Source organism: Bubalus bubalis, chromosome 10 (genome assembly GCF_019923935.1).
Source record: "Bubalus bubalis isolate 160015118507 breed Murrah chromosome 10, NDDB_SH_1, whole genome shotgun sequence".
In the NCBI taxonomy this organism is placed as follows: domain Eukaryota; kingdom Metazoa; phylum Chordata; class Mammalia; order Artiodactyla; family Bovidae; genus Bubalus; species Bubalus bubalis.
In genome coordinates, this window is record NC_059166.1 from 14,343,429 (window position 1) to 14,487,607 (window position 144,179).

Below are 144,179 nucleotides of genomic sequence, written 5' to 3' on the forward strand. Positions count from 1 at the left end.
AAACACCACATCTCAAACCTTGGGCAGGTCAAATGACAATGCAATACTCTCAGAAGAAAAAAGTGGCCACCTCCATCACTCTGTGTGGAGGCAGATTGTGACAACAGAGATGTTTGCCTCCTTTCAAAGATAAAGAGGAAAGCTATAAGTGCTTTAGAGTCTAAAAGGCCTGTAGATAGTAACAGTTTATAATAGTCTCTGAAATGCCCAGAAGGAGAATTCCAATTGCCTTAAATGGTTAGAAGGGAGACTTGAAGCTGGGAAATTCAAAGGCTCTTTATAAAGCCATGGCCCTCAGATTTATTGAAGGATGTATGTGATCCCAGGCACACAATTGTACAAGTAGAGCATCCTTTTTGCTGGTCCACGAGAATATACAGCCACTTGCACAATGCTTTTGACTAACGCTACTGAAAGTAGAAAGGAGGAATCCAAGCGGGAATCAAAGCCAACTAAATACACACACAATAGCAAAGAAGGCTCCATTTGTTTAACATGGAGAGTGAAGTGAGGACTACTCCTTATTTTTAGTTGTTTTTTTTTTTTTTAAAAGGAAAGTCAACAAAGTATTTTTAAACAAGTGAAAGCCCTTGTGTATGTTCCTTAGTTTTGACCAGAGGACTCAACAACAACAACAGGGTACACTTCAGAGCAAATTTTACACTAGAAATGATTAGAAAAGAAAGTACTTTTAGTGAACTTCACACTAATAAATGAACACATTGAACAAGGGTTATAGCAGCTGAGAGCAGAAGGATGACTGACATCCCACCCTGAGTGACTGTGGCTTAACGTGGGCTTCGTAGAGTTACTGACATTTTGATGGTTGGAGACGTGGGAGATGGAAAATGGAAAAGACACTGTGAACAAAGATGTGGATGCTGGATGTGGTGGTTTGTTTGGACTACAGAGAGTAAGACAACATTTTGGGAATGGAAGATGCTTGAGAATGGTGGAGGGAAAGAAAGATTGATTTTAAAAAAATAAAGATCATGAATAAAATGAGTAAATACCATAATTTAAAGTCTTCTGCAATATCTGTAGATGTTCTCATTTTTCCTAAATGCTAAGTTTTCCCATGATCTCTAATATCTTGGGGCCCATTGATTTTCAATCTTGGATTACCTTAAGTTCAGTAATATATCTGACTTTGGCAAAAACAGACTAATCATGGAGGCTGGCCTAGAGGATCAGAATCAGAAGAGGATTCTGAAAGCAATGCTCTTATTTTACCAGCAAGCCCTCTTCTCCAGTGGGAAAATCATGTTTGTATATAAGTATCATTTTTAGTATCTGCAAATGTCACATACAGACCTTTTGTTTTTACTTCTACAAACCGCACATAATGTATATTGAGTTAGAAGCCCTTCCAGATTTAAGAGATCTATTTACCCTCCTGCAAAAATATCCTTCATGGATATATGGTATAGACTCACCAAATATCTATCTTTTAATGTAAATATATAAGACAGTGAGTTATTCTCTACATGCTTTTAATATTGATAAAGAAGGCAATTTTTTCCCCTGTAGCCACTTCTCTTAGAAGTGGCAATATGCACTGTGTCTTCAAACTGAATTTTGACATATTTAAAAATTTAAATCACACTTTGATATAATATGACAATAACATTGAGTGTTGTTTTTAAGTTCTTTTAATTTTATTTAAGTTTCATGGATAAGTAAAGCATACACCTGTAATTTCACATTATGATGTGCCTTTTTCTATTTATATTTGTTTCTGTGCTGGTTTGTCTATATGCAGTTATAACCCACATAAAATTTACCAATTTGCTCTTTCATTTAACACTGTATTACAAATATTTTTCCATGTTTCTATGGTTTAAAAAATATCTATATTAATGTCAGTAATTAAACTTATTTCATGCACTTTCTAACTGCTTCTTTTAAATCTTCCTCTTAGTCATCTTTAAGAGTTGACTTTATTCAGTTCAGTTCAGTCGCTCAGTTGTGTCCGACTCTTTGTAACCCCATGAACTGCAGCGCTCCAGGCCTCCCTGTCCATCACCAACTCCTGGAGTCCACCCAAACCCATGTCCATCAAGTCAGTGATGCCATCCAATCATCTCATCCTCTGTCATCCCCTTCTCCTCCTGCCCCCAATCCCTCCCAGCATCAGGATCTTTTCAAATGAGTCAGCTCTTCACATCAGGTGGCCAAAGTATTGGAATTTCAGCTTCAACATCAGTCCTTCCAATGAACACCCAAGACTGATCTCCTTTAAGATGGACTGGTTGGATATCCTTGCAGTCCAAGGGACTCTCAAGAGTCTTCTCCAACACTACAGTTCAAAAGCATCAATTCTTCAGTGCTCAGCTTTCTTTATAGTCCAACTCTCACATTCATACATGACCACTAGAAAAACCATAGCCTTGACTAGACGGACCTTTGTTGGCAAAGTAATGTCTCTGCTTTTTAATATGCTGTTGAGGTGGGTCATAACTTTCCTTCCAAGGAGTAAGTATCTTTTAATTTCATGGCTACAGTCACCATCTGCAGTGATTTTGGAGCCCAGAAAAATAAAGTCAGCCACTGTTTCCACTGTTTCCCCATCTATTTGCCATGAAGTCATGGGACCAGATGCTATGATGTTAGTTTTCTGAATGTTGAGCTTTAAGCCAACTTTTTCACTCTCCTCTTTTACTTTCATCAAGAGGCTCTTTAGTTTCTCTTCACTTTCTGCCATAAGGGTGGTGTCATCTGCATATCTGAGGTGATTGATATTTCTCCCAGCAATCTTGATTCCAGCTTGTGCTTCCTCCAGCCCAGCGTTTCTCATGATGCACTTTGCATATAATTTTTATTTATTTTTGTATTCATAACGATTAACTCAAATTCCATTTATTTTTCCAATGACATAATTGTATGTTTATATTTTATCTTTACATTGCTTTCTAATCGCTTCTAAAAAAGATAAGGTGTAAACTCAAAGCCATATGTCTTGTCTTAGTAGAGAAGTTAGTGTTGTTACTCAGTCATGTCTGACTCTTTGAGACCTCATGGACTGTAGCCCACCAGGCTCCTCTGTCCATGGAATTCTCTAGGCAAGAATTCTGGAGTGGGTTGCCATTTCCTTCTCCTTGTCTTCTCTTAGGTTATTAGTTAAATTTCAGAATCTGAAACCCTAATTATTTTTATGTTTAAGAAAATTTTGTTTTATTATTTAAACATTTTATTCCAAAATTTTCTCTAGTTATTCAGACTATTCAGTAATACATTTTCTGCTTCTAAGATCATTATTTTACTATTTGAAGCAATAACTATGCACTTTAATGATTTTGTTCAATAATGAGGACATAATTTCAGTGGTTATCAAAGGCATCCATTTGTTTGTTTGTTTTTAACCTTGGTCCATATCATTTAGGTTTGGAATTTTGGATTAAGTGTCTATGTATTTTAGAGAAGGAATTCTTGGGTTCCTATTGCTTTTCCATACCCAGAATACATTGCTGATTCTCTTGGTTAAGATCTTTTTCCTTTTAGATACCAGACTGTGAACTAACATTGGCATTTGCAATGAAGTCCAACAGGGTCATAATTTTAATGCCCTTGAAAGTAAATTTCCTTTGCATGAAAGCTTGAAAAAAGTTTTTTTTAATCTTTAAAGTTTAAAAATTTCACCAGACTGTGTGTAAGTGCTGACTTCTTATGATTGATTTTTCTACAGTCAAAAGCACTTTAATGTCCAATGTTGCTATTTTTTAGTTCACATCATGACCTTGACTATAAAATCTTTTTCATATTCTGTTTTCTTTCTTGGTAATATTTCCCATTAGTTGCATTTTGGCAAAATTAATTATGATCCTTTGTCACAGCTGTGATACTGTGCTTTGCTGCTGCTGCTGCTGCTGCTAAGTTGCTTCAGTCGTGTCCGACTCTGTGCGACCCCACAGACTACAGCCTACCACGCTCCTCCATCCTTGGGATTTTCCAGGCAAGAGTACTGGAGTGGGGTGCCATTGCCTTCTCCGATACTGTGCTTATTTCCCTGTAAATGGATAACATTTTTGCTCTGGAATATTGCATTGTGTATACTGGACTTATTTCCAGGGCAAATATTAGTACTTTGATTTTTCTTCTTTCTTTCTTTCCTTTTCCCCCAGAATTGTCACAGTATTTTAGATAATTTATTTCTCCTTGTTCATTTCATTGAAAAATCTGACTTCTTCTTAGAGAAAAGGACAGCATGGGGGTTTTCTTTATTATTGTATCATACATATATGAATCCCTAAGCAATAGTTTAGTTTTGCCTACCTTTAAGTTTTCTATAAATAGAATTGCATGTATGCTTCTTTTTTTTTTAAGCTTCTAACTTGCATTTCTTTTTTTTTCTTTTTTTTTTTTAAACTTTACAATATTGTATTGGTTTTGCCAAATATTGAAATGGATCCGCCACAGGTATACATGTGTTCCCCATCCTGAACCCTCCTCCCTCCTCTCTCCCTCCTCTCTCCCCATACCATCCCTCTGGGTCATCCCAGTGCACCAGCCCCAAGCATCCAGTATGACTTGCTTTTTCTTCCTCACTATTCTATTTGTGAGATTCATCCATTTTCATGCATGTGGCTTTGTTTATTTGTACTTGAATGATTTAATTCTCTGGCAATTATTTCCCTGTATGGTATGAGGTAGGGACAGAAGAGTAATTGCTCCCCACATTTATTAAATACTCCACCTACTGTTTTGACATTCTACCTTCATTATGTACTTAGTTTGTGTATATTTGTCTTACTTTCTCAACTTTATTTCATCAATCCTTCTATTCTGTTATCAGTATTTCACCATTTTAAGTATGCTGCTCTGTGGTAAATTTCCATTATTCTCTTGAAAAATCTTAGATATGAAGGAATTTTAACCAAAAATAATAGTATTATGAAATATCAGTTTTGTTCTGTGTTGGGGAGCACATCTATTTTTTTTTTTATTTTTAAACTTTACATAATTGTATTAGTTTTGCCAAACATCAAAATGAATCCGCCACAGGCATACATGTGCTCCCCATCCTGAACCCTCCTCCCTCCTCCCTCCCCATTCCATCCCTCTGGGTCGTCCCAGTGCACCAGCCCCAAGCATCCAGTATCGTGCATCGAACCTGGACTGGCAACTCGTTTCATACATGATATTTTACATGTTTCAATGCCATTCTCCCGAATCTTCCCACCCTCTCCCTCTCCCATGGAGTCCATAAGACTGTTCTATACATCAGTGTCTCTTTTGCCGTCTCATACACAGGGTTATTGTTGCCATCTTTCTAAATTCCATATATATGCATTAGTATACTGTATTGGTGTTTTTCTTTCTGGCTTACTTCACTCTGTATAATAGGCTCCAGTTTCATCCACCTCATTAGAACTGATTCAAATGTATTCTTTTTAATGGCTGAGTAATACTCCGTTGTGTATATGTACCACTGCTTTCTTATCCATTCATCTGCTGATGGACATCTAGGTTGCTTCCATGTCCTGGCTATTATAAACAGTGCTGCGATGAACATTGGGGTACACGTGTCTCTTTCTCTTCTGGTTTCCTCAGTATGTATGCCCAGCAGTGGGATTGCTGGATCATAAGGCAGTTCTATTTCCAGTTTTTTAAGAAATCTCCACACTGTTCTCCATAGTGGCTGTACTAGTTTGCATTCCCACCACATCTATTTTATTTGGGAATCCATTTGTAAAATCAGTGAATTTTCAATTTACTTTGTAAATTGAAATAATACTTTGTAATTTGTAAATATTTATTTCAATTTACCTTGAAAACAAGAGTCAAATATGAATATTTGTTTTGAAAGTGAGTCTCATATAAAAGTCAAATTTTCATTTGAAAGACTTTTATGGGCTTCTGTGGCATTTGTTTATGTGAAGTGTTACTCAACAAATAATGTACCCTTGTAATTAAATAATAAGAAGGAGAGATCATGAATCTAAATGTGATTGAAGTGAACTATTGATAATAATGTCATGAAAAGGCTGAACATGATCTTTGTTGAGAGGTCTGCTTAGTGTCTATGTCTGGCTAGCATCCAGCTCTTGCCAATCATTGGCAATGTTTTTTTATCTGAGCTCATTTAAAAGCACTCCTAAGAGTCCAGACAATAAAGGCTAGATTGCTTAGATGCTATCTCTGTGGTACACAAAAATGAGTCACATTGGATGATTTCACTCTAGAAAGGCAAGGGTATGTGTGTGCCTGTGCATGTGCACACGTGTGTGTGTGTATGTGTTTGGTCATTACTGAGTCTGCTACCCCATAGATTATAGTCCGCCAGGCTTCTCTGTCCATGGAATTCCCCAGGCAAGAATACTGGAGTGAGTATCATTCTCCTCTCCAGGGGATGTTCCCGAACCAGGGATCAAACCCAGGTCTCCTGCATTGCAGGCAGATTCTTTACCATCTGAACAACTCATCTTACAACCCCAAATATTCAGCATTTTTATTCACTCATAGAAATCCATTTATTCTTCATCTTTCTTCTGGATACTTAGGGTATGTCGTTGGCTTTGATGTGAACATAAAATATACAGGTGAAAATGCCTAGCTGGACATTAAGTATGTGGGTCAGAAGATCTGCAGAGATGTGTAGACCAGAGAATTAAACTGGGGCGTCATTGATTTACTAAAATTTAGTTTACAATAAGGCAGTTGATAACATCAACCAGAGAGAGGCTATAGAATTAAAATAGAAGAGTACAGCATGAAACTCTTCAAGAATATCAAGTTTAGGGTGTGGGTAGTAAAATAGAAACCAATAAAGGAAGCTAAGGAAAAGTTTTCAGAGAAAGAAATATGTGATGAAACCAAGATACAAGAATGCCAAGTCTTCAAAATATAAAAATAATTGACTAAAAAAACAGCAGTTAGATTTGAAAATTAGTCAGTCATCTGTTAACTTATCACAAGGCATAGCAGTATGAGATTGTGTAGACAGCAGCTTGAACAGCATAGATGAATGAATAGAAAGTAAGACATGAAAATATTGCTTTGCTTTCTTGGAGGGGACTGGGGGGAGAGGAATGTGACATATAGTAATGTGTGAGGGAGATGTGGAGGCAAGAAACATATTTTAAAGGAGTAGAATCTTGAAAAAACATGTAAACGGAGTCAGATGGCATAGAGAGTGTTCATGACTAATAGAATAATACAGGACCACTACTGGAGAAATGGAAGGCACAGTGTTCCATAGCACAGATAGTGAGATTTAAATATGAACAGGAGGAACCATATCTTCACTGTTGAGAATGATTGTGGCTTCAAAAAACATACAATGAGAAGAGCTGGAAGTTGACATTTCCCTGTAAAATTCAAAATAAAGTTCTCTGCTGAGACATATAAGGGTGGAGGTAAAATGGATCACTTCACAATGGTGGTATAGGTATTATCAGTCACTGAGGACTCTGTGAAAGGAGTTGGGAAGTAACTCAATTTGAGCCAATGATTGTAAATTATGAGATTCCACTTGTACAATCTCAATGTGTTCGCCAATCATTTCTCATTCATATGAGTGTGGAAGCAGAACTGGTGGAGAGCAGGACTGGCCCAGAGATTAAAATTTGTAGACTAGACAAAGACAGAGATCACAGAGATGAGCGCATTGCTCAGAGGATGCCCAAGTGACTGGACATAGGCTAAGTCTGGGGAGGAAGGTATGAAATGGGAAAGATAAATTGCAGGGAAACAGAGAACTGAACAGATAGTAAGGGTCCAAGTAACTTAAGAAGAGGAGAAATAAGAGGATAGGAAGTTTTCACTAAGAGAATGGAATATTGGAATTTAAATTTTCAGACGGTGATAACATGATGTAGTCATACAAAAGACTGAGTTTATTAACCATAAAGATGTTTGTAGTTAAAGAGATCAAGCAACTTAAACCATGTTGGTTTCTAGCAGGTTAGCATACTACATATTTCACTAACTCTCCTGCTGAAAGAAATAAACCAGAAAACTCAAATTACTGGATAAAGTATTTTTAAAAAATCATTTGAATACATAAATGAGCTGAAAAACAGTGATAAATCTCCAAAGGTCAAAAACTAAGTGAAAAGGAAAGTCTGAGAGGTAAAATAAAATGGGGCAGTGAAGTAAGCTTTCCTGGAGGCCACATGCCAAGATGGGTTAACGTGAATTTTGGATTCCATGAGTTATGAGACACAGAAATCAGGAGATTAAGCCCAAGAGCAATGAAAATTTATGAAATTCTAAGGAGAATCAGAAAAAGTTATATGTATTACATGTCACTATTATTGTTTTAGTCTGTAAGTCATGTTTGACTCTTTGCAACACCATGGACTGTGACCCACCAGGCTCCTCTGTCCATGGGATTTCCCAGGCAAGAATACTGGAATGGGTTACCATTTCCTTCCCAACACAGGGATGGAACTCATGTATCTCCTGCATTGGCAGACAGATTCTTTACCATGAAGCCACCAGGGAAACCCCATAGATACATGTATATGTGTGTGTGTGTGTATGTATTCTTACAAATAGCTGAGAAAATAGAAGTGAAAGGCAAAGGAGAAAGGGAAAGATAAACCCATTTGAATGTAGAGTTCCAAAGAGTAGCAAGGACAGATAAGAAAGCCATGTTTAGGGATCAATGCAAAGAAATGGAGGAAAACATTAGAATAGGAAAGACTAGAGATCTCTTCAAGAAAATTAGAGATACCAAGGGAAATTTTCATGCAAAGATGGGCACAAGGAAGGACAGAAATCATTTCATGCAAAGATGGGCACAAGGAAGGACAGAAATGGGATAGACCTAATGGAAGCAGAAGACATTAAGAAGAGGTGGCAAGAATACTCAGAAGAACTATATAAAACAGATCTTCATGACTCAGATAATCATGATGGTGTTATCACTCACCTAGAGCCAGACATCCTGGAATGTGATGTCAAGTGGGCCTTACAAAGCATCACTACAAACAAAGCTAGTGGAGGTGATGGAATTCCAGTTGAGCTATTTCAAATCCTAAAATATGATGCTGTGAAAGTGTTGCACTCAATATGCCAGTGAATTTGGAAAACTCAGCAGTGGCCACAGGACTGGAAAAGATCAGTTTTCATTCTAATCCCAAATAAAGGCAATACCAAAGAATGCTCAAACTGCCACACAATTGCACTCATCTCACACACTAGCAAAGTAATGCTTAAAATTCTCCAAGCTAGGCTTCAACAGTGTACTTCCAGATGTCCAAGCTGGATTTAGAAAAGTCAAAGGAACCAGAGATCAAATTGCCAACATCCACTGGATCATAGAAAAAGCAAGAGAATTCCAGAAAAGCATCTACCTCTGCTTCATTGACTACACTAAAGCCTTTGACTGTGTGGATCACAACAAACTGTGGAAAGTTCTTCAAGAGATGGGAATACCAAACCACATTACCTGCCTCCTGAGAAACCTGTGTGCAGGTCAGGAAGCAACAGTTAGAACTGGACATGGAAAAACAGACTGGTTCCAAATTGGGAAAGGAGTACATCAAAGCTATATATTGTCACCCTGCTTATTTAACTTATATGCAGAGTACATCATGCAAAATGCCAGGCTGGATGAAGCACAAGCTGGAATCAAGATTGCTGGGGAAAATATCAACAAAACCTCAGATACTCAGATGACACCACCTTACGGCAGAAAGCAAAGAACTGAAGAGCCTCTTGATGAAAGTGAAAGAGGAGAGTGAAAAAATTGGCTTAAAGCTCAACATTCAGAAAACTAACATCATGGCATCTGGTCCCATCACTTCATGGGAAATAGATGGGGAAACAGTGGAAACAGTGACAGACTTTATTTTGGGGGGCTCCAAAATCACCATAGATGGTGACTGCAGCCATGAAATTAAAAGACACTTGCTCCTTGTAAGGAAAGTTATGACCAACCTAGACAGCATATTAAAAAGCAGAGACATTACTTTGCCAACAAAGGTCCATCTAGTCAAAGCTATGGTTTTTCCAGTAGTCATGTATGGATGTAAGAACTGGATCATAAGAAATCTGAGTGCTGAAGAACTGATGCTTTTGAACTGTGGTGTTGGAGAAGACTCTTGAGAGTCCCTTGGTCTGCAAGGAGGTCTAACCAGTCAATGCTGAAGGAAATCAGTCCTGAATATTCATTGGAAGGACTGATGTTGAAGCTGTAACTCCAATACTTTGGCCACCTGATACAAAGAACTGACTCATTTGAAAAGACCCTGATGCTGGGAAAGATTGAAGGCAGGAGGAGAAGGGGTCAACAGAGGATGAGATGATTGGATAGCATCACCGAGTCGATGGATATGAGTTTGAGTAAGCTCTGGGAACTGGTGATGGACAAGGAAGCCTGGCATGCTGCAGTCCATAGGATCACAAAGAGTTGGACACGACTGAGTGATTGAACTGAATTGATATATATATATATATATATTTTTTTTTTGTATAAGGACTATTCCAAGGACTGAACAGAAGATTTTTGTATTTTAAACAAGAAAACAAAAGAAAAACTCAGAAGCAAGAAACGATAATAAATTTTCTACAAAGGGAAAGAATAAATTATCTTCAAAGGAATAACGACAAAACAATGGATAATTTCTTAACAGAAGAGTGTAAATCAGATGACAGTGAAGGAAATGCCAAACTCAGAAAAGTTAATTCTTCAGTAACTACTTCCAGATTTCACATAAGACAATTTTCTGTCTTTAAAATGCTTTTAAAGTACCATGTATAATGTTTTGGTTCAGCACTCATGATCATGATTTAAGTTTTATCAATAAGAAAGAAAAGACTTCTATCATCAATTTCATAGATCTAATTCACTGGCAGTAGCTCATAGGGCAATCAGAACTCAGTTTTCTCTTGGCTGTAATGAAATTTTAAATCTGCATATCAAGTCAATGTATAGCATTTTCCTCTAATGAATTAAAATTTTGCTTTTTCCATTGTGGTCTGTTGCAAGGGTCAAGTTGGCCTCTAAGACTATTTTCCTTAGTGTTTTCTTATATTTATAATTGATGAACTAATTCAGTGTTGAAAGTGTTAGTCACATCAGTTGTGTCCAACTCTTTGTGACTCCATGGACTGTAGCCTGCCAGGCTTCTTTGTCTATGGAATTCTCTAGGCAAGAATACTGGAATGAGTAGCCATACTAACTCAGGGATGATATCAGTTCCTTTGTTTTGGTCATCTGATGCACAGAGACAACTCACTGGACTAGTCCCTGATCCTGGGAAAGATTGAGGGCAGAAGGAAAAGAGGGCATCAGAGAATGAGATGGCTGGACGGCATCACTGATTCAATGGACATGAACTTGGGCAAACTTCGGGAGATGATGAGGGACAGGGAGGCTTGCTGTACTGCAGTCCATGGGGTTGCAAAGAGTTGGACACAACTGGGCGACTGAACAACAAAGCATTAAAAAGCGTTCAGACTTGGTGAATACACTTATTTAGAAAATAATCTTATGATTCTGCTATCAAATTAAGAGGTATTTTGTAAACTCTAAAAATTTAATAATTTCCATTGTAAATAGTTTCAATTTAACCTAAAGAGAATAGAAAATAGTAGAAATCAAATTCTTTTTTCAAACTCTGCTGTAGCTTTAGATGTTTTTGTGTTATGATTGAATGGAAAAAATTAAAAGTGGTAATCCTCAGGCTAATGAGAAATAATGAATTAATTTATAAATAAGATGGAGAGTAAAATATTACCTATCCTACCTCATTAGAATTAAATCTTTGGTATCTACAATTCACTAAATAGTGCTCTTATTGTTGAAGTTACATTTTGATTTTCTGAGCCCCCCAAAGGATTGCTTATTAAAAATATTTCCTTCATAAACTTTAATGAAAATAAGCCAAGCAATAGAAAAATTTGTTTTTTTTTTTTAATTTTTGCTTTTCCATTTCATGTAAATTGAAGTTAAAATAGAAATAAATGAACTGAAAAGAAAATATTTACATAACCCTATCTATGACCCAGCTGTTCTTCTTTCCAGGTATTTCCTCCAAACATTTATTGATGTGTAACTGTGGTTTTAGACAGTTGAAATAAGTGCATTTTTTGGTGTGTTTGTGTTGTGATATTATTACTCTGACACACAAACATTAATTATTATGCAAATAAATTAGTGTTTTTCTTTTTTTTTCTACTGACTTTCAGAAATGTTAAGCTCATATATCAGTATAAACAACAGAGGTTGCATAGAACTGGTGGTTAAAAGCATGGCTTCTGGAGACATACTGCCTGAATTAAATCCTAGATCAGCCACTTGGGCAAGTTATTTAACTTTTGTGTCTGATTTAATTTATTGGTAAGATGGATATGTTATGTCACCTTCTTCATAGGGTTATTATGAAAATTAAATGAGATGTAAAGTTTAAATTCCTGTAAATTTCTTAGATTAAACTCCTGTAAGTCTTTCCCTGGAGTAAAGTAAGTAAAAGTATTAGACACTAATATTAATCAGCAGAGAAATGGACCTTTAAATAAAAAGCTGTAAAACATCTGTTGAAATTTTATTAAGGTGCTTGTTCTGACACTGTTTTCTTTCTACAAAAGAGACTGGAAAATAGTAGAAATCAAATTCTTTTATAAAACCATACTATATCTTAGAAAATAATTTCAAGTGTTATTGTTGAATTAAAAAAAAACTAATAATATGTGGTGATGTATTCTCTGTCTGACATCTGGAGAAGAAACAGTATGTATGTGATATTAAATTCACCACCGTCTCCTCCTGCTGAGAGAGACAAGAATAAATGAAACAGAACTTCAGAACTATGTTATTACAGAGTAAATGATCATCAATCAGGAAAGAATTGCTGCTTTAGGGAAAGTTCAGAGATGACCTATCTGGTCCCTTTCAGTCAGAAGATTCTAGGATTCTAATATTCCTTAAGACATGATCCTAGAGTGACTCAATGGCTTTAGGGACAAACATCATTCTCTGATTCACTGTAACCCTTTTGCTGTTTGCCAAACTGGCTGAGCAATTTGTGACTTATTTGTCAAATGAGAGCAGTAAGATTAGCAAAACAGATTCAGTTTGGAAATTATTCAAGCAAAAGAACAAAAAGGCATTCGGAGGAATAATTAAAAAGACAATTCACAGCGGCAGTGTAAACTAGGCATTTTAGTGGTATGCTATTTGCGTATTTATATGAATAAGGAATGATGTGGGTAGTAGAGCTCCTTTAAGTTCTTTCCATTCCTAAATGTCTATAGGTTTTTAGATAAACTAGCCGGGACTTGAACTATATAGACTATGGACTCTTGCTAGGGAAGAAATGCTCAGCATATGGTATAAATAAGAGAATGCAGGATTTACGTTATTTCTTATTCCACTTTTGCCATTGATTGACTCTGTGACCAGGTACAAGTCACTGAACTTTCATTGATCTGTTTTCATAACTCAAGAATGGGCTACATAATGCTAATTTTCTTTCATTTCTAATTTAATCAATTTTTTAAAATACATTCCTTTAAAGAATATTAGACACCTATGTTGCTAGCTAGCAACATACCAGACATGATAAATTACATTGTGATTTATAAGGTATTGTTTCTACCTCAGTTAGGTTAAATTCAAGAGTAAGGCTTCGCTGGTGGCTCGTTTGGTAAAGAATCCGCCTGCAGTGCAGGAGACCTGGGTTCGATCCCTGAAGGGAACGGCTACCCACTCCAGTACGCTGGCCTGGAGAATTCCATGGACTGTAAAGTCCATGGGGTCGCAAAGAGTCAGACACAACTGAGTGACTTTCACTTCCACTTTCAAGAGCAAGGACTGTCCTGAGAGACTAAGAACTAGTAATTTTAGAAATACGAAGACATGAGAGAATGGTGTCTTAGATTCCAAGGAAGTATGAGATTTGAGAGAATATAGATTATTCAGTGTCATAAGCTGAAGAGTGGCCTGGAAGGTGAGGATGGATCTCCACTAAGAGGTTTGGACTAGATTTCACTTTGGGGCTGTTACTGGGAAATTAGCATAAGAATGATTGTAGTTGGTAAGAAGGGGCAAAACAATACTGGAAAGAGTTAAAGAATAAATGTTCTCAAAGAAAAAGAGAAGGTAGAGATGACTGTTCATAAAAATTAGCCATGTGGGGAGGGAGGAAGGTAAGGTTATTTAAGGAGGAGTTGGGGCTTCTTTGGGGCTTCTTTAGGGCTTCCCTGGTGGCTCAGAGGTTAAAGCGTCTGCCTGGAATGCCGGAGACCCAGGTTTGATCCCTGGGTCAGGAAGATCCCCTGGGGAAGGAAATAGCAACCCACTCCAGTACTCTTGCCTGGAGAATCCCATGAAGGGAGGAGCCTGGTAGACTACAGTCCATGGGGTCACAAAGAGTCGGATGCGACTGAGCGACTTCAGTCACTCACTCTGGGGCTTCTTTGAAAGCCCTCATTCATAAAATGAATGATTCTCTGATTTTACTTAATATTTCCAATTGTCAGTGATTGCTTCCTTCTTTGAGATTTTTACTACCTTTTTTTTTTTAACCAACAACTTATAGAAACAGAGGCATTTTTGTTTTTATATTGAACAATGTTAAAGAATTGTGTCATTGTTACATAGAGAAGTGTGACCATTTTCAAATGACTCTTCAGTAAAAGCATTCTAACAAATGGGACAATATTTGAGGGACCCCTACTTCACCAACTCACAAACGTGCTGAGACTCACAATTATCTACCCTCTGAATTTTCTTATTTTCATTCCCACAATTTTATTTCTCAAATTACACATTAATATATTAACACATTTATATTGAGAATTTATTTGCTGACTATCAAGTGGGGAGGAAGCAAGTAAGTGAAATTATGAAAGTTCAAGGTGCTCCTGTCTACCTCAGAAAATACATCTAAAAAGTCTGCAAGGACTTTGGAATTTAAAGTATGTAAAACCGCCGTTTTCAAAAGTAGTATTTGTGTATGCGCAGTTGGCTCAGTCACGTCTGACTCTTTGCAAACCATGGACTGCAACCTGCCAGGCTCCTCTGTTCATGAAATTTTCCAGGCAAAACACTGAAGTGGATTCAACCCAGGGGTTGAATCTCTTGCATCTCTTGCATTGGCAGGCAGATTCTTTACCACTAGCTCCACCTGGAAAGCCCATGTTCAAAAGAAAGCATTATATTATTTAGCGACAGATTAAACGTCTACAAGCATTTAGGAAAAATAACCAGGAATAAAGACTGCAGCAAATATACAACTAAGAGAATAAATACAGCAGCTCTCAGAAAAAGAACCTCATTTCAGAAACAATGTCAGAGAAATGGAAGTGAAAGGCCCAACACATAATATCAAATTAGTATTCCATGGATGCTGTCCCTGGGGCTTCCCTGGTAGCTCAGTTGGTAAAGAATCCACCTGCAATGCAGGAGACCCCTGTTCATTTCCTGGGTCAGGAATATCCCCGGGGAGAAGGGATAGGCTACTCACTCCAGTATTCATGGACTTCCCTGGTGGCTCAGTTGGCAAAGAATCGCCCTGCAATGCGGGAGACCTGGTTCAGTCCCTGGGTTGGGAAGATCCCCTGGAGGAGGGCATGGAAACCTACTCTAGTATTCTTGTCTGGAGAATCCCCATGGACAGAGGAGCCTGGTGGGCTACAGTCCATGGGGTTGCAAAGAGTTGGACACAACTGAGCGACTAAACACACACACATATGATGTCCCTGAGGGTGTTTAAGTGATAAGAGACACATTCTGCATGGAAATGCAGCTGTTTGATATATGTTAATAATATCAAATATAATATGCTGTTGATTTTCTAAGATAATTGTGTGACAATTTGACCAGAGGGACAGTGGGATGATGAGCTGGTTTTCTCTGAGGATTAAACAGAAGTGGAATCAACACAGAGTAATAATAATTAACAAAAGCATCCTTCATGTACAAATGACAAGGGTTCCTCTTGGCACAGGGTATGTGCTGCAGGTTATAGGCTCGCTGGCTCTCTCTCATTAAATGTAAGTGGCGCAGGCAGCACCTTTTGGGGAAAATGTTCCTCGGGGCTGTGGATAAGGAATCTTTCCTTCCTCGCAGAGCAGGGCAAATCCACGTACATATCTTCTGCATACAAGGGAGCATGTGTCTGGGTAAGCGGGCAAAGATGAACACTTTCATAAAGATGATCATGTTCTCCAAATGATTTATTTCACATCTCCTCTTGAATTCTTAAGAAAGAAAAATATATATACTGTGTGTTTTTTAAACCAATTTCCCAATGTCATTTGCCAAGTCACCCTAGCAAACAAGTGACACACAACACAGTTGCTTGTGTCCTATTCTGATTTTTGACATTTAGATTTTTTAAATCCAAGCTGCTGGTCTTAGACGGTGGCCTGGGTGGGCAACAGGTTAGCTATGTGCAGGCTCAATGAACAACATGCAAGAAAGTAAGCTCCCTAAGACCCTGTAAGTCCAGAGTGAATGCTCAATATAAATGCTTATCCTTTTTGAATCCTGTAGAGAATTGAAGGAATACAATAAGAATTTTCTGTCATTTCTGAATCATTTAAGCCTGAACACAAATAATACCCCTTAGCTTGAGAATTCTTTTGAATAGGGATCCATCTAACATCTACAAAGGCATCATACTTTTGAGACAAGGGAAAGAATTCTTAGTTTGGGGGACAATATATTTTCTTGCCCCTGAAACATATTCTTGTTAGAGGAGACTAGAACTCACATCTGGATTCCTCTTTGATCAAATAGACACTACTGCTGAGCAGGATCCAGGCTCAAATCCCTGAGGAAATCTCAGAGGGGAGATTCTCTGGGCCAGTGGATGGCGGGTGGAGTGACCCTCCTGTTTTCAGCACAAGGCAAACACAAGCCATTTCCCACAATAAGACATAACAAACATAACTGGCAGTCACATGACCACAGATCCTATCACAGAGTCATATGACCACAGATCATCTCAGAAAGTTCCCAGGAAATGGCTGTGGTCTCTCTGAAAATGTCTGATTCTGCAGAGAAATCTTAAGAAACGTAGGCCTTTCAAGGCTAGCTGCTTATTAAGCAGGACTGAGAGTCTGCACCAAGCATTGGCTTCTTCCAGAGGTTAACAGCCATCTTATAAAAAAAAATCCACTGAGAAACAAAAGCTCAAAAACTGTCCTTCAACCCCCACATCCACCTCCAGCTCCCATTTTCCAACTGTGATTCCAACATTCACACCCAAGCATCTTGAAGGTACAACTTGCTTTCACAAGTGCTGAGTATGTGGCCCCATTAGCAACTCTGAGTAAAACAGGCATGTCACTCTCATTGCCTAGCTTTATGCTAGACTTTTAAATCTACTACGAATCCTTTGAAATATTTTTTTTTTTGGTGAAAACAGCATATGTTAAAATTTATTAACAGGAATAGTTATGATAGGGTAAGAAAAAATTTGCATTTTTAAGGTCAAATACCAAGAAGTATTATTAATTAAAACTTTGTTTATAAATAAATAAATAAATTTTTTTAATGAAAAAGATAAAAAAAAAAAAAACTTTGTTGGAAATTTCCTGGTGGTCCAAGAGTTAGTGGTAAAGAATCTGCCTGCAATGCAAGAGATGAGGGTTTGATCCCTGGGCTGGGAAGATCCCCCAAAGAAGGGCACGGCAACCCAGTCCAGTATTCTTGCCTGGAGAATCCCATGGCAGAGGAGCCTGGTGGGCTACAGTCTGTGGAGTCAGGGTTGCAAAGAATTAGGCATTACTGAAGCAACTTAGCACACACCAACAGTTAGGACTTTCACTGCTGAGGGCCCAGGTTAGGGGAACTAAGACCCTGCAAAAACAAAAACAGAACGTTTTGTTCCTTTAGAACCTAAATTCCTCAATTTTGAGACTCAGTTTTTTTACCCTTAGTTTTCACTATGAACTGGGGAAGAAGAGCCTCATAAAGGGTCATGCTTACATCTCTGTATTTCTGACTTAGCTGGAGCCTGAAAACTGGCACTCATCTGTGAGGGAAGTCAGTTACTGCCAGATTAGTTCACTGACATTTGGGACAGGGATGGAGAATTTAAAATGGTTAACCTAACGCATTATGAACAGAATCCTTGGAATGAGTCTTAAAGAGCAGAAATGTTATGGTGTTGAGTCAGAGTTTGGAGAAGAATAAAATTTTGTAGTAACAGGTTATGGGATCACTTTTTTCATACAATTTTTCAAAGGTAATTGTGTCTAAAAGCTCCTCCCCACGCCCAACCCAAATCACTTCATTACATTTCTATAAAAGTATTGATTGTGAAAATCACTACTTGTACTTTTCTTTCAAACTTGTTCATTCCAGGATACTTTTATCAGAAAAAAGCATATCTTCAATGACTTTTAAAATAATATGTATACATAAAGCTTTACAGTATGGTTTACACAAATTCAATTATATATATTATCTCTTTTTTCCAATTTAAAATACTGTCAAATGTATTTAACATAGGTACTCTATGTTGTAGTATATTGTATATGGATAAATTAATATTTAGGTTTGGTTTGTGTGGGGCTTCCCAGGTAGCTCAATAGTGAAGAATCCTCCTGCCCATATGGGGGATGCAGGAGACACGGGTTTGATCTCTGGGTTGGGAAGATCCCTTGGAGGGGGAAATGGCAGCCCACTCCAGGATTCTCGCCTGGAAAATCCCACAGACAGAAGAGCCTGTTGGGCTACAGTTCATAGGGTTCCAAAGACCCCAAATAACTGGGTGACTGAGTACACACGCATAGGTTTGTGTATAAATATATAAATATAATGAACAATGTATAATGCACATTATGAGCAGTTTCAGGTATTTCTTTTTTTGAAGAGGAATTTTGACTTAATACTATTTTGACCTTACTTGCTAATTTTAAAAATAATCCTTAAGATAAGATGCTATTATGAATGTATCCTTGCAATTGGTTTATATACAGTTTCTGTATCAGTGCTACTTTCATAGGAGAGCTTACTCTCTGCTTCTATGCATTTCATTTTTTTATATTCCAAGTACAAGTGAGATCAAGCAGGTTTTTTCTTTCTGTGTCTGGTTTATTTCACTTAGCATAATGTGCTCCAATTCCATTCATATTTTTGCTACAGGCAGAATATTTGTCTTTGTTAAGGCTGAATAATATATCATTGAATATAAATATATATACTTCAATTTCTTTTCTATGTATCCATTGACAGACACTTAGGTGGAATGTCTCCCTTTGAGAAGTCAGGATCTTTGAAAAGAAGATGCTCTTCATTTTACAGTAAAACAATGTTCATATTGAGAGCCTTGAGAGGGCTATAAGGGTGGTGGAATCTATTAAAAAGGATTCACTAGAAGAATTTCAACTCTATTCTATACTTATTTTAGTTATTAGTTAAGGCCTTCCTTAGTGGCTTAGACAGTAAAGAATCTGCCTGTGATGCAGGAGACCTAGATTCCATCCCTGGGGCTGGGAAGACCCCCTGGAGAAGGAAATGGTTACCCACTCCAGTGTTCTTCCCTGGAAAATGCCATGGACAGAGAAGCCTGGCGGGCTACAGTCCATGGGATTGCAAAGAGTCAGTTTTAAGTGACTGAAAATGAGATAGTCACTTGCAGCATATTGACTAAGTATTTGGATTTGTTATTCTTTTCCAATTAAACACTATTCTCCCCCCCCCCCCATTTTATCCACCTTGAGTGTTCATTTAACAAGATGACAGTTGAAGACTCCCCAGTCTTTGAAATATAGGTAAAGTTGCCTTGTCTTCTCTTCCAATTGCAATGTAGTTCCTTTCAAAGTCCCAGTTTCCCCTAAAATTTCTCCGAATTCTACTGGAGGGTAAGTTGGTAACAGGTAAAATGTGCAGTGAACCAGGGCTTCACTCTCCTGCGCTGCTCAAATTAGTTTCAATTATGAGTCATCTCGCCATCTCAGAAGCTCTGACCCTGTTGAGGCAATACATTGAATCAATTATGAAATTTGTCTTAAAAATGCAACATATGACCCCTCCCTCCAAACTGTCCCCTGGACCATTAGAAATTGAACAGACATTCTAATAATCCAGTACAAGGTGGGGGATAGTCAACATACCAATACAACTTCAACACAGCCATTCAAGTTCCTAAAAGTCCTCTATTTGACCAACTCAAATTTCTGTTCTGCCTGTTGCTCTCTGAGTACTGCCCAGATTCATTAATTCTTTCTCTCACTTACATTGCTTCTCTCTTTTTAGCTCTCTCCCAAGCTATCAACTAAAATCAAATCACTCTGTTACAAAACAGTTTGATCATTTTTACCTTGACTCCTGGTAATGCCTGTGCCCTGGAGGTTTCGTCTTTTACCAAAACTGTTTAAAGCATTCTCCTCCACAAAGAAAAAAAAATTCTTAGGCTAAACATTGAAGTTATAAAATTTTCACCAGCAAATCCTCTTTTCTCCTCTCTCTTCTTATTTAAAGATCAACTCTCTGGATAAGATTTAAATTTTCCAGAATAAAATGGTGAGCATACAGTTTCCCATATCTTTGACTTTGTGAGTTGAATGGACTGTTGTGAGTAGTAAATGGATTGTTAGAAACAGCCAGTTCTAAACATTACCTTGTGAGATGCACGGCTGTTCTTTTCATTTGGATTTAGCAATATATATAGAATGGTAATTATATATGAAGAATTGGCTGAAACAATCTCACTATACATTCCTCATAAACTACATATACACAGGATTTATTCCTTACTCAATATAGATGCAGTGTTCTCGCCTGGAGAATCCCAGAGATAGGGGAGCTTGGTGGGCTGCCATCTATGGAGTCGCACAGAGTCAGACACGACTGAAGTGACTTAGCAGCAGCAGCAATATAGATAGATGATATTTACCAAGCCTATTTTCAATTATGACTCTGCCTCATGGAAAGAGACAATTCTTCATACTCATATTATTTTCCCCCAGTCTATGACTATTTTTTAAAATGAACTTCAGCTCATTGCTGCTTTGCAGTTCAAATTAGAACATTCATACAGACAAACCTATGAGAACTTTTCTTACCTTTATACATACAAAATGGCATTTTAATGTGAGTGTTTTGTTACCATTGATAAGCACTCAAGAAATATCCACTTGTGTTTTTCTGTTCAGTTATAATAAACTTCACTGGTGATTAAAAAGCTATGAAAGAAAGGACAGAGTATGAAAGCCAGAACACCGATAAAAGGGAGGAAGGGATAGTTGGGGAGTTTGGGAGCAACATGTACACATTGCTATATTTAGAATGGATAACCAACAAAGACCCACTGTATACACGGGTGAACTCTGCTCAATGCTGTGCAGCAGCCTGGATGGGAGGGCAGTTTGGGGTAGAGTGGATCCATGTATGGCTTAGTCCGTTTGCTATTCAAATGAAACTATCACAATATTGTTAATCAGCTATACTCCAGTATAAAATAAAAAGGCTTTTTTTAAAAGTGCCAATAAAAAAGAGGGTGTGGCTATGAAAGATGACACAAAAGAAATGACTGAAATTATAGGCACAACTGGAGAAGAAAATGGCAACCTACTCCAGTATTCTTGCCTGGAGAATCCCATGGACAGAGAAGCCTGGTGGGCTACAATCCATGGGGTCACAAAAGAGTGGGACATGACTCAGTGACTAAACAACAGCAACAGAGGCACAATAAAACAACTTGACCAAAGTAAAATTTAAAAGCACAACTTGGAGAGGGTGGGAAGATTTGGGAGAATGGCATTGAAGCATGTATAATATCATGTGCGAAACGAGTCGCCAGACCAGGTTCGATGCACGATACTGGATGCTTGGGGCTGGTGCACTGGGACGACCCAGAGGGATGGTATGGGGAGGGAGGAGGGAGGAGAGAGGAGGGTTCAGGATGGGGAACACATGTATACCTGTGGCGGATTCATTTCGATATTTGGCAAAACTAACACAATATTGTAAAGTTTAAAAATAAAATAAAATTTAAATGTCAAAAAAATAAATAAATAAAAGCACAACTTTGGGGAGGGCTGCTTGGGTTTGCCCTCTGACCGAAAGGTACTAAGCAGGGTTATTTGGGGGCGGTTTAACTTATTCCTCAGTGGTTCAGTTCCTTCACCTCTAAAATAGGCACAAAAATAAGACCTTCCTTATAGATGAAGTAACACAAAATGTTAAGCACGGGTTTGTAACAAAAAAGAGCTCAAAAATACTATTCTTCTGGTGCCAATAATAAAAATGTAGCTAGATTATATAAGTATGCAAGTTATGAAGTATAGTTTTGTTTTTTATTAAGAAGAATGCAATTAGCCACAGAATAATCCATGGTTTCACATAGCTGTCTCAGAAACCATAAAGTAAACACTAGCATTGTTCAGATACCAAAGCCTTTGACTATGTGGATCACAACAAACTGTGGAAAATTCTTCAAGAGATGGAAACAACAGACTACCTGACCTGCCTCCTGAGAAATCTGTATGCAGGTCAAGAAGCAACAGTTAGAACTGGGCATGGAGCAACAGACTGGTTCCAAATCAAAAAAGGAGTATGTCAAGGCTGTATATTGTCACCCTGCTTATTAAACTTATATGCAGAATACATCATGCAAAATGCCAGGCTGGATGAAGCACAAGCTGGAATCAAGATTGCTGGGAGAAATATCAATAACCTCAGATATGCAGATGACACCACCCTTATGGCAGAAAGCAAAGAACTAAAGAGTTTCTTGATGAAAGTGAAAGAGGAGAGTGAAAAAGTTGAGTTAAAGCTCAATACTCAGAAAACTAAGATTATGGCATCTGGTTCCATCACTCCATGGCAAATAGATGGGGAAACAGTGGAAATGGTGACAGACTTTATTTTCTTGGGCTCCAAAATCACCATAGATGGTGATTGCAGCCATGAAATTAAAAGACACTTGCTCCATGGGAGAAAAGCTATGACCAACCTAGGCAGCATATTAAAAAGCAGAGACATTGCTTTGACAATAAAGATCCATCTAGTCAAAGCCATGATTTTTCCAGTAGTCATGTATGGATGTGAAAGTTGGACTATAAAGAAAGCTGAGTGCCAAAGAATTGATGCTTTTGAACTGTGGTGTTGGAGAAGACTCTTGAGAGTCCCTTGGACTGCAAGGAGATCAAATCAGTCTGTCTTAAAGGAAATCAGTCCTGAATATTCATTGGAAGGACTGATGCTGAAGCTGAAACTCCAATCCTTTGGCCACCTGATTCAAAGAACTGACTCATTTGAAAAGACCCTGATGCTGGGAAAGATTGAAGGCAGAAGGAGAAGGGGATGACAGAGGATGAGATGGTTGGATGGCATCACCAACTCGATGGCCCTGAGTTTGATTAAGCTCCATGAGTTGGTGATGGACAGGGAGGCCTGGTTGCAGTCCATGGGTTGCAGTCCATGGGGTTGCAAAGGGTCAGACATGACTGAGTGACTGAACTGAACTGATCATCGTTCAAATGAAGTAGCTGTTAATGGGAAACATTTTTAAAGCGTAGAAAAACACATAAGCCACAGAACATTGTACCAGAATAGAGCTCATAAACAATCTAACAGAGATATTAATTTCCCTGTGAAATTTAGCTTCCTTTATTGGTTAATTTGCTTCCTTGGCTGCCGTAGAAGAGAATCTCTCTCAGGAAAGACTGCCCTTATGGTTCCTGTCAACATGCGCAGGTGAGGTTCTGTGTCTTCTTTTGCAAGCCCATCACTGCCCAGTAGGGTCAGGTAGATATTTTACCAACCCTGGTTTCATACCTGGTGCACGTGGAAGGGCAGATCCACAGTGAGAAAACCATTGATTATCCTGTGCAGTGTTTTCTTTAAGATCTCTGCATTGTTTTCAATAAAAGGCTCAAGAGGAATCAGGAAAGTCAAGATCCTTAAGAGTAACCTCATCACAAGCCTCAAATCTCCGTTCTTCTCTGTTAGAGTGGAGCTTTGGTTTGGAAGAACAGTTTAGGTTCAGAATTAGGTCTTGGAAAATGTGTCTTTCTTTCAATGAGATCAAGTATCTGGTATCCAGCTCTGTGTGCTGCCTGTCTACAGGAGAGTTTCCATCATTGCATCTCAAGATGCTCCCAATGCTCATGTTTTTTTCTGTATTGATGCCCTCTTCAATGCATCAGTGGCATTTATTAAGAGCCATCCAGTTCTACAGCCTTGAGTTACTTCTCTCTTGAAGTTCTGAAATGCTAGAGACATTTGACCAACTAGTGTACAGCCTTCCATCTACTTCCTACCCCATTTAACCACTGGTGGAAGTATTAGCAATCCCTCTGCTATAGCATGCCATCACTCCCAAAGTCTCCCTTCCACCAGGAACAATGCCCTGACTGCCTTCTGGCCAGGAATTGGTCTGTATCCAGATTTCATTCTTAGAGATTGCTTCCCAGGTTCGCTTCTGATACCAGTTATCTTTGGTAGAGTTTCTTCAAATCAAACCTCGTGAGAGGGATTCCTGTGAGGATGATGTGCCAAGGAGAGCTCTAGGAGAAGGGGGTGAGGAAAGCAGAATGGGAAGAAAGCTAAACAAGGTGGTCAGCTTGGCTGGAAATGGGCCTTAGTTTATCTGCTCTCATGAGGGGCTCTAACACAGAAATGATAACCCAGCATTTGCTGTTCCTTAAGACAAAGAAGGTGGCTTTTTGTCTTCTTGGATCAATCAGTCATTAACCTCTGACCTCTATCAGAAGTCGTTAACCTCTATCTCAGAGGTTAATCAGTCATTAACATCTGAAATACCAAAGGAACATTTCATGCAAAGATGGGCTTGAAAAAGGACAGAAATGGTATGGACCTAACAGAAACAGAAGATATTAAGAAGAGGTGGCAAGAATACACAGAAGAACTGTACAAAAAAGATCTTCATGACCCAGATAACCACGATGGTGTGATCACTCACCTAGAGCCAGACATCCTAGATGTGAAGTCAAGTGGGCCTTAGGAAGCATCACTATGAACAAAGCTAGTTGGAGGTGATGGAATTCCAGTTGTGCTATCTCAAATCCTAAAAGATGATGCTGTGAAAGTGCTGCACTCAATATGTCAGCAAATTTGAAAAACTCAGCAGTGGCCACAGGACTGGAAAAGGTCAGTTTTCATCCCAATCCCAAAGAAAGGCAGTGATCAAACTACTGCACGATTGCACTCATCTCACACGCTAGCAAAGTAATGCTCAAAATTCTCCAAGCCAGGCTTCAGCAGTACATGAACTGTGAACTCCCAGATGTTCAAGATGGATTTTTTTTCAATTTTACTGTTATTTATTGTCTTAAAATTGCATAGTACTTTGATTGTGCATGCTTTTAAACAGAGGGCAGGGTAGCCCACTTGAAACTATTCTCTTGCATGGGATTTTTCAGGCTGTTTTTACTCTGGGCAGGAGCAGGGACCAAAATGCTGCCGGGGCTTAAAAAGAACCATGATGAGATGAAAGAGAAGTTGGAGAGTCAGAGAGATTAAGATGAGAAGATACTGTTGAAAGGAGCTGAGATCTGATAGGACCTATGGAGGCATAGGAAGATGGGGGGAGGGGGCTTCCCCGAGGTCAGAGGACAGGACTCAGTAGCAGCCAAGAGAGGATGGGAAAGGAGAAAAGAGTCCAGAGGGGCAATGCCTGGCACTCAAATCTGAGATGTACATTCCCTGCCAGGGGACTGGGTGCACTAGGTAGCCTGAGGGCACCGTTGGCTACAGAAAGCCACATACTAGAAAAATAACTTAAAAGCTATACAACTGTCATTATAAATATTTTGTCTTTAGTGTTGGTTAAAAAAGGTTCACAGTTACTCTGAAGAGAGCTGTATCTCTATTGCACGGTATTGGAAGAGTCTGCTCAGATCCCCATGTGTAAACAATGATTCCCTTCTCCTCTGGCGACTTCAGGACACAGAGAAAACACTATCTGCTGTAAGCAAAGCACTTGGGTACAAGGCACATCAAAGCTGTCAAGCTCTATTGGGATCTACTGAGAACACGCTGAATGCCAGCTTTTCTTCCCACTTGGTTTCACTGGGACAGGTCTTGAAGGTGGTAGTGGTTTCCTCTCGGTTCTCATTCCACGGTTACAGACTTGGCCAGATTTCTGGGGAAGTCAGCGTGATATCCTCGGAGTACAGCCAGGTGGAAGGAGAGGAGCTGCAGTGGAATCACACTTAGGATGCCCTGCAGGCAGTCTACAGTGTGGGGCAGCTCGATCCTTTTATATGCAAACTTGAAGCTTTCAGTGTCGTCCTTGGAGCACAGTATTATTGGGCGACCCTGGCGGGCTGTGACCTGCTGCAGGGCATTCTGGCATTTGGCAAAGCAAGGATCCTTCATGATGACCATGATGACAGGCATCTGCTTGTCAATCAGTGCCAGGGGGCCGTGCTTCAACTCTCCAGCCAGGATGCCTTCTGAGTGCATGTAGGTTATCTCTTTAATTTTCAGGGCTCCTTCCAGGCATGTGGTATAGTTGTAGCCTCGCCCCATGACCAGAAGCGACCTTTGTGTGTAGAGCTCCAGGGCCAGGTTGTGGATCTTCTCATCCAGAGACAGCACCTCCTTGATCAGCTCGGGTAGAGATTTCAGGCCATGGATGATCTCTCGCCTTCTGTTTTGCAGTGAAATGCGGTCTTCAGACATCATCAAACCAAACATCACCAAGGAGATGAACTGACTGGTCTAAGCCTTGGTGCTGGCCACACCGATCTCCGGCCCTGCGTTGATGTGGACGCCGCAGTCCGTCTTGTGGGAGATGGAGCTGCCCACGGTGTTGGTGACGCCCACGGTCAGAGCTCGGCGGTCCTTGCAGTAACGCAGTGCCAGGAGGGTGTCTGCAGTCTCCCCTGACTGGCTTATGTAAAAGCAAACGTCATCCCTGAACACAGGTGTGTTCCTGTCCAGAAAATCACTAGCAACTTCAACCATCACGGGGAGCTCGGTCAGTTCCTCCAAAACTTGCCGCGTGGCCACAGCGGCGTGGTAGCTGGTCCCACAGCCAATCACAATGAGCCGTCGGCATTGTCTGATCTCCTTCAAGTGGTCTTTCAGGCCACCCAGGAGCACTGTGTTGGTCTCAAAATTCACTCGACCTCTCATGGTATTGAAAACGGATTCTGGCTGTTCAAATAACTCCTTTTGCATAAATGCACTGAAGTTACCTTTCATGATTTGCTGCAATTCCATCTGCAAGGTCTGGATGGCTCGAGATGGGTCATCACTAGCCAAACGCTTGACCCGGTGAATAGAGTTTCCCATCAGCCACTGCAGCAATGTCATCATCCTCAAGGAAGATGACCCGGTTGGTGTGCTCTATGATAGCACTTGCATCAGAAGCAAAAAAGAATTCCACTGCATTATCGCCCACAGCGTGAAGGCAGGTCAAGCTGTCCAGCCTCTTCATCCTTGTTTTACAGATATTCTTCACATTCTCAATATTGCGTGTCCTATATAAGACGGGGATCTGTTCTGTGGAGAGTTTGTATTTGCTCCTTACTCCGATGAGTAGGGGACTGCCTCTCCTTGTGGCCACGGCTTCTCCAGGGTAGTGGATGCTCTTGAAAACCAAGGCAAATGCGCCTTCCAGCTGCTGAATGACTCTCTCCACCAGTGTTGAAAATGTAATGTCCTCAGTTTCTCTGTTGTCAAACACATATTTAATCAGCTTGGCAATGGTTTCTGTATCTGTTTCTGACTCAAACTCATAGCCTTTGCTTTCCAGAATTTCCTCAGGTCTTTGTAATTTGTGATGATCCCATTATGGATGACAATGAATTCGTTGCCTTTGAGCGCTGCGGGTGGCTGTTGACAGCACTGGGGACCCCGCGAGTGGCCCACCGTGTGTGGGCAATGCCAAAGTGGGTCTCAAACTCCACTTTTAAGTCCATGCTGTCTTGTTTGTAAAGTTCTTCATCAAGAGCTTTGACATTTCCTCTTTTCTTGACTAGCTGCATATGCCTTTCTTTGACTTCATTATTATTTCCATCAATTGCCACACCTGCTGAGTCATAGCCTCTGTATTCAAGCCGCTGCAGGCCCTTGATGAGGGTTTCAAAAATCTCCTTCCTTGTCCGGGGGACTCTGTAATTCATGTACGCAAAGATTCCGCACACCTCGGCTGCTCCTCGCGCCCCTCCGGGATCCCGGCCTCCGCTCGCCGATAACCGCCGACACTCCCCCAAGACGGATTTTAAAAAGGCAAAGGAACCAGATATCAAATTGCCAACATCCGTTGGATCAGTGAAAAAGCAAAAGATTTCCAGAAAAACATCTACACCTGCTTTATTGATTACGCCAAAGCCTTAGACTGTGTATCACAACAAAATTTGGAAGATTCTTCAAGAGATGAGAATACCAGGCCACCTTACTTGCCTCCTGAGAAATTTGTATGCAGGTCAAAAAGCAAAAGTTAGAATTGGATATGGAACAACAGACTGGTTCCAAATAGGAAAAGGAGTATGTCAAGGCTGTATATTGTCACCCTGCTTATTTAACTTTTATGCAGAGTACATCATGTGAAATGCTGGGCTGGATGAAGCAAAAACTGGAATCAAGATTGCCAAGAAAAATATCAATAACCTTAGATATGCAGATGACACCACCCTTATGGCAGAAAGTGAAGAGGAACTGAAGAGCCTCTTGATGAAAGTGAAAGAGGAGAGTGAAAAAGTTGGTTTAAAACTTAACATTCAGAAAACTAAGATCATAGCATTTGGTCCCATCACTTCATGGGAAATAGATGGGGAAGCAATGGAAACAGTGACAGACTTTATTTTCTTGGGCTCCAAAATCACTGCAGATGGTGACTGCAGCTGTGAAATAAAAAGAGGCTTGCCCCTTGGAAGAAAAGCTATGACCAACCTAGACAGCATATTAGAAAGCAGAGACATTACTTTGCCAACAAAGGCCCATGTAGTAAAAGCTATGGTTTTTCCAGTAGTCATGTATGGATGTGAGGGTTGGACTATACAGAAAGCTGATTGCCTAAAATTGATGCTTTTGAACTGTGGTGTTGGAGAAGACTCTTGAGAGTCCCTTGGACTGCAAGGAAATCAAACCAGTCAGTCCTAAAGGAAATCAATCATGAATATTCATTGGAAGGACTGATGCTGAAACTGAAGCTCCAATACTTTGGCCACCTGATACAAAGAAGTGATTCATTGGAAAAGACCCTGATGCTGGGAAAGATTGAAGGCAGGAGGAGAAGGGGATGACAGAGGATGAGATGGTTGGATGGTATCACTGACTCGATGGACATGAGTTTTAGCAAGCTCGGGGAGTTGGTGATGGACAGGGAAGCCTGCCATGCTGCAGTCCATGGGGTCACAAAGAGTTGGACATGACTGGACTGAACCTCTGACTTTCCTTTAAGAACTGGACTTTAAGAGGCAGCACCCATTCAACCAAGGGCAATTATCAGACAAAAGGTACAACTGTAAGGTCAGAAGTCAACCCTCACAGTGACTGGGCAGTGGGTGACTGTGGTGATCAGCGTGGGTCCTCGTAACATTGGTACCAATTCCACATTGCCAACACCAGGCTACTTCAATCTTCATTGGTTTCCCCCAGCTCATAATTCTCTCACACCTACAGTTTGTTCTTCACAGGGGATTGAATTGGGGCATTTCAATATGCTTATCAATAATTTTATATATGATAATTTGTCTGTTCAACTCTATGTCTTGGCACTTGAAAGGTAAGAGTTGATTTTTCTCACGCTTTAAGTCATGGTGTTGGACTCTTGCCTGAAAATAATAAGCACGAGGTGATTAGTGGAGTTGCAGTCTATGGAGTATTCAGTTCAGTTCAGTTGCTCAGTCGTGTCTGACTCTTTGTGACCCCATGAATCGCAGCACGCCAGGCCTCCCTCTGCATCACAAACTCCCAGATTTCACTCAAACTCATGTCCATTGAGTCAGTGATGCCATCCAGCCATCTCATCCTCTGTCATCCCCTTCTCCTCCTGCCCCCAATCTCTCCCAGCATCAGGGTCTTTTCCAATGAGTCAACTCTTCGCATCTATGGAGTATTACTTACTATTAATACTATACTTATAAGTTTGTAATAAATACTTTACTGGTCAAAGACCAACAGAAACTGAATGAAATTGAAAAAATTGAAAATTAAAAATCAATAGGAAAATAAGAATGAATAATGGAAATTCTCTACTGATGGTGAAAGTGAAAGTTGCTCAGTCATGTCCAACTCTTTGCAACCCCATGCATGAACTATACAGTCTATGGAATTCTCTAGGCCAGAATACTGGAGTGCATAGCCGTTCCCTTCTCCAGGGGATCTACCCAACCCCTGGAATGAACCCAGGTCTCCTGCATTGCAGGCAGATTCTTTACCAGTTGAGCCACAAAGAACAATCAATAATTTCAGGCAGAAGTTAAAACATTTGAACAAGCGACACAGAAAACCATCTGACGTTCTCCACTAGGCAAACTGTGAGAGATAAAGAATATGAGATTTTGTATTTTAAAAAAATCTAAAAACATCATAAGGACTTCCCTGGTGGTCCAGTGGTTAAGAATTGGCTTTGCAAGGCGAGACACGGGTTGGATCTCTGATAGGTCCCACATGCCACTGCATAGATCCTTAGAGCCACAGCTAAGACCTGACACAGCCAAATAAATAAAGAAACAAATATTAAACAAAAATAAACACACTGTACATTTTATAATTGCTTAAATTTGCTTAGTATAGCAACCATAAAATGGATTGTTTTTCTTGCACGGAACAAAAGATAGGAAAGTAATCAGAAGTGATTAATTATACTTTTATAGAAAGCAAATAAACTGGATGATGATCTAGAATATATGAGGCAATTGGGATAGAGAATGCAATGTTCCAGAAGACTCCGACTGACACACCTGGAAAGTAAAAGGAGTGGCTATTATTCAGTATCATAGAGGAGGAAAGATTCCAAATATAATCACGTAATTCATGAGTGTTTCCCTCCTGACCTTTTAAACAGCTAAATATTTTAGACAGTGACGCAAACATTCAGTGAGACTCAAATGCATTATTTAGGTGAGCAGGTGTTTGTTTCTGTAATCATTTCAAAACCTCTCAGTGTACGATCAAAGAAAACAAGTTTAGTTCACAAAGAACAGTTTTAATTACCGGGACCACAGTGTAATGACATAAAGTTTTATTTAATTATTGTTTCTCCAAGGCCCAGCTCCCATGGATTCCTGTCTCAGTCCTCTAGACAAGAAATTTAAGTGAAAATAGCAAGTGTTATTTTCTTTAAGTATCTCTAAGATACTGAGCAAAGAAGCAGCACCCCTCTTAAATCCACATAGCAAACAGCACTGTCAGTAAAATTACACCCCATGTTGGCAAAGAACACAGCATAGCTTCAATAATGAAGGTCCCAGGAGATCAGAGGAGCCATCTTCGACATGTGAAGAGCTTAGCTGAGCAGTAGAGGTCAGCTTTAGGAAGCAGTGGGACCCATCACCCCCAAGGTACCACCCCCAAGGTACTTTGAAAGCATTGAGTGGTGAGCACATAGGAGATACTTCCCAGGGTTTCCATGAAAATGCTGGAGGCAAGATGCTGCACACAATCCTTAGAGACCCAGAGATTTCACAAGCAGAGGGTACACCATTTAGGATTTTCTGCCTGGGAACTACACACAGCAGCTCATGTGATTCAACAGAAAAGAAACTCACTGGAGCAATCAGCACAGGGGTAGGGAGGGAGTGAGGGCCCCCATATTCAAGGGGGAAACAGCAGATCTGGGCAAGAACCAGGGTAGCTGTGGACACCTGCAGATAGTCTGGTCTCAGACCTGCTGCCTCTATACTTTTCAGCTCTACTTTCAATCCTCTTCTCAATCTGTTAGTGATACAAATTCCAGGAAGAACAACTAATCAGTCTAACTTCAGTCACTTGCTCACTCTTTGGCTAAGGAACAGCCAAGTACCTTGACTGACAGACTGCATTTAGTAAGACAAAAAATAGATTGTATTCAATGGAGTAAAGATAATTCTCCCAAAGGGAAATCAGAGTGTTGTTCTAATATCAGGCATATTTTGGTATGTGGGAGAGGAAAGGTGTTAGAACCACTGAAGTTTAGTTTATTATTAGTACACATAAATTGGCATGGGAGACCAAAGGAAAAAAGTGATAGGAGATTATTAGAGTCCTCAGTGACCACAGTGTGGGAAAGGAGGTCAAGGTCAAGGAAAGAGGAGAGGGAGGGCAAAACAGATTGTAAGTGGAAGAAAAAGATGAACTAGAAACCAATTTTTGTAAGTTCCTGAATGCAAATGTGATATGTTTCAGGACAGAGACTATGTTTTATTTATATTTATTTTCACAGTTTACCACCCAGCCCGCCAATTATATAGTAGATAGGTGTTCCAAAAAGGTTTGCTGAATTAATGGTGAACAAATGAGTAAGTGATTAAATATATGAGCAAATGGATGGACAGATGGATAAATTTAAGATTGGTGGAATAATAATGCTAATTTAGAGAAATTAAAGAATCTACCAATAGACACAGACAGGTATTAAGCTAGGTTGCTCCTGCTAGAACAGAGATTCAATAACTAAGGTAAGACCATTAGGTGAGTTTCAAGACTTCTTATGACCCACAACTAAATTCCTAAAAATTCTGTAGGTTCAGTTCTCTTCAATTCTGTGCATTCAGGGAGCACAGTTGGTCAGTCTCAAGCAACCTGTGTTGCAGAAGGTTCGTGATTTTCATGCCACAACTTTGGGAAATGGCCCAAAACACACTTGAATCCTTTCATTTTCTAAAATCATCTATACTTAGTGTCTAGCTACTCTGTTTGCTGTTTTCCCCAGGAGGTTTTCTAGAATGAGAGCTAGAATGACCATAGCAGTTCAGTTAAGTCCCTCACTCGTGTCCCACTCTTTGTGACCCTATGGACTGCAGCACACCAGGCCTCCCTGTCCATCACCAACTCCTGGAGCTTAATCAAACTCATGTCCATTGAGTTGGTAATGCCATCAAACCATCTCATCTTCCGTAATCCTCTTCTCCTCCTGCCCCCAATCCCTCCCAGCATCAGAGTCTTTTCCAATGAGTCAACTCTTCGCATGAGGTGGCCAAAGTACTGGAGTTCCAGCTTTAGCATCATTCCTTCCAAAGAAATCCCAGGGCTGATCTCCTTCAGAATGGACTGGGTGGATCTCCTTGCAGTCCAAGGGACTCTCAAGAGTCTTCTCCAACACCACAGTTCAAAAGCATCAGTTCTTTGGTGCTCAGCCTTCTTCACAGTCCAACTCTCACATCCTTACATGACCACTGGAAAAACCATAGCTTTGACTAGGCAGAACTTTGTTGGCAAAGTAATGTCTCTGCTTTTTAATATGCTGTCTATAATCAACCTAGCTTTTCTTCCAAGGAGCAAGTGTCTTTTAATTTCATAGCTGCAGTTATCATCTGCAGTGATTTTGGAGTCCAAGTAAATAAAGTCTGTCACTGTTTCCACTGTTTCCCCATCTATTTGCCATGAAGTGATGGGACAGGATGCCATGATCTTAGTATTCTGAATGTTGAGTTTTAAACCAACTTTTCACCCTCCTCTTTCACTTTTATCAAGAGGCTGTAGTTCTTTGCTTTCTGCCATAAGGGTGGTATCATCTGAATATCTGAGGTTATTGATATTTCTCCTGGCAATCTTGATTCCAGCTTGTGCTTCATCCAGCCCAGCATTTCGCATGATGTGCTCTGCATAGAAGTTAAATAAGCAGGGTGACAATATACAGCCTTGACTGATACTCCTTTCCCAATTTGAAACCAGTCTATATTCCATGTCCAATTCTAACTGTTGCTTCTTGACCTGCATACAGATTTCTCAGGAGGCAGGTGAGGTGGTCTGGTATTCCCACCTCTTGAAGAATTTTCCACAGATCACTGTTGTGATCCACACAGTCAAAGGCTTTGGCGTAGTCAATAAAGCAGAAGCATTTGTTTTTCTGGAGCTCTCTTGCTTTTTCGATGAACGTTTTCAAATTGTACCTGAATCTTGATTGAAAATGGGAAATAATAAGTTGATCCAACTCCACAGAAATCTTGGTAAAATTGCCACAACTCAGCAAGGATCATGATTATATATTAAAGGTTCTAGACTTCCTATTTCAGGAAAGGAAAAGGGAAAGACTGTGTTTCTCTGATGGCTTAGATGGTAAAGAATCTGCCTACAGTTCAGGAGACCTGGGTTCAAACCCTGTATTGGGAAGATCCCCTGGAGATCTTGGCAACCCACTCCAGTGTTCTTGCCTGGAAAATCCCATGGACAGAAGAGCCTGGTGGGCTACAGTGCATGGAGTCACAAAGAGTAAGCCAGCGCTGAGCTACTAACTCTTTCACTTTTCTCAGTAACCTAATCCCATGTAATCAAAACCTGGGGAGTGAGTTTATATGAGTTTTAGTCTTGGAGCAAAGTTTTGCTTGTTAGCCTATGGACATTTTTATCTCCTCAGCTTGTGGTGCTTACTTAATGTGATATTTTCAGACAGACCAGCTAGAAGTTTGGTATGTTTTCAACAGAATGTACATCTTTCACTTGTCTTCAGAAAATTTTTACATCTGACTTTTAAGTAAGGTTAAGGGGAATACTGTGAGCATTAAGATCACAGTTAACAAAAATGATAATAATAAAAAAAGCTACCATTATTGCATGCCCATTATATATCAGGAGCTGTGTTAAGTGCTCTACATAAGGACTGAGGCTCAGCAAAACTCTTTCAGTTCTTGAGGCTCCTATGTTCCAAGCATCAGTCTGTAATCTAGAAAAGGTGACTGAATAATTGCTCGAAATATTTGTATTTCTTTGTATTATTGCATGCTTTGGTTCAGCACATGTTATGGTCACATGTATACCATTACAAGAACTTCACCATGCTTTTGAAAAATATAACTTGAAATCATCTTCTTGACATGAAGTAATGGACTAGGCTTAACATTTCAGTATTGGTAATCTGCCTTTTAGGAGTGTCAGAAAGCCAGATCATGTAGATGCAACAGGATGGAAGAGATGCCTCAGAGCTAAAGTGGAAAATGGAAACTAGAGGAGAATGTCTGACTGTGACTTTTATGCAAAAGTGCACATCCCCCGTTAGGAACTTACCTTTGCCACGTGTGTGATAATAATTTAGCCTTTTAAGGCTGACATTACTCTCTCTCTGATTATTTTTGTTGTTGTATGCTGTAGCATACAGGGAACTGTATGTATGTATAAAATTTGCATATCTGTATGTATACAATCTGTGTCCCCTGCAGTGGAACTTTTAACCACTGGACTGCCACAGAAGTCCTCTATCTATTAGTGAGACATTTTGGAGAGGTTTTATAAGAGAGCAAAGCAAGTTGAATGGCATCCTGTTGCTAGAGAGACAGAGAAGTTGGTTCTAGGTGTGGAGGCTCTGAACTGCACCTCTGGATAACAGATGAAGCCGCAGAACATGGGAGATTCTTTGTTACTGGGTCTTGGCATTCTGTGACCACAGTAAATCCTTAACAAATGGAGCGACAGCTCTTAATGCTGCTCACAGGCCTCTGTCTCATTTCCTCTTGGGCTGTGTTTGCTGACAATGTCTTCTGCAGCCACCTTGGACTTGTTTTCTTCTCCTTTTATTCCTCTTTCCCAGCCCTCCTCCAGCTCTGTTCTCAGAGTCTTTCCAGTGGTCCATGATTCGTCCTGGATTTCTGTCCTTTTTCACCGAGTCTTACTTGTCCTTCTAGTCTCAGCTCAAATATCACACACTGAGGGAATTCTTCTTTGCCACTGAGACTATGTGCAATCCCCCTGTTACAGATTCCCAGAGCACAATATGTCTTTATGGATAGAAATTGCCTTACTTATAACTTACATTTATATGCATGATTATCTCTTGTCTGTTTTTTCCCTGTACCTCAAGCCCATGTTCCCCATTCTCTACACAGGCTCAAGGCATAGGATAGGTATTTGAGGAGAAATTGTTCAGTAAATGAATGATCAATTACACATCTCTCAGAAGGGTGATTTCTTGGATTCTCTTGTGGCTCAGATGGTAAAGAATCTGCCTGCAATGAGGGAGACCTGGATTTGATCCCTGGGTTGGGAAGATCCCCCGGAGAAGGGCATGGCAACCCACTCCAGTATTCTTACCTGGATAATCCCCATGGACCGAGGTGCCTGGTGGGCTACGGTTCATTGTGTTTCAAAGAGTCGGACATGAATGAGCGATAAGCACAAGCACAGCACACAGAACAGTGAAGAGAAATGAAGAGACATGAGGGCTTTATATAAATTATTTGTGATTACTAACTGACCGAAACAACCTAAATGTTTTTTCAGTATGACTAAATTTTAGACAGATTTCTTCCTGACTGTGCACTCTAAAAGTCCTTTTTCTCAGTTTTCATTTCAAATTATCTGTGTTGCCTTCTGCCTCCACCACTTTAAAATGTAGACAGATCTTTTAGCCTCTGACCAGTTTTACAACCCAGGAATGGGTTTAAACCCAAAGCTTAATAAAGACCTGGGAGTCATTCCTTTGCAATGCCATCATGAAAGGACACAGGGCCTCAGTTTCCCAATCTCGGTGGAAAAGTAGGAGCCGAACTTCGATGAGCATCTATTAGCAAACATAGATGGCCTACTCACACTGATCAATCTCCTGAAGTCCTGCAGTCTTTTCCCACCAGCTCACTTCAGTGCTCAAGAACTCTCTCACCTTATGTTTCAGCAGAGTTCAGTCTCTCTCCCCTATTGCCACGGTCTTAAATAAAGTCTCCCAGGCCTGTTTAATTCTATTTTGTGCAGTTTTCTTTGACATGATACAATTGAGCATCAGTTTGGCAGTATCCTCAGCAGAAGATAATATTCTGCTTTGCATGCCAAAAGAATGAATGTCTGCCATTAGCTTTGTAGACTTTCTATGACCAAAGCTGAGAAGTTGGCCAAACTACCTCCCATCCACCCCTTAACCATGAAAGATCTTCGAATGCTAGGGTTGTTTAAGGGATGGCTCTGCCTATAAAAAGACAAACAAAAGACTAATTCACTAAATTTACATCTAAAAATACAATTTTCTGATTTTTAAAAGTGTTTTACTCTCTTAAACATTTTTGGATTTAGCTGTGTCTTACTATCTATGGCCTTTCCTTGTTCTCCAAATGCCCTTATATTGCTTGGAATTTTAACATCTATAACTAATTTCATGAAATGTTTAACTAAATGGGTCAATCACTTAGTCCATCTTAATGAAATGTTAAATTGCTTGTCTTCACTGGAGCATATTTTTCAGAATGGCTTGGTTAGCAGGACAGATCTAATGCTTGACTTATCCTTGTTAGATAACTGGATGCTGGAAGTGCTTTTTAAAAATGGGAAGCCAGATCTTCCAAGAGAAGGACAAGTCATTTGGGAAAGTTTTAACTGTAGAAATCAGGAAGTTTGGGCAGAGAATTGAAGCACTGGAGGTGGGCAACCAGACAGATCAGTGGAAGGGCTAAGTAGGTGGGTGGTTTGCATTAAAGAAATTTACTAATATGTGTATTTTGCTCCTTTCTTCCCTTCCCTTCCTTTCTTCTTTCTTTTCTCTCACAAGGGTATTTACTGAACAACTATGCCAGATACTTTTCTAGGCCCTGGGGATACAAAAGTGAACAAAACAGATTACACAAGAAATTCTACTATCATAGAGCTTACATTTTAATGTAACAATCCTTCTTTCTTTTCTAGAATCTGATTTCGGAGACAGAATCAAAGCTTTTCGTGGGTCTGACAATTCAATTTAATTCCCAGGAATGAGTTTAAACCCAGGATTTAATAAGGACCTGGGAGCCCTTCCTTTGAAATGTAATCATGGAGGGAAACAGTGCCTCAATTTCCCAATCTCTGTAGAAAGGTAGGAGTCTAGCAGATCTTCCCAATGCTGGGATTGAACCTGTGTCTCCTGTGTTTCCTGCATTGCAGGCAGATTCTTTACTGCTGAGCCACTGGGAAGTTTAATTTAGTTCCAAAACAAAAAACAAATGACATCAGCATATCAGCTCAGTGCTGGGCCTGAAGACTTCCATTAAATTTCCCCAGATTTTATGTAAGCATTCATCATCACTCATGAAGACGTATCTCTAACTCCTAGGGATGATTTAAGAGATTATATTTAAAAATAGGATAACGTTTCAGATCATGGGATTTTAAATAAAGTTCAAAATTATCCCTATTACATTCTGCCCTGTGACCCAGAAGAGAAAGATTGCCCGTACTAGGGCAACTCGATGAAGAACCTAACATTAAATTGCTTCACAATTTAAATTGTGGTTTCAGCTTGGCTTGTGCTGCCCACCGAAAATAAAAACCATCCCAAGGGCATTCTATTTTCTTATCTTCTTGGACTCTGTACCATATCTCAATTGTACATGAATTACATGAAGCCTTCCTACAGTAAGTCAACTAAAATCACATAAGTTCCTAACATTAAATTTTTATGTTCGAAACATTATAATTGTTTGCTGGCATAGAGGGTGTATTGGAAATTTTAGTGAGTGCATTGCTAGGCATGAACGTGATAAACCAATTCCATGAGCATTTGAGAGTATAATTACTTATGATCTGCAATATTTATTCTTCTCTTAGGGATCATTATGTTTTCCTTTGTGCGCAACTTTATAACTTGTGTATCTATCTGTAAAGGACCAAAGATATTCAAGTAAGTTTATACTTAATTCCATTCAAAATATCTATATTATATTCATTCTCAACTTTACAAAGATACAGATGAGGATTATGTGAAACCAGTCACCAGAACAAAAAAAAAATATTAAGTATAAACATTTAAAAATAAGTTTGACTTCAAATGATACATGATAGTTTTACAAGCATAAACTATAAAATATATATGTTACATAAAATGTGAAAATACTAACTTTTCTATAGGTACTTATTACTGCTATTCATTCACTAATTTGCTACTGCTGCTGCTAAGTCGCTTCAGTTTTGTCCGACTTTGTGCGACCCCATAGACGGCAGCCTGTTGCTACTTATTTTTTAAAAATATTTTAGAATGTATTGATTTGGGGGCTAAGCACTGTGCATTCCCAAAAGAAACAATCTCTCCTTTTCAAACGAGGAAGATAACATAATTTGTATGCAGCCAGAAGAGTAGATTAATGAATATATGTGGAATCTAGGAAAACGGCACAGATGAACCTATTTGTAGGGCAGGAATTAAGATGCAAACGTAGAGAATGGATGTGTGGACACATTGTGGGGGAAGAAGGGGCAAGATAATTTGGGAGATTGGCACTGATTTACGTGCACTCATATATAAAATCGATGGCTAGCGGGAACCTGCCGTATAGTGCAGGGAGCTCGGCTTGGTGCTCCGTGATGACCTAGAGAGGTAGAAAAGGCGCAGGGGGAAGGGAGGTTCAGGAGGGTGATAGCAGATTCACGTCATTGTACAGCAGAAACTAAAACATTGTAAAGCAACTGTACCCCGATTTTTTAAAGATTTAAATATACAAGGATTCTAAGGGAGTAGAGTTAAAGAGTATCTGAACTTAACATGTATCATTATTAGTTCTTTCCAGCTGAAACTATTACAAACGGTGCTGCTATACATTCATTTACAAATGTGTAGCTGGACATGTATAAGAGTTTATTTTTATTGTCCTTTTTGTTCTAAGGCCTACAATATGAAGTTGAATAAAAACAATGAGTTTGAACATCTCTAATATGTTCCTAATTTAAAAAGAGGTTATTCTAATGCTTTGCCATTGAGAATGATGTAGTTTAGGCTTGGGGTATATAACCTTTACCAAGTTATATGTTTCTATTTTGCTTAATTTTTTAAAATCATAAATAGGTACTGGAACTTATCAGATGTTTATAGTTGCCACTTATCATATGGTTTTAGCTGCTTTAACTTGTTAATGTGGTGAATAGCATCCTTAGGTTAATATTAAAACATTCTTACATTTCTGGGATAAACCCAGCTTAATTGATTTGTTTTATCTTCTTAAACACAAATGAATGTGTTTTGCTAATATTTGGTTTGGGATTTTTCATCTGTATTCATGAATGACATGGCCTGTAGTGCTCCCTTTTCCATGTGTGTTGTTTTTGCTTTTTTTTAAAATCTAGTTTTGTTATCAAAAGCTATGACTTCATAGAATAAGTTTAATAGTGGATCATTTTTAAATTTTCTGGAAATTGGTTTAAGATTGGACTGATCTGTCTTTTGAAACTTTGATTGAATTCAAATATATAAGACACTGGGTCTGGGGTTTCCTTTATGAAATTACGTTTGTCTTACTCATCTGGGCCTGCCACAACAAATACCATAGAACAGGTGGCTTAAACAACAGAAACATATTTCATTACAGTTCTCTAGACTAGAAATCCAAATCAACTGGGCCACACGTCCAGCGAGCACCTGGCTTGTACATGACCTTCTTGCTGGGTCCTCACATGGCAGGGAAAGAGAGAGAACAATCTTTCTGTATTTCTTCTTAAAAGGTCACTAATCCCATCATGAAGCCACCAAACCTCACGACCCCATGTAACCCTAATTTCCTCTGAAGGATCCCATCTCCAAATATCACCACACTGGGAACTAGGGCTTCAACATGAATTTGAATGTGACACACTCAGTCCACAGCAATGTTAACTTTTAAAAAATTTATTTAATAGTTGCAAAGGTTATTTATTCTTCTAATCCTACCTAAATATATTTTGATAAAATCATATTTTTGTAGAAGTGTGTCCATTGCGCTTATAATTTCAAATTATTGACATAGAAGTTGCTCTCCCTATTTTATTCTTTTATTTTTAATCACTTTTCTATATACAATTTCTCCTTTTCATGCCTAATATTTTGTATGTGACTTTGATCTTATTTCTTCTTTTCTGGATTAGCACAACTAGAGGTTTCTTAAAATTTCATTAATATTTTCAAATAACAAGAAAGATTACACAGCTCTTATAGTCCTTTATTATTTTCTTATTTTCTACTTTATTGACTTCTGCTACTGCCTTTATTTTTTTCCAGTATAGTTTATTCTAAGGATATTTTTCAAACATTATGAGTAAAACATAAAAGATTCATTGAAAGAGACATTAAGTAAATTTTTCTATCATTTTTATTGGTTTTCTTACTTTCACATGAATTTAGAAGAGAATAGAAAGATAATGACTCTCTCCTGGGTGTATACCTGTACTAGTTGTGAATTTCTTGCCTTTCAACTCCAAAAACAGTGTGTATTGCTCTGCTTGAGATACTGGAGTTGGAGGGCACTGGAAGGAACACTGAAGAAGGAAGATATTTTTTCCCTGGATGAGGTGTGGTTTCTTTCCTTTGGTCGTTGCAGTGTTAGGCTAAGCCAGTATGATACCCAGTGGAGTTCACCCCCAGCCAGTTTCAGCAACATCCCCTGTGGGCATTTCCCAGCATCCCCAGTAGGTTACTTCCCAGGATTTCTTGTGGGCATTTCTCAGTGTCCCCTGTGAATGACTTCTCAGTGAGTCCTGCATGTACTCCAGCCTGACTTCCAAGAAAGTGAACTTCCAAGTCAGAGGTTCATAAGCTTCACTTAGAGCCGGCTAATCTGAGATAACAAGTCAAACCTCTTGTATGTGGGAAGGTAGCCATTCCATCCAAACTGCTGAGATCACTCTAGGAACAGTGGGATCAGTTGATCTATGTTAGGGTACAGTAAGAATCTAGGCAGTAAGCTGTGATCCCCACAACTTTCCCATTCCCACAAACCCCTGCCCATCTGAGCCATGCCCCAATTCCACCTCTTCTTGGCTACGAAGACCCAGAAATTTAGCTATAGATTGTAGACTATGACCTTTTGAGTCAACAGAAGTGGGAAATAGTTTACATAATCCAATACTCTCGAGAAGTGTCTCAGAGTATTAAGGACATGTAGAAAGACTAGCAGTGGTTCCGAGAATCCAATTATCACCACAATTTTCCCAAACCCTTTAAATTTTCTAATTTCCCCTCTTGTTGGACCACAAGTTTTACGATTTTGTTGTTTTGTTTTGTTTTTTTTAAGACTGTCATTAAATGTCTGAGAAGATCAACAAAGAAAAAGTTTTTATAGTAGCAATAGAAATAGAAATGCAGCTCTAAACATATAAAGTTAACTAATTTCTACTTTATTTCTTTGGAGTAAGGAATTTGGAATTTGTTTTGCCTCTGGTATGCTATGCTACTACTGAGAACACCAGGTTTTGACTATAATAAAGCATATATTTAGAACATTTAATATTCTATTCATTACATATATCTAATAACATTTCTTTATTTTAATTTTGGCTCTAGTAATAATTTATGAATTAAAGTAATCTTATTAAAATGATTTAGAGCAGGATTAGCTCATATTGAATAATCCCAAATTCTGAAACTATTTTCTGTGCTCTGACTCACGGTTAGAATTGGGATTGGATTTCTTTTATCTGAAATGAATTATGTTTCACACATGAATCACTTTCACTAATAATTTTATTTTCCCTAAATCCTATTCTATGAAATCTTCACCAGCATTTTCAGCATAAGTGAGGAATAGCTAAAGAAATATGGGAAATGGAAGCACGGAATAGAGATCTATTTGTGTGGACTCTTGTAGCTGTGTTTCAGAAAAAAATAAACACTGAGAGTCAATATTCCCTGTGTTTTAGTTAAACTGAAACAGGAAGAGCTATTTCTGGTTCTGTTGGCCTGTGGGTAGAAATAGTAAGCAAAGAATCTTTGCAAGTTGTCGTGGGAGCAAGAGTAAATTGTTGACCAGAGTTGAAGGTCGGCTCTTGGGGCCATTCAACCTCCTTCTGAGCAGAAGTGCCAGCCTCGTGCTGTCAAATGGACCAGAGAAAGGTCACTGGGCCAAGAGAGACCAAATACAAGCCCTGAGCCAGGCAGCTCCTGAGCTTCAGAGCAGCCCTTGGGAAGGAGCCATATGCAAACAGTCTCCCACCTTAGACCCCTCAGTGCTTGATTCCTGGAAAAGTTTATCTTGCTTCTCAGCTTGCCTGCAGATGTAGATGTGCATGACAGTTCCTGAGCATTCATTTCAATATCCTGAAGCTAAAATTATTTTTAGGAATCCAGATGATATCCTCAGGACTCCTTGAGTCTGTGGGGTAAGCTGGACTCTGATTTTTCTTATAGGAACGCAAAACTTTAAACCGGATATAGTGAAGTGTGCTTCATTGCTCAGTCATGTCTGACTCTTTGCAACCCCACAGAGTGTAGCCCACCAGGCTACATTCCATGGGGATTCTCCAGGCAAGAACAGTGTCGTGGGTTGTCATGCCCTCCTCTTGGGGATCTTCCCAACCCAGAGATCAAACTCAGGTCTCCAGCATTGCAGGTGGATTCTTTACTGTCTGAGCCACAGGGAAGCCCAAATAATAAAGTAGGCAGTTTATTATTATTTATGCAGCAACCCCTGATTCACATGCTCAGTTTCAGTGTGGGCACTTAGGTTGCTCTGGTGTGAAGTTCACTGTGATTCTATAACAGGCTCTGGCTCTTAGTTACGTTCTGATACTCATCTTTTTCATAGTCATAGAACAACGCTTCATTGTCAGACCCAAGAATGAGTTCCTGGGTGCTAATGAGGATGTATAGTGATATCAGAAGTTATAGAGAAGAGAGGTCCCCAAAACATTCATCTTTACACCCCAGAGCCACCCAAACACATGGACTAGTATTTACCCTGCTGGAAAACCAGGACATGTTATTTGCTAGTCACCCATCTCTTTAGAGTCATGTTTTCTTTCTCATAATATGGACTCAAGAAGTGGCATTAATCAGCAATTTTGCTTATCACAAACACATGAGTGATGACACCGACTTCCTGGTTTATTCAAGCTAATGTGTGGAAAGTGTTGGTCACCTGTCTCAATGAACATTATCCATTAAGACAAGTCTCTCCTATTTAGCCTCTGTCATGAGTAACCCACTGAGAGCCATGGGATGCTGCTTCTGCTCTACTGTTTGTTCAAATACATCTATTACCATCGATATGTGTGCATTACTCCCCAAAAGAAAGTGGGAACCATGACATAAATGCGAATTTACCTTTTCACCTATGATTCATTAAATGAATATGATCCATGTAATATTTGGGAAACAAGATACTCATATTTCACTTTAAAAAAACATTATGTTGTATCATCATAATGCTTTAAAATAAGATTACTATAGTAGCCCCTTCATGGAAGCCAACTTTTGCTATTACCTTTTATTTACCATTTTTCTTCTACTTTGCAGGTATATATATATTTAATTTATCTATTTTAACTGGAGGATAATTTCTTTACAATGTTGTGTTGATAAAGGTATATTTTCTTACCAGCTGCTTAACAAGAACTGAGATCTTAAAACAGGAATTTTCTCAGTTGTATTCATTGCCTTTATTTTCACTACCTGCGCACAATTTCAAACTTACCCATCTCTGATAAATTCTCTTTTTTGAGAATATGTTTGCTCCTCCAAACCTCTATCCCATTCTCTACTCGTCTACAAAGACACAGCTGAAGTTCTTCATCTATGTAAAGTGTCAAGGTAAGAAGGAAATGTCTTCCAGGTATAAATAAAAACTAAGAATAATGACATAGTTATTTCCCCAGGAGTAAATTATAACCTTATATGCAAGGGCAACTTCTAGCTTGAAGATGCCATATTTTTTAACTGGAAAGATAAATAGAATATAAATTAGGAAATCTATTTTAATAAGTGTCACCTGTGTGTAAGGTCCAATGGAAAGAAAAACTAAGAGACAAAACGAAATCTTGGGAGATCTATGTTAATATTCTGTCACTGGAACAAATGAGATTAATGTGTAGGTAAGGCAAGCAGGAGGAGCTTCCCTGGTGCCTCAGCAGTAAAGAATCTGCAGGCAATCCAGAAGACGCGGGTTTGATCCCTGGGTGAGGAAGATCCCCTGGAGGAGGGCATGGCAACCCACTCCAATATTCTTGCCTGGAGAATACCATGGACAGAGAAAACTGGTGGGCCACAGTCCATAGGGTCGCAAAGAGTCTGACACAACCGAGGCAATTGAACACACACGCACGCTCGCAAGGCAAGCAGGAGAGCAAGATGCCCAAGTAAATGAATCCACAAGTCTATAGAGAACAGAAGGGCAAAGGGAAAAGGAACAAAATTATGAAACCAGGGTGAACTTCCAAGAAAGAAGAAAAAAAGAAAAAGCACAATTGTGTGATGGAAGAATGAAAAATGTTAAAGTATGAAAGGAGATGAATCTTGCAAGCGACTTGCAATTACAGAAGGCAAAAGAGAAAGACACAGGAAATGTTTTCTCTCTCATAGTCAGGGAGAGAAAGCTGTTAACAAAGGACAGTCAAAAGGCAGATGCTTTTTATGTGTCTTTCCCTCTCTCTCCTTTTAAACAATTGCAGCTGCTATCGGTTAACCAGAGGGGGTACCATCTGAGTGTGGAGCATCAGACAAGAATAGGCAAATAAATAATTGGAGTGTCTTTTTCTAAAAATTTAGTTCTACTAAAATTTGCAGCTCCAAATGTTCTCAGGAATTCATAGATATTATTATAGACATTTTAGTCCTTATGTCCTTGAGATATCCTGTTAGCATAGTTTCTAAAACCCAGAAACAGAATGTGCATGTTTGTGCTATTATTATTACTATAGAGTATTTTACACACAATAGTATGTAGTAATGTTAACAGTAATTAATGTTATACTGTTTTAATATTGATAGTATAGTATATACTATGGTATATACTAATATAAGGGCATCCCCGGTGGCTCAGCTGGTAAAGAATCTGCCCACAATGCAGAAGACCTGGATTTGATACCTGGGTTGGGAAGATACCCTGGAGAAGGGAAAGGCTACCCACTCCAGTATTCTGGCTTGGAGAATTCCATGGACTTAATAGTCCATAGGGTTACAAAGAGTCAGACATGACTAAGTGGCTTTTGCTTTCACTTTCATAGTAATATAATAGTAATGTATACTTTTTTACATAAAAATTTATGGAAGAAAATAAGTAACCTTGCTTACTGCTGCTGCTACTGCTAAGTCACTTCAGTCATGTCCGACTCTGTGCGACCCCATGAACTGCAGCATGCCAGGCCTCCCTGTCCATCACCAACTCCCGGAGTCCAACCAAACCCATGTCCATTGAGTCTGTGATGCCATCCAACCATCTCATCCTCTGTCGTCCCCTTCTCTTCCTGCCCTCAATTTTTCCCAGCATCAGGGTCTTTTCAAATGAGTCAGCCCTTCGCATCAGATGGCCAAAGTATTGGAGTTTCAGCTTCAACATCAGTCCTTCCAATGAACACTCAGGACTGATCTCCTTTAGGATGGACTGGTTGGATCTAGACTATAGAGTCACTTTAACTCTTACAGGATTTTAGAAAACTAGATATTTGAAATTTATCATACCCAGAAATTATAATATAATATATAAAAATGTATATATATGTTATAAACATGTTATATCATATATATATGTTTATATATAATATATAAACATTATATATATTATAAGCATATAATATAAACATGCCTAAGATGCTTATCACTATCAGTGAAAATGTGATACCATTTACAAAAGAATATAGTCCTAAATTGACAAATTCAACATGCTAATTAGACATCATGGGACAGTGAACAGAATATACAGCATGCATTCACTGATAAAGAAAATAGGCGTGTTGTTGGACCTCACAGGAAGTACAATTGAGGGAAGGTAAAAATGAGTTTTCTGATTTTTAAAAAATTATTTTCTCCTGTCTCTTTTCTCCATTCCCTTTTTCTAAAACTTCTATTTATCAGATGCAAGTACTTCTTTTGACTATATAAGACTCTTTTTTTTTTAATTTCTAAATTTAATCCTCACATTTTTAGGCAATTCACTTGATTTTGACCTATAACTCTTCAATTTTAATTCAGGCAGTTTTATAGTTCAAGAGGTTTTTCTTCCCTGTTCCTTCATCAGGTTCTTATATTATGCATGCAGTATATCTTCCTAATTCTCTCTTAGACTTTATCGTTTCTTCTCTGACATTATTTTCTTTCATGTTCGATTTTTCACTTGGGTGTTTTCTGCTTCAAGTTTTCCTCAAGTGCCTGGAGAGACCTGGTTGTTCACTCATATTCAGGATTTATAACAGCACCTTCTATCATTAACTTAAGGCCTGTTTGGGTAAATGATTAAAAAACTAAAGGGAGGAAAAGCAAGAGGAGAAGTAGCTAGAAAGTCTGAATTGAGTTGCTGTGAGTGGATGAAGCTCTTTGAAGGCAGGTTTCTTTCCAGGCTGAGCTGAGCCGGATGCAACTCTGAGTGGCCCAGAAGGAACAAGCCTTAATTCTGGGGCATCATCTCCCACATTAACCATCCTAGTTCTCCCCAGCCAGTTTTTATTTTCCATTTTTTAAAGCAAAAAACCCACAAATTTTCTTCCTTCAAGGCATCTAGGTGTTTAAGTGTTCTCTAGCAAGTATAAGTTGGAATAGGAAATGGCATCCCACTCCAGTATTTTTGCCTGGGAATTCCATGGACAGAGGAGCCTGGTGGGCTACTATCCATGGGGTCGCAAAGAGTCAGACATGACTGAGCATGCATGCCTGCATGCAGCAAGCGTGGGTGGTCAGCAATCCTGTGTATAAACCTCCTACATATGTGCATTGGTGCCAGTCCATGCACAATTTTGCCCTCAGTTGTAACGTTTCCAAATTTCTGAAGATATTAATCTTTCATGTGCAGGAAAGATCAACTAGAATTGGACAGGAATTCTTTAAGACATTCCCAAATTTTAAGTTGTTTCTTATTTTTCACAATATTTAGATATTTCTAAAATAATAATAAATAATCATAATAACAAAAGTGAAGATTTTTCTAGGATAAGATCACAGTAAAAGTTTCAGAGGTTTTCTATAACAAAGACAACATAATAATAAAGACACAGTTTGTTATTATTATATGCTGATATATTGTGACAAACTAATATGTTTCAATCATATTGAAGATTGTTTTTTTTCCTAATACAGACATTTGGTTATAGACAACATTATAAGAAAGGCACTCCACAGTGTTTCCTGCTCTTGCTTTTGACTTGCCAGTAATGGTGTTATGGACTCAATCATGTTCTCCTAACCAGTCCTTGGGTGTTCATTGGAAGGACTGATGCTAAGGCTGAAACTCCAATACTTTGGCCACCTCATGTTTTTAATTCTGCATTAGCAACATTAATTTATAAATGTAAGCCAGGACAAAAGTGAAAGTTTCTCTGTTCCCCAAGTCAGTCACCAGCTTCAAAGCCATGGTAAGGATTCCATGCAAAGACCAAGCACTGAATTCAGCATTGTTTAATATACTGAAAGTCCTTTTTAAGTCAAGAGATAACTTCTTTAGAGATTATCTTCTTAGAAACTTTTGCAATAAAAACTATTTGTATCATTTCAAGAGCAATAAACTGGTATGTTCAATGATAGGCATTTTCCACCCTGGCCTATCTTTTGAAACACAGCATAACCCAGAACCCCCAGAGATTTCAGCTATATGTGACTACTCAGGAAAGTATTAGTTTGCAATAGCAAAGAACATGCAGGGAACAGAGAGAAAAGGAAGGGAAGGAACAGTTGGAAAGTGAGAATTGAATAGAGAAATAAAATGACATAGGCTGCTTGGAATGGGACTAGTGATCGCTGATGAAATCCTTGTGACCCATAACAAGTTCTGTCCAAGTCCAGAAAGAGATCAAGTACCAAAGAGAGAGCTGGAATACAAAAGGGAAAAGGAAGGCAAAGGTGATGTTCTCCGATAAGGCCCATCTGAGACATCATCATATCATCCACGTGTTGAAGATGAGATAAGGAAGAGTACAGGGCAGTTCCAGGGACGTTTCAGCAAAGAACTAGCTGAGGCTGGATTTTAGGGCCAGGCTTCTGAAAGGCAAGAGATGAGGAAAATCTGAGTATACACGAGGTGCCAGCAGGGTGGGACCATAAAGGGAGACAGTGCTCCACCCTCATGGAAAAGCTGCAATTCAGCACGGCTGCTAAAACATAGAGGGGTCCGGTATCCTCCATGCTTCTTGAGCAAAAGAGAAGCAGAATATACCATGTCTGGAAAAGCCTCACTGGTGAGGTGAGCTCTCTGGCCTCTTACCTGTCTGGCCTCTGAGATGCTTTAGGAGGGTAGGGCAGCCTCTACAGAGATGGGACTGAGACTGCAGGGGCCTTTAAGGGAATCCATGTACTATGCATTGAATTTTGCCAATTTCAGTACTGGGTGTGAAAGAGTAAAATGAAGAAAGCATCTGAGGTCTAGTCCCTGCTCTGCCACTAAATAATTATGGTATATTGGAAAAGTCATTTAGTCTTTCTGGGGTCTTAAATAAGACCCATCAGGGGGTCAGTGTTTCAGAGGGTTTCTACAACAAAAAAACAACATAATAGTAATGACCCATTAGGGGACTGCCTGGAATATTTCCACATGAGCTTCCAGGGCTAAGAGTCTGCTTCTCCTTTGTGTTTTAGCTCCCTCATCTAAAAAAATGGGTTGAAGATACATGCCTTCTAGACTTGATATGATTTAACAATGTGAAGTCCTTAGAAAAGTCCCTGCTGTTAGCTATCTCTACCATTTCCTTTTGCTTCTCATTAATACCAGTCTAGCTCAAATCCTTATCAACTCTCTGTCAGATAACTTTAATGGGGCCTCCCCCGTGGCACTAGTGGTAACGAATCCGCCTGCCAATGCAAGAGATGCAAGAGACAAGGGTTCAATCACTGGGTCAGAAAGATCCCCTTGGAGTAGGGAGTGGCAACCCACTCCAATATTCTTGCCTGGAGAATTGTACGCAGAGAGGAACAGGAGAGTTACAGTCTATGGGGCTGCAAACAGTCAGACATGACTGAGCACAATAACAATGATCTCCATACCATTTCCCCATTTGCAGTGACTCCAACCAGGACTCAACAACTAGAGTGGGGCTTCTTAAAGACCAATTAAGGAGCCTCCTAAAATTCCATGCATGGACCTGTAGCATTCAGGGAATTCTCTGAACGCACACAAAGAGTATGTATTTCTGAGGAAAGCTCTTTAACTTTTATTAAACTTTCAAAATAATTTCAAAACAAGAGAAGTTACCGCAATGACAAACCTACACACTGCAACTAGAGTATAGCCCTGGCTCATTGCAACCAGCAATGAGGACCCAACGCAACCAAAGTAAATATAAAAATCTTTAAAGAACATTATTTGACCTCTTTTTTTCCCCCACCAAGTTTCTCCTCTTTTCTTTGCTCCTCTATGCAGGAAAACAACTCTAGGAGTTATAGATATTCACGGTACAGACCCTTCCTCCATATTTCTTGGGCCCTTTCTGACCTGACTTTCACCTACATCAGTGGACCAGGACTATTATTGTGAAGGTCACTGGTGACAGTTCTCTAATGGCTTCTCATATCATCCAAAATAAAAGCCAAAGTTTTGCAATGACCTATAGTGTCCTCTGTGGCCTGGTTCCTCATAACAGACTCTGTTTCTTCCATCCTCTCTTAACCATTCTGTCCACTTCTGCCAAATGGGCCTCCTGTCTGTTCCTCACTGTATGAGGATTGCTCTTCATGCCAGGGCTTTTCACCTGGAATTCCCTCCTCTGGGAATGCTCAAACTACCACACAATTGCACTCATCTCACATTCTAGCAAAATAATGCTCAAAATTCTCCAAGCCAGGCTTCAGCAATATGTGAACCGTGAACTTCCAGATGTTCAAGCTGGTTTTAGAAAAGGCAGAGGAACCAGAGAAATTGCCAACATCTGATGGATCATTGAAAAAGCAAGAGAGTTCCAGAAAAACATCTATTTCTGCTTTATTGACTATGCCAAAGCCTTTGACCGTATGGACCACAGCAAACTGTGGAAAAGTCTTAAAGAGATGGGGATACCAGACCGTCTGACCTGCCTCTTGAGAAATCTGTATGCAGGTCAGGAAGCAACAGTTAGAACTGGACATGGAACAACAGACTGGTTCCAAACGGAAAAAGGAGTACGTCAAGGCTGTATAATGTCACCCTGCCTATTTAACTTATATGCTGAGTGCATCATGAGACACGCTGGGCTGGAAGAAGCACAAGCTGGAATCAAGATTGCCGGGAGAAATATCAATTAGCTCAGATATGCAGATGACACCACCCTTATGGCAGAAAGTGAAGAACTAAAAAGCCTCTTGATGAAAGTGAAAGAGGAGAGTGAAAAAGTTGGCTTAAAACTCAACGTTCAGAAAACTAAGATCATAGCATCTGGTCCCATCACTTCATGGGAAATAGATGGGGAAACAATGACAGACTTTATTTTGGGGGGCTCCAAAATCACTGCAGATGTTGATTGCAGCCATGAAATTAAAAGACGCTTACTCCTTGGAAGGAAAGTTATGACCTACCTAGACAGCATATTAAAAAGCAGAGACATCACTTTGCCAACAAAGGTCTGTCTCGTCAATGCTATGGTTTTTCCAGTAGTCATATATGGATGTGAGAGATGGACTATAAAGAAAGCTGAGTGCCGAAGAATTTATGCTTTTGAACTGTGGTGTTGGAGAAGACTCTTGAGAGTCCCTTGGACTGCAAGGAGATCCAACCAGTCCATCCTAAAGGAAATCTGTCCTGAGTGTTCATTGGAAGGACTGATATTGAAGCTGAAACTCCAATACTTTGGCCACCTGATGCGAAGAAATGACTCATTTGAAAAGACCCTGATTCTGGGAAAGATTGAAGGCAGGAGGAGAAGGGGATGACAGAGGATGAGATGGTTGGATGGCATCACCGACTCAATGGACATGAGTTTGAGTAAACTCCAGGAGTTGGTAATGGACAGGGAGACCTGGCGTGCAGTGGTCCATGGGGTCACTAAGAGTCGGACACGACTGAGAAACTGAACTGAACTGAACTGAGGATGATCTTCTCATAGAAACTCACAGCTGATTTCCTCACTTCTCTAAGCGTATCTCAAATTTACCTTTCTGTAAGAATTTCTCTGGGAATCTCAAGGGAAATTTTAAACTTCTTCTTGAACACTTCATATTCTCTTTCCTTGCATTACTGTTTTCTCCTCAGCATATATCATTTTCTAACATAACATGTATTTTACTTATCTATTTGATTTATCAGATCTTTTGCTTAATAGAATGTAAGCTCCATGGGGCAAGAATTTATGTCTGTTTTTTTCACTGATAAATCATCAGAATCAAGAACAGTGGTGGGCATGTAGCAGATTCCTTAGATATACTTGCTTAAGAAATCAATAAATGAATCGTATTTTACATAATAACGGCATTTAAATCTGTTAAGGGTGCTTTCTTCCTTGAACCATTTTCTTCACTTGTTTTCCAGAATTACTCTATTCTTTTTCCTATTTTACTAGTGTTACCAAAAGGTATGTGTGGGTTCAGTTACTCCCCACTCAAAAGCCAATAAATATGCCAGTTGGAGGGAAGGAAAGTTTGCTTATTTCAGATGCTGGCATTTGGTGGGGGAGGGTGGCAGATATCTGTTCGAAGGCTGACTCCCCCACAATAACAAGCAGGGTGTGAGAGCTTTGACAGACAGACTGGGGGAGAGGCTCTACATGCAGAAACAGCACAAGCATCTCTAAGTCATCTTTGAATTGATCATCAGTGGTCTTACCAGCATCAGCATGGCTGTTTTAGGCACAGCTAATCTTCACTGCGATTCATGGGGTCGCAAAGAGTTGGATACTACTGAGCGACTGAACTGAACTGAACTGAATCTTCCCTCCCAGGATCCATTTGTTCCCATTTCTTTGCAGCCAGTTCTCGGAATGGTGGCAGCTCATGTCCTGGTATAGTCTGATCATCATGTAGTTAACTTCTCCACCTGGTGTTTTAGTATCTATAAGACAGCTCTCAGGATATGGCTCAGAATATTATCCACAGCTCTTGAGAAAGGACTAAAGGTCCTTGACTATGCTTCATGACTACATTATTATTAATTAGTCTCCTTTGACTATTTTCCTTTGTTTCCACATTTCTCACTTCTCTGATTAAACTTATTCTTTGACTACAGTTTTCCACAAACAAAAGACAGGCAGGAGACATGGTCTGTGTGTGGTGGGGGCAAGAACCATATGGTCCATTTCACTAGCTTTTCTTTTTAGTCCTTTTTACCCCATTTATTTCAAATCCTGAAAGATGATGCTGTGAAAGTGCTACACTCAATATGCCAGCAAATTTGGAAAACTCAGCAGTGGCCACAGGACTGGAAAAGCTCAGTTTTCATTCCAATCCCAAAGAAAGGCAATGCCAAAGAATGCTCAAACTACTGCACAATTGCATTCATCTCACACGCTAGTAAAGTAATGCTCAAAATTCTCCAAATCAGGCTTCAACAATACATGAACTGTGAACTTCCAGTTGTTCAAGCTGGTTTTAGAAAAGGCAAAGGAACCAGAGATCAAATTGCCAACATCTGCTGGATCATCAAAAAAGCAAGAGAGTTCCAGAAAAACATCTATTTCTGCTTTATTGACTATGCCAAAGCCTTTGACTGTGTGGATCACAATAAACTGTGGAAAATTCTTCAAGAGATGGGAATACCAGACCACCTGACCTGCCTTTTGAGAAATTTGTATGTAGGTCAGTAAGCAACAGTTAGAACTGGACATGGAACGACAGACTGGTTCCAAATAGGAAAAGGAGTATGTCAAGCTGTATATTGTCACCCTGCTTATTTAACTTATATGCAGAGTACATCATGAGAAATTCTGGGCTGGAAAAAGCACAAGCTGGAATCAAGATTGCCAGAAGAAATATCAATCACCTCAGATATGCAGATGACACCAGCCTTATGGCAGAAAGTGAAGAGGAACTAAAAAGCCTCTTGATGAAAGTGAAAGAGGAGAGTGAAAAAGTTGGCTTAAAACTCAACATTCAGAAAATGAAGATCATGGCATCTGGTCTCATCACTTCATGGAAAACAGATGGGGAAACAGTGGAAACAGTGTCAGACTTTGTTTTTCTGGGCTCCAAAATCACTGCAGATGGTGATTGCAGCCATGAAATTAAAAGACGCTTACTCCTTGGAAGAAAAGTTATGACCAACCTAGATAGCATATTGAAAAGCAGAGACATTACTTTGCCAACAAAGGTCCATCTAGTCAAGGGTATGGTTTTTCCTGTGGTCATGTATGGATGTGAGAGTTGAACTGTGAAGAAGGCTGAGCGCTGAAGAATTGATGCTTTTGAACTGTGGTGTTGGAAAAGACTCTTGAGAGTCCCTTGGTCTGCAAGGAGATCCAACCAGTCCATTCTGAAGGAGATCAGTCCTGGGATTTCTTTGGAAGGAATGATGCTAAAGCTGAAACTCCAGTACTTTGGCCACCTCATGTGAAGAGTTGATTCATTGGAAAAGACTCTGATGCTGGGAGGGATTGGGGGCAGGAGGAGAAAGGGACGACAGAGGATGAGATGGCTGGATGGCATCACTGACTCAATGGACATGAGTCTGGGTGAACTCAGGGAGTTGGTGATGGACAGGGAGGCCTGGCGTGCTGCGATTCATGGGGTCACAAAGAGTCAGACACGACTGAGCAACTGAACTGAACCCCATTTATTCCTCAATAACCCAAACTATTAATGTTGGCAAGTCTCAGTGCTATGGTTCAATTGTTGTGTGTTCAGTCACGTCTGACTCTTTGTGACCCCATGGACTGTAGCCTGCCAGGCTCCTCTGTCTATGAAATTTTCCAGGCAAGAATACTGGAGCTGGTTGCCATTTTCTACTCCAGGGGATCTTCCTAACCCAGGGATCGAACCCGCATATCCCACAGCTCCTGCAGTGGCAGGCAGATTCTTCACCACTGAGCCACCTGGGAAGCCCATGGGTTCAATTGTGTCCCCCCAAATCCATATGTTGCAGTCCTAATCACCAGAGCCTCAGAAAGTGAACTTACTCAGAGATTGGTTTTTACAGAAATAGCCAAATTAAAGTGAGTTCATTGGGAAAAGGGAAATTTGGAGACACACAACACACAGGGAGAACCCCATGTGAAGATCAAGCCAGAGACTGAGGTAACACCTCCACAAGCAGAGATTGCTGGCAAACCACCTGAAGCCAGGAAAGAGGATTCAGTTCTCCGTCACAGTGCTTGGAAGGAACCAACCCCACTAACAGCTTGACCCCTGACTTCTAACCTCCGGAAACAAAACACTTCTGCTGCTTGAGGCTCCGTATGGGGTGCTTTGTGATGCCAGCCCCAGTGAATGAATACACTCAGGGGTTTCAGGTGTTGAGATTCTTCTCTAGCCACATTCAGTCCCTGGGTGATCTCACTCTTTTGTGTCTTTAAATCCCATCTACACACTGAAGACTCTCAGTAATTTATCTCCAACCCAGTGTCTCCTCAACTCCTCACAGTTTTCCCCAACTCTACACAACATCAGATTTAACCCATCAAAACAGACCTCATCTTCCCCAGGAACCCCCTTACCCACAGTGTTCTTCATCTCACTTAATGAAAACCTCAACCTTCAAGTTGCTCAAGTCGTTTACCTTGGAATCATTCTGGACTTTTCTCTTTCATATCGTCCATTTATCAGCGAAAAGCTTGATTCTCCTTTTGAAATGTGTTCAGACCACTTCTCACCACCTGCACTATTGGAGCCCTGGTAGCCATATTGTCTCTCCCATGATTCATAGCAGCGGTCTCCTCCTGTGTCTCCATCTTCCATCCTTAGCCCCCTTTCTCCCGCTTCCCAGTACAGCAGTCAGATTGATCGTGACAACATGCATTTCAGAAAATCCGAAATTCTGCCTTGTCTCTTCCTCTAACTCCTCAAGCCCTTAACAGTGGCCTGTGAGGCCTCACAAGTTCTGTGCTGTGTCTTAGTCGCTCAGTCATGTCCGACTCTTTCCGACCCCATGGACTGTACTCTCGCAGGCTCCTCTGTCCATGGGGATTCTCCAGGCAAGAGTACCGGCGTAGGTTGCCATTCTCTCCTCCAGGAGATCTTCCCAACTCAAGGATCGAACCCAGGTCTCCCACATTGCAGGCAGACTCTTTACCGACTGAGCCACCAAGGAAGCATCACAAGTCCTTGGTAACATCTTTGACCTTGTCTCCTCCTCAGTCCTTGTCCAGCTCATACTGTTTGGGGCATCCTGCCTTCCTTGCTGTTCAGATGTTCCAGACTATTCCCTCACTTGCTCTTGATCTTGCTTCTGCCTAGAACACTCATCTCCCAGATATCCTCCTGGTACATCACAGTCATTGATGTCTCTTGAAGGAATAGGGAGTCAATTGAGAAGATTCATATTAATGAGATAAAATAAAAACTCTTTAGGGAATTCCCTGGCAGCCCAGTGTTTAGGACTCCACGTTTTCACTGCCAAGGGCCTGGGTTTGATCCCTGGTCAGTGAACTAAGATCCCACATGCTGTGTGGCATGGCCAAGAAAATACATAAATAAAATAAAACTCTAGATTCACATTCAAATTGCACTTTAATGATGCCCAACTTTGATCTTTATAAGCTTCTTGTGTGCAAATAGCATCTAGAAGTTTTCTGTTTTCACTGTAGTGAGCGTTTTGCATAGATAAGTCACTTAACAAAGACTTATAATTTGTGAAATCAGATATGAAGGAAAGGTACAGTTAGTCCAATTCATTTCAATTTTTATAAACTATTTTCCAATTACTAGTAATTCTAGACTAGTCTCTCCTCATGTAGCCATTTGTTCTAATTGTAGCAAATGAAACTGATATGATGTAATGATGATGATTCTTCATTAACAGTTAGGAGCTACCTGATTCTACTTAACCTGATTTTCCTTGTCATTTATTTAAGCCTTTTTGGTGAGAATTTAAGATGTGTAGCCTGGGATTTAAAAAAATCCCTGCATCGACCTATTCATTTTTTTTATCATTTTTTTGGGCTTTTATAATTATTGTTGTTGTTACTGTTTAGTAGCTCAGTCATGTCTGACTCTTTGCAACCCCATGGACTATAACCCATCAGCTTCCCTGTCCACGGAATTCTCCAGGCAAGAATACTGGAGTGGATTGCCATGCCCTCCTCCAGGGAGGAGGAGTTATAGTTTTAGAGTTTATAGAGTTATAGAGGAGGGATTTATAGTTATAGAACCTTGGTTTTTCACTGAGCACATGATCTTCCAGAAAAAAAAAAAAAATTCCCAGCCTCTTTTGCAAATGACTCTGACTATAACACTATGTCCTACTCAAGGGAATGTTAACGTAAGATATCAGTTAAGAGAGAATCAGCATGCACTCTTTTTTCCCTTTTCTTCAATGCCTCTTCCTCCATCCTGCTGCCTAAAATGCAAGTGTGATGGCTGGAACCCTAGCTGCAATTTTGGATAATGAGGAAAAGGGCTATGTCCTAGAAAATGAGGGGTGAGCTAGAAGGGGTTTAGATTACTGAGGGACTCATGGAGCAGAACCATCATGCTAACCCTTGACATTTTACTTCTGGCCTTGTATTAGAAAGAAATTTCTCTCTTACTTAAGTCATAGTTATTTTAGAACACACTCAAAGTCAAATATAATTCTACCCTAAACATCACAAGAACTAATTAGTTCCTGGAACTTTGGAGCCACAACAAATTGCTGCAAAGAATCAAAACAGTATAAAGAATCAAAACAACAGAAAGTGCCTGCAATGATAATCAAAGGTCTTTATTTTCTATATTTAATTTCTTACAATCATTTTGGAAAAATAGTTGTTTCTCCAAATGTACTTTCACTGAAGAAAGCTGATATGACCTAAGCATTATCTGAGAGACAATGGAAAAAATATTTATCACTGAAAAACAAGTGTTCTGTTCAGTTTACGCATTACACATACTTAACACAAGCATAAAGGAAAAGTTCAGTGTCAGAAATAGAGGCCATTCTCCTTAACTGAACCATTCAATCAGAAGAGTATTTGGCAATTAGACATTCAAATTTGAAAGATTTAAAAATCTCATTCAAAATGAATGCTGCCTAAGAATACGGAAACACACAACATTTTCTGAAAAATCTTTGTTTAAAATAATTTTTTTATCTTTGCTTCTGGTATTCTCTTAAATACTCTGAAGTTTATTTAACACAGCATTCTATCTGCTCAACATTCAAATTTAGATGTGCTAATTATCAGCTCCACTCTTCTGCATAGTTAAGTATGTCCTATAAATAAACACATCAATTTTGCTCAATTACTATCCTTCCAAAAAGCCTCATATAATTGGAATTAACCTAGTATTTACTTATCATTAAATATATTTTTATTAGAAAGGATACACAGCACATGAAGTCACAGAATTCTCATGAGTTAAAGACAAATTTCAGAACTCACAAATAATATTTACAATGTAAACATCACAGTTATTACATCAGAGTAAAATAAATCACAACATTCACGACACAATGTATTTTATTTGGTTTTGATATTGAAGTAGTTTTCTTGAATTACTTATGTAGAACTCAAAATAAAATTACTTCACTTATTGTTTTCCTTCAAGAATTCTGAAAAAGAAAGAATTGGTGTTTTAAGCATAAAATCATTTTTATTTACAGTCTCTGACTTTCATTTACTGATCCACTCATTTAATAAATATTTATCTTTGCACTTGATCAGCAGCTTTTGAGAGGGGATCACATTTTGGAATATCAAGAGGGACTCTTCCAAAGAACTTATTGTTGGGAAGGGAGCCAGAATGTGAAGGGGTTCTTTAACTAGTCATAAATAATTAATTACTTATTTGTAATTTTCACAATTGGCTGACCAGCAAAACTTCCTGTTAAAAGAATTTGTTCAATGTCACCAATTCAAAATAGCAAAAAATGGAGGATGGAATCTCTTAAAGGGACAGAGTAATGAATCCTCTGTTATATTGCAGTGCCTATTGTATTTTAATTTAATGGAAAAGTCTTATTTGATAAACTTCTTTGAGAATCTGTACGTTACTCTCTTTTTTGAGCATTCGAGGAGTTTGTTTCTCTGAAATGTCTGTGCGTGATGAGGAAAGGGCACCTGCAGCGCCCTTGACCACATATCTCTCTTACAGGGATCTGTCATGCTGCTGTAGCAGAGTCCAACAGATGTTACAGAAACTGTAGAATACACGAAACCAAAAGTTTGTCCTCAGAGTCCTTTAGAGAAAAATTGTGACAACTTGATACAGTGATGCTACAAAATTTCTTTAAAGACCTGCCAAGCATTATAAAAATATTTTATGAGCTACTGTAAACATTAATGTTACTCGGGAAAGAAATATGCGTTGTGTCCATGTTCACACAAAAACAATTTTGACAACAACCTTGTCAACTTAGCAAAGAAAAAAAAATCTATTTGTGTTTTCTCTACTCCAAAAACGTTTTACAGTGGATATTACTAGAGTCGTAGTATCTGTACTTACTTTATAGATAAAATAAGCTAAATTTAACTTTTACTCCATGAAGTTTATTATGTTTCAAGAACTACAATATCTGCTGTTCACCTGAAGCTATCACAACTTTGTTAATTGGCTATACCCCAATGTAAAATAAAAAGTTAAAAAAAAAGAAATATAATGAGACCCAGGGTGTTTGTTATTTTCACAGTAACAAGCCACACTTTAATTTGGTAGTATTTCCTTATACTTAAATGAGATGCTAACAGTCAATTGTGAGACTGGACTTTAATAAAAGCAACATGGCTTTACTATCAAAGAGAAAGCCAGTTTTTCTCAGTAGTGTGATTCAGTCTCTTTTTTCAATATTTCTTCAAAATGACAGGAATGAGTCTGAGCAAAGTAGGAGGTACTGAACTGTTTACTCATTATGAACTGTCTCTTTCACGCTATCAGAACACTGTATGAATGGTTTCAAGCTCTACTAAGCTGTGATCCACTTAGGTAGAAGCATCCTTCTTAGATAAGGTCTCACTGGGAGAACATTATGATGTTTTTACCAAGTGAGTCCTACCTACTTAAATACTGAGATGATTCCTACTAGCATATAAGAACACACAGATATACTCACCACTGGGAAACTGTCAGCAGCTTTGCTCCAAAGAGCTTTCTCATCATTTTTCTAACTCTTCAAGAAAGTCAGGAGACTCTCCTTCACTGCTGCAGACCAGAAAGAGAGAACTGTGCTTGTGAAGACTCTTGGATGAAAAAGCTTCTAAAGAAAAGGTGAGGAATGGCCTAGACTGTACAAGGTACTCAGTTAAGTGCTCTGGGGGCTAAACACTTCTGTTTCAGGTGAGCCATTACCTTTGACTGGCTCTTCAGTCTTAAATTGTCTAAAAGCTTTCCTAAAGAATTATAATCTGGTGGGCAAAGAGATCCATCTTGCTTGATCTCACCCAAACAGAATTGTCTTGCGTACTCCCCATCTAAACAAAAATAACTGGAATAAAAGAAAGGATCGTATTTCCTATAAATTGTGTTCTAATATTTACATACCATGGAAAGACAGGTTTTACTGAATCTGAGAAGACAAAATAATTCATGGTTTAATTTGGTAAAATACAGATAATTGAATTTGCAGGTAAAAAGGGAATTCCATGTGGTAACAAATTGCTAGTTGACTGTCCTTCACATGTTTTAAAAAGCAGCACTTTTGATAAAACCGTTTCCTAGACCCAGGCTAGATATCTCTACAGTCATCATTTTTAACCCTGGAGGCACATTAGCATCAACTGGGGAACTCAAAAAATACCAGTGTCCACAGCCACATGCCTAGGGACACTGATTTCCTGGCAATTGGTTTTGGGTTAGGGTCAGACATCAGTATTTTTATATTCTCCAGGGTAATCTAATGTTAGCTAAGGTTGAGAATTACTGCTTCAAAGGTAGAGAGGGAGATATGTCTCCATATGCAACTACTATTTGGAAAGTCAGTTATAATTTCCCATGTTAGCAAGTTCTCATTTCTTTACCTTCGCTTTCCATTTAGAATTGAGTTCAAGTATTTCTTCACAGCCATTTGTTTTCGAAGGCGTGTGTAGTTGTCAGTGAAGACAGCATCTGAGTGGCGCTTGATTGGTCCCTGGTCTTCTGAGATGCTATTGCTAAGAAACATGAGGATAAGGAAGTCAAATAATAATTTCTTGGAGTCAGATGAAAAGGAATTCCAACACCCAGCTCATTTTCTATCACCAAAAAACTGAAAGAAAAAAGCCTCCAAGCCTAAGGATGGGGGAGCATGGAATAATCCAGTGTACTTTAACCTTCACTAGGGTGCTGTTAGACATTCTGTCCTAACTGAGCAAATAATTTATATAAAAAAAAATGAGGGACTAGTTGAAATTGTGTTCTTCCATTGGAAGAAAGAGTTCTTTAAAAGTAAACGCTTCTTAAAAACATGAATGAATGCTTCTTCATGAAGAGATGCCAATTTAAGTAATGCCATATAAAATTCAGTTATTAACCATTTAAAGACAAAATCTTCCAATGCTTAGCTTGAAAGCAGGAACTTAAATACAAACGCTATAGCTAGCCTTAAAATTTGCTTCAGTTTAGAATATGCCTTATTTTGTTTTTACTGTGTCTAGTTTAGTTTGTTTGCCAATTTATAAATGATTATTATTTAAGAAAAATAAGCGTGTCTGGAGCCTATGAATATGATATTACTAGGAAACCTTATTTTCTTAATCTATGGGTCTAGTACATTTTATTGAAGTATATAAATTATTTTATAATGAAATTAAACATTATTGAGTTATCAGTTTTGAATAAAATAAATAAGTTACTTACAGTGAAGATATAATTGTCTAATTTAATAACTATAACATGCTTTTTAATAGTAACAAATTCTCTTTACCTAACTCGTTTTCCAATAAGGGACTCAAGGTACTTTTTGGCAGAAAGTTGACCCAAGAGTCTACTATAGTCGCTGGTAAAAACTCCATCAGCATGTCTGACATTTCTGAAACAAGGAAAAAATGATAGTAATTATTTTGTAAATAGTTTGCTAAAAGATTATTTTGGCTCATTAAATAAAAAGGAAACATCAACTTATTTGATAGCTTCTCATTCAAACTTAAGTCCAAAAGGAAGTTTCTAAACAACTGAATAAATAATATATTCTAGTGACTTATTTCCAGCCCCAAATTTTGAAAAATTGAAGAAGTTAGCTTTTTAAGGAGCATATCTCAATATTAATGCTCCCTGGTAGAATCTGTAAAACTAATTCTTTTCTAAGAAATATTGGTGGGAAGATATATTTATTTTCTATTTATTCATGGTGATTTATTTCTTCTACTCTGAATAAAGATATATGCAAGGGGAAATTATTTTGATTTTAGCAAACCTTATTATCCCTTTTGCTATTTCTTCTGCCAAAAGGTTGTAAACAAAATCTCTTAAGATAGAAAGACTCTAAAAATCTATAAATCAAATTTTCCATCCAAATGAAAAATACTTCATGCTTTGCCTTCTGGATAGAGTTACTCTGTCTATACTGGAATGTTGCTCTGGACAATATTCTATGAAATGAATGGCTTTTATTATTAGACACCCTTTCTTTGCATAGAAGTGAAACTCTAACCTTAGAACTTTTTCCATCATGGAATCTCAAATGTTGTAGTTTTACTACTGTTGGCATAATTTCTGATGTTAAAAATGTATGCAACAGAATATAGGTGGATGACTTGCTTAGCTTGGCCTGTTACAATCTCTACAAGTAAAAATCATGCAAGTATCAAGAGTTTCAATAAATCAGGCTGAATGAAGCCACGACATACAGAAACTCATAGTGCAATGCTATGAGAATAGCTTCATGGTGACACAAAAATAAAATGTTTAGATTTCAAAAAAGTATTTGCTAAAATAAAACTCAGTAAAAATGAACTCACCTGGATACATCATAATAAGGTGTGTCATTTTCAGCCAGCGCATCTTGTAAAATGTCAGTGTCTGCTTTTAACGAAACTTGATCAGGTTCATTTGCTCCTTCAAATGGTATTCTGTCCCCCATCCTGGTAGGAAAGGATACAGTAAAGTAAAATACATTCCTTTCTCAGAAGCTGGTGCTTACAGTTTTATAGTCATTTGAGATAAGATACTCAAAATCTTAGGAAATATCACCCACTCATAATATGTGGATGGCAAAATTGAATTAATGACTTCTATAGTTTATTAAAGTGTAAATAGTAAAATTCTTGTTTATTCCATAAAACAGATGCCATACAACTTTTACAAGCTGTATGTAACAGAAGTTAGAGCTACTTAGTTCAGAATTTCAGAACATTAAGCAAAGTACATTTCCTTGGCAATAAGTAGCTTCACTTTGCCAAGTACACAGGTAGAAAGATCTTACACAAAATAGAAACTTTGGAAATTTTTTTATATTCAATATGAAAATTTCAAGCAATTCACATATTTCTTGATGGCCAGTATCATGTGTCTCAACATTTCTCAAGATCTGAGTATTAACTATTTTTCTTTCTCTGAGTCCATAAATTTTATTTCAAAGATTCACTTTGGTGTGGTGCATTTCTATATATTGACCAAGTCCAAAGACTCTCTCCGTCTCTGAATAGTCATTCAAACTCAGTGAATTTTGTTTTCAATGTTATGTAGTAGCACAATTTTAATGAAGGCTATCCAGTGCTTTACTGGAAGGCCGAGAATAGTCCTGCCCATGCATGGACTATGTGGTACACGCACATATTGAACACCAGCACACTGTTAAAATCATGTGTGTGCATGTTTTTACTGTTACCCTATTAAGAACTGTGTTGGCTGCTGGGCACTTGTGTATCTTTGGGTGAGGCAGTTCTTGGTAGTCAGGAGCAAGCAGCCCTCTTTAAGAGTGAAGTTTAGCAATTAATGTAAGCTTCAGCATTCTTGAGATTATTCATCTCTTAACTATTCTGACAGACTAGTTCTATTTAATTATCAAAGCAACACACAAGCAAATTTCACAGAAAACCACTAACAGCTAAGAGATTATTCATTCTATTGAGCATATGCCTACCTTGAACAAAGAATTGGAAATGAAAAAATAAGCAAAGACATGTAAACTGGAAAGAAAAATAAAGCTAATGTAGTTTCCTTTTACTGTTTCCTTCTTTAGCATAAATTTATTTCAAATAAAGCTTTAGAGGTGAGTTGTATTATATGAATTTGAAATATGAAATGCAATGTAGAGAGCAGTAAAACGAAGAATTTGTGGTAAAAACTAAGTACCTTAAAATTCACTCATTGGGGAAGGGTAACTCAGTAGATTAATTATCTCATAATTTTTAACATTGTCAAATTGATTCTGCCTAAATAGTCTGTCCAACATGATTTTATACATATTCCACTAATCAACTGTTCATGATTATTTGCTGATTGATCTTGAAAAATGAACTCAAATGAAGTAGGCAACTAGACACATATTTTTCTATCAGAAACTGAACTGAACTGAGGTGACAATGGAGAACAGCTAATTACTCAACTGAAATTGGTTTGAATGAAAGGAAATCCAAGTCCTCTTTCTGCTTTGCTTGGAAATGTGATCCCTCTTACCTATAAAACTAGTCATCGACACTGTCTTTCTGGCCCTGAGAGTGAATTCCAAAACTCAGAACAATCATGTTGCCCTGAAGTTGAAAAAACTTGCTTAACAAGTCAACCAACAGATTTTAATAAAAATACATAGTTTACAAAATTGAGCTGTCTGAAATAACATATCAGAAATTCCCATTTACATGGAGGAAGAATGTTCAACTGTCTGAATTGAAAGAAAGCCTACCTCAGAGCCGAAGGTGCTCCAAAAAGAGGCCACGCCAAGGTCTGGGAGAAGAGCACGCTGAACAGCATCAGGAACACAAGAAGCTGGGGCTTACTTCTTGTTTCCATCGCAGGACCTGAAGGGGAGACAATCACAGCTGTAAGTTTTTCCAACCACAGCTGTGCCTGAAAGCTAACTCTGTGTGTCCAGCAGTAATTCCTGAGGACTCATGAAAAGTTTAGAAAAAGCAATTTACATCTTACAGGAAGTGTTTAACTGCAGTATGATTACTTTTTAAATTAAGAAGGTTTTTGGGTGTGTGAACAGTGCTTAGATAAAGATTAGGATCCTTTCAACTTCTGCCTCTCTCTCACTAGGCACAAGATTGAATGCAATACTTCTATAGTACTGGAAACAACCATAATGGCAATTTTCTTATAACAGAGTTGTAACATCCATTTTTAATATATTTTCTAACTATGAAGCAGCTTCAAGAAACTGACATTTCTTCTTCTACTCCAAGTTTTTAGTACCTGAGTAATGGAAAAGTGGAGTGTCACCTATTTAATAATTTGTGTATATAGGTACATGTATACCAATACATAGATACAGATCAGTAAAATTATTTTGTGTATACATTTTTCCTCTTTTAATTATAAATTTTACTGGTAGCTTAATCTCCTTAAGGAGTTTGGGTCTGAACAAACTAATTCAATTAATAGTGTAAATTAATACCAAAAAATCACTGAGGTTCATATTACCACCAAAATAATTTCTGCCATAAGAGGAAAAATATAACAAATGCAAAGCTTGTATATTTTTACATCTAATTGACTTACACATTTCATTTGTAAATAGGGTGCAAATAGAAACTTCAGAGTTTGATGCCTGTTTCTTGTGCTGTTTGTAAGACTCACAGCATTTAAACTCAGAAGAAAATAAATGTTTTGTAAGTTCACATAATTAACAAATGAAATGGAAAGAACAGCACTAAATAACAAGTTGAAACTTTCAATACATATGCACCCACTGAACTTTCAGTTAAAAATTTATAAACAAGCCAAAAAAAACCCCACTTGAAGGCATTATTTTATTTAAAGTTGGCATTGAGTAAAAAAACAGAGTAAAGCATTTCCAACTAAAGAATTCAGAAAACCCATTCATATGTGAGAAGTTGAGGCATTTCTATACTTACCAGATGACTTGAGAAACTTGCATTTTTATTGTTGTAAAGAAGGAACACTGTAAAGTTATTTTTCAGGAGAAATAAAAACTCAATATATCCCGAGAAAAGTTCCAGAGTAAGGGGGAGAAAAAAAGAAGAGAAGTAAAGTTTTCACTTACTTTGCCGAATAGTGTTCTCTGAGAGCTTTCTGTTGAGATTATGAGAGCTGTCTCAGGTGTTGAAGTCCTGGGAGCCGACAGTCTTCACGAGTTCTCTTGCCCTTACAGCTGAACCAGAACTTGGTGCTGGCTGAGGTTGGCTACTATTGCCAGCAACTGCTTCTCACTCTACCCTGACCAGCACTTCAAGCCCATCATTTTATAGGGCTTATGCGTTGGCTGAGCAATCACACAGCTCTCGGAAAGACGTCACAATGGTACTCTCATGGGATGAATAGGACTTGAAATTCTTATTAAGTTGTCATTATGCTTGATTTATATAAATTTAGAGTGAGTAACTTCAAGATGTAAGATATAAAGAGGAAATTTACTTTTCTTTAAACAGAAAAAGGTACTGAGCTTCATGTGAAATATTTTAATCTCTAATTAGTAGTAATGAAATAAAGGACTGATTAGTATTATGCCCAGGGCCACTGGGAATGCCTTTAGAAAATAAGAATTTTATGTGTAGGAACAGATGCAGAAAGCAACAAATACTTAGGCTCATGGGCTTACCAATGTATAATTCTCCTTTATTACAAGTCATCAATTGCCCTAAAGCCTTTTTATTTTTATACTATTCATATAGACTCTGACTTAATCTTTTCTGAGATCTATCTTAATTGTAAAAGCACCAGAAATAGATTTCCATATTCTTTCTATTATTACATTTTCCTTATATTGAAACTAATCCCTGGATAAATTTTCAAAAAGCCTCTAAGACAGTGTGATATGGACACTATTGCATAGAATAGTAGCAGTACTGCTGTTTCATATTGGTAGAAAATGTCATCATTCCTAATGTATTTTCACATACGTGATCTCAAATGATCCAAAAAAACTTAATAAATTATCATATTAGATAGCCTCAAAGGGTCATTTTTTCTTTCTTTTTAAAAGTCATGCTCATCAATTTTTTAAGTTCTTGCTCCATGTGGAATTTTATGTATCCCTGAACATATACCAACATCCATAGAGTTTATAACATTTCCAACTCAGTCACTTGACAGGTGATTTCAAAGAACTGGTTGGAAAGCCTTTATGGAGTACTTTGACAGATACTTAATTTCTATTTGTGGGTTTCTATTTCAAAGTAGCCTAGCATACATTCAATCAGAGTTTAAGGTAAAAAATACAGAAGCCTGAACAACTTCATGGATAACAAAGTAAAATGCTATCCTTCCTTTTACTTAAAAAAATGGCCGGGATATGTATTTTTACATTTTTCTTTGTAAGTTCCTGAGGGAAGGGGTAACAGCTCTTAAGCCCCCTTTCCTTCTACTTTATGATTTCAGTATCTATTTGCTTCATTCAAATCCAGTAAAAGAATATCCTGCTATGCTTCATCATATTTTCTAACCCAGTTACAAGAAAAATTAAATGAATTAAATTTCAAAATGTCTGGAAATTTGTTTCCCAGTTGACAGCTCTGACTTAAGCCAGAGTTCCTGTGGCTTAATTCCAGGAAATCTTTTTTTACCTGATGGTTACAAGCTAGAGGTTGACATTATTCTCATATGGAATCTTTTTATCTTTAGCTTTTCATCACCTAATTCCCAGGGAAGCAATTTTGTTTAAGAACAGCAACAGCAAAATATGTTTATTGAGAGTCACAGGAAATCCAATGCTGAAAGTAAGCAGAAAAAAACTAAAAGTAAGACATAAAAGTTTGTTTATTACTTGGTCTAAGCGAGCACTTAGCATTCACACAGAGTACCCACAGTGGTTTTCCAATGGTGAAGACAGTCTCTCCAATTATATCAATAAATTATAATAATAAAACACAAAATAAAATTAATTCAACCTTAATACCTCTGAATAAAAGTAAACTAAATCAAAGAATTGCATTTTCTCCTATGAATTCAAACTAATAGAAAGCAGAACTGAATTTCAAAATGGGATCATAGCACCATCTGCAGGTTCATAAGTCTTAAAACACAGATTAGATTTTTTAAAAATGTGTGGTTTTTTTTTTTTTCTCTTTTCTTGAAGGAAATAGATGTAAACCAGAGGTCTTTTATCCAGCTAAATTATGGAATTTTCCAGAAAAATAACCATGTGAAAAAATACTGTAGCTGAGTTTATCCTGAACACTTTGTTACTATAAAATTCAGTAAACACAAAACTACAAATACGAATTTACTGTTTAAATCTGCTTTCCCCCATACTTTGGCATATCTTTCCACAATGTTCCCACATCTCTAGCAGAACTTATTTCCTACCTAAGACTTTTCATGAAAATGATATTATGAAAAGAACAACAGGCACACACAGACTCATTTCAGTGCCTGAAAGTACATTTTTAAAAGGCTGAAAAATATTAAAAGAAGAAAAATGCTTTGTTACATTTGAAAATTATATGAAACAAAATTTCAGTGCTCATCAATGAAGTTTTATTGGAACACGGAAATGCTTGTCAAATATGTATTATCTGAGGCTGCTTTTGTGATACAATGGCCAAGCTGCATAGTTGTGACAGAGACTGTATAGCCTGCAAGACCTAAAATGTTTACTATTTGACCCTTCACAAATAAGCTTTGTGGACATCTGGCCTAGAGCCTCCTGTTAAGGAAGATATTTAAGAAGTTGTGTTAAACTTCGCATTCTTAAATCCTTTAGATTTCAATAATTTTACTGGGAAATATATGCATGTGTATATATGTGTGTGTATATATATATACTTTTAATATACGCTATGGATAATATGGCTTACCTGGTGGCTCAGATGGTAAAGAATCTGCCTGTAATGCAGGAGACCTGGGTTCGATCCCTGGGTTGGAAAGATCCCCTGAGAAGGGAACAGTTACCCACTCCAGTATTCTGGCCTGGAGAATTCCATGGACAGAGGAGCCTGGCAGGCTACAGTCTATGGGCTGCAAAGAGTCTCACACAACTAAGTGACTTTCACTTTCACTTTCTTGGATAATATGTTTGTATGTAAATGCATATGTGTTATATGCATAATGTATGCATATATTGAATGCCTGCCTCTACTGAATACTCTCCAGTTGCCCCTTTACATCTGTTCTCTGCTCTACTATGCTCTGTGGTCCTCTGGCTCCTGGTTGGACTTAGCCAAAGGGAGGCACTAGTAGAAAACTAAGGGACTGAAGATTAGAGAAAGAAGTTTTCTGAATATTTATTCTCCATAAGCCATGGTTTGGAAGAGACTACATTCCTCTCTCAAGACCCAGAATCTGCACAGTGGCCCCTCTCCTGCAGCCCTACAGGTGCCAAAAGCTCAGGGGCTGAGGCTATTCCATGGGTCCTTTGCCGCCTCATTAGTTCTCAACACTAAATTCTCCTCAATCCTTATTAAACTCTAATATCTTCATGAAACTCTGTTCATCTAACCTTTGGAGAGAGCCATGTGTGTCCTTCTCAGACCGTATCTCAACGTCACGCTTCAAAGAGTAACTGGAGACATTGAAATTTAGGATTCAATAGCTGCAGGAAATAAAATCTGTCACTGTTTCCACTTCTTCGGTGACATATTTTATTTCCTTGGACTCCAAAATCACTGCAGATGGTGAGTGCAGCCCCAAAGCTAAAAGATGCTTGCTCCTTGGAAAAAAAGCTATGACAAATCTAGACAGCATATTAAAAAGCAGAGACTTTTACTTAGTCAACAAAGGTCTGTATAGTCAAAGCTATGGTTTTTCCAGTAGTCATGTACAGATGTGAGAGTTGGACTATAAAGAAGACCGAGTGTCAAAGAATAGAGACTTTCAAACTGTGGTGCTAGAGAAGACTCTTGAGAGTCCCTGGATAGCAAGGAGATCAAACCAGTCAATCCGAAAAGAAATCAATCCTGACTATTCATCGGAAGGACTGATGCTGAAGCTGAAGCTCCAATACTTTGGCCACATGATGGAAAGCTAACTCATTGGAAAACTCATCTTACCCAGCATCAGGGTAAGATGGAGGGTCGGAGGATAAGGAGGCGACAGAGGATGAGATGGTTGGATGGGATCACTGACTCAATGGACATGAGTTTAAGCAAACTCCAGGAGATAGTGAAAGACACGGAAGCCTGGTGTGCTGCAGTCCATGGGGTTGCAAAGAGTTGGATTATGACTGAGCAACCGAACAACAACAACAAAACTTTAGAAAGCTTTCTTGTTTTTAAAGTTCTAATATATTAAATTTAAGTTGAGAGAATCCTTTGAATAATCAATGTGGAAGCTTATAGAAAGGTCACTCTAGCCCTGAGCATGTCTGCCGGACTGGTGAACAATTAGTTTTTGAAGGTTGTGAAACAGAGATAAACATGAAGCCCTTTCAGACCCTTGCTGTTACTCAGGTCCCTCCAGGAAAAGAAGCTGGATCTATTGTGACACATATCAGGAGGAAAGGTCATTGTACTGCCAGAAGCCAAACACCAAACCCTGATAGGGTCTCTGTGGTGAGCAGCGCAGTGGTCCTGGGAAGGACATCTGAGGCCATCACAGGCTCCACCTCCCAGGGCTCCTGGCGCCTGGTCCTCAGGAAATAGACTCTCACTGTCTAGGAAGCAGGAGATGTGGCTATTTGATAAACTTTATTTTTTAGTTAATCATCATTCTAATATCCTGTATCTGTAGTCATTTCTCTGTACTTCCCAGGCTGAGAGACTGATGTTCTAATTTCTGACTCATAAAACCATAATTTTTAGGTAAAAAGAATGTAAGATAGTGCTTTATCTTATCTGCCAGTTTGTTTTGAGAGATTCTCAGCCTTCAATATCCAAAAGAGGCATCAGTTTCTATTTCATTTAGGGACACAGAGTTGAAAAGCCAAACTCCGTTTCCTATCTTAGCTCTCAAGGGGAGCAAAGATCAGTGGAAAACAGAGACACTGCGTACCTAATTATAAGGTTTATGAAAGGCAGAGCAGGTATTTCTGAGAGCATGATATCAAAGCAGAGATTTATTGAGGGCATGCGCTTTGGCTTAAAAACTAAAGGAGAAGAAGAGGGATGAACATTCCATGTATAAAAATAAAACAATAACATATTTTAGAAGAGCTGGAGGTATGACATACATGAGAAATTGATATGGAACTTCATCTTATGGAAAAGGAGCACCAGTAGGTAGGGGGATGATATGAGCTTCTATTTGCTTTGTCTGCTATAACAGATAACTTACTGGGTATAGAAAGACCAGAATGTCAGTCTGCTGAGACTAGTGTTCTGGCTCCAGAGGATACTAAAGCAGATTTTCTGTCCAAAAGAAGAAAGGAAAAAACAGAGTCCTTGGGATCTAATAAGGAGAGAAACTGCTCTAATCATTTATAAAAATAAGAGTTAGAAATTAGATGCTCTCATCAATTGTAGCTTCTTCTAAGAGATAGTAGGTTTCAAATGTATAAGGACTTCTGTCTTTACAAAGATTCCCCCAAAGTCAATTCATCCAGGAATTGTAATTTAGAGCATAAAAAATGGCCAGGGTCTCTCAAAAATCTTCCTCTCAACATTGTTATGTGACGCAACAAACATGAGTTTGCGCAAACACCAGGAGATATCGAAGGACAGAGAAACCTGTCATGCTGCAGTCCATGGGGTCGAAAAGAGTTGGACATGACTTACCAACTGAACAACAAAACAACTTTTGTTAATCCAAGTGGCATCAGTTAAATAGCTGGCTTAAGTTACTAAACTAATATGGGTAGGGAGAAGCTAAATGCTTTATAAAGCCAAATTGAGAAAAATATATCTTCAGATCAGATCAGTCGCTCAGTTGTGTCCGACTCTTTGTGACCCCATGAATCGCAGCACGCCAGGCCTCCCTGTCCATCACCAACTCCCGGAGTTCACTGAGACTCACGTCCATCGAGTCAGTGATGCCATCCAGCCATCTCATCCTCTGTTGTCCCCTTCTCCTCTTGCCTCCAATCCCTCCCAGCATCAGTCTTTTCCAATGAGTCAACTCTTCGCATGAGGTGGCCAAAGTACTGGAGTTTCAGCTTTAGCATCATTCCTTCCAAAGAAATCCCAGGGCTGATCTCCTTCAGAATGGACTGGTTGGATCTCCTTGCAGTCCAAGGGACTCTCAAGAGTCTTCTCCAACACCACAGTTCAAAAGCATCAATTCTTCGGCGCTCAGCCTTCTTCACAGTCCAACTCTCACATCCATGCATGACCACAGGAAAAACCATAGCCTTGACTAGATGAACCTTTGTTGGCAAAGTAATGTCTCTGCTTTTGAATATGCTCTCTAGGTTGGTCATAACTTTCCTTCCAAGGAGTAAGCGTCTTTTAATTTCATGGCTGCAGTCACCATCTGCAGTGATTTTGGAGCCCCCAAAAATAAAGTCTGACACTGTTTCCACTGTTTCCCCATCTATTTCCCATGAAGTGATGGGACTGGATGCCATGATCTTTGTTTTCTGAATGTTGAGCTTTAAGCCAATTTTTTCACTCTCCACTTTCACTTTCACCAAGAGGCTTTTTAGTTCCTCTTCACTTTCTGCCATAAGGGTGGTGTCATCTACATATCTGAGGTGATTGATATTTCTCCCGGCAATCTTGATTCCAGCTTGTGTTTCTTCCAGCCCAGTGTTTCTCATGATGTACTCTGCATATAAGTTAAATAAACAGGGCGACAATATACAGTCTTGACATACTCCTTTTCCTATTTGGAACCAGTCTGTTGTTCCATTTCCAGTTCTAACTGTTGCTTCCTGACCTGCATACAAAGTTCTCAAGAGGCAGATCAGGTGGTCTGGTATTCCCATCTCTTGAAGAATTTTCCACAGTTTATTGTGATCCACACAGTCAAAGGCTTTGGCATAGTCAATAAAGCAGAAATAGATATTTTTCTGGAACTCTCTTGCTTTTTCCATGATCCAGTGGATGTTGGCAATTTGATTTCTGGTTCCTCTGCCTTTTCTAAAACCAGCTTGAACATCAGGAAGTTCATGGTTCGCATTTTGCTGAAGCCTGGCTTGGAGAATTTTGAGCATTACTTTACTAGCGTGTGAGATGAGTGTAATTGTGTGGTAGTTTGAGCATTCTTTGGCATTGCCTTTCTTTGGGATTGGAATGAAAACTGACCATTTCCAGTCCTGTGGCCACTGCTGAGTTTTCCAAATTTGCTGGCATATTGAGTGCAGCACTTTCACAGCATCATCTTTCGGGATTTGGAATAGCTCAACTGGAATTCTATCACCTCCACTAGCTTTGTTCGTAGTGATGCTTTCTAAGGCCCACTTGACTTCACATTCCAGAATGTCTGGCTCTATCTTAGCTTTGTCTAAATAGCTTTAATATTGCATATTTCCCTCATTCTTAGAAACCAATTTGGAGGACCTAGAAAATGTCAGTAGTTTGTAAAATAGTAATTAAATAAACAGCAAGATAAATAATTAGAATAAATTAAACAAGACAGTCACTAAATGTGGAGAATCTTAAACTAGAGAAATATCAAGTGTATTACAAAAACTATACAATATTAGATAGTCTAAAGGTAGTGCCTCTGAGTTGGAGGATAATTGCCTGCTTGCTTGTCTCCTTTTCTGGGGTAAGAGAGGTGAAAGTGAAGATGGTGGGTGGCTTATTAGAAAAGAAAGATATAGGAAATAGAAAATCTTTAAAAAAACAATTTTTTTTAACTCTCCTGACAGCCTTAAGCTATAAAGAGCTTTTGAAAATTAACCTTGCATCCCTAAAACTTCTCTTCTAAAGAAGGTGTTTATGGCTAATGGAAAAATATATCTGTAAATCAGATATGACTAAATATGCTTTCATTTTTATGTAAAGTACTAGCTTTTCAAACATGAAGAATATTTGTTGTTTTGTTCTTCCTTCCCAATAAAACACCTCACTCTGAAAATGATTTCCTCTGAGAGAAGCCCACTTGTTTAAAATGACTAAACTTCAGCTTCTTTTGAAGCAGAGTAGTTTACTTAAATGTCTCACACATTAGTGCAAAATGCTAAACACTTCATAAAATGGTAACTGAATTTGCCTCTTTCTTTCTTTCTTTCTCTCTTTTGTTTGTTTTTGGTTGCTCTGGGTCTTCATTACGGTGTGGGAGACTTTCTAGCTGTGGCATGCAGGTGGAGTTGCCCCAGGACATGTAGAATCTTAGTTCCCTGACCAGGGATCAAACCAACATCCCCTGCATTGGAAGGCGGTGGATTCTTAATCACTGGACCACCAGGGAAGTCCCTGCTTATTAGTTTCTTTTTGGTTTGTTTTGTGTGTTTTTTTAAACATATACTGTGTAGTGGGCTTCCCTGGTAGCTCAGACAGTAAAGAATCTGCCTGCAATGTGGGAGACCTGGGTTTGATCCCTGGGTTGGGAAGATTCCCCTGGAGGAGGGCATGGCAACCTATGCCAGTATTCTTGCCTGGAGAATCCCCATGGACAGAGGAGCCTGGCGGGCGACAGTCCATGAGGTCACAAAGAGTTGGACATGACTGAGCAACTAAGCACAACACAGCACATACAATCTAATAGGAGACATTGTATTAAATACAGTATCATTTGATCCAAACAATACTATGAGCTAAGTGTTATTTTCTCCATCTTCAGCAGGGAAAAGAAAATGCCATCTAGAGGAATTAATTAATTGGCACAATATTGTCCTACTAATGAGTGGAGGACCCAGTATTTAAAAGATAGGAAGTCCATTAGTAACTAATGAAATCCTGAAAGACTCTAATGAAAACCCTGGAATTTGTCAAGGAATTTTCAAATATTTATGAAATAAAAATCACAAGATTAAGGAAAGAATGAAAAATATTTATAATCCCATTACACAATGACTATTTCCATTTCTTTCACGTTTTTATACATATATGTTTTTAGTTGTTGAATGTATAACAGTTGTTAAGTATATGTCTATAACTTAGTATTTTGCTATCCTTTCTTGATGCTTAGTCAGATGTTTTCATGATTTTACAAATTTTTATAACTTCATAATATTTTCATAATATTGCACTTTGTTGATATGGTGGCGCTAGTGGTAAAGAATCCACCTGCCAATGCAGGAGATGCAAGAGATGCAGGTTTGATCCCTGAGTTGGGAAGATCCCCTGGAGGAGGAAATGGCAGCCAGCTCCAGTATTCTTGTCTGGAAAATTCCATGGACAGGGCTATAGTCCATGGGGTCTCAGAGTCAGACACAACTAAGCAACTGGGCATACACAGACACCCCCCTAAATACAGCATCTCTGCGAGATGGGAGAGGTGGGTTCTTCCCAATATTTTATTATATTCTCTTATAAAGAAAGACATGCTGGATATCTTCATGAATGTATATAGCTCTTTTGCTTTCCTTAAATAGCTTCACTGGGATAAAACCCTGGAGTAGAATTGCTGTGTCAACTCTGGTGTAAACAGTCATACAGCTGGCTGGAGAAATTTGAAAGGATGAAGAATAAACCATTTAAGTGGATGCTCTTAATTACATACAAATGCAACAATACTTAAACAGTAGCTGACTAACAGGAGATGTCCAGCTATTCTGCTAGCAGCTCTCAATTTCTCTCAGCTGTGCAACCTTAAATAGAATGATCACTATACAAATGCTCTTGAAGAACATGCTTGTGTGCTCAGTCATGTCCAACTCTTCGTGACCGCATGGACTGTGGCTTGCCAGGTCCCTCTGTCCATGGAATTTTCCACGCAAGAATACTGGAGTGGGTTGCTATTTGCTGCTCCAGGGGATTTTCCCTATTATCTTGTTCTTTAATAATTGAATAGCATTTTGAGTGCAATAGATATGTTGCTCCTCTTCTAGACACACACAGTGGAAAGGCATATTCTTTTAAAGTATTTGTCTCTTGTATCACATCTCTCGTGTCTCCTGTATTGACAGGAGGGTTATTTTACCACTAGTGCCACCTGAGAAGTCCCATATATTTTGTATATTTTATGTATTAAGAAAAAATATATTAGAATATGAAAGTGAAAGTGAAGTCACGTCCAACTCTTTGCGACCCCATGGACTGTAGCCTACCAGGCTCCTCTGTCCATAGGATTTTCCAGGCAATAGTATTGGAATGGATTGCCATTTCCTTCTCCAGGGGATCTTCCCAACCCAGGGATCAAACCCAGGTCTCCCACATTGTAGACAGGTGCTTTACCATCTGAGCCACCAGGAAAGTCCATATTAGAATATACACATATATATTTATATACTTTCATATTATGCTTATATAATATATAAATTATATAAACATAATATATATTATTTATATTAAATATATATGAATTGTATTTTATATTAAGAAAAATATTAAGACTATATTTATATAGCTTTAATATATATACAGTCTTAAGGTCTTGGCTAGATTACAAATATAAAAATTTATTATGCATCTTTTGTGTGTGTACAGCTTAAGATTTAATATATATTTTATATATAAATATACATAAATGAAAATATATATTGACTATATATCTTTTATCAGGGTTTCCCTGGTGGCTCAGAGAGTAAAGAGTCTGCCTGCAATGTGGGAGACCCAGATTCTGTCCCTGGGTTGGGAAGATCCCCTGGAGAAGGAAATGGCAACCCACTCCAGTATTCTTGCCTGGAAAATCCCATGGATGGAGGAGCCTAGCAGTCTATAGTTCATGGGGTCACAAAGAGTCAGACATGACTGAGCGACTTCACTATCACTATATATCTTTACAACATACTTAATATATAAAATATATATGAAAATTTAAGTTGTATCCGCACACAAAATACACAATAAATATTTATACTTATGATTGAAACAAGATCTTAGGAAACTTCTGGCCTGACTGGCTATTGCTAGAAACAAAACTTTTAATTTCTTTAAAGCTAACAATACCGTTCAGCAAGGTATCTCATTCATTTACAGAGGAATACATTTTGCAAGCAATTTCCGTTAGTATATTGTTCCAGGAAACTGTATCACTCAAAGCCAGACTGTCTACGGGTGATTTATTCAACATTTCTTTTGTAATGTTCAAGATAAGCTCCTGATTACACCGGCTTTGAAAATATTCATGTTATGCTTATCAACACACTGACTGAACTATTTTCATTTCATTTGGAGTATACGCAAAATTATTTTCTATAAAAATCTTTATCTTTCTTGAAAATACACTTGGCCTTACCTCTGAGCATATATGAAGTGGATTTCTCTTCCAATCAGTTCTAAATCAGCGCCTCAGATTTTATAAGGGGTCCAGTCAGTGGTGCTAGTGGCAAAGAATTCACTTGCCAATACAGGAGACATAAGAGGCATGAGTTCGATCCCTGGGTCAGGAAGATTCCCCTGAAGGAAAGACTGGCAGTCCACTCCAGTATTCTTGCCTGGAGAATCCCATGGGCAGAGAACCCTGGCAGGCTACAGTCTATATGGTTGCAAAGAGTCGGACACGACTGAAGCGACTTAGCATGCACGCACAAGTCTGCTCTATTGAACTGACTCATGGGACATATGTTTTCTTTTTTTAGGGGACATGCTGAATTTCTTTCATTCTGAGAAGTAGAGAGCACAATCTCAAAACCCATTATCATATATATTTTTGAAAAGCTTATTAAGAAAAAGGTGTCCATGGACTTCTTTGGTGGTCAAGTGGCTAAGAGTCTGCCTTCTAATGCAGGAAACATGGGTTCAATCCCTGGTCAGAGAACTAAGATCCCATATACTTCTGGGCAACTAAGCCCACACACCACAGCTACTGAGCCTGCATGCCTCAAGTTAGATTCAACCTATTCAAAAATAGGTTTTAAATAATTTTTTTTTTTTTTTAAAGAAAAAGATATCCATAATGGGATTTGCAGCTTCTTTACTTCTGTAAATCAGTGGTTCTCAGTCTTTCCTGGAGCAAAGATCTTTCTGATAAAAGTTACAAATCCTGTCCTCAGAAAAAGGCATTAATGCCCACTCACGTCCACTTATGTACACAACTTACAGGATCCCTACAACTTTTATTTTAATGTTTATTGATCAACTCCCTTTGGGCTTTTGAAACTGTTTAAAAAGATTTGTTCCAGATACTCCAACATCTCTCAAGATCTCTAAAGTGAAGTGAGTGAAGTCACTCAGTCGTGTCCGACCCTCAGCAGCCCCATGGACTGCAGCCTTCCAGGCTCCTCCATCCATGGGATTTTCCAGGCAAGAGTACGGGAGTGGGGTGCCATTGCCTTCCAAGATCTCTAAGATGCCGTTTATCTGGATGATACTATGGCATTTCCCCTATGGTTTTATTTTAAGTGATTATTTTTTGTTATAAGGACAATTGCCTAAATTAAAATACATTCTCATAAAACTCTGCAGTAGCTATCCTAAGCATATTGCTTAAGGCTTTGTTCATTTCATCACATAGATCCTGTTTAGGATAAACTTCAAATCAGAAATTACTGTGCCTCTTCTTTGTGAATAATTTGCCTTTATTTTATGAGCACTCTGAATGATATGACTACTTATGTTTCTGTTTTTAAATTTTCATCTATAAAGCTAAAAACCAAATCCATGGCCCTTTGCTGGTAAGTGTTTAGGATGTAAGGCTCTCTCATTTGAGCACTAATCTCATTACTGGCTCTATTTTACTTCCTTTTAGCCCTAACATTGTCATATACTTCTTATCTATGTTACCTTGTTTAAAACCTTTTATAAAAATTTTATGACAGTAGAAAGAAGGAAGAAAAAAGACAGAACAAAGGAAAATGTAGAAAAGTTTTCTTAAATTAACTGTTATGTTCCTTTATTTGCAATTTCCTTCAAAACATGCAATTAATCAAATATTTAATTCTGATTTATATTTTAGTTTTAAAAGGCTTTAGAAAATTTAGGGAAAAAAACAAAAAAATGGTAATAAGATGTTGATTTACATGTTGCAAAATCTCAATTGCTAAAACATTTTTTAGTTAAGGAACATGTTTTAAATTTTTATTATTGAAACAATCAAATGTATAGATGAGTAGAGAAAATGGTATCATGAACACTCCTTTATATATCCATTGCCTAGATTTTAAAATTTTGCCATATTTGCTTCTTTAGTTTTCTTCTGTTAAAAGTATTTTAGAGTCATTAACATACAAAGCACATAAAGACTCTTCATTCTACACAAAGTCAGTATGAAAAGACATACAGACAAGCTTTTTGTCAGACAGAAAACAGAGAAATTCATACTACATAATGTATCAAAAACAATGGCTCTAACACACCCAAGAGATACACATGTATCTGTAGGAAGCAGAAGAGTTTTCTGTAGAGAAACCACTTTCAGGAGATGATTAGGTAGACTTAGGTTTTCTTATATCTGTCACTTGGCAAATGAGAGACCATCTTCAGGACATCTTATGTCATCCATCTTATATATTGGAGATGATGCGATTGCAAATATAGTCTCGTCATTACTGAAGACAACTGATTCATGCTGAAGGGGTATTTATGGACCCGATGTATTTACAAATCCATCAGAACCACCCATGGCAAGTACATTGTTGATGTTGTTAAAACGAATGGCATTGACTGGATAAATCTGCTCAGTATTCTTTTATTTCAGCCTTGGATACTTGAAAACAAGCTTCTACAGTACCTCAGGGCTCAGCAGGAGGTATTCAACAGCCACTCTTCAAAAGAGCTTAATACATAATTCTGCTTATTTGAAAATGCTCAAAGCAGTGAGCCTGGTACTTCGGGTTGGACATCCAGCACTGTCGCATGGAATCCATGTTCTGGGAGCCCACGTTAATCCTTTACTGCCCATCTTGCTCACAGTCAGCCATCTTCAGGCAGAGAGAAGGTTCTAGCACTGCAAGGAGTTCTGGGGTTCCACAGATTAACTGTCTGATCCCAATGCCCAGTGACCACCACCGTCATTTCTGGACAGAATTCACCGCATCTGATAGTGTTCCATCAAGCATCATGTGTTCCAACAAGATTTTCTTGATCAGTGTTGGAATCATGCATTTTCAGTCGAGGGTTTAGTCCTCCACTCAAAGTGTGTTCTGGATCGTTGAATGCGGGGAGCGAGCTCCGCCTGTGGCAAAGGTCATGAGGAAGGAGGCTTGGCATACGCAAAGGCGGGATCGAGCCTCAGGAGTCCCCCTGGAAATTCTCAAGCATCTACCCCCAAAACCAGAGTCTGCCTACTTTCTGCTTTGTGCTCCCACCTACACCTCTGACTTTACGGGGGGCTGTCCCCCACTACCTCTCTCTGAAAAAAGAGTTAGCTTACAGCTCCAGTTAACAATTCCTGGGTGTGACAGTGTTTCAACCTACAAACTCCTTTGGAAGTCCTCTAGCCTGCCTGAATAGGTTTTTCCGGCCACATGTGATTGTTCAGAGCCTCCCAACTGTTGAGAGGCAGGAGATGTTCTAAACTGTCTAAACACAGATTCCTTTGAGTAGTTATAAGATTGATTAGAAATTGTATTGGTGAAGGGTTTTTCACTTATTGGGCCAATGTTTGCTGCTAAGTCTCCATACCCCTTACCTACTGTGTCCTTGGCAGTGTATTGATTGATATAATGGGTGTATAGAAATGTAAGTAGTAGCCTCAATGTTTGTAACCTTGGACCCTTGAGTTAATTCTTTTCTTGATTGAGCCCACCTCACCTTTGCCCTATAGGAATGCAACTCTATCCAATGCTTTTTGGAGGCTGGTGCCTGACTTTAGAATAATCACCTTTACAGAAAAATAAGTTTCTTAAAATGTTAACAGGCCTCCGGGCCAGAAGATGATGTAAATCACCTAAACTTTTGCATATGATAAGTTTGCAGGAAGAAAGCCTGGCTTACTGCATGACTCTACCCCTCCCCCCATTATCCTCTATGCATAACTTAAGGTATAAAAACTACTTTGGAAAATAAAGTGCGGGCCTTGTTCACCGAAACTTGGTCTCCCCATGTTGTTCTTTCTCTTACCTTCTGGCTGAATTATTCAGCCTCTTTTCTTCACTGAATTTTCCTACTGAGCTATCCTTATTTCAGCATCTTTTCTCCACTGAATTTCCTCACTGAGCTATCCTCATTCTATTACTTTTTATATCCTTAATTAACGTTTAATTAAGTAGTTGTTTCCTGATTCTCGCCGATGCCGTCTCTCCTTCGAATACCCTGGATCAGCTGGGGCTGGACCCCGGCAGTTGAACACACATCCCAGACAGCCCTGGATGCTGGTACTTGAGCCGAACAACCGGAACATCGCAGAGATGCATCACTGAATTCCGGGAGGAAACAAGCAGAAGCTGGTCCTGGGACTGAACTTCACCAAGGAGACATCATCCTTAGCGGGTGGTTCAGACTGAACTCATGGGCTTCTCTCAGAAGTGACTTCACCGCCATCTCCTCCCGACTTTCCTCAGACGTTACTGTTTTCACCTTTTAGCGTGCATCTCTGAAATGGAAACATCCGTTTCTACAAAATCACGATAACATTTTCACACCTATTAAAATTTACAATAATCTCCTAGTGTCACACTAAAACTAATGTCACCAAACGTGTGTGTGTGTATCTGTGTGTTAGTTGCTCAGTCATGTCTGACTCTTTCTGACCCCATGGACTGTAGCCTGCCAGACTCCTGTGTCCATGGAATGCTCCAGGCGCTAGACTCCTGTGTCCATGGAATGCTCCAGGCGCCAGACTCCTGTGTCCATGGAATGCTCCAGGCAAGAATACTGGAGTAGGTTGCCATTCCCTTCTCCAGGGGATCTTCCTGACCCAGGGATCGAACCCAGGTCTCCTGTATTGTAGACAGTTTCTTTATCTTCTGAGCCACCAGGGACATCCATACAGACTCTATATTCAAATTACTGAGTTATCCAAATACCTTTTATAACTTCCCCAAATTCTTAATATTAGACTATATGAGGTAAGCTACTCAAAGTTCCTCTTCACTTCCATTTAACCATTTTGTTCTCCTCTAAAGGCCAATATATCTGGGTATCTCTAAATGGTTAAGAAAAACAAAATGATGAAATTGATTGTATTGTGGTCCCATTCAACAATAAGAATTAGCTCAAGACTCTTTAAGTCATTAATAAAAATTATCCTCTAGGAAAATTTCAATTTTCAATATTACTACAAAATAAGATGTCATTTATTACGAATTTTCCAAAGGTTCTAAATATTAATTAAAATCGATATGCATTGGCTTTTAAATATAGGCTAAATGTACCCAAAACCTTACTTATGTATAGCATTTTTAACTTTGGAAATAAAGAGAAACTTCTCTGTCAGTTTTTTTAACACTGCTAAATATTGTCAGCCCTTTAACATTTGATAATGCTCTCTGACTCCCTTTTAAAAAACTAGATTCGATCATAATAACTCATACTGTTCCTTGTATATTTTCTGTTCCTATTGAACATAGTCATACTCTTCATGCATTTTAAAAATGTTAGATATAAATTTTGTTTTAAAAATTTCTTTGAGGAGCATTATCTCATAAGCATTGCCTAATTTTATAAAGCAGCTGTAGATCAGGGATCTGGCCTGTGTTGTTTTATTTTTAAAAGCAAATTTCCAGTAAATGCAGTTTTCAGTTTACACTTATGAAGTAAAAATGTCAAGATGACTCAAAAACAATACGTTAAATTGCAAGTGAACTTTACAGATTTGATTTGGTAAAGATAGCACGAGATTCAGTGAGGCCAGACCCTGCATCTACAATACAACAGGCCTGAGTGAGCAGTCAGAGATCATTCCGGAAGATAACGTCAAAAGGCCAGACCCACACCGCTTATGCAAATACCTTTGGGGCGAATTAACCTAATAGGATGAAACATTTGCCTCAAAAAAAAAAAGATGTCAAAGCATGTGGGGAATGTTACTAAAGTGTCTCATCTAATGAGAAATTCAGAGAGGAAGAAACAATGGAAAAGCACACACTTCAAGGTAGAACTCAGAATAAAAAAAAAAAGTCCCTGCACACGAGTCTCATCACCTACTTCTGCCACTGGATGGCTGTGCTTCCTCCCAGTGAGGAGAACAGAAGTGTCTAAACATAAAGACTGAAATTATCTCAAACAGCACCTTTGATCTTGATGTTGATTGCACATGAGCATCTCCTCATTCAAAGACCTTTGGGGAAAGGGATTGAACTATCGAATTCTATAGTTGTCCAGAAGAAATAGGTTAAATGAAATTGTGGATTTAGCAGGCAAGTTGGAGGACTGAAAGAGAACCTTGGGAAAATGGTCCAGATTTTGAAACTGCAGTACAATGCGATGGTCTTTTAGCCAACAATTGGCATTGCATATTCTTTTTTTTTTAATTTTTGTTGTTGTTGTTGTGGTGAAAGTTTCATAATGTTTTATACTAAAGAATATGCCTGCAATGCAGAAGTCCCCGGTTTGATTCCTGGGAAAATCCGCTGGAGAAGGAATAGGCTGTCCTCTCCAGTATTCTTGGACTTCCCTGATGACTCAGCTGGTAAAGAATCCGCCTGCAATGTGGGAGACCTGGGTTCAATCCCTGGGTTGGGAAGATCCCCTACAGGTGGGAAAGGCTACCCATTCCAGTAGTCTGGCCTGGAGAATCCCATGGACTCTGTAGTCAATGGGGTTGCAAAGAGTCAGACACGATTGAGTGACTTTCACTCACTCACTCCCTCAACCATATTTAACTGCACAGTTCAGTGGCACTCGTACATCCACACTGTGGTGCAGCTCTCACCATCATTCATCTCCTGAATTTTTCACTTTCCTAAACTGAAACTCTGTTCCCATTCAACATTAACTCCCCATTCTGTTTTTTGTTTTTTTTTTTTAATTTATTGATTTTAATTGAAGGCTAATTACTTTACAATCTTGTGGTGGTTTTTGCCATACGTTGACATGAATCCTATGTCCCCCTGTCCTGAACCCCTCTCCCACCTCCCTCCCCATCCCATCCCTCTGGGTTGTCCCAGTGCACTGGCTTTGAGTGCCCTGCATCATGCATCGATCTTGGACTCATCAACAGTTTCACACATGGTAACATACAGGTTTCAGTGCTATTCTCTCAAATCATCCCACCCTTGCCTTCTCCCACAGAGTCCAAAAGTTTGTTCTTTAAATCTGTGTCTCTTTTTCTGTCTTGCATATAGGGTCGTCGTTACCATCTCTCTAAATCCCATATATACGCATCAATACACAGTATTGGTGTTTTTCTTTCTAACTTACTTCACGCCATTCTGTTTCAACTCACAGGAGATTCATGGTTGAGAAAGGGTTGCCATTAAAATCAGCCAACTACTCCCAAAGGATGGTTAACTCTCACCTATCATTTCGTATCATAAGAAAAGCAGAGGCAGGGGCATCACTACAGTATTTGGGTGAAGAAATGATGGGCTGTTTCTAATTTTTAGAACCTATGACCTTAGATTTTTACAGCAGTAGATTTTTACAGCACTATTGTCTAAATTCCAAGATAAGCAGAAGCACTTTTGGAGTGAATGGAATGAAGACCTCTGAAAATTTTCTCCTTCATAAAAACGAAGAAGACACAGATCAAAATTATGAACTTTTTCAGTGCTCTGGAAATTAGCTAAATACTTGCAACAACTCAAGGAGTGTTTATTTGGGGAAAACAGCACAATCTTGGTAAGAACACTGAACTGTGTGGCATTTTTAACTTACCTACTCCCAACTCCTTCTTGCCAATTCTGTCATAGCTTGAACATCAGCAGCCTTTGCCACCACACTGGCAATGAGGGTGAACAGCCTAACAGTTCCTGGAGAAGTCAAAGTGTGTTTTGTCAAAGAGTTAATAGAGCTGGAGTAAATAGAGTGGTAAAAGAAGATTTTATTCAGAAAAGCTATTAGCATAGGGGAGAAGAGACCTCACTGGAGAACTAGCCTCAGTGCTGAATACAATAAAGAATACTCACAATTTATAGTCAAGGAACGGGGTAGGGTTCAGTGGGTGGAAAATTACTAAGAGGAAACATCACAGTTAAGAGGGGAAACTGGCTAGATTGGCCTATTGAGATTCTTAGTTAAGACAGGCCAGAAGACCAAACATTACCTGGGGGATGGTGGAGGAGGAGGAACCTGATTAGATACCAACAGTGATCGAATATCAAGAGTGGAGGAATATGGGTAAACTGCCTTAGCAGAATTCTTTCTATGTTTGGACTATGCAGAGACAAAAACCGAAGCCCAAAAGTCAAAGTCTATTTGAGAACAGCAGTGGGGGGAACCTGAGTAGAATTGAGGCAAGGAGAGAATTTTGTCCGTTTAGAGTTCGACAAAGCCCAATTTGACCTGACTGGCAGCTAACTCCCTGCCAGGGAAAAAGCCCATCTACAAGGCATATTTTTTATTGCCTCTTTCAGAGCACACTTTACTCTAACCCTAGTGTTAGTGGCTCAGTCGTGTCTGACTCTCAGTGACCATATAGACAATAGCCCACCAGGCTCCTCTGTCCATGTAATTCTCCAGGCAAGAATACTGGAGTGGATTGCTATTCCCTTCTCCAGGGCATCTTCCTGACCCAGGGATCGAACCTGGGTCTCCTGCATTGCAGGCAGATTCATTACCAACTGAGCCAACAGGGAAGCTCAACCCTAACCCTAGCCCTAACCCTAACCACTGTCCGGCCCTTTGCCTAAATTAGGGACCACTCTGAAGGACCATGCTAGCTCTGTCCATAAGACTAGCTGAGATTTGTATTGGAAAACCCACTCATTTTCTTTCTACTGTCTCCTGCTTCCCTGGCTCATTTATATTTTTCCTGAGATCTCCCATTCCAAATTTTTGCATACAGATCAGTATTTGAGTCTAATTTCCAATGATCTCAATTTAATTTGGAAGTATTAATGCCAGAAAAGACAAGGAATACTTGAAACAGTGAAATTATTAAGAAGGAAAGAGGGAATTAAACTAAAAGCACTAGTCAAATATTGATTGAAAGAGGGACATTTTCTCCACTTTTTTTTTTATAAGATCTATTTGATGTGAACCATTTTTTAAAGGTCCTTGTTGAATTTGTTATAGTATTGCTTCTGTATTATGTTTTGTTTTTTTTTGGCCACGAAGCATATGAGATCTTAGCTTCCTGACCAGGGGTGGAACCTGCAACCTCTGCCTTGAGAGATGAAATCTTAACCACTGGACCACCATGGAAGTACCTTCATTTTGGTAAGCAGGGTGGAGGGCATAGGGACAGGCGGGATATGATAACTGCGAGTTATCATAAGGCCATGTAAAATGAAGAATGGTTCCTCTAAGAAAATTAGGTAAGCAAAAAGGGACACATATGTTAGCCAAGCAAGTGAAACACTTGTCCAGTACAGGTGGAACTCAAGACCACAAAATAAATCTCAGAAAGAGCTGGAAACCAGAGGACTAGAGAGCTGTGGAGAAAACAGGAAGGATTCCCATTTTCTCTTGTCTTCCCACTTCAGTCATGTTTCTCTGGTAGTCTGCTTTCCTTTTTCTCCTTCCACTTTGTTTATTCACCCTGGTCAGATTTATACAGGCTTCCCAGGTGGCGCTAGTGGTAAAGAACCCGTCTGCCAATGCAGGAGACACAGGAGATGTGGGTTTGATCTCTGGGTTAGGAAGATCCCCTGGAGAAGGGAATGGCAACCCACTCCAGTATTCTTGCCTGGAGAATCCCATGGACAGAGGAGCCTGGCAGGCTATAGTCCTTGGGGTCACATAGAATCAGACACGACTGAATAACCAACACTAACAGATTTATACTATCCACTTCATCTTTTACTTCTCCATGACCTCTGATTCTAGGTCCTGCAATTTATTTTTAACCCCTGTTTAATACCTATTTTGCTGTAGGACACCAGGCTTTTCTGCTTGAGCATTTGCAGAACGTGACCTGTATCTGAGTTCAGAGATTTGGGTTTATTTTCCCAGTACAGTGTACATAGTACAGTGAGAATTTTAACTTTCATTCACTCCCTCTCTGACTGTAAATTCAAATCCCAGCTCATCTCACTAGTCAAATGATGACTGAGGAACCTCTAGGTCAAGAGCACATTTTTAGTCCAGTGGAGATGTAAGTGGGCTTGGATTTGCGAAAGGGGCTTGTTTTTATGGACTTCCCTGATGGCTCAGAGGGTAAAGTGTCTGGTCTGCAATGCAGGAGACCTGGGTTCGATCCCTGGGTCTGGAAGATCCCCTGGAGAAGGAAATGGCCACCCACTCCAGTACTATTGCCTGGAAAATCCCAGGGATGGAGAAGCCTGGTAGGCTACAGTCTATGGTGTCGCAAAGAGTTGACACAACTGAGCGACTTCATTTTCACTTTCTTGTTTTTATGCTGTCTAGTCAGTGGAGGCTTTGGTTTAATAATCATCAGGTCTTTGAGGAAGTAAATTACAACATAAAATTTTATAATAGCTAGGATTACTTTTCTAGGGCAAACGATTGTCTAATCCTCAAAGAGTATTTATATGGCCAAAGTCCACTCCAGAAAAGTAAATTTCAAGGCCATTTTAGCCATTTTTATATCTTTATTTTGCAAAAGACCTGATCCATTGTGCATTTTTTACTAAGGTATTATTTTTATAAATTAAACAGTAGAACATTCAGTCCATACTAAAGCTCTTACTCACAGTTCATAATTTGTCTTTTAATAGGGTTTGAGAGCATCCTGTACTCAGGTAATGTTTGATCTTTTTTTTTTACTATTCTTAAAAAAAAAGGTTTTCAGAGATTTCCACTTCCAGTCAAAATAGATAAAAGATGTAAGATTAATCTTCTGACAACAAACAAGCTATAAAATTGAGCATACTTGGCTACAGGCAGTTTTTAAACAAATGAGGGAAGCCTGACAATCACTCCTATTTCTTTTTTTGGAAGATGTATTCCAGGGCAGGAAGAAGGAATGCTAAGCACAGCACACTGGTCTCATCAAGTTGAGGAGAGAGTTCATGGTTCAGGGGTGTCAAGGCAACTACAGGGCTCGGCACAGTTATTACACAGTAGGAACAAACTGGGTCAGAGATCTTTCTGACTTCAGGGTGGATGTGTGTCAGCTCAGTTGCTCAGTCTTGGCCAACTCTTTGTGATCTCATGGACTGTAACCCATCAGGTTCCTCTGTCCTTGGGGCTTTCCAGGCAAGCATACTGGAGTGGGTTGCCGTTTCCTCTTCCAAGGGATCTTCTCGACACAGAGATTCTCTCCTGCAGCTCCTGCATCGTCAGGAGGATTCTTTAGTGCTGCCCCACCGGGGAAGCCATAAATGCTGAATAGGCTAGCAAATAAACAAGTCATAGTATATGCATTCAATGGAATATTATTCATCTATTAAATAACAAATCCCTAAAAAAAGTAAAAAACAAATTAAAAATGAATCTTTGAAATATGCAACAACATGGATAAATTTCAAATACTTATCTTGAGAGAAAGAAACCAGAGGCAAAATAGCACCTATTGTCTGATTTCATTTGTAGAGAACTTGGAGACAAATAAACCTAATCCATAATGATAGGAAGTACATCTAAGTATGTTTAAGTGTTGGTTGCTCAGTCATGTCTGACTCTTTATGATCCCATAGACTGTAGCCCACCAGGCTTTTCTGTTCATGGGATTTTCCAGGCAAGAATACTGGAGTGGGTTGCCATTCCCTTCTCCAGGAGATCTTCCCAACACAGGAATAGAATCCAGGTCTCCTGCACTGCAGGCTGATGCTTTACCATCTGAGCCACCAGGGAAGCCGACGTATGTTAAAAGGTGGTATTAGAAAATGACGATTGACTGAGAAGGAGTATAAGAGAACATTTTGTGATGATGGAGCTGTTATCTCTCTCTCTCTTTTTTTCTTCCTTTTGGTCAAGCCATGCATCATGTGGAACTTTAGCTTCCCAACAGACCAGGGATCAATCTGGTGCCCCCTACAGTGGAAGCACAGAGCCCTAACCACTGACCTCCAGGGAATTCCAAGTGTTACGTATCCTGAATATTGTGACGATGATATGAGTGTCTGTGTTGTGTGTGTGCTTAGTTGCTCAGTTGTGTCCAACTCTTTGTGACCCCATGGACTGTAGCCCACCAGGCTCCTCTGTCCATGGAGATTCTCCAGGCAAGAATACTGGAGTGGGTTGTCATGCCCTCCTCCAGGGGATCTTCCCAACCCAGGGATCGAACATAGGTCTCACACATTGCAGGAAGAGTCTTTACCATCTGAGCCACCAGGGAAGCCTAAGAATGCTAGAGTGGGTAGCCTATCTCTTCTCCATCAGATCTTCCTGACCCAGGAATTGAACAGGGGTCTCTTGCATTGCAGGCAGATTCTTTACCAGCTGAACTACCAGGTAAGCCCTCAACATAGGTGTCTACCTATTTCAAAATGGATCAGATTCAGCACTTAAAATGCAATGAATCTAACTGTATATGAATTAAATCTCATAAAGTTGACTCCAAGTATAAATTGTAAATAGCAAGATTTATTTAAAAAAATTAAACTTCAAAATTTAAAATAAATCTGATTACCCACTATCCAAACTCACTCAGAAAAATTATTTCCATGTAAATATTTTTTTAAATATTTTTCTATTTTTATTATACACCTTTATTTTAATGGTTACATTTATTATTCATTTTAAACTTATTTTAAGATACATGAGAGAGATATTTTTCTCTTTCACCATCTAGTTTCCCCCAAAACATTTGTGAATCAGTTTTTTCATTTATTAGAAATTCTACCCTCAACTTAAGTAATTTTAATAGAACTTTGTTCTAGTTCTGTATCATTTATTCTATTAAGTTGATTTGTACATTAATTTTCTTCTGATTTTTTTTGTTGAATGATTACTTTAGCTTTAAGAGTATTTTATTATCTAATAGCCCAAATTCTTTCTCATTACTCTTCTTTGTCAGAGTCTTGATGACTTTGTCTCATTTTATTTCCAACATGACTTCCATCTTCATCTAAGTTAAAATACAAACAAAAACAGATACAAAAAGCAAAGCATAAACCCTTACAGAAGGATTCTGATTGTAATAGGTTGAATGTATAAATTAATTTAGGTATGCTGCTGCTGCTGCTGCTGCTGCTGCTAAGTCGCTTCAGTCGTATCTGACTCTGTGCGACCCCATAGACGGCAGCCCACCAGGCTCCCCTGTCCCTGGAATTCTCCAGGCAAGAACACTGGAGTGGGTTGCCATTTCCTTCTCCAATGCATGAAAGTGAAAAGTGAAAGTGAAGTCGCTTAGTCGTGTCCGACTCCTACCGACCCCATGGACTGCAGCCTACCAGGCTCCTCCGTCCATGGGATTTTCCAGGCAAGAGTACTGGAGTGGGGTGCCATTGCGGTATAAAATGCCTTAAAATATTGAGGCTTCCTAGCTATAATTAAGGCATGTCCCTCACATATATTCAAATATTTCTTTATATCCCTCAGTGTGTTTTTAGTTTGCTTTATGAAGACATTTCTGGTACTTTGCTATTAATACTTGCTACCTAAGTTTCAAGATAATTTATATCCTCATTGGGATTATAGTTTTTAATGTTATGAAGTGATACTCTTTATTCTATTCACATACTTTTTCTGATGTTGATAATAGGTATACTGTATTATATTTTTGCCTTTACTTTGTATGTGTGTGTGGGGGCTGGGTCTTCCTTTCAACACCCTCTTCATTGTGGCATCCGTGGGCTCTCTCTAGCCTTGTGGCTGAAAAACTCTAAGCGTGGACTCAGTAGTTGAGCCACATGGGCTTAGTTGCCCCAGAGCATGTGGGATCTCAGTTCCCCAATCAGGGACAGAAGCTGTGTCCCCTGCATTGGAAGGTAAATTCTTAACCACTGGACCACCAGGGAAGTCCCTGTCTTTACTTTCAGTTTTTCTGAATCACTTCATTTTAGGCAAGATTTACAATTGGCTTACAGTTGGAATTTTTTGATCCAATTGAAGCTATTATTTTGTGTATTTATCTCATTTGTGTTAATTTTGAAAAGAATAGATTTTAATAATATTTATGTAGATTTATTAAATTCACTTTGTTGATATTTTATTTTAAATCTGATATCTGACACTTCACTTTTCATTATTTCCTTTGTTTTCTATCATTTATCTATTCTTTGCCTATTTTCCTAAAATAGATACTCTAATTTTACCAGCAGCTGCTAATAAAATTTCTCATAATACACTTATGCTCATATTTCTTAATTTATCAGCTTCAGAAATAAAGCAGTATATATTAAATTTCTGTTTTGTTAGAAACCTTTTTGGCAAGTGATTGTAGTCTAACTCAATTTGATCTATAGAAAAATGAGAATTTGCTAGAAAGCTATTATAGAGTTGAATCCAGGAAAGACTTCATTACTCTTGCCTTATTAAGGCAAGGAATGTGTTCTAGCCTTCAGGAGCTACAAAAACTAAGGATTTCAAATCCATTGACTATGCCATTTTTTAATTTATCTCTGTGGATCAGTTTAATTTCTTTCCTATCACATGGTAGGAAAAAAGCTTTTACATCTTACTTCTTACAATGTTAACCATCTAAGAGATACTGATCTCTCTCAGGACCCCTACCACAAAATCTTTTGCAAAGGACCACAGGATTGGTTTGATCAGATGCCTTCGAGACCAGTCAATGAGGTTACATTGGATGTGGTGCTAGTTCCTGCTATAAGTCAGGGAAAGGAATTTGGTTTTCAGACTAGTAGAGGATTTGCCAACCAAAAGAGCATGTCCTGTACTCTCACTATGAAAGATATGCAACGTATCTCTTCTTTTGATCCCGACACCCAGTAGCTAGTTAATTTTGATAATTTCTAACTTGATTTTTTTTCTAATGTGTAAATCAGATACTATCTGCACTAAAATTAGAAACTTTTGTAGCTCTGCAGTTGCTTTTTCTTATGATTTTCATGCATTACTAGGGTTCTTTTTCTTAATTTCAGAGAGATTATTTCTAGTTGTTTCAAGACTAGGCAATATATACATTAGGCAAAATTCCAAATAAACCAATAAGACTGTCTACTGATATCAGAGAACAGAGAGCCAGACATGGTGGGGAGGGAAGTGGAGATCAAAAGGGTGAAGCTTGTCAAAAAAGGCATAAACATCTAGTTGTGAAAATAAACAAACCCTGGAGATGTAATGTACCACATTGTGACTATAGTTAATTGTACCGTATTGTATATTCCAAAGTTGGTGAAAATAGATCATATACATTATAAAGATGGATATATCCAACCAGTCAATCCTAAAGGAAATCAGTCCTGAATATTCATTGGAAGGACTGATGCTGAAGCTGAAACTCCAATACTTTGGCCACCTGATGCGAAGAACCGACTCAATGGAAAAGACCCTGATGCTGGGAAAGATAGAAGGCGAGAGGAGAAGGGGATGACAGAGGATGAGATGGTTGGATGACATTACTGACACAATGGACAGGAGGTTGAGTAAGCTCCGGGAGTTGGTGATGGACAGGGAGGCCTGGTGTGCTGCTGTCCATGGTTTCGCAAAGAGTCAGACACGACTGAGTGACTGAACTGAACTGAACTGAGAGTAGATCCTCAAAGTTCTCATCACAAGTAACTAAGTGTGGCTGCAGATATTAATTAGAGTGGACTATGGTGATCGTTTTGTAGTACATACATATATCAAATCCTTATGTTGTACACTTAAAACTAATATAATGTTAAAAGTAAATTATATCTCAAAAAGTTTATTCTCTAAAAAAATTAAACAATTCTGGAATTGTTTATCTCGTGAGATAAGAATCTAAATTCATGTTTTTAACAACTTATTGTTCATCTATATTAATTCATTAAAAATTTTGTTTTTTTCTTTGTGATCATACCCTTTTTCTTACACATTATTAGATAAAACAAGGTTTGTGTCTCTAGAATAGTTTATAAAGAATGATTTTTTTTCCCATTTTTTAGAGAATGATCTTGATTGAGTTAAAATACCAAATAAATAGGAAACAGTCACAGGCTGTTCAATAAATAAACTCTGAATCAAAATTGACATCAGTTTATTTCATAATCAACTAAATATTTCAAATAAAATAATTACATTAAGAAAAAGCCTCCAGTTTTTGTTTTAATTTCATGTTTTATACATTGCACATTTACAACATACTCATTTTGATCATTTCATAACTTGGTGAGGGAAGAGATAATAATTCTTTCAGATGGTTAAATACACCAGAGGATTTCTGCTCTCATTTTCATTATTTGAGAGAGATGAAGCAGTTTTTACTCTCAACATAAATTCTACACAAAAACCATATTCTTTGTTTACCTCGCATATTAGACATTAAAAATGGCATACAAGCAAAGATAGAGTTGAATGGCATCACTGACTCAATGGACATGATTTCCAGCAAACTCCAGGAGATAGTGAGGGACAGGGAGGCCTGGTGTGCTGTAGTCCATGGAGTCCCACAGACTTGGACACAACTTAGCGACTGAACAGCAACAAGCAAAAATCTCTTAAAATTTTATGTGGCTATAACTAAGTTTTTATTTAAAAAACTTACAACAAATTTGCTATCTTTTGAGCTTTTTTTCTCTTTCCTTCCTTCCTTCCTCTATCCCTCCCTTCCCTCCTCCTTCCTCCTTTCAGGTATATTGCATTAGAAAGCATCTATTTATAGACATTTACTATAGACATCATTAAGCATAACTGTCCTTGAGGAACAGTGGAAAATGTAAGCTGAAAAAAAAACAATAAAGAAAATACTATACAGAATCTTTTATTGTGTAAGTATCTATTACAGTATTGAATCATATTCAGACACCATTAGCTGGGACTGCTGCATTGCAGAAACTATCATGAGATCATTTTTCTTCACAGAAAATCCCAGTGTTCAGAGAAGAAACAGCAACATAAGCTAAATATTCACTATATCAGAAACAAACCCCAGGTCTTTTGAGTAATAATTCTGGGAACTCATGTCCTTAAATGAAAATGACCAGCCAGTCATCTCTGGCCACTGAAGCTCTCTTCCTTTAAAAGGGTGGCTTTCTGTGGAGATGGACTCCTTAAATAATTGTCTGCACCAAGGGCCAGTTGGCACAGTTTCATCTGTACAAAGACTCTTCACAGAAGCTGAGGCTGAAATCCATAGAGAAGTAAATAAAAGATGATGACTGATGGGTCCATCCAGGAAGGAAGATTCTTCATGGCTGTAACATCTAATTTGGATAAACAGACTTTCTCTCTACTAGCCCTCCTTTATTTGTCTTTGAAGTTACAGAAAATCCTTAGGTAACAAGCTTTCCCCATTGCTAGATTTAAATGTAAGAAATAAAGTTTATCCCTTAATAAAAATGTAAACTCGGTATTAGAGTTTGTTTTTAGATCAAATGAATTGGATTTGCTATTGTTTTTATAACAATATAATGAAAACAGTAAAGAAAGGTCAAATTATCAAGTGAGTAAATCCAAGGATTTTGCCTCAGTGAAGAGGATAACTATTCTTGGGAAAAGAACAAAAGGAGTTGGGGGGAAAATAAGTGTCAGAATTGCACTATTCTGTAACACTGAGTTCAGCTTCCTTTGCTTGATTTCCTCACTTGTCACAAACGAGTGAAATCAAGGAACTTTAGAATCTCCTATGTTCCATCATTTTATGTCCATAAAATCACTAAAAATCCAAGATCGTCAAATGATTCACTTGTCTTTCTAAAGAAAGTTAAATTAAAATCCCTTAAGACAGGAATTTTTTTAAGTTACACAGTAATTTTTCCCGCCTTTATAGTCACATTGGACATTGAGTGAAGATTGTAAACCACAAAAATCCAAAGTTTTTGTTTTAGTCTAAAAGACATATATACTGTATCCAGTTGATTCTGAGCTAAGAATCACTATCTTTAAAAATTCCCACCTTGAATACAAAATACATAAATATATAACTATTTGGAAAAATATTATTTTTTTGTGTGAGACAAAAAAAAAAAAGGAAATCTGTTTTACATTGTGATGTCCAACTTGTGTGTGCGTATTTCAGCTTGGAAACTCATCAGGCATTTGGGCCATGTCCTCAAAATTCTGTTTTGCCTATTTGTAATTTCCCTTCAATAAAAAAAAAAAAAAAAAACAAGAAAAGAAAGAAACAAAAACAGAAGCACCCTACTCAGGAGTCCGAGAAAGCTTTTATGATGGACTCATAGGCAGGTGGGGGTGGTGTTGAAATGCCAAGCCGAAGACTGTTATTGGACCAGTGGAAATCAGGACGGCCCAGGCTGTGGGAAGTGTTGATGGTGGAGGAGGTAGTGGATGAAGGGAAAGTCACCAGCTGACTCTCAGTTTCCACAGGAAGTGGTGGGCATTGCAGAAAGGGGTGGAAAGTTGAGCCCCTGAAGCTTGATTTTCTTGGAAAGGAATTGGCTTGTTCCAGGGAAGCTTGTCGCTGGAAAGTGAGGCTTGCCAGGCTGAGGTTGCTTCGACGTTCACAGCCACTGTGGCGGTAAAATCCATTTCTGTTGAGGCCGTGGGTATATGAAGATCTGGATCGCCGGCTTGAACTCCACTGCGAGATGGGGGCGCTGGCCCTTCTTCGAGACAGACAGACAGACAAAGCCCAAATAAATCCTCCGATTACAAGCACCGTTGCCACGGATACCGTGAAGGACATTATCACATCCTCTGAAACAAAGAAAACAAATAGGTAATATGATTTACAGATAGGTGTTCAACTAAATATACAGGCAAAATGCAAATGAGGACTATGGAATATTTGATTAACTTAGATTTTGCATTTGGGAGATAGAAGATGGTGTTGGGTGGGTATAAATAAATGAAGCCGATAGGCTTCCATTTATCAAAGAAAAACAATAAAGGATGTAAAATGACATCTTTTTAGCTGTAACATTCCACATTGCTTACAATATTTTCTTATCTTTAAGAAATTAGTAATTAAAAAGTCTCATATTTTGAAAAAATCTCTTCTTTATTTAGCTCATAAATTTTTATAGTTGCAAATATAATCCAAAGATTACTTCCTTTTGAATTACAGTAGTAACCAATGTGCCAAAAATCGATAAAGAATTTCATAGTCACATTGACTTTGTCTTTTCCTCTGTCTGCTTTCAAATCCCCCACCAGTGTATCCCACCCTGAAGGCTGCATGATGCCTCACATCCGTTCTCATTCTGAGACAGGAAGTGCTGGGCTAGAACCATCTCGGGGGGCTGACTGATTTATGTCTTATTTCCAGAACTCCTGGACTGTCACCTTTATCTTTGACTCATTGATGACATGAGCTATACAGACTGCTGAGCTCTTTCTTGGTCCCCAAGCAGGTTCATGCTATTATCGTGCCCTTGTGATCATGAAATTCCTATCCCCTGAACCTCCATAGAATCCCTGCTATATACCAGTATCCTCCAATTCACAGAACTTGTCCAGATTTCCTGTTGTAAGGAGGGAAAAATGCCTTTCCCAAATACCTTATTGCTTCTTTTTGTGAACTAAAAACATATTCTTGAATAAAACTGGGTAGCAGAGCCCTGCATTAACTGGAAAGACATGCTGAATATTAGAAGACCCCTCCACCCTTATCATCCACCACACACAGACACACACACCCATGATCTAACCCACAACCCATATTGATTTTCACACTATCCTAAAATCTGTTGTTCTCACTCAAATTCCATACATTTCAGTATATTTTCCCCTGATACCTGGATATAATTTTAGAATTTTCTATTTGGAAAACTCAGTATGTGCTGAATTTTAAATACAGTCAACCTACCAACTGAGTATGGTTCATGAAAAAATACCAGCAGAAAATCCATCAAGCTGACCCCAGCCCAAGTTGCCCACCCACAGAATTGTGAGCTAAGTAAATGGGGTGGATTGTTACACAGCAAAAGCTAATTGATTCAGGGTTCCAAACTCAGCTCTATTTCTAACATTCCGTGTGATTTTTATAAAAATTTATTTAGACTCACTTATTTTATTACTTTCTTCAAATAAAGGAGTTAGATTTTATAATAACTAAAGTTCTCTCCAGTTTGTTAATATAGTCTATGACAGTATGCACCAAATCTATTATATAGAAATAACAAAACAAGCCCGTATTAATAAATAAAAAAGGATATTCATTGTTCTTTAGTTTTTGGATCTATTTTAGCATCTTTCTATCTTATATTGTCATGTTTTTCTCCTGTAGAAAGACCATATTTGTTATGTCCAATGTTTACAGTTATCACAAATGCTTGTATCAAAATCTCTAAAGCAACTCTTTATGTCAAATCTAGGCAATGAATTCTTTATAACAGGATGATGACTTCTGAAATACAAGATGATTTATGACAGATCTTCTAGACTCAGGATTGTTCTTCAAAATTGTCTCTCATCTAATATTGAGTCATGGCCTTAAAGTGAAATCTCTTGAGAATGGAGTTTTATAGAGTTAGGCTTTATCTGGAAAAAGCAATAAGCACAGTCAGAACCTAAAATTAGCCTTATTAATAATACAGTAAAATTCCAAATTAACTTGTAACTATCAGTGCCCCCAAATATTTGGAACTCAAAAAGGGAATTATAGAAAATCTGGGCTGCCAACACAAAAAGACCATGTAAATCAGGATTTTCCAAAGTTTCTTCTGAAAAACAATAGAGGACAACAAGATGACCAAATAAAAATATACAAAACCATGCTTTCAGCATAATTAGAAGACAACAAATATCCAAACTTCAATTTATCTAAAAAATAAATGACGGAAACTAGAAATCAATAAATTATCTCCTATACTTTCACCACATTGTCATGGAGAAGAAGGGCAATTCTGGAAATACTATAAAAATAAAATGAAAAGGTATTTTGGTCCATGAGCATGCTGACCAGGAAAGGGACTTACGGGAATGGGAAGAGGCAGTCTTGGAAAGTAATCCTTGCCATGAGGAAGAGTCCTATCACAAAAGGATCACGCATTTTATGATTCTACTCACAGGAAATGTCCAGAAGACACAAACTACATAGAAAGAAAGTAGATTGGTGATGGTCTAGGGCGAAGGGGTGAGGTGGAAGGGAATGGGAGGGACCTCTAAGTAGGGACAGGGTTTCTTTTTGAAGGACAGAAGTGAAGGTGAAAGTTGCTCAGCTGTGTCCAACTCTTTGAGACCCCATGGGCTATACAGTCCATGGAATTCTCCAGGCCAGAATTCTGGAGTGGGTAGCCTTTCGCTTCTCCAAAGGATCTTCCCAACCCAGGGATCGAACCCAGGTCTCCTGCATTGTAGGCAGATTCTTTACCAACTGAGCCACAGAGGAAGCCTAAGAATACTGGAGTGGGCAGCCTAGCCCTTCTCCATCAGGGAAGCGCTTTTTTGAAGGACAAAATCTTCTTAAATCTGATGCTGGTGGTGGTCACACAACTCCTATAACAAAACCATTTAATTGTATGCTTTAAGTGGGGGAACTATATGGTCTGCGACTACATCTCAATAAAGTTGTTTAAAAAAAGAAAGAAAAAGGTGCTTTTTGGAAGCCACACAATGAAGGAGGAAAGAGGCAGGACTGAGGGGAAACTGGAGGATCCTTCAAAACAAAAGACAGTTTGAAACAAAGGCCATGCAATTCCTCCCAACTCCACTCTCTAAAAATTAAAGTCAACCAGCAAAAAGCAACCAACCAAACACACACACACATGGACACACAGTCAACCAGTAAAAACACCACATTTTGCTACCCTGAGGGAAGGATGAACCTAGAATGACTCTCAGGTTCTGGTGTGGGCAAATGGGGGTGGACAGGTGCTTACTAGTACCGTTTGTCCAAATAGGGAAGTAATGTGAGACTGCAGAACTGGGGCTGGAACTGATGTTAGGAAGATGTTGAGTTTGCATGTCCCTGGAGTGTATATTAGGGAATTCAGTGTTAAATAAATATGGAGTTTAAAAGGATGCAAAATTTGGAATCTTCATGCTGCAAGAGAGTTCAACTATCCAAGGAACGCACTTCTACTACAAGAAACAAATGTGTTTATAGAAGTGAGTTGAGAACAAACTTCCAGGAAAACCAGAATTTAACAGGTGGCGGAGGTCAACACCAGGGAAACACAGAAGGGCTAATTAGGATGGCTCATAGAGACAAGAAAGGTTACTAGCACTGAATCAAAGTGAGAAGAGACTTTTAGGGAGAAGTGATTAGCAACCAGGAGCCCCAGAGAAATTTATCAATTCATTTGTTAGCGTATAAAGCACCCACTAGATACCAAGTACTGCTAAGTACAGAGAGAGCTGGGAAGAAATTGTCTGTAGCGGAGTTAATATTCTAGAAGACTTAAAGTAAGAAAAAGGCCCTTTAGATGGGACAGTGAGTGGGTCATTGGCCACTTTACGCACAGTTAGGTTGAGGGTCAGATGATGGAAGGCCCTGAGTACTTCTCCAGGAAGTTCAACCTCTTCCCTGTGGGCAAAGAAGAGGCTTGAGCAGTTACCCATAGGAAGGATAAAGATGGAGCTGGTGTTGATATCTGTGGTAAACTGAAAACAAAGAAGCAGGGAGGAGAGGGAAACAGTGATTCGAACATAAAATAACAATGGCTTAATCTGGGAAGCTATAGTAAGAATAGAAAAGAATCTGATCGTGGGAGTCTCAAAGTGAAAAGAATATAAAAATTATTCCATAGTATCACACCATCTAATGTCCTAGAGATAAGACATTGAGCAGCATAATGGTGATAAACTGAGGCTTAGAAGCTCTTGCTCCTAAAATCTAAATAATAATGTAATTTTATATTAGTAATTTGATAATCAGATCAAATTTTAATGTTTTAGAAATTCTATCATCTGCTTACTTTATATTTACTTGCCTTTGCCATTTTATGCAACAGTAGTTTATCAGAATAGATTTACTAGATAAAATTTTAATTTGTATTATAATCATTACATCTTTCCTTGAAGTTTTGTGTTGTTTATAATAGCTATCTAAATTCTGGATTTCACTGAAAAATGTTTTAATTGTTCTTGTAAGAGAACTAAGTAAAAATCATAAACTACTCAAATACTTCATAAAACCCAGTCCTTTGTCTTCTTCCAAATAAGTATGTGAATCCAGAAATTTTACTAAATTCGGTTCTTTTGTTAAGAAAAATACCTAATTTTACTATATTTCAGTGAGGTTTAGCAATCTTAGTTTTTGTGAGGTGTATTGCACATAATTTGAATAATTTATTGTGCATTATTAAGTGGTCAGTTGTCTCTGGAAGAGTTTATGCATTAAGTAGTTTATGCTCCAGAGGATCCATAAGTGGATTACCATGATAAACACTTTAATCAAAGACTATGAATAAAGTCACTCAGAAATTCTGTCTTTCTATTTAGAATAGATGAATGAGAGATATATTATGATTCATTTTAGTGTTATTGTGTCTTTGAGTAGAAAAATAATGCATTAAGTTGAGATTTAGTTGGTAAACTGTAAACTCCTTCTAAATTTGAACTTTTATCATTCTAAGTTAGAAAGGTTTCACTAAAACTAAGATTAAGAAAATTTTGATGTTGGAATGAATACAGTTTACAAAATGCAACCCTATTTTTATTTCATTATTTTGGTAAACAGTAATATGCATTTCTAATTTGATTAATTTAATATAGGGTCTTGGACACTATTAAGTCTATTACATCCCTTAATTGTCAAACAACCTCAATTAGGGAAAAGCTCTTTATCTTTGGTGTGTTGTAAGAAAATATTAATCTGAAATGAAAAATTTGAAATGCATAAGATTGTATTGATTTAATGCCAGATTTGGTAGCCAGTTACAGATAGAAATACTTGGAGGAAATGTGGTAAAGCAGTGTTATATATTCTGCAATTACATTTCTGAATCAACAACCTCCACTGGAGAATTTTAAATATCAACAACTTCAGATATAGAATCAGAGATATAATGTTTCAACTAAAACAAACTCTTGCCTCAGCTCAAACTCTTAGTTTTTTTATATTGAAACAGAGTTGTGCTTTTGAATTGTGGTGCTGAAGAAAACTCTTGAGAGTCCCTTGGACAGCAAGGAGATCAAACCACTCAATCCTAAAGGAAATCAACCCTGAATATTCATTGGAAGGACTGATGCTTAAGCTGAAGCTCCAATAAATACTTTGGCCACCTGACATGAACAGCCAACTCACTGGAAAAGACCCTGATGCTGGGAAAGACTGAGGACAGGAGAAGGGAGTGACAGAGGATGAGATGGTTGGATGGCTTCACCAACTAAATGGACACGAGTTTGAGCAGATCTTGGGAGATGGTGAAGGACAGGGAAATCTGATGTGCCGCAGCTCATGGGGTCACAAAGAGTCAGACATGACTTAGCAACTGAACAAGAAGATTTATGCTATAGGCGTGTGTGTCTGTTAGTCGCTCAGCCGTGTCCGACTTTGTGATCCCACCAGACTCCTCTGTCCATGGGCTTCTCCAGGCAAGAATACTGGAGTGACTTCCCATATCCTCCTCCAGGGGATCTTCCCAACCCAGGGATTAAACCCAGGTCTCCCACATTGCAAGCAGATTCTTTACCATCTGAGTCACCCACTGCACATAAATAAAATATTTAATTTATTTTAATAATTGAATATTGACAACCAACACTAGTCAGGGGACTGTTGCATTCACTCAGGTATGACATAAAGTGAGAAAATAAATATTAAAGTCTGCAAAGTATTGGGTTGGCCAAAAAGTTCATTTGAGTTTTTCCATAAGATATTACAGAAAACCCAAGCAAACTTTTTGACCAAGCATGCTCTGGCTTTAGGGTCTAAACCTGTGTAACCACTAGAGTCTGATGGAGGATTCTGAATATCTCAGTATATAAGCATGTATAATAGATGAGATTAGACATACTTACTTTATTTCAACTAAATGAAGCTAAAATCTTAAAATCCCATAAAAGCATTTAAAGTTTACAGGAGTTCCTTTACATCGTCTCTGTGCATATGCCCTGTGAGCCCTTCCACCACAGCCTCTTCAGACAATGTGTTCTAAAAGATTAACCTATAGCCAAAATTAGCATAAACTTCATTTCAAGAAGAAATTAGAAACTTTTAAAATGTAAAATCAAGGGGAAACAATTTTACATCAAGTAACAATTATAATGCAACTAAAAAGAACAAATGATTGCTTTAAAAATGACAGATCTCCCTTTAAAGGAAAAAAGGAACAAACTCTAACATTAGTAAAGCATGGCATATAACTTAAGTGTTATCCTATTTTATAACTTATGTCTATATACCTACTAAGGGGCTGGCACATTGGTCCTCAAAGAAGGACAGCTATTATTACTAATGGATGTATAGCTTTCCTGTGTCATTTGACTCTTCCTAGCCTAATAATAATGGTCACGATAGTGCCTTTCAATTCGAAGATTCTAATATTGAACCTGGTTTTCGATAAATCTAATCTGTACCTAAAATTCTGGCCACTACGATCAAAATTTAGTAAACGTCACCACCTAGTGGCGTTGAGTTGAATTGTTCTAATATCTGAAAAGTGATTTTATCTTTGACAATACAACATTGATCAATTCACAAAATCCTTTGCAATCTTAAGAATCATTAAGCTTAGCTATTAGACTGCTAGTAGATTGTGCTGTTCTTGGTACCCTAGAGAATATAGCAGGATTGTTCAGACAATAAGATTTTGGCAAAAATTGTTAATTTAAATGAGAGCAAGCATTTCCTATGTGTATCTCATCTCCCAGAAAATCCTACTGGGTCTATTGTCAGAACGTATCCAGAATTCAGCTTCTCATTATCTGCTCTGCTACCTTCCTGATCCAAGTCACCATCATCTGTGACTTGGACCATATCTATAGCCTTCTCTTTGGTTCCCGCTTCTCTCCTTGCTCAGTTCTCAGTACAGTAGCCAGAGTGAGCCTTCTAAAGTGTTAGTCAAATCACATCACTCTTTTGCTCTAAACCATTCATTTCTCCCAGAGTATAATAAAATGTAAACTCTCCCAAATCGTCTTTAAGTTCCACCTTGATCGGTTCCCTGCCATCTGTCCTCCTTACTACTCTTCACTGGCTCATTCATCTCCATCCACACTGCCCTCTTGCCATTCCTTAAACACATCATCTGTGCTCCTGACTTAGAGCCTTGTGCGAACTGTAACCTATTCCTGAAACTCTACTCAGCTGTTGACACGGGTGACTTCAGGTCTTCACCCACATGTCACCTTCTCATTGAGAGCTACCCTAGCCACCCTATTTCAGGGTCATCCTGTCCCACCTCTGATGTCTAACTGCCCCCGTTGGTTTTCTTTTTTTCTTTCTAGGTTACTAGAAACTAGACTAACGGGATTGTGAGACAAATGAAAAATCGGGGAGATTTGGAAATAGATTTGATCAAAAGAATAAAGCATAAGTCATACTATGAATATAATTATTCAGCAGTGGTGTTAGAGTAGTAGGTAAGTTAAACTATGTTCAGAAGGAACAGGGTAGACCAACAGTTAACCCTTGAACAACATAGGTTTGAACGGCACAGGTCCACTTATACATGGATATTTTTTCAATAAATACATACTAGTGATTTCCTCTGGGGATGATGTAAACAGGGTTGACTAAGAAGTGTCATTATCATCAGGGAACTTTTCAGGTTGGAGATAATGTTCTATGTCTTTACTGGGCTTTGGGTTACTCAGGTGTGTATGTCTTTATCAAAATTCAGCAAATATTCAGTTATGATCTGTGCACTTCATTTTTTGATCATTTACAGATTTTATTGATGTACATTTGACTTTCAAAGAAAAAAACTAAAAATATTAAATTCTTGTTAATACTATGAATGCTAAATTAATTAGGGGGAAGCATACTGATATCTTCAATTTTCTTGGAAATATAAACTAAGATTGGTTGATAAAATGAATATTATAAAAATGTTAATAGTATAATCTAGGAGTAAGTATACGGATATTCACGGCAAAATTCTTCAATTTTTTTCTGTATATTTCTTTCATAATAAATTTTAGAAAAGTATATGAGAGAAGGTCATGAACAACTTTAAGGCAACACATTTAGAAATTTAATTCAAATGGGCAAATTCCTACAAGACACAAACTGCCCTAAAGTAATCAAATGATCAGTAGGAAATCTGAATTATCCAATACTGTTAAACACCTTGACTTTTCCCTTAAAACCTTCTTATTAAAAATACTACAGATAATTACACTGGTGAATTCTTTCAAACATTTAAACAATAAACAATGCCACTCTTAAACAATTTTTTCCAAATAATAGAATTTTTTTCACTTCCTAACCTGTTTTAGGAAACCTGCCTAACATTGATACCAGAATCTGACAAGGCTATTGTAAGAAAAGACTACTATAAGCAAATTTCTATCATTAACATAAATGGAGAAGTTCTAAAGTCAGGAATGTATTAAAAAATTACATTCTTCTAGGCTCTGCCTCATCCTACTGAGCCAATCTCTGAGCATGGAGTTCAGTGAGAGATGAATCATGAAACTTCTGTCTGTGGAACTGAGATATAGCAGTTTTAAAGACAAGCATTTATAAATACTTGTCAATCAAACTTCCTAGGTAACTGATATAAAGCAAGTAATTATCAAGCTGTTAATATGAAATGTTGCATAGATGTCCAAGAGTTTTTAAAATACAAATTAAAAATACACATTTGAAACATAGTATTTGTTTACTATTTGGGAAGAGGGGATATAAAGAACATTGTTAGGGTGCATGCCCAGTCCATAAGCTTTCTCTGTCCTCAACCTCTCTAGAAACAACCTTCTTCCATCTTCTGGGGTAGATCCCTAAGTGACATATTTTTATCAGGTTATGAAATAAAGTTTTCAGCTATTAACCAAGGTTTGCTGCCCTTGACAGCACTTGATTGCCCAAGAAATCAACTAACAATCCTCCATCTCTTCAATTATCTTGGAGAGGATTAGGGCTGTTATGAAAGATGCACAGAAAAATAAGAAAAAACTGGTGTTCAGAATTACTAACAGGATTACTAAATACTTAGAATAGAAGATAGTTTTGAAAACAAAATTGTTTTACTCCAATCAGTAGACATTGTGAAAGACACAAGAGTGTTTTGGGGTTTTTTTGTTTGTTTGCTTGTTACAATTTCAAAATACTGAGCGCCTAAAAGACTGAAGAACATACCTTTTACCATAATGAACAGTGTTGGAAAAATAAACTGTGGTCCATGAGTCATGCCCAGGTCAACTTGGGCTGCTGTTTAAATACCACAGACTGGGTGGCTTCAACAACAGACATTTATTTCTCACAGTTCTGGGAACCAGGATGCCCGGCATCCAGGTGCCAGCATGACCAGGTTCTGGTGAGAGCCCACACCCTCATCTCAGTACTAGCACACAGATGGGAAAGAACAGTTATCTCTTTCTCCTCCTATAAGGCCATTAACCCCATCATGGCGGACCCACCTTCTAATTTGATCCCAATTATGCCTCAAAGGCCCTATCTCCAAATAACATCGCATTAGGGGGTTAAGGATTCAACACTGAATGGGGGAGGGGACTTAAATATTCAATCTGTAACAAGTAAATTTTCAGAAGCAGTGTGAAGAGGAGAAGTTTTGGAGACCGAAAAAGGGCTAGGCATATACATGTGACCAGTGAGGGTCCTGGATAAGGGGCCATTACTCCATTTCTGCCTGTGAATGAGCCGCAGATTCGTTTAGGAAATCCCAGAGAAATTGGTATCCATTTTCAACTTCTTGGGATCCAGATGGGAAAGATGATAAACCCCTCTGAGAAACTCTGGGTCCCTGCAAAGCAGAGTAGGGATGAGGAAGTATTGACTTAGTATATCCAGATCTAACGGTCTTATATATAGCCCAAATGCCCTCAGGTCCAAGGTTACGGGAGAGCATTCAACATTGTTCTGCACCAGCTGAGACAGATGGAAAAGAGCCAATAGACCAGAAAGGAAAAATCATGAATTAGCAAATGTCTCACAGATCATCAGATTTTATGGTAATAATCTTCAGCAGTAAAGGCAAGAAAAAAGGGCAATGCCCCTAAAGCAGATGGGAAATACACATCAGTAGAGTCAACAGAGACCAGAACTTGACCAAGAACCAGTAGCCCTCTCGTTCTAACACACTCAATAGTGTAGAGTTCCCAGTCCTGTCTCATCCCCTTTCCAGCTGTAGAGGAAAGTAAAGAGGGAAGTGGGGAAGCTTGAAGTAGCTAAATTAAAAATAATTAGGTTAAATCAGATCTCCTGCATTACAGAAAGATTCTTTACTTCTGAGCCACTAGGGAAGGTCAAGGTTAATCAGGTCTCTGTACATGGAATTCTCCAGGCAAACTTTTACAGTATACTATAATACTGGAGTGGATAGCCATTCCCTTCTCCCGGTAAACTTTTACAGTAACAGCCAAAACTACACAAATCTCTTTCAAGTAATTCAGTTCTCTGAAAACTTGGCTTGCGTATTTTTAACTTCTGTATATTTGCTGATAAGATTTTTTCCTAAATTTCCTGAAATTCTCCAACCATGCTATATTTATCTCACAAACACTAGGCACATTGCCTAATATAAATAATATAGAGTGGTCAGTCAATGCTTCTGAGTAATATATATATTACTGAGTAAAATAATATAAAGAGTGGTCAGTCAATGCTTCTGAGTAAACTAATGAACTGGATAGATAAAAAGATGAAAGAATGATTTAATAAGATAATATAAGAAATATGAATGACTACAATGTTCTTCCTAGAATTGTCTCCCTATTTGAACCTTGTCTGATTTATAGAAACAGGTAAGGCCTCACTTTTTTTTCTAAAAAGGATTTAGGGATCAGGCAGTTCAGACAGCAAAGAATCTGCCTGCAATGCAGGAGACCTGGATTCAATCCCTGGGTCAGGAAGATCCCCTGGAGAAGGGAATGGCTACCCACTCTAGTATTCTTGCCATGGAAAGAGGAGTCTGGCAGACTATAGTCCATGGCATCACAAAGAGTTGGACACAACTTAGGGACTAACACTTTCATTTTTCTAACTCATTCATTGCCATTTTACTGAATATTATCTTGCAGTATTCCATAGCAATATAGACATATGTTGCATACATATGTTTGCATATGTATGAGCACATAATCTCCTCCAAAAGTGTAATCTTCTTTAGGACAGATATTATAGATTTGATGAGGATTAAATCAGGTAAATAAAGGCAAATTCCTAAACCCATAAATTCTCTAATTTTTCACAATACTAGCCAAAACCACACATGGTAAGGCAAGAAGTATAACCAAATGGTCTTATTTAGAACTATAAATACGAGAAGACTAACCAAGTTTAATGACACTTGTCTACAATTTCATTAAAGCAGAGTGCAGCAAACTTTAACAGGTTATGTTTCCTGTTGCTTTCATTGGGACTGTTTATAGGGAAGAGAAATGCATCAAAGAAAGCAAAAGTGAGAAATGCAAGTCTTCAGCTGTGTTGTCAGGCCAATTTTATCAATCGCCTTTGCATTAATTACTGTCATGTTTGTACAACATTTAGTAAATTTTGCTAGGTGCTTATCAATAAAATGTAAACTATCATTATTGGTAATAACCTGGTATCTTTATCGAATTTTTCAATATTCTTTAAAGTAAACCAGGGAAATTACATTTGGAAAGCAATTTTTTATGCAGCCTTAGCATAAGTCTGGGAAATTTGTATGGTTTGATGTATAAGTTTTGCTTTTCTAAACTGTTCTTTCCCTATCTTCTGAATTCAAAATGCCAACAAGCAGACAATTGATTTTGGAAGCAATAGACAATGCATTGCACTGCACTTTACAGGATTTTCAAATAACATTTTTTGTGGAGACAGTGGACATGATAGATATCAATTTAGACAGAAAAGAGAGATAAAAATTTTAAAGGTCAACATTTATATTTTAGAAAATTTTACATTTCATAGATCCACATTTTTGCATTTTACACTTAATATATATATATTTTCTCTGCATTTTACACTTTATATATATATATATATATAAAACCCCAGAAGAAATAATGGGATCTTCTATATATTTTCCCCACATCATCAAACATTATAATATTATATCTGCATAACATATCTGTTTAGCTTTGTTAATGCTTATCAATGTAACACTCCCTTTCCTGGTTTTCATTATATCCATCTATTTTCCATTGTATTCACCAAGTAAGATAAAGAAACACTCAGAACTATCTTTGGAACAATAAGTTTGAATTCTTTCTTAAGCATAGATTTCTATACTAAAAAAACATTATGGTAAGATTGGCAAATTGCCACTAAATATTTTGTTTTTAACTGGGGTCATTTTATGATTATGCTCCATGTTTTAATCAGTGGATAATTATTTTTTCCCTTAAATCTTTACATAGTCTTGAAAATTTGACTTTGGTCTGAAAAAAAATTGATTTGGTAATTTTGCAGTAAGAATTACTTTTCAATAATTTATACATCATTTTTGCAATGAAGAATTTAGTGTAAACATATTCTCACTATTTTTTAGCATCTGTTTAGTACATTCACTTTCCCTATAAAGGAGGACAGCAAACTGTATTGTAAGAAACCCAGATTACTAACACTCTCCCAATTCAGACTTGTCTTTTGGTGTAAAGTAGAATAACATTACCAAAAGCCATTCTTTACAATATGCAAGTATAATTTACTTTCTTTTTCTTAATTCTTTGAGAATTACAATAGGATATCTACTAACATCTCTCATTTTCAGACATGAGATGAACATAAATGTTGATGGTAAAAGGAGAATTCATTCCCTCCATGAACGTTTCTGTGATGGTGGAAAACCAGGTAGGTGGTTAGGGGCAGGCAGCGCCCCTGCCCATCTTTGACCTGAGAGCTCCCCAAACATACTTTGGAATCACAGCAGAAAGTGTTAAATAGTTCCCTTGGGGAAGTGATCTCTTTGCGAACTCCATTATCTCCTTTAAAATTTTTTTTCTGAATTTAACCCAACTTCTCCCTTTATCTTTTAAATTTCCCTAAACCCAAGTACCTGCAACAATTTCATGTCTCAGCCCTTCTTCCCTGAGTCTGCAGCCTTGGAAGTCATGGATTTTACCTCAGCTCCATTCTGTTGCTGCTGATTGACTAGAAGTTGTGTCTGAACCCAGCCAAAAACTACTTTTGTATTGTTCCCTTTTTCCCTGTGATAAGCTTTCTTTATGGCTGGATGGCATCACTGACTTGATGGACATGAGTCTCAGTGAACTCCGGGAGTTGGTGATGGACAGGGAGGCCTGGCGTGCTGTGATTCATGGGGTCGAAAAGATTCGGACACGACTGAGCGACTGAACTGAACTGAACTGAAGCTTTCTTTATAATGCTATTTGTGATGTTATTTCCACTTAACTTGTTCAGTTACAGTTTTTCCCTCTAATTTCATAATATGATTTTTTTTATTTGATCATGTCATCACATTCCTTCAGTACATTTATTATTTAGATTCACTTTGGAAATTAAAGAGTATAACACTGACAATGTAAGTTAAAATTAATCTCTGTAGAAATTCTTAGTTTCATTAAATAAGATACATAATCTGTATAACCATAAGACAAAACAATTTTCCAACAAAATCCACATTAGTATTTTCCAAACAGCAATGACTTTCATTTTTTTTCATTTTTATTCTTATTTTCTAATTATCATTTCCTATTATTTTTTTTATTATTTTGTAACACCAGCCAAAATCTTGTTGCCCAGATTCTACTTGAGTGATTTCACAGCCCACATTACAGACATTTTACATGAACAAATCTTTTTGTACTAAATCTATGAAAACATTAGGTCGTCAATTTAGAGTAAGCAAAATGGCTCAGGGATTTCCAAGGTTTTAATCACCTCTAGGCAATACATTTCTCCACATGCTAATTTTAAATTAAAAACAGCTAAAGAAAATCTTACCCCAAAAGTTTTCTGGCCATGGGCTCCCTAAACTTGTTGTGTTATTAGCCATAATATCCACAAAGAGAAGAGAGAAGAAAAGCCAGTGTGTCCAGAAGAACTTTGAATCTGTGTCTTTGTAGTTCGGCAGGAGAAAAATAATTTTCACACAACCTCTCATATACTTGTGTTTGCATGAAAGGAAATAAGTGTTTCATGTTTCCTGCTTTTATACTCAAATTAGCAACTGTTTTTCTTATCTTGGAATTCCACACAGTTCCTGAGACACAAAACAATTTCCTTCTCGTCATTTCCTCAGCTCAGTTGCTAAGTACCCACATTTCCCCCACCTCCAAACTGCTTTGGGGACATGAGACTCCTTTTCTGTCCTTTCCTCATCTCCTCCTCCATGTGGAGGATGATTTCAAACTCTCAGCTACAACACTTTGGGTTAAATTTGTGTTGGATAAAGAAATAGACTGAAAAAAAAAAAAAAAAAAAGACTACCTTCCAATGTTTAAAACCTATAATATAGTTTAAAAACTATATTTATATAGTAAGTTGGGAGTGGGAGGAACTCTTCAGAAATCCATAGTCTGTTCCAAAGCAATTAATTTTATCCAATACCTATTTTTTATAATTCTCACTTACTAAAATTCCAATGTCTTTGGCTCTATTTTGCATATTGATTTTGAAAAGAGAATTCTTTTTTTCGTAAATACCTCTAAAATGTAATCTATATTTAATTTTTTAATTTAAAGTGGTGTGTAAGTATGAGAAAAAAACATTCCTATATTGATGGGCCCTATTTAAAACCAATTAGGGGAAACCTAAATGTAAATATTTAATTACAACAGAATGTTGAGCACTACATTGTAAGAGTACAAGGATAATTATGTTTTTCTTCATGATGAAGTGATGACTTTGGTATGACGGTATGAAAATAATTGTACCAATTGGAGAAAGAGTAAGACAGAAAGCAACATCAACAAAGAGAGGAGTTATGACTATACTGTGGCTATTCTGGATATCACTATCCAGAAAGTGGGTAAATGGGCTTTGAGAAAGAATTACATGAGACATCTCGGGAAACATAAGTTAGTTAAAATTTCAAGAGTCTTTGCAAGTTTTACTACTTAGACTGGATTCTCTGAGCATTGGGCAGGCATTGGAAGAAGGAATAACAGTGCCATGGCACTTATAACCACTAAACTGTTAAGAATCTGGTTTCCTCCATTTTTGATCAACTCTAGCATTAACTCTTGTATAATTCTCATTCATCCCAATTGTCATCACAGTATGATTTAGTGTGAAGCAATAATCATCTTCATGAAAACTGTCATATATTCCTAAGTAGCTCTAGGAAAATCTGAAAAACCATAATATGAAGTTGATCCCGTATAAATTTTTACAGTCCTGATTCTCTAAAATTAGGTTGTTTCCGCTCATCAAAACCAGTACAATATTGTAAAGTAATTAACCTCCAATTAAAATAAATACATTTATACTTAAAAAAAAAAGAAAAGTAGCTGGAAAAAAATTTTTATATATTTGCATCAATTTTAAATGCATTTGAAATTAAAATATAGCCACCTAAAGGAGAATAATGGAATGTTATAGAAAATTTAGAGACTCCACTGTGCAAATATGAAAAGTCATCATCTCTATAATATTCTTGCTAAGGTTTATTTCCATATAATTGAATAAGTAAGATACTCATCTTTTTGCTTAGGAAAAACAAAAAAAAAAGGGACTCACATTTTAATAGTTACCTTTACTTTTCAATATTTTTGACAGAATTTATAAAAACATAAAATTAAAAAATTATTTCTGGAAAAACATAATCAGAATGAAGGTATGTTGAAATACTTCTGAATTCTAAATTCTTATGGGATTTGTCAATCGTTAGTTTTTTAAAGTATTTATTTATTTGATCTCTAGTTACAGCATGCAAACTCTTAATTGTGACATGTGTGATCTACTTCCCTGACCAGGGATTGAACCCAGGTCCCCCTGCATTGGGAGCATGTAGGCTTAGCCTTAGCCACTGGACCACCAGGGAAGTCCCTACATTATTTTTAAGTGCACATGTTGTATTATAGGCTACCTGATTCAATACACACTAATTACAAACATGGATATATTTTTGTAAAGAGTTATATAGACTGCATTTGATCTAAAACAACAAACCAGATGAGTGGAGTAGATGAGTCTGGTTTGGTGGAAATGCCTTCTGTGCTGAAGCTGGGCTCACTCCATCTCAAGGCTGGGGTACAGTTTGAGACTTCCTTTCATTGTTTCATGTTTAATTATCTAGATTTTCTCCCAGTTTTCACTTTTGCAGATGTTCAGAAGCCAGTCAAAACTCTGAAGAAATTTATTTTCTAGCACTTTATGACCTAGGAATATTTTTCTTTTCTGTAAACAGATGTGTGTAACTTTTGCTCTTATCTGTGCATATTATTTGCTTCGTAAAAGATTCGTATTTTTCTTGGCAGAGATCTACAGAAGTGAGTATTTATGTCTACGCCATTTTCAAATATCATGGCTTGTAATGACAAAACAGGAAATTGGTTTTTATCTATAAAAAATTGTTAAGTCTTTTCTTCTACTGTTCGTTATTTCAGAAGATAGGTCTTTAGATCTGGATTCCCCAGTAGTCATACAACACATTTGGAAGCTTGTTCTTCCTTATAGAGGTGGCTGAGACTGTAAAGAATGTGCCTGTAATGCAAGAGATGCAGGAGACACAGATTTGATCCCTGGGTGAGGAAGATCCCCTGGAGAAGGAAATGGCACCCCACTCCAGTATTCTTGCCTGGAGAATTCCTTGGACAGAGGAGCCTGGTGGGCTACAGTCCATGGGGTTGCAAAGAGTCAGACATGACTGAGCATACACACTTATAATGTTGTATATGTATACACACATACAATGTTATTAAGAGCACAACAGGCTTAATAACAGGCTCATATTAAATATTTGTTTAATAAGGGAATGAAATAATTCCAAGGAATCTGAACCTGAAAGTGTTACTAAACCAGGCTTGTCTGATGTGCAGCAAGCCAAATGCACAGCAAAGGTTTTTCAAAGAGGCAGCCAAGCAAGTAGGTGGGAAAACAAACTTCAAATCCACCTCTCCAAAGATGAGGGGCTAGGGATATTTACAGGCAGAGTACAGAGTAGTCAGAGGTTCAGGGGAAGGTGACTGAAGGCAGGAAAAAGTGAAGTAATTGCTGCTCTCTACAAGTTTATCTACATTACCTAGGATGCATGTTCAGAAAATAGCAGCATTAATGTAACCCGAGGGTGGAGTTTTTGGCCCTCTGATGTAATCCGTTGGACATTTACATAGGTCCAGTTGAATGGTGAGTGGTCTAGATTAACTTGAGCTGGGCTAGAACTAGTTCCAAGTTGCTGAAAAACAACTTAGGCAATCAGTATTCTGGCCCACACATTAGAGGTGTTATCTATATGGGACAGTTAAAGCAGTCTGTGACACACTATCTAAGAAGCGATGTGAAGTTGGACGGTACACAGTTTGCAAGAACAATTAAGGTGAGCTTGGTTAGTGAAGGTAGGTTATAATTTACTGTTTGTTAGACAAGCAAGTTATAGTTTAATGAATCTAATCCTCAGTTTCAAAAGTATTTTGGACATCCCAGTGGAAATCAGAAACAATGAAATATCTTCAAGAGATATTTCAAGAGAAAAAATAACCTGTGTACCCAAGCAACTGATATACTGTGAACCCATTTTTCAAAGATAGAATTAAACTACAGATAGTTTAAAACAGAAATTGAGTGGTTTTATTATTCTAAGAATTACCAAAGAATAAAGATCAGAAAGAAGGAAAATCATTCTAGAGAGCAAATTTGATATAAAAACTGGCAAATATGTGGGTCAACCCAAATGTTTATATTATGAAAATAATAACAAAAAGTTCTAAATTATTGAATTATTGGGATAAAAAATCAAGACAGAACTAAAAGTCTATAGGAAAATATAGTCTATAAGTAAAAGGTACAAAATGAGCTAAAATATTCAGATGACTCACTTGTCCGAAAAACGGATAAAGATATTGATGACATAGTCTAAAGAAAAGAAAGAAACTCTTTTTAACTTGAAATGTAGCATGAATTAAGAAAAAATTCAGTTAGAATTATGAAGAAATACTAAAGCACACCCTTTATAATTCCTTTAAAACATTCCCTTTAGAAACAAGACGAATCTGATCACTATCAATATTTGCATTCAACATTGGACTGCACAGACTTGCCAATACCATAAGAAAAAGAAATAAATATATGATGTAAGAGAATTTGAAAGATAGAAATGAAACGATATTTTTATATAGATTGTATGATTGTCTACATTACCACAAACGAAAAAACTAAAACTACAAAAGACAAGAGTTATTAATAGCAACAAAATGCAGAAAAGAAAAAAAAATGTGCAAAATTTATATGAAAAATGATAGCATTTATTGAAGGATGTGAAGGAAAACTTTTAAAATGTGGTGATACAACATATTCATAGATGGGAGTAATCAATGCTGAAAAGATGTTCATTTTCAACATACATGTATTTTTCAGACATGTTTTTTAATTCCTTAAAAATTCCTAAGGGCATTCTTTAATAAATATGGCAAATTTATTCTAAAATATATATGAAGGACCAAAGGGCTAAAAAACAGCCAAGACACTTAAGAAGAAAAATTAGCTTAGGGGACATATAAAGATATTATGATAGACTTCCTCTGTGGTCCAGTGCTTAAGATTACCATCCTCCTCCTTTTGCATTACAGGAGTTGTGGGTTTGATCTCTGGTCAGGGAAATCAGATCCCACATGCCATGGGGTGTGACCAGAATTTTAAATAAATAAATAGTAGCTAATATTTTTTTAAAAGATATTGTGGCTCATTATAATGTGCTGTATTCAGTACAGTAAAATTTTGATTCGGGGTAGAATGTTGTTGTGGTTGTTTAGTAGCTCAGTTGTGTCAGGGTCTTTTCTAATGAGTTGGTTCTTCGCATCAGGCAGCCTAAGTACTGGAGCTTCAGCTTCAACATCAGTCCTTCCAATGAATATTCAGGACTGATTTCCTTTAGGATGGACTGGTTGGATCTCCTTGCAGTCCAAGGGACTCTCAAGAGTCTTCTCCAACTCCACAGTTCAAAAGCATCAGTTCTTCAGTGTTCAGCCTTTCTTATGGTCCAACTCTCACATCCCTGCAGGAGTAGAATAGCAAACCAATTATGCAGAATAGAGAACTCAGAAATGGATCCTTGAAGGATGACAGATCTTGGGTTGATACAATCATTGTTAATATTGAAGGTCTTACAGCCTAGACATATTTTAATAATAAAACTAATTTAACATGGCATGACTTGCTTTTATTGCAATAATACAGACTCCCGCAATTGTCAGTGTTCATTCTTGAGCAATGCCCTCATTCAAAAACTCATTCTAAAACTTTTAGGATTGATGGCAAAAATTTACCTTAAATTTTAGGAACCAATTTCTTTCTTATTAAAACAAAATTTTCCTATTCTCTATGGCTCTCTAAACTTACATTTAATAAGTTGATATTCAAATTCCCAGTATATTAGAAACCAGCAAAAAGGGGGAACAAATCATTGCAAGATGCAAGTTGGATGAATCTTGAGGGAATTGCAAAGGAATAAGCACACACACACTCACACTCACACATACACACACTCACATACACATGAATGCATGTAAAACTGGGAACATCTAAATAAGATCAATGGATTGTATTAATGTTAGTATCCTGATTACAATGCTCTACCATTGGGAAATACTTGGTAAAGTGTACATGGGATCCTTCTTTATGACTTCTTACAACTGCGTGTGAGTCTACAACGATCCAAAAAGAAGGGAAAAGAATTTCCAAACTTTGTGAAAGATTGAAATGAACTATGAAGTGGTTACTAATGAAATAGGACAGAAATACTAGATGAGGCCTCCAGGAATCAAGTCTCTATCTCATCAAACCTCAGAGAATCTTGGGATGCAAAAATGCTTGGTTTGAGTAAAAATACAAGAGATGTGGGAATCAAAATAAGTTGACTGTAAATACATTTTTGCAGTTCAATACCAATTTCCCAACAAGTCCCCCAACCTAAGAATAACTGAAAACCAGATAAGCAGGTTCTACCACCTCCCAACTCCTACTCCACCACTACTCCCCTACTCCTCCATCCTGCAAAAAGGGCTGTTCTTTTCTAAAGTGATGCTATATAGTTTCTAGGGAAAACTAGATGGCAACCCACTCCAGTACTTTTGCCTGGAAAATCCCATGGACAGAGGAACCTGGTAGGCTGCGGTCCATGGGGTCACGAAGAGTCGGACACGACTGGGCGACCTGACTTTGACTTTTCATTTTCATGCATTGGAGAAGGAAATGGCAACCCACTCCAGTGTTCTTGCCTGGAGAATCCCAGGGACGGGGGAGCCTGGTGGGCTGCCGTCTATGGGGTCGCACAGAGTTGGACACGACTGAAGCGACTTAGCAGCAGCAGAGCACCTAGTCTGGGAGTCTGTGTTCCAGAGCAAAGCTGATGAATTCTAGCATTTACAGGATTTCACGGAGCTACAGCCATCTTGTCACCTAAAAACTGGGTTTACCCCTTGGTCAGGCCACAAGATATAACCAAGCCCAAGAGCAGGAGAAGGAAGGATTTATTACTTCCAGCAACTAAGGCGAACACAGGGGATCTTCCCCAAAGCAGTGTCTCCCTGAACAGCAAAACTGGGGAAATTTTAAGGTAATGGTACACGCATATTCATGAACAGGCTTGGGCACTGAAGTTAGGAGGGCTAAAGCCAACATCATCCTCCCTTAGATGACAGCTGTTCTGGTGATTGAGTGCTTCAGATAAATCTTTATCATTGAGACATCTCTGGGAGCCTTTACAACTGATTCATTATCTTTGCTTTAGTTACTTCTCTTGTATGCTGCTGCTAAGCTGCTTTAGTCATGTCCGACTCTTTGCGACCCTATTGACTGTTGCCTGCCAGGCTCCTCTGTCCATGGGATTCTCCAGGCAAGAATACTGGAGTGGGTTGCCATTTCCTCCTCCAGGGGATCTCCCTGATCCAGGGATTAGGATGGAACCAGATCTCCTGTGTCTCCTGCATTGCAGGTGGATTCTTTACCTGCTGAGCCATTAAATAAGAGAATGGATATGAATGTAACTTCAAGAAATGTTGACAGGCTATGCAAAATTTGGTTAGTAAAAGAAAAACCTATAACTTTACAAAGTATGATATGCCATGTGCATTTGGCAAATAAAAATGCAAGATTTGATTAATAATAATATTGTTAAATCTGTTAATGTAACAAGGAAAAATCCCCTCTATTATACTGAGAGGATTTTAATGCCACAGTAATTTTTACAAAAAGGCTGACCACTAAAGAACTAATGCTTTCATACTGTGGTGCTGGAGACTCTTGAGAGTCTCTTGGACTGCAAGGAGATCAAGCCAGTCAATCCTAAAGGAAATCAACCCTGAATATTCACTGGAAGGACTGGTGCTTGAGCTCCAAAATTTTGGCCACCTGATGCAAAGAGCTAACTCACTGGAAAAGACTCTGATCCTGGGAAAGATTGAAAGTAAAAGAAGGGAATAGCAGAGAATGAAATGGTTAGATAGTGTCACCAACTCAATGGACACGAATCTGAGCAGACTCTGTGAGATAGTGGAGGACAGAGGAGCCTGGCGTGCTGCAGTCCATGGGGTCCCAACAAGTGGACATGATTTAGTGACCGAACAACAACCACATACTTAAACTTTGTTTGCCCTATAAATTTATTTTACATGAAAATCAGTTGTCTGAGACCAAAAAGGTTTTATAATGGAATACTCAGAAAGCAAGAGAGCTTCCATTTTATCTTTCAAATCATTTTTAATCATAGATTAGAAATTTAATTTCTTCTTGCTTATCATGCATAACAGATGTTTACCTCTTTTGTTTTTTGCCTATTGATTTCTTTCTTTTATTTTTTTCCATTCTTTCCTAGGTCTCTAAAGTTGAATTTCCTTATATACTAATTGAGGTGATTATAATATTCATCCTAGAACTGACAAGTGATTTAATGAAAGGCCTTGTTTAAAACGTTCAGATCCCAAGGTCAATATATGGTAACTATAATTAGTGCCTGACCTATACAAATTCTATTCTTAATGTCTTATAAAATGACTTGTATTAGAAAATCTCTAAGAACTATTCTAGTTCTTATTTTAGCTAATTTTATGGTGATAATTTCCTAATTATAGTGACATTATACTGAGTTCTCATTTTTTAACTGTCAGGCTATTTATCAAGGAGATAAAAAAGTTAAAATGAAATAATGGTAGTGGACTTCAAGAGTACTAAAATGGGTCTTTGTGACCCTCCATGGGATATAGCCCACCAGGCACTAGGCAAGAATACTGGAGTGGGTTGGCATTTCCTTCTCAAGGGGATTTTTAACAACTCCCTGATCGAATCCAGGTCTCCTGCATTACAGGCAGATTCTTTATCATCTGAGCCACCAGGGAAGCCTAAAATGGGTCTCCTCAATATCTAAATACATATTTTAGTAGAAATTATTTTATATACAGTGACAAAAAATACATGTCTTGTAGAAATGGAAAACAATGGTAGTATTTTTTGGTGAATATTAAATCTTGAACATAATTTGCTGTTGTTTCTTACATGTGACAGTAGCATGATTTTATAATTTTGAGTAATTTAAAATAAATTTTACTTGAAGATAATACACTTACACAAAAAAGGAGAAAGATAGTTGGTGTTATCCCGCATGTGGGTAAAATACCTCTATCACATTTATTTGTTCCAGGAGAATTCATGACACATAGAAGCTTATGGCTAACCAGCTTGAATGAATTGTCCAGACAGAAAATATTCTCAGCAGCGTTCTCTACAAAATGTACTTTTTGGTTATAAGTAAAGTGTGTCTAAGCTTTCAAATGGTGCTATTAAATTAAGAGAAATATAATACTCTAAATAACTATTATTTTTCCTCTGACATTTGTTTCCACCATCTTTTCCACCTATCTTTTATAGGTCATGAAATTTTTGAAAACAAAAAGCGAGCTGGAACTGGAGTAGTTGTTTTTAAGTTTTATTAAAGGCTCATTTCCTCTTACTTGGTTCACACCCTAAGGGAAGAATTCCAGGGGAGGAAACAGTGGAGAAATGTCCTTGAAAAATCTATGTGTAATTAGTAGAATTGTATGTCCCTGAAAGTGATTTTTTTTTAAATCATGCACAGCTTACATTAGTGGACAACAAATGCCTATACATTCAAAGTTCTCAATGCCCAGATACTTTCATTTTGTAACTGAGATTGTGTTATGCACTCCCAAGTATAAACTTTTCCTTGAAACAACTCTGGTTTGCTCGTTACTATATCCTAAATTGGCCCTTATCAAAATAATTTCAGATGTATTATATGTAGGCAATGGATATACTCCACAAATATTAATTATATAATCACTTTTTAATAAAACATGGGAGTTCACCATTAAAGGAACCTTTAGAGGATTACTTTTGGTGAGATAATGATTTATTTTATGATACAAAAAAATCAAACAATAAATACTATTTTAAAAATAAGATGGATACATACTATATGGGTCTACATTACATCTTTACATAATTTTGTTTTTATGTACTACAAACAGATTTCATTGTGTGTTTTGGTTTGTTAGGCAGATATAAATACACACACACACACACACACACACACACAGGTATCAGGGAAGTCCCCAAGCAGATATGTTTTGTGAACAGCATCTTTTAAAAAATGTGTGTGAATAACATCTTACGCCCAATTCATTTTGAGTTTTTTTTTAATGTTTTGATATATAAATTGCATGGCATAGAGATGATATCCACAGTGTAGAGTACATAACCTCAGCCTTTTTTTAGCTTTAAATACTAAATGCATGAGTACAAAGCATAAAGAGAGCAAGAGATGATGCCATGGAGTAAAAAAAAGAGAAAAAAACCTGCCATGAATTAGTGGTGTTAAAGAAAACCTTTACATTACACATTGAAGCTAATTAAGTCTCAATTAAAGACAAAAGTGTTAAGTTATTAACATTCATTGTAAAGAAGCTAGGCAAGAGCAAAGATGTATTGTGATGGCATAATATTGTTCTTAGGAATTAAAATTTAAACATAATTTCCACTAATACCCATGACCATGATTATAATTAAAGACTCTAATAATTTATTTTGCCCTTCTCACAGTGATTTCAAAGTGGCTAAAAGGAACAGGAAGATCTAAAAGTGGGCAAACAATGCTGTAAAACTACTACAATAGGAAACAACTGTAGGAAAGCTTGTATATCCTATAGCTACCCTATCTAACGTGGTAGTCACATTTGGCTATTTAAAACTAAATGTAAATGATTTAAGATTAAATTATAAATTCAGCTTATCAGTTATACAAGCCACATTTCTTTGTTTAATTTTAATTTTTATATTGGATTATAATTGATTAACAGTGTTGAATGAGGTTCAGGTATACAGCAAAGTGATTCAGTTATACACATATGTGTATCCATTCTTTTTCAAATTACATTCCCATTTAGGTCATTACAGATCATTAAGCAGAGTTCTCTGTGTTATACAATAAGCGTTTGTTGGTTATCTCTTTTCAATATAGCAGTGTGTGTATGTTAACCCCAAACTTCTAGTCTATCTCCCCTCCAGTCACCCATCCCCCCATTAACGATAAATTCATTATCTAAGTCCATGACTTAGTCAGTCTGTTAGTCTGTTTCTGTTTTGCAAATAAGTTCATTTGTATTCTTCTTTTTTTTTAATTTCACATATAAGCATATGATATTGTCTTTCTCTGTCTTATCTTACTTCACTTAGTATGATAATCTCTAGGTCCATCCATGTTGCTGGAAATGGCATTATTTCATTCTTTTCAGTGGCTGATATATACCAGTGGCTGGTATATATATGCACCACATCTTCTTTATCCATTCATCTGTCAGTGGACATTTAGGTTGCTTCCATGTCTTGGCTATTATAAACAGCTCTGTAATTAACAATGAGGTGCATGTATCCTTTTGAACCATGTTTTTCTCTGGATGTCTGCCCAGATATTACTGGATCATAGGATAGCTTTATTTTTAATTTTTAAAGGAACCTCCATACTGTTCTCCATAGTGGCCACACCAGTTTACATTTCCACCAACAATGTCAGGAAGGTTCCCTTTTCTTGACAAACTCTCCAGCATTAATTGTTTGTAGACTTCTTGATGGTGGCCATTCTGACTGGTGTTTTTTTAACACTGAGCTGCACAAACTGTTTGTGAATTTTGGAGATTAATCCCTTGCCAGTTGCATCAGCATACTAGTCACATTTCACGTGCTCAAGCTACATGTGGCTAGCAGCTGCCATATTGGACACCATGGATATAGATGTCCATCATCACGGAAGGCTTTATTGGACTGTGTTGGCCTACAGTTCAGAAGAAAGTTTCCATGAAACTTGTACTATTTTTAAATGTCTTTGAGGTTATTCAAGTTTTATAAAGAAGTGATGAGATAGAAATATGCTTCTACCATTTAGGTTCCTAAAAACCTAGTTTAAAAAGATTATATAATCTCATGAGAGGAACACAAAACTTGGTGTCAGATAATTCTGAGTTCTAATATTACCTCTGCTGAGTGATCTTGGATATATTATTGTTAGTGTTTGAACCTTTCTTCCTTTATGTGCACAACATAACCTTATCGAATAAAAAGTTTGTAAATATTAGAAATAATGTACGCAAAGTGATTAAACAGTACCTGACATATCAGTTCAGTTCAGTCGCTAAGTTGTGTCCGACTCTTTGTGACCCCATGTATTGAGTCACCCGGCCTCCCCATCCATCACTAACTCCCAGAGTTTACTCAAACTCAAGTCCATTGAGTTGGTGATGCCATCCAGCCATCTCATCCTCTGTTGTCCCCTTCTCCTCCTACCCGGAATCCCTCCCAGCATCAGGGTCTTTTCTAATGAGTCAGTTCTTTGCATCAGGTGGTCAAAGCATGGGACTTTCAGCTTCAGCATCAGTCCTTCCATGAATATCCAGTGAGGAGAAAAAGTTAAAATTTTACATAACCTTCTCCTTCTGTCTCTGTAACTCAGCTTGCCCCTTGTAAAGTCTAGATCACTTAGGTCACACAATCTCAGAAAGTGGGGACTTGGAATACTAGGAACTGGAGCTTATCTCACTCACTCTTGTCCTGCTCTTTGCAATCATCTGGCCCCTGTGAACTTGCTTAATCATGCCTGTCTGTATAAAGGCCAGGCATCTCTCTCCCCATCTTGACTGCTGTTCCTGAGCACACAAAAACCCTTAGTTTAAACCAGCCTATTGACTGTGGCTCAGATCATGAACTCCTTTATTGCCAAATTCAGACTTAAATTGAAGAAAGTAGGGAAAACCACTAGACCATTCAGGTATGACCTAAATCAAATCCCTTATGATTATACAGTGGAAGTGAGAAATAGATTTAAGGACCTAGGTCTGATAGATAGAGTGCCTGATGTACTATGGAATGAGGTTCGTGACATTGTACAGGAGACAGGGATCAACCATCCCCATGGAAAAGAAATGCAAAAGAGTAAAATGGCTGTCTGGGGAGGACTTACAAATAGCTGTGAAAAGAAGAGAAGTGAAAAATAAAGGAGAAAAGGAAAGATATAAACATCTGAATGCAGAGTTCCAAAAAATAGCAAGAAGAGATAAGAAAGCCTTCTTCAGCAATCAATGCAAAGAAATAGAGGAAAACAACAGAATGGGAAAGACTAGGGATCTCTTCAAGAAAATCAGAGATACCAAAGGAACTTTTCTGCAAAGATGGGCTCGATAAAGGACAGAAATGGTATGGACCTAACAGAAGCAGAAGATATTAAGAAGAGATGGCAAGAATACACAGAAGAACTGTACAAAAAAGATCTTCATGACCCAGATAATCACGATGGTGTGATCACTGATCTAGAGCCAGACATCCTGGAATGTGAAGTCAAGTGGGCCTTAGAAAGCATCACTACGAACAAAGCTAGTGGAGGTGATGGAATTCCAGTTGAGCTATTCCAAATCCTGAAAGATGATGCTGTGAAAGTGCTCAATATGCCACTCAATATGCCAGCAAATTTGGAAAACTCAGCAGTGGCCACAGGACTGGAAAAGGTCAGTTTTCATTCCAATCCCAAAGAAAGGCAATGCCAAAGAATGCTCAAACTACCCCACAATTGCACTTATCTCACAGGCTAGTAAAGTAATGCTCAAAATTCTCCAAGCCAGGCTTCAGCAATATGTGAACCATGAACTTCCTGATGTACAAGCTGGTTTTAGAAAAGGCAGAGGAACCACAGATCAAATTGCCAACATCCACTGGATCATTGAATAGGCAAGAGAGTTCCAGAAAAACATCTATTTCTGCTTTCTTGACTATGCCAAAGCCTTTGACTGTGTGGATCACAATAAACTGTGGACAATTCTTCAAGAGATGGGAATACCAGACCACCTGATCTGCCTCTTGAGAACTTTGTATGCAGGTCAGGAAGCAACAGTTAGAACTGGACATGGAACAACAGACTGGTTCCAAATAGGAAAAGGAGTTCGTCAAGCCTGTATATTGTCACCCTGTTTATTTAACTTCTATGCAGAGTACATCATGAGAAATGCTGGACTGGAAGAAGCACAAGCTGGAATCAAGATTGCCGGGAGAAACATCAATAACCTCAGATATGCAGATGACACCATCCTTATGGCAGAAAGTGAAGAGGAACTAAAAAGCCTCTTGATGAAAGTGAAAGTGGAGAGTGAAAAAGTTGGCTTAAAGCTCAACATTCAGAAAACGAAGATTATGGCATCTGGTCCCATCACTTCATGGGATAGATGGAGAAACAGTGGAAACAGTGTCAGACTTTATTTTTGGGGGCTCCAAAATCACTGCAGATGGTGATTGCAGCCATGAAATGAAAAGACGCTTACTCCTTGGAAGGAAAGTTATGACCAACCTCGATAGCATATTGAAAAGCAGAGACATTACTTTGCCAACAAAGGTCTGTCTAGTCAAGGCTATGGTTTTTCCTGTGGTTATGTATGGATGTGAGAGTTGGACTGTGAAGAAGGCTGAGCGCCGAAGAATTGATGCTTTTGAACTGTGGTGTTGGAGAAGACTCTTGAGAGTCCCTTGGACTGCAAGGAGATCCAACCAGTCCATTCTGAAGGAGATCAGCCCTGGGGTTTCTTTGGAAGGAATGATGCTAAAGCTGAAACTCCAGTACTTTGGCCACCTCATGCGAAGAGTTGACTCATTGGAAAAGACCCTGATACTGGGAGGGATTGGGGGCAAGAGGAGAAGGGGACCACAGAGGATGAGATGGCTGGATGGCATCACTGACTTGATGGACGTGAGTCTCAGTGAACTCAGGGAGTTGGTGATGGACAGGGAGGCCTGGTGTGCTGGGATTCATGGGGTTGCAAAGAGTTGGACATGACTGAGTGACTGATCTGATCTGATCTGATTAACATCTAGTGTTGCCCACTACAGTCTGTCTATAAAAACCCTGTGATACCTTTGTTCCAGGCTCAGAGCTTGGAGTGTTAACTCCTCTGGGCCCGCGGCATGATAAATCTGTGATCTCCAACTCTCTGAGTGTGTGCTTGGTGTCTAGAGTGCTGGTTTATGCAACATCAGGACTGATTTCCTTTAGGATGGACTGGTTGGATCTCCTTGCAGTCCAAAGGACTCTCAAGAGTCTCCTCCAACACCACAGTTCAAAAGCATCAATTCTTCGGTGCTCAGCTTTCTTTATAGTCCAATTCTCACATCCATACATGACTACTGGAAAAACCATAGCTTTGATTAGATGGACCTTTGTTGGCAAAGTAATGTCTCTGCTTTTTAATAGGTTGTCTAAGTTGGTCATAACTTTTCTTCCAAGGAGTAAGCATCTTTTAATTTCATGGCTGAAGTCACTATCTGCAGTGATTTTGGAGCCCCCAAAAATAAAGTCTCTCACTGTTTCCACTTTTCCCCATCTATTTGCTATGAAGTGATGGGACCAGATGCCATGATCTTCGTTTTCTGAATGTTGAGCTTTAAGCCAACTTTTTCACTCTCTTCTTTCACTTCCATCAAGAAGTTCTTTAGTTCTTTTTCACTTTCTGCCATAAAGGTGGTGTCATCTGCATATCTGAGGTGATTGATATTTCTCCCAGAAATCTTGATTCCAGTTTGTGCTTCATCCAGCCCAGTGTTTCTCATAATGTAATCTGCATAGAAGTTAAATAAGTAGGGTGACAATATACAGTCTTGACATACTCCTTTTCCTATTTGGAACCAGTCTGTTGTTCCATGTCCAGTTCTAACTGTTGCTTTCTGACCTGCTTACAGATTTCTCAGAAGGCAGGTCAGGTGGTCTGGTATTCCCATCTTGTGAAGAATTTTCCACAGTTGTTGTGATCCACACAGTCAAAGGCTTTGGCATAGTCAATAAAACAGAAATAGATGTTTTTCTGGAACTCTCTTGCCTATTCAATGATGCAGCAGATGCTGGCAATTTGATCTCTGGTTCTTCTGCCTTGTCTAAAACCAGCTTGAACATCTGGAAGTTCATGGTTCACATATTGTTGAAGCCTGGCTTGGAGAATTTTGAGCATTACTTTACTAGCATGTGAGCTGAGTGCGACTGCGTGGTAGTTTGAACATTCTTTGACATTGCTTTTCTTAGGGATTGGAATGAAAACTGACCTTTTCCAGTCCTGTGGCCACTGCTGAGTTTTCCAAATTTGCTGGCATATTGAGCACTTTCACAGCATCATCTTTTAGGATGTGAAATAGCTCAACTGGAATTGCATCACCTACACTAGCTTTGTTCATAATGATGCTTCCTAAGGCCCACTTGACTTCACATTCCAGGATGTCTGGCTCTAGGTGAGTGATCACACCATGATGATTGTCTTGGTCATGAAGATGTTTTTTGTATAGTTCTTCTGTGTATTCTTACTCCAGTACTTTGGCCACCTCATGAGAAGAGTTGACTCATTGGAAAAGACTCTGATGCTGGGAGGGATTGGGGGCAGGAGGAGAAGGGGACGACAGAGGATGAGATGGCTGGATGACATCGCTGACTCGATGGACGTGAGTCTCAGTGAACTCCGGGAGTTGGTGATAGACAGGGAGGCCTGGCGTGCTGCGATTCATGGGGTCGCAAAGAGTCGGACACGACTGAGCGACTGATCTCTCTCTCTCTCTCTCTCTGTGTATTCTTGCCACCTCTTCTTAATATCTTCTGCTTCTATTAGGTCCATACCATTTCTGTCCTTTATCGAGCCCATCTGTGCATGAAATGTTTCCTTGGTATCTCTAATTTTCTTGATGAGATCTCTAGTCTTTCCCATTCTATTGTTTTCCTCCATTTCTTTGCATTGATCACTGAGGAAGGCTTAGGGACTTAATTATGGTAGTTATCATTGTTTTCAATTAAGAATTTGGGAGACAGCAAAGTTGTTAATAGTTATACCCCAAAATCACATCTTTGAATAAAGTGTGAGGTTTTATTTCCTAGAAAAAGTGTCTTAAAAAGCCTCAGTTCCTATCAGAATCTTCATACCAAAAATATTTAGGATCATGGTAATCACAGGACAGGAGGGAAATGACCAAGTGAGGACAGGAAAATATATAAGCACAAAAGAATCAGTGAGTCAGGAAGAGGATAATGAGAATATGAACTGGTATGAAATGGAAAAAGGAGAGAGGGTAAAAGAGAAAGGATACAGACATACAGGGTAGAAAAGGGAAAAACAGTTCCTCTTGGAAATGTACCAGAAAGGAGTGTGAAACATGATGACATAATCATATAAGGAAGGAAAAATCATCTCCCACTACATGACTGGGAGGAAACAGCTTTTCTATAAAATTATTTTTTTTGTGCTAGAGAGGCCCATATATCTAAAAGATTCAAGATAAAAAAGGTGGCAAAATTGGTGAAGAATATCTTCTGGTGTCCTTTCAGCCTTAAAGAAATCACCTTAAACTAATACAATTATGTAAAGTTTAAAAATAAAATAAAATTAAAAAAAAAAACCCACCACAATACTGTAAAGTAATTAGCCTCCAAATAAAATAAATAAGAATTTTTTAAAAACTCTCAGTACACTAGAAATAAAATCTACAACTAATATCATAAAAAAAAAAGAAAATCACTTTAAACTGATGTGCTGCTGTTTTGTGAAAAACAAAATGCATTCGGTAAACTGATACTTAATCCCTCCAGATTCACTATGTAATACATATGGAGAGTAGTTTAGCTCTGACAACCAAAATGTGCATCCTCTCAGATCCTTCATCAGAAAGAGGCAACCCAGAAAAGACACAAGTTCCAACTGCAAGAGGAGCATGCATGAAGACTAACACAGTAATGGAGAACAGAACTGTCACAGGTCACTATGGTCAAATGTTTTAAATAGAAAACAAACAAATCAAAAAGATAAAATATCACCACAAGTGAAAGATCTCAGGCATTGTCCATGTATTATTCCATGGGGATAACATTAAGTGCTTGAAATTAAGCAGGATTTTGGAAGAGGAAGCAAGTCACCTCTTTCATAGCATACTGGGGCTTAACAGCCAGAAGTAATAGAAATATGTTGAATAAAAAAAGAAACAGGGTGAGGAGCTTAGAAAATTGTGAGATAGCCCAGAGGCTGCAGACTCAGGAATCAATTTCCATTTGATTCTAAAAAGCCTAAAGTCAGACTATATAAGGCAATAATAAAACCGATTATTATTGTATATATATTGAATACCCAGATTGTACCATAAATAGTGCTAGGTATTGAAGATGAGATGATGAACAAAACAACACAATCCCAGCTCTTTGACACTTAAAAGCAGTCTGTGTCTGAAAGCAGGTAATTCTATCAGAATTCCCTGGTGGCCCAGTGGTCAGGACTTTGGGCTTGCACTGCTGGTGACCCAGGTTCGATCCTTGGTTAGGGAACTAAGATCCCATAAGGGGAGTTAAGATCCAAGCCAAGTGGCATGGTCAAAAGAAAAAAAAAAAACTAAAAATAAATAATTCTTTTTCAGGTATATTTTACTTTGTTAGCTTAATAAATTCATATATTCATATTGATAAGGACATTAATTAGGAAAGTCAGCCATGTTAAGGTTCGATTGTGAAATCTATCCACCATCTGATTAAGTACTACAAATATGATATGAAAGTAAAGTCACTCAGTTGAGTCCAACTCTTTGTGACCCCATGGACTGTTGCGTACCAGGCTCCTCAGTCCGTGGAATTTTCCAGGCAAGAGTACGGGAGTGGATTGCCATTTCCTCCTCCAGGGGATCTTCCCATCCCAGGGATCGAACCCCGGTCTCCTGCACTGCAGGCAGATGCTTTACTGTCTGAGCCATATACCTACAAAAATATACCTATGATGAAAAAAATTTCCTATTCTTAGGTATTTACCCAAGAGTAAAGCAAAAAGCAAGGGAGAAAGGGAAAGATATAACCAACTGAATGCAGAATTCCAGAGAATAGCAGGGAGAGATAAGGCCTTCTTCAGTGAAGAATGCCAAAAATTAGAAGAAAGCAATTGAATGGGAAAGACTAGAGATCTCTTCAAGAAAACAAGCAGGAGAGATTAAGAAGAGGTGGCAAGAATACACAGAAATACTATACAAAAAAGGTCTTAATGACCCAGATAAGATTCTCACTGGAGTGGGTATCCAGGGGATCTTCCCAATACAGGGATCGAACCCAGGTCTCCTGCATTGCGGGCAGATTCTTTAATGTCTTATCCACCAGTGAAACAACATATTCATATAATAGCATGATAATTAGCAATATAAAGTAATAAATTATTGATAAAAGCAACAATATGAATGAATTGTAGAATCACTATGCTTTGTTTGCTTTGTAAAAGAAGCCAGGCACTAAAAGATGCATATCATATGATTCCATTTCTACAAAATTCTACAAGATGCAAACAAATGTGTAATAACTGAAAGTAAAACAGTGGTTGCCTGGGGAGGGAAAGATGGATTACCAGGGGACACAGGAGTTTGTAGGGAATAATTAAACTATTTTTTAACTTGATTATAAAAAATGTCTTTACATAGGCATTTGTCAAAAGCGATAAAAATGAACAGTTTAAATGTTTATCATATTTGGACAAAGTGTTAAAAAAATAAGCAATAAAACGAAATGAACAACACACAAGATATCAAAGTACCCGTCCATGTGACACTTTGAATACTCTCTCAAATAATGATTCTTTCAGAGAAAAAAAACTTCATGACAGTTACAGAAATTGAGAGATAAATAGTTTTTACAGAAACAAGTTGATAATGACCACTGGAGTTAATCAGAGCATGAAGATTTTTCTCTGAAAACTGGAAACTCAGAGAAAATAACTATTTGTTTTGTGTTTCCTAAATGAACTATATATCTGGGTAACTCCAATTGAAGAAGCAAAGGCTTTCTTACAGAAGAACCCCAGCTACGAAATGTAAAAGAAATGATCAAGTTTTTTTTTTTTTTAAGCACCATTTTGCAATGCTTAGTGAAAAAATAAATGTCATCATTGAGTAAACCCATCAAAAGAGAGATTAAAATGAAATATTACTGTAAAAGTATCAGGTTTTGTCATCTGAGCCCACCAATCATTTTTCCCCCCAGGTTATTAGAATTAGGTTTTATTGGTAAAAGCAGAGAATTATCAAACCTTAAATACACGAGTGTAATTTTCCATCAAATAAAATGTAGCAGAGGCAGGTTGCCAGAGGTGATAGGATGGCCTTACAGCATCTGGTGTTTCCAACTTTTCTATTTTATTATTGTCAGTGCCAGCTTTCTGCCTGAAACCCCCACCAGTCATTTTTAACTTCACAAAAAGGACAGCCAGACATCATGTGTCTCCATACGTGAGGGGATGTCAAGCACACAACAGCCCTGATGAAATATTTGTAACCTGAAAGTGTTCCTGAACTTAGTCAAAACTTTGGACCCAATTTCCACTTGCGTGAACTACGACACTACAAAGAAGTAAAGAGATAAATCCAGGATGCCAGGCATGATGCAAGACAGTTGACCTAGTTTCGGTAAGAAATAATGGCAGGAGAAATCAAGAGGGAGGAGCAGGGCAGTTGCTCCAGATAGAAATCAATTTAAGAAAGTCAATAATTAAATACATTGTGTAGACCGTGTTTGAATCCTGAGTCTAAAAAAGAGAAAAGGAAATCAGCGCAAGGGGCCCAGATTGGATCCTTGTGTGGGAAACTGTATCCCTCATGTAGAACTAAGGATCCCACCCGGAGGAACGAAGATCCCATGTGCCACAACTAAGACCGCTGCAGCCAAGTAAATAAATAAAATATTAAAAAAAAATTTAAGAGATGGATACTGAAGTATGGAAGGATGAAACAATTCAATACCTAAGATTTGCTTTAAAATACTTTATCAAAGTATTTTTAGACATGTTAAAAGTTTGGATAAAGCAAAATCTTAAAGATTCTTAAAATTAGGTGGTGGGTATATTGGGAGTTCCCTGCTTTTATATTTGTTTGAAATTTTTTCATAACAAAATGTATCAAACCACACATAGAATCTTGTTAATAGAACATGAAAAGAAGCGTCTGGTTCAAGACAGCAAGTAGCGTACTTATTTGCCTCTCATCCATTTGGCACGCCAATGAAATTAAAAAATAAAGCATGAAAAAGGAATAACCACAAAACGAGACAGATAATAGGGGAGAGTATCTTTAGTATAAGAGAGATTCCAACACATTTCTGGAAGATTGAGGGGTGATGGATGGACTCAAACTGACTCAGGTTTTATCAGATTTCTCTTTTATGACTTGAGTCTACAAGACAACCAGTTTCAAAATTCTTTGAGAAAACGACATACAGAAAGAACAAGTTTCTTTAGGAAGAAACATTTAGGTCTAATTTGGCAGAAACAGAATTCAAATGGCCAGTGTGGATATTCACAGCCTCTTAATTAATTTTCATACCCAAGCCACTTTGCAAAGAGAGTTTAGACTGAAGGGGTTTCTTTGAGAAAGGGTCATATAAATTGACCACAGATGAAAACCGTGACTCTTTGCCTGAGGTTTCTTCAGAGACTCAAGGCTGTTTAGCAGGATTACTGGAGACAGAGGAATAGCCAGACCTTCCAGAAGCGATCGGATTCTGTCCTGATTCTGGGTGACCACCAAATACCTAGTCCATTGTCAGATATGGGACTTGCAGAGTCTGTAATAGTCTTGTCCATGTCTGTCTTCTAGACTTGGGACGGGCATATGGTACTTCTTTCTTCTGTATATGTTCAAGACATTTCCTAATGACATATTTAAACCTACAAATATTATCTCATAGTTATTTTCTTAGTCCTAAAATGTCCAGTGGAAACAGATATGATTAATACCAGATAGATATTTTAACTCCCTGATGCATGGAGAAAAGTTCATTCTGGAAGAAAAGGCAGACTGGAAACCCCTAGAACTGAATTGCTTCCCCTTCCCCTCCACCTTCCTCCAAGAGAGTGAACAATATGCAATGTCACATACCTGAGGAATTGTTGAGGCAAGTGTCTCCATCAGAGACTTGAGAGATGAAAGGCTAGTGATTCTTCCATACCCTCATTTAGCATATGAGCAAAAGCCAGATGGGTTAGAGAATAACAGTAGATTACAGCAACTTTAATCAAATAGTGAAACCAATTAAAGCTGCATTTCCAGATGTGGTATCTCTGCTGGAGCTGATAAAAAAGTCTTTGGTACTTACTATGAAGTTACTGACCTGGCAATTATTCTTGTTTTCAAGGGAAATTGAAAGCAATTTGCATTTATATGCCAGAGGCCAAAGTATACTTTTTATTACTATTATTTCTTTGTTTTCCACATATAGGATCTTTAGTTGCAGCTTGTAAACTCTTAGTTGCCACATGTGGGATCTAGTTCCCTGACCAGGGATCAAACATGGGCTCCCCTGCATTGGAAGTGTGGAGTCTTAGCCACTGGACTACCAGGGAAGTTCCCCAAAGTATACTTTTAATGGATTATATCCATTGTCCAGCTATCATAATATAGTCCAGGGGAGCATCAATCATTTCAACATTCCACAGAATATCAGGAAGACCCATTACTCTCCTAATATTATTCTAATCTGCCTTGGTGAGCAGGAAGCTATAAGTAATCTAAATTCCCAAGTAATATGCACTAATTACACACAGAAGGCAGATAAATGTTCTAGATGTTCAAGAACTTGCCTCACTGGTAAAGTGTCTAGAAGCCCAGTGGTAGGAGGCATATCAAAACATCTCTTCCAGAGAGAGATGCTGCTGCTTCTAACCCAGCCTACCATGGGGCAGGTAGTGCAATAGTGAGTCTCCTTGGTTACTTTGTTAAGCTAATGAATGAATTTAACGAGGGTGATGGGAATCTTGTTTCCTGTTGCTGGAGAGAGGATTTACATACCTGGGGAGACAGGACACGGAAATGAATGTGAGAGTGTTATCAGTGGGTAAGTGGCCTGGGGCAGCTATAACAAAATACCCCAAACTGGGGGCTTAAACAACAGACGTTCATCCTCCCCCAGTTGAGAGGATCCCCTGGAGTAGGAAATAGCAACCCCCTCCAGTATTCTTGCCTGGAAAATTCCATGGACAGAGGAGCCTGGCAGGCTACAGTCCATGGGGTTGCAAAGAGTTGGACACTACTGAGTGGCTGAGCACTTGTACCAGTTCTGGAGAACAGAAGTCTGAGCTCAAGGTCAGTGTCCTGCTTCCTCAAGAGGCTCCAGGGGAGAATCCTTCCTGCCTCTTCTAGCTTCTGGGGGCTCCCAGAATCCCTAGGCTTGTGGCCACATCCCTCCAATCTCTGCCTCCATCTTCATGTGGCTTCTTTTCTGTGCCTGTGTCTCTCCTCTTCTGAGTGCAGGCTGAGGTTTTTGCATCTCCTGTGAGTGGGGGTGGAGATGCCATTCTCTGAGGCTCCCCCAAAGAAAACACTTGTTTCTGTGCTCAGAGCACCTCTGAGGGGGTGTAGTTTCCACATGGTGAGTTTCTCCAGTTCTGTGTGGACAGCAGAAGTGTCCCAGCATATAATGAAGTCCTCCATGAAGATAATGCCTAGTATGTCAAAATCAAGAATCGGCATTATAAACACATCATTTAAAGATATGGAGATAAATACAAATTAAGTATAGCTGTAAGTGTTTCAACTTGATGGTTCTGGGGAGGGAAAAATAAAAGGAAGTAATACTTCAGAGGATTTGAATTTCTTTCTGTTTTGCTTTAAATAACAAGGGAGGAGATGTGTACCTTCAGATTGTAGGGTGATTTGGGAGGTTACCTTCAATGGAATCAGATATCCTGGCTGAATCATGTACAGTATAAGAGTAATTATTTGGATTACTCTTTATAGATGCTTGACACAGCAAATTTTCTTTTAATAACACAATATTCATTTACACATTTAGTTTTTAATTTGCTAAGTGTTAATAGGTTGGCGTATATTTTTGTGCAATTAGGAAAGTTAAAATTATTTGTAAGATTTATTGTCAATGAAAGTGAAAATTAGTCTCACAGTCATGTCCTATTCTTTGCGATCCTAAGGACTGTAGTCTGCCAGGCTCCTCTGTCCATGGAATTCTCCAGGTAAGAATACTGGAGTGGATAGCCTTTCCCTTCTCCAGGGGATCTTCCCAACCCAGAGATCAAACCCAGGTGTCCTACATTACAGGCAGATTCTTTACCAACTGAGCCACTAGGGAAGCCTGCTAAGTGAAAGTGAAAGTCGCTCAATCGTGTCAAACTCTTTGCAACCCCATGGGCTATACAGTCCATGAAATTCTCCAGGCTAGAATACTGGAGTGGGTAGCTTTTCCCTTCTCCGGGGCATCTTCCCAACCCAAGGATTAAACCCAGATCTCCCTATTGCAGGCGGATTTGCTACCAGCTGAGCCACTAGGGAAGCCCAAGAATATTGGAGTGGGTAGCCTATGCCTTCTCCAGAGGATCTTCCCAACCCAGGTATCAAACCCAGGTCTCCTACACTGCAGGCAGATTCTTTACCAGCTGAGCTACTAGGGAAGCCCTTATTATTAACAACAATTTCTAATTTAAATTCCTATATAATAGAGGTAGAAGTGGTTAGATTGCCTTAGAAATGAAGTTGAAGCTTATTTATTGATTTATTTTATCTTCAGCACCTGACAAACAGTATATAAGCTAAGAAGTAGTTCCATCTGTCTACTGTGATCAGTGTTTTCTAAATATAACGAGAAGGCATTTTTACCCAGATGCAGCAGCTTTTTAGGTTTTGTTGTCTTGTTTCCATTTAGGGGCAGGGATTTCATCTTTCACTGCATTATTATGACATTTCTTTCCTAGAGTTGCCTGTAGATTGTTCCATTTTGTGGACTTCAAATAGCAAAGTCAACAGAATAGCTTATCAGCTATTTTTTGTAAGAAGAAATTACAGCAGTTTCTAAACTTGTCATATCAAAGCTAGCATTGCTGTACCTGAACCAGTATTCAGGTCTTATGTCAGACACCGGAGGATAGCCATTCTTCTCTCAAATTGGCTCTGAACCTGGCTATGCGTCCAGACTTGCTGAGTTTATGTAAAGCACTAATTTTCATGCCTTATCTTAGATGTAGAAAATCAAAATGTAGGAGGCTGGGAGTCCAATAAAACCCCATACTTTTAGTAAGATCCTAAGATTATTCAGATATAATAATATTTGGAAAACATTACTATTATATACATCTCAAAAACTTAGAAAAATACCTTCAAGGAAAATAATTTCCAGTGTAATCTATTTTCTAACAACTTTTCACAAATTTTTCTAAGCTTTCATTCTTATAATATCCTGTCTGAGTTCCCTCATTTCTGACTTTGTACTAACATATTCATATTTTGCCTGGAGAGTCCCATGGATGGAGGATCTTGGTGGGCTGCAGTCCATGGGGTCGCTGAGAGTCGGACACGACTGAGCGACTTCGCTTTCACTTTTCACTTTCATGCATTGGAGAAGGAAATGGCAACCCACTCCACTGTTCTTGCCTGGAGAATCCCAGGGACGGCGGAGCCTGGTGGGCTGCCGTCTATGGGGTCGCACAGAGTCGGACGCGACTGAAGTGACTTAGCAGCATTCATATTTCAGTCAGCATCACTTTGGAAAATTTAGCTCCAAAAGTACAATTTATACTTTATGAAACAATGCTTCTTTATTTGTATTATGTTTCTCTCCTTTCAAATGATTTCTTTACATGGACACTATGATCACTTTACAAGCAATAGCTTGGACAGAATGATTCTCGAGGGCAGTAACTGAAAGCTAATAAGAAATGACAGCAGAGATGGAAGGGAAGAAGATTAACCAAGAAAAAGAGATGAACTTGTAAACAAGCAAAGCAATCAAGAAACAACTGCAATGCCTGAAAATGTAGGAAGAGGGGCAGGAAAGAGACAGGTAGAATCGACATGAAGGATTTGTTTCCTGGCATTGTCAAGGAAGATTAACCTCATAAGGGAATGCCAGAATTTCTGCTGCTGTAGTCAATTTGAGGAGATGGGAAACAGAGAAAGATAATGGGGTGGAGGTGGTTTCTAGAGAAAATAACAGAAGGACAAAGTGAAAGAGGAAAATACACATTTTAATATAAAGAGGCTGTATTTTTGCTTAAGGACGTTATCATTCTCCTTGTCACAGAGCCTCAACACTTGTGATTTATCATTGATTCCCCTCTCTTGGTCTCTATAGCCAATCAATTGCTTAGTCATTGTAGCCTTTATCTATGAAATGACTTTCCTATCCATCTTCTTTTCCTTTCCACTATGATTATTTTGGTTCAGATCCCAATTTCCTCCCACTTTTGAACTTCGGTGCTGGAGATGACTCTTGAGAGTCCCTTGGACAGCAAAGAAGTCAAGCTAGTCAATCTTAAAGGAAATCAATCTTGAATACTCATTGGAAGGACTGATGCTGAAGCATCAATATTTTGGCCACCTGATGCAAACAGCTGACTCACTGGAAAAAACCCTGATGCTGAGAAAGATTGAAGGCAGAAGAAGTAACAGAGAATGAGATGGTTTGATGGCATCACTGATGCACTGGACATGAACTTGGGCAACTTTGGGAGATGGTGAGGGACAGGGAAGTCTGACATGCTGCACTTCATGGGGTCATGAAGAGTTGGACACTACTTGAAGACTGAACAAACAGCAAGAAACTTACAACGCTATTCTTCCCTCTGGAGAAGGAAGTGGCAACCCACTCCTGTTTTCTTGCCTGGAGAATTCCATGGACAGAGGAGCTTGGCAAGCTACAGTCCATGGGGTTGCGAAGAGTAAGAGTCAGACACAATGAAGCAGCTAACACATGTTCTTGCCTCTGTTTTCATAATCCTCTATTATGGATTGAATTGTATCACCCCAAAATTCATATATTGAAGCCCTAAACAATGGGGCTATATTTGGAAATATGACCTTTAAAGAAGCAATGAAGGTTAAATGAGGTTGTAAGGGTCCTTATAAGAAGAGGAAGAGCCACCAAGGATGAGTGTGCATGTGGGGACACAGCAAGAAGACAACTGTCTGCAAACCAAGGAAAGAGGTTTCAGTAGAATGGAGTCGCTAAGAGTCGGACACGACTGAGCGACTTTGCTTTCACTTTTCACTTTCACGCATTGGAGAAGGAAATGGCAACCCACTCCAGTGTTCTTGCCTGGAGAATCCCAGGGACGGGGGAGCCTGGTGGCTGCCGTCTATGGGGTCACACAGAGTCGGACACGATTGAAGTGACTTAGCATAGCATAGCATAGAAACCAGCCCTGCGGGCACATTAATCTTGGAAATGTGCTTCTGCTGTTTAAGCCATGCAGTCTGTGGTGTTTTGTTAATGCGTTTTAAACTGCAGCACTCATACTCTTACTCTCTTCCTCGCAAAGCGCTAATGACACCCCATAGGGATTTCTCACCTTGGTTTTCAAAGGCATTCTTCCTGGATTCACCTTTCACTGTCCCCTTGTTTCAGTGAAATACCATTCCTCACCATTTCTTCACAGGTCAAATAATTTTTTACTTCCACAGCTTTCACAGTCTGTGCTCCTCTATGAGGAAATGTACTTCTTTCCTCCAATCTCAGTAACAGTCAGGGGTGGGAGGAACCCTACCCAGAGAAGTCCCAGGGAGCCACTTCCATGATATACATGATGACCAGACTGAGTGCACCAGCAGAAAGTCATGGGAACAGCAGCCAAAGCAGCAGAAGGACAAAAATCCTTCTGTAGTTTATCCCTGACCTTCCAGTCCTGCTAACACTTGAGTCTTTGAAAGCGATAAGCCTCTGGTTTTTAACTTGCTTGCCTTCCAGTCATGACATCTGCTGTACTCTCCAGTTGGATTTATCCCAACATCAGCCCTGGCTTAGCAGAGACAATGCAAAGAGCATTAGGACAAGAGCTCAATATCTAAGCATCACATTGGGTATAATGTTGCTCCAGCTCTAGCCTGGTTGTCCTCGTGATGTGTTTGATTCTCTGTACCTAGATCTCTTTCAGAACCAATGAATTGCTTCCTTGTTTTACGATGATCAAGTCACTGCCCAATACTCAGAGTCCTGTTGTTGTTTAGGTGTCCAGTCATGTCCGACTCTTTGCGACCCATGGACTGTAGCCCACCAGGCTCCTCTGTCCATGGGATTTTCCAGGCAAGAATACTGGAGTGGGTTGCCATTTCCTTCTCCAACTCAGTCTATTGAAGCCAAAATGACCACGGTTCACATTTCTAGGCATCTCTCAAGCCTCTCTGCCTAAGCCTGTGTTGGTCACCTGGTGTAGACCTGCCAATTGCTTTTTCCCAGAATTCCGGCCTCACCTTAATTCAGTCTCAATCTCATCCTGGATTAAGAAATTTTGCTATTCCATCCATCCCAATTGGCCCAGAGTTTTGCTTGTTTATTGTTCCAGAAGAATGGCCCGCTTTCAATTTCAGACCTGTAAGAATTCATGTTTTTTACAGAATCCTTTGGAAACTTTGGAAATTGCAAACACTCTGCTGGTCTTTTTTTTTTTTATATATAATTTTATTTATTTTTGGCCGTGCTGGGTCTTTGTTGCTTTATGCAGGGCTTCTCTAGTTGCAGTAAGCGGGGCTGGGGGCTACTCTTTATAGCAGGGGCTACTCTGCATTGTGGAGCACAGGCTCTAGGCACGTGGGCTTCCGTAGTTGCAGCACACAGGCTTGGTAATAGCTCACAGACTCTAAAGTTAGGGCTCAGAAGTTGTGGGGCATGGGCTTATTTCCTCCACCACATGTGGAATCTTCCTGGACCAGGGATGGGCCCCATGTCCCCTTTGCTGGCAGGTAGATTCTCATCCACTGCACCACCAGGGAAGTTCCACACTCTGCTACTTTTAATGTCCTAATGACTTTTCTCCCAAGTTACAGCCAGTCTGTGAATAAATTTCAAAATCTTTCCCTTCAAAATATGTTCAGAATCGAATCACTTCTCACCACTCACACTGTCACCATGCTGATGCAGGCGACAACCATCTCTCATCTCTTCTTCTTCAATGGCCTCCTGATTGGTTTTTCTGCTTTTGCCTTTGATAACACAGTAGCCAGAGTTTTCCTAAAATATAAGTTATATCATGCTATTCTTATACTCTGGTGGTTTGGACGGTAAAGAATCTGTCTGTAGTGCAAGAGACGGGTTTAATCCCTGGGTCAAGAAGATCCCCTGGAGAAGGGAATGGCAACCCACTCCAGCATTCTTGCTGGGAGAATTCCATGGACAGAGGAGGGTGGGGGGCTACAGTCCATGTGGTCGCAAAGAGTCAGACATGACTGAGTGACTAACACTTTTACTTTCATACTTATGCTCAGAACTCTCCAGTGAATTTCCACATTGCTCAGAGTAACAGCAAAATCCCTGAAATGACTAACCAGGACTAAAGGATCCTCCACTAAATGGAGGCTCAATCCTCCACCACAGCTCACTGTTTCTCTGGCCTCCTCTCCTATGGCTCTCCCTATCATTCTCTGCACTCTGAAAACTCCAGCTTCCTACCTATCCCTGGAACGGAATAGCAAGTTTTAACCTCAGGTCCTTTGCACTTGCTCTCTGCTCCCCTTGGCATGCTTTTCCCAGTTATGCAATCACTTCTTGATTCGCTTCTTTCAGGACTTTTCTCACAAGTTACACTTTTAGAGCTCTCTTTCCTGACCACTCTAACTAAAATTTCAGCTATTTACTGAGTACAATTTTTATCTTTTCTATTTCATATTTTTCTCCATCATATTTATCATTATACAATGCTGCATATATTTTTGTGCATATTTTTTGTCTCCTTCCCCATCTAGAAGATAACTGTATGAAAGAAAAAATGTTTTCTGTCTTGTTCACTGCTCTAATCACCACAAGAAACATTGTCTGGCCTGTACAGAGTAGGCACTTAGTAAATATTGAAAGAATGAATGTTCTGGGCCCTAACTCTGCTTATCTTCCTACATTTTGGGCCCTGCCTTTTCTGATCTTGCCTCTCATTCTATGCTTGTGTCCCTGTCATGCCACATGAAGGCTGGAAAGAAATCTGACAGCCCTGCTATGCATTGCAATGCCTTGGCCATCTGAATTTCTTATGGCCAATCTAGACAGAGATGGAAATATAATCCACTGGTCCGACAACCAAAACAACTGACCCAATAATAGTCACCCTGGGACACCTTGTAGCTCTGCCTGGAAAGGAAAATTAAATTTATATCCATTTGTAGGCCCTGTTGGTTGCCAGGTTTATCTTAAACCATTGGCAGAGGAATCATAAAACTGTGCTCAAAAAAAAGTCAGGGGCAAAAACTTCGGGGATTTAACAGATCCTACTGTTAAAAGTTCTTCCTCTATTTAATCTAAATATTTCATGCTAAAAGTAAATTCATTTCCTCTTATTTTATGTTCACAAAGATAGGTAATAGATGGTCTCTCTCATCCACATGATAATCTTTCATGTGCCAAATACTTTTGTCTAGAAAACTTTCCTAGAAGTCATGCAATATGTCTCAGTTCAGTTCAGTTCAGTCACTCAGTCGTGTTTGACTCTTTGTGACCCCATGAACCGCAGCACGCCAGGCCTCCCTGTCCATCACCAACTCCTGGAGCTTACGCAAACTCATGTCCATCGAGTTGGTGATGCCATCCAACCATCTCATTCTCTGTCATCCCCTTTTCCTCCTGCCTTCAATCCTTCCAAGCATCAGGGTCTTTTCCATTGAGTCAGTTCTTCACATCAGATGGCCAAAGTATTGGAGTTTCAGCTTCAACATCAATCTTTCCAATGAACACTCAGGACTGATCTCCTTTAGGATGGACTGGTTGGATCTCCTTGCAGTCCAAGGGACTCTCAAGAGTCTTCTCCAACACCACAGTTCAAAAGCATCAGTTCTTCAGCTCTCAGCTTTCTTTATAGTCCAACTCTTACATCCATACATGACTACTGGAAAAAACATAGCCTTGACTAGATGGACCTTTGTTGACAAAGTAATGTCTCTGCTTTTTAATATGCTGTTTAGGTTGGTCATAACTTTCCTTCCAAGGAGTAAGCGTCTTTTAATTTCATGGCTGCAATCACCATCTACAGTGATTTTGGAGCCCAAAGAAATAAAGTCTCTCACTGTTTCCATTGTTTCCCCATCTATCTGCCTTGAAGTGATGGGACCAGATGCCATGATTTTAGTTTTTTGAATGTTGAGCTTTAAGCTAACCTTTTCACTCTCCTCTTTCACTTTCATCGAGAGGCTCTTTAGTTCTGCTTCACTTTCTGCCATAGGGGTGGTGTCATCTGCGTAACTGAGGTTATTGATATTTCTCCCAGCAATCTTGATTCCAGCTTGTGCTTCTTCCAGCCCAGCGTTTCTCATGACGTACTCTGCATATAAGTTAAATAAACAGGGTGACAATATACAGCCTTGACGTACTCCTTTTCCTATTTGGAACCAGTCTGTTGTTTCATGTCCAGTTCTAACTGTTGCTTCTTGGCGTGCATACAGGTTTCTCAAGAGGCAGGTCAGGTGGTCTGGTATTCCCATCTCTTGAAGAATTTTCCACAGTTTATTGTGATCCACACAGTCAAAGGCTTTGGCATAGTCAATAAAACAGAAATAGATGTTTTTCTGGAACTCTCTTGCCTATTCAATGATCCAGCAGATGCTGGCAATTTGATGTCTGGTTCTTCTGCCTTTTCTAAAACCAGCTTGAACATCTGGAAGTTCACGGTTCACATATTGCTGAAGCCTGGCTTGGAGAATTTTGAGCATTACTTTACTAGCGTGTGAGATGAGTGCAATTGTGTGGTAGTTTGAGCATTCTTTGGCATTGCCTGTCTTTGTGATTGGAATGAAAACTGACCTTTTCCAGTCCTGTGGCCACTGCTGAGTTTTCCAAATTTGCTGGCATATTGAGTGCAGCACTTTCACAGCATCATCTTTCAGGACTTAAAATAGCTCAACTGGAATTCCATCACCTCCACTAGCTTTCTTCTTAGCGATACTTCCTAAGGCCCACTTGACTTTGCATTCCAGGATGTCTGGCTCTAGGTGAGTGAGAACACCATTGTGATTATCTAGGTCGTGAAGATCTTTTTTGTATAGTTTTTCTGTGTATTCTTGCCACCTCTTCTTAATATCTTCTGCTTCTGTTAGGTGCCTACCATTTCTGTCCTTTATTGTGCCCATCTTTGCATGAAATGTTCCCTTGGTATCTTTAATTTTCTTGAAGAGATCTCTAGTCTTTCCCATTCTATTGTTTTCCTCTATTTCTTTGCACTGATCACTGAGGAACGCTTTCTTATTTCTTCTTGCTATTCTTTGGAACTCTGCATTAAAACGAGTATATCTTTCCTTGTCTCCTTTGCTTTTAGCTTCTCTTCTTTCACAGCTATTTGTAAGGCCTCCTCAGATAGCCATTTTGCTTTTTTGCATTTCTTTTCCATGGGGATGGTCTTGATCCCTGTCTCCTGTACAATGTCACGAACCTCCATCAGGCATTCTGTCTATCAGATCTAGTCCCTTAAATCTATTTCTCACTTCCACTGTATAATCATAAGGGATTTGATTTAGGTCATACCTGAATGGTCTAGGGGTTTTCCCCACTTTCTTCAATTTAAGTCTGAATTTGGCAATAAGGAGTTCATGATCTGAGCCACAGTCAGCTCCCAGTCTTGTTTTTGCTGACTGCATAGAGCTTCTCCATCTTTGGCTGCAAAGAATATAATCAATCTGATTTCGGTGTTGACCATCTGGTGATATCCATGTGTAGAGTCTTCTCTTGTATGTCTCATCAATTAGCTAATATTCTTTCTGTAGTTGTTGGTACTATGATGACAATATGGTGGGGAAGTTGCTCAGTTGTGTCCAACTCTTTGTGAGCCATGGACTATACAGTCCATGGAATTCTCCAGGCCTGGAGTGTGTAGACTTTTCCTCTCCAGGGGATCTTCCCAACCCAGGGATCAAACCCAGTCTCCCTCATTGCAGGTGGATTCTTTACCAGCTGAACCACAAGGGAAGCCCATGATGACAATAAATGCGATTAATTAGGAAAAGTAATTGGTCCACCGGAGAAGGCAATGGCACCCCATTCCAGTACTCTTGCCTGGAAACTCCCATGGACAGAGGAGCCTGGTAGACTGCAGTCTGTGGGGTCACTAAGAGTCGGACCTGACTGAGAGACTTCACTTTCACTTTTCACTTTCATGCATTGGAGAAGGAAACGGCAACCCACTCCGGTGTTCTTGCCTGGAGAATCCCAGGGACGGCAGAGCCTGGTGGGCTGCCGTCTACGGGGTTGCACAGAGTCGGACACGACTGAAGTGACTTAGCAGCAGCAGCAGCAGTTGGTCCACACCTCGATTGGGATAAGAGAATACTCCTAGGCATATAATGTGTTATTGTAAGTATTTTAAAGAAAACACAGGTGCTTCCCTGAATATTGTAGGAGTTCACAGTTAGACTAGTGAGTAAGATACTTCTGATCTGTAGGGAACATTGGCTCGTTGTCTCCCCAGGATTTATTATTCCCTCCGTCCTTCTTCCAAGTACCCAAATTTTGATTCAGATACTGTTCAGAGCATAAGCCATTTGTCCTCCCAGCTCTGTTCTCTGCCCCTTTACACTGTGTGCCCTGCCCCAGAAGGCTGAATAGTATAAGACACATCAGCAGGGCTTCTGCACCCTCTGTGCTGGTCTGGTTTGGACAATGGGAAGCCCCAGCAGAAACAGGAAAACACAAGAATATTGGAGCCTTAGTTCCCCTTACTCCCTCTCCACTTCCTCTGAAGTTACGTGTGCTCCTAACCACTCACTATTCCTTTCAACACACCGTCTTCCACATGATCCTCCTTCCAGGTTCCCTCCCCTCTTTCTTTGGCTTCAGGATCAGTAATGGCTCTACGGTTGCTCTCCCCAAGTTTCTGTGCGAAGCCTTATGGTTCTACTGCACAGCTTCATTATCCTGCCTTTTGAATTGAAAACAAAAACCAATACATCTCACCTCAAATTATCCTAATCTAATGTGTGACTTCTGATCCTCGTACGGACTCCGACAAATGCAGGTATCTACAGTTTGTTCATGTAGACCACTGACTTTGGGAAAATATTTTGTCACGTTTAATACCCAGTATGGGTCCTCATTGGTGAAATGAGAACATTTTATTCTTCTTGGCCACAGAAGTTGGTTGGGATGAGAATGTTAGGCATATAACCTAAGCCAGCCCATTTGGAGAAGGAAATGGCAACCCACTCCAGTGTTCTTGCCTGGAGAATCCCATGGACGGAGAAGCCTGGTAGGCTGCAGTCCATGGGGTCACAGAGTCGGACACGACTGAAGCGACTTAGCAGCAGCAGCAGCAGCCTATTTGGGGTGGGTTTTAGAAACTTCACCTCAAAGGTTTAGACAGACATAAGTGTGTTATTTTCTAATGGGTGAACCAAGATGTATGTAGTCCAATATTTTGTTGGAGTTAGTCTACAACCCTCAGGGGAATCAGCCTTAGGGTGAAGTCAACATGTGGGCAGCAGAACAGAGAGGAAAAGAAACCAAATCCTGATGGAAACTTTGGGTGAATCCTGAAACCCATTTTTCAGACTTTCAGGAGCTAGTAAATCTTCTTTATGGGTTTTGTCAGTTTCAGTTGGGTTTTCTGCTGCTTGCATCATAATGGGAAACATGATCACATGGAGAGTTGATTTTGATGATTTCTCACAAATTTTTCAGTTGTAAATGGGCATGGATAGTGAAATAAACCAGGAAGAAGAAATTCACAAGTAATTCTCTCTGTTCCTTTCTCCAAGGCTCCTTGAAGTATTTCCAAGAAGCCAATAAAACTGTGTGTAACA

General features: G+C 38.6%; 3 protein-coding genes and 1 pseudogene across 3 annotated transcripts; all 4 read right to left on the reverse strand.

Annotated features, from left to right (window-relative positions):
* Nucleotides 1–25,171: 25,171 nt before the first annotated feature.
* On the reverse strand, nt 25,172–55,643 carry LOC102412803 (glutamine--fructose-6-phosphate aminotransferase [isomerizing] 2-like). Its single transcript, XM_044924071.2, is given in 8 exon segments — nt 25,172–27,164; nt 27,166–27,634; nt 27,637–27,702; nt 27,705–28,211; nt 36,853–36,917; nt 39,203–39,282; nt 43,437–43,509; nt 55,465–55,643. Coding segments are annotated over 8 exon segments (2,619 nt in total). The 3' UTR covers nt 25,172–25,984.
* Nucleotides 55,644–57,581: 1,938 nt separating this feature from the next.
* On the reverse strand, nt 57,582–66,160 carry LOC102407426 (vasoactive intestinal peptide). The gene is made up of 7 exons (XM_006080201.4): nt 65,965–66,160; nt 64,642–64,756; nt 62,756–62,878; nt 61,723–61,827; nt 60,839–60,970; nt 59,935–60,023; nt 57,582–58,437 (listed from the first exon to the last, which is right to left on the reverse strand). Exons 2-6 carry the CDS (start codon nt 64,746–64,748, stop codon nt 59,978–59,980), a joined length of 513 nt encoding a protein of 170 aa, XP_006080263.3. The 5' UTR covers nt 64,749–64,756; nt 65,965–66,160; the 3' UTR covers nt 57,582–58,437; nt 59,935–59,977.
* A 12,754-nt stretch (nt 66,161–78,914) lies between these two features.
* Nucleotides 78,915–80,040, reverse strand: LOC112587283 (annotated as a pseudogene).
* Nucleotides 80,041–93,520: 13,480 nt separating this feature from the next.
* Nucleotides 93,521–109,927, reverse strand: MYCT1 (MYC target 1). Its single transcript, XM_006080999.4, is given in 3 exon segments — nt 93,521–95,473; nt 109,737–109,813; nt 109,815–109,927. Coding segments are annotated over 3 exon segments (687 nt in total). The 5' UTR covers nt 109,913–109,927; the 3' UTR covers nt 93,521–94,961.
* Between the last annotated feature and the right edge of the window lie 34,252 nt (nt 109,928–144,179).

Excerpts from the sequence above, each read along its gene's own strand:
- LOC102407426 (XM_006080201.4), bottom strand. The coding sequence starts at position 64,748 with ATGGAAACAAGAAGTAAGCCCCAGCTTCTTGTGTTCCTGATGCTGTTC. Across the intron at positions 60,971-61,722 it reads CTTATTGGAAAACGAGTTAG|CAATAGCATCTCAGAAGACC; the intron begins GTAAAGAGAATT and ends CATGTTTCTTAG. Across the intron at positions 60,024-60,838 it reads ATTCTAAATGGAAAGCGAAG|CAGTGAAGGAGAGTCTCCTG; the intron begins GTAAAGAAATGA and ends TCTGGTCTGCAG.